Raw genomic sequence first — 138,383 nt, 5'->3', positions numbered from 1 at the left:
CCACCAACTCCTAATAGAAGAGAAGAAAAATCCAAGGCTCTCTCCTTCATAGTTGACTTGTTCCATCTGTCAGCATTTCACCACTGTGCTGGGTTGTCCATCACCTCCGCATCACCGTCTCCTCCCGTGTAGTCCTTTGCAGTGCAGGGAAGCCAGAAGGTATGTTTTTCTAGAACCAGAACCCCCTTTGTTTTCTGGTTCTAAGAGTGGTCCAACGAGAGGCATTCCCAGGACCTGAGGATGCAGAGAAGGGCCAGGCGGCCCGCCCTCAGACGCCATCCAGGCAGTAGTGTATGTGCAGGCTGCGGGCATGGGCATCACAGCGTCTTTGAGATTTCTCACAGGTCGCCTGCTCTGGCACTGTCAACAGCCAAGACGGCCGCTGACAGCTCCTTGAGACTCAGCTGGCGTCCGTGGTGCAGGCTGGGGTGACAGGAGTCTCCAGAAGGCTTCCAGATTCACAGGGTCTCCGGGATGCGCTCCCGAGACCCGCCCAGGGCGGTGCCGCAGACACACCTTCCCTATCCCCACTTCTGAAGTTTCAAAGTCACCACACTGAAACCCTTCAGGCTGTCGTCATCACGTGGCCGTTCTGACTGAACCAAGGTGCAGAGGTTGAAACAGCGTGATTCAGCCTGAAGGGAAAACAGGTTTTCTGCATGTCTTGTCATAGTGAAAGGCATGCTGCTTCACCGAGCCTATTGACTTTGTTAAATCCAGCTGAAACGAAGAAAGACGAACCTGCAGGGTTACATCCAAGCAGTTTCTTTACTTCTTACGTGACAGCACTTTTGAGGACACAGATTCCTAAAAAAAGGTGGAGGAAATGGTTTTATCTTCACTGAGTGTGGGTGCCAATCTTGTTAAGTATCATTTCTCGCTGAGAAATAACAAGGTCAGGCTGCTCAAATCTTAGGTGTACCAAAGAGGTCTGGGAGCCAGAGCACTGAGCCGTTTCCTCCCTCCCTCGCTGTCTCCTTGCTCAATAAATGTTTGAGTACTTAATTTGGCATTTATTTTGTGTCAGGTTGCTACTTGCCTGAGCACAGAGGCTATTAGAGTGAACCAAAAGAATGTGGCCCCTGCCTTTAAGGAGCTTACATTTAGCACTTGACATTAGGGAAAAAATGGTGGGTGAGAGAGGGAAGAGGTGAGGGAATGAGGATGGATTTGTCATTCTTTGGACCACCTATACTTGGGGACCACTCATTCTTGAGGACTGGCTTCCTGTGTATCATGTTCCCTCATTACCAAGTAACTGAATTTCATTCATTTTTCATACTTAACAGACTACTAGAAAAGTGTCTGAAGAGTAACTACTAGTTTGAGAATTGATCTGTATGTATTGTCTCTAGTAGTGAAACTTCCATCTTTTGATGGCAGCATCTGAATTTAAAGCTAGTACATCCTGATAGGACTGACATTTATAGGAGTTCTACAGAATTATTGCTCCCAATATTGGAAAGGAAGGAAAATGAAAGGGATTTTGGAATCTATGTTTCTTCAGAATACACTCAAAGTCAATGCATTTTGCATGCTCCTTGTAAAATGTCCCTTAAAATACTTTTAATTTAACCCTGCCCTATCCCTTGACTTTTTTTGGGGGGTGGGGGGGGTGTGGTGGTGGGAGGGGGATGGGCATAAAGAACAGCCTCAATGGCTCGTGTTAACCCATTTTCTCCTAAATTAAGCACAGTTTCAATTTGTCAGTTTTAATCCTTTTTCTTGGCAATCCTTTGGTTAGCAGTAAAATCATGAATGTTGGACATGACTTGGCAACTGAACAACAAAATTATGAAATCTTATTTCTCTCCAAATCTAATTTTAAATGCAGAAATAGAACTAAATAACTGACACACTACATAGATTTTTATAGACCCTGTTGCTTCTGGCAGGTTTTTAAGAGGTTGGTCACTTAATTACTCAGAGTGGGATTCCTGTAGGTTTTGTGTAGTGATGGCATTCCTGCTTAAAATGTAAGTGGTAGAAGGCAAAACCAGATTTCCTGTGCAGTCGTTACATGCACAACACCCTTACTTGTTTTGGAGGGAGTCTGCTAGAACTCAACTGAGTCTTTAAATAAACTTGAAAGGGCATTAATTCCCACTTTGGCAAACCCAAAGTACAAATTTTTAAGTGTTTACTGTAAGTACCGTTAGACAGTAGTTACTAACTCCAGTATCTCTTAGCATTGGTGGAAACTTATAAATGCAGTATTTAGCCTCAACAAAGATTTACTGATACTAGTTTCAGTTTCTAGTGCCTTCTGGAAGTTTCATACCAATGTTGAATGGTACATCTGAAATACTGAAATCAGACCAGGATAAAAGGAACCAAATTCACATCTTCAGAAACTAGAGTTTTAGCCCAAGAGTGAGGGTAACTTGCATAGCTGAAGACCTAATCATGAAAAGCTTTCATGAGTAGTTAACTGAAAAGTAAGGCATAACTGTAGCAAGGACAGACAAGGAGATAGAAAGTATGAATGACAGGTGATGAGACCTGAAGGGTTGAATGAGAAGATCTAATCAGAGTCTGAAATGGAAGGAGGTGATTGTTGAGAAATTGCAAAAGCTAGTCAAAAACATGACTCCACAAATACAAGGAAAAAAATGTGTATCAAACAGGATAAGTAAAAGGAAACCAATGTAGTTGCCATACAAGGAAACTTAAGAACAACAGACAAAGCGATCTTAAAAGCAGCCAGAATAAATAAACATCACATACAAAGGAATGATAAATTGACAGCCAACTTTTCAATGCCAAAAATTGAAGCCAAAAGACAGTAGAATAACATCTTCAGGTACAAAGTGAAAATAACTGTCAATCTGAAATGAAGTTATCTTTCAAGAATAAGGGTAAAATAAAGACAGTTTTTTTTTTTCAAAAAGAATTTATGACCAATAAATATTCATTTAAAAGAATAAGGATGTAATAAAAAATAAAATAAATGAATAAGGATGAATTTAGAGTAGGCAAAAATGACTAGAAGAAAGGTCTGAGATGCAGGAAGGAGTGAATATTAAAGAAGGTTTCTATGACCTCTAGGGAAATTTTTCTTAGAAACCACTTTTTGTTTAAAACCTCTTTGAAAATAGCACTGTTAACTCTTTAAGAAATCCCCAAGACCAGTCACCTAATCAATGTCTAGTTAAAAATCTAAAACTGCTCTATACAATGCATGTCATCCCTATCTTAGCATCCCTTCCCTAAGAAAAAGACCATAGTGTCCACTGGAACTAAAAAAATTTTTCCCAGCCAATTCAAAGCAGGTTTTCCTTAACTCTTAAGAGAGAAAGAATGGTTTCTAACATATAAGTTATATTTATCAGTTTTTCATTGAATCCTACTGAAAGTAGAAATTACATTGTCAGTATGCCTTAGTTGCCTACCTAGAATCCATGCAATTCTTGCCCATTTTGAATGGTCTCAGACTTTCCTTTGGAATATTCTTTCTCCTCTCTTGGGTAGCAGCCACATGCTTTGGGTGGAATTGACTCCAACCTGACTTCAGAGATGGTGGGCACTACTTTAGATAAATTGGTCAGCCTGTCCCATTCCTTTTGCCTTGTTCAGGGATGAGAAGAAACGCAATCCAAACAAGCAGCTCCAGGATTACTCTCCTGCAAACTGTAATCACATCTGGGCAACATGTGGGGTCTGGTGCACCGGACGTGAGGTTGGACGACAATGCAACATTTTTAATACTATGAGGGATGACACAGCTTCAAGACAAAGACATGAGGTTGGGTAGAATCATTCATTTATTTATTCAGTAAGAATTTGCTGAATGCTTAATAAATACTGGGCTCTAAGAAAAAGAAAAATCTTAATTAGCAAATTCTGGCACTAGGGACAATGAAATGGTTCATAGCTTCCACAGTTCATTAGAAACATCCCTTAAAACTTCATCCTTGTATCTAGGAAGATTTCGCTTTTCCAATCAGGAATTTTAGTTCCAGAAAGAAAAAAAAAAAAAAGACAATGAAAATGTTGTATGAAAGGTTTCTTTCAAACTTTCCTCAATCAACAGTTTTTACCCCAGTCATCATGATGCTGAGAGACTTCAGAAACACAAGTGACTCTGTGTTCAGACCAAGTACTTTGGCTTCAGGAAGATGAATGATCAGACCTACTCACCATATGATTATAAGGGTCAGGTAGTTTAAAAAGAAATTACAATCTGAATTGAACCAAGGATGAACAGTGTTGCTATTGAGCTTCAAATCCCAGCTAATAAGCATAACCTTGTAAAGAGAGGTTAGTGTTTGGGAAACTGCATGTTCTTGCAGAAGGGCAAAGCTTTTGCAATATAAATAGTTGTGAGTGTACTAGCTTTCATCTTTGATGCCTTAACCCTCTGTGTTTAGAGTTTTCTTTTCTTTTTTTTTTTTTTTTAAATCCAGGCCTGGAATGAGAATTTTAGAAGCTCCAGATACTAAAAAGACTGTGATGGCAACCCCAGATCTGATTTTTTTTTTTAATTTATTTTTTCAAAAGATCATAAAGCTCACCTAAATACTGAAATTATAATGGTTTTTTCTAGATTTCCTTACTTTGAAATGTTGCATAAGTTCATCACAGTTAAACTTTGTTAGTAATTTCTGGTTCATCTACTTTTTTGGTATCTTAAGCACTTACTTAACCTGTTGGGTAATAATTCAGCATCAATTGCATTATAAATGTCATAATTTTTATGTAATTTTAAAAATATAGACAAAGGGGAAGAGTTATTTCAGAGAGGGATTCGATCACTCACGGCAAACAATATGCTTTGATTTTGGGGTCCTTTGTTTTAGTTGCTAAGTTGTATCTGACTATTTTGCAGCCCCATGTACTGCTGCCTGGCGTCCCTGTCCATGGAATTTCCCAGGCAAGAATACTGGAGTGCCATTTACTTCTCCAGGGGATCTTCCCCACCCGGGGATCGAACCTTGGTCTCCTGCATTGCAGGCAGATTCTTTACCACTGAGCCATTGGGGCACTCTAGACTTAACTTTTTTCCTAGGTAGTTCTAGTAAGAAACAACCTTTAATCCCAAATATATCACACAAGGACAAAACAAAAATCCTTCTTTTATTTTTTTTTTTTTAAGATAAAGCAGGTCTTATTTTGGTGCTGTGCAAAGTTTGGTTTAAATTAAACTTGGTTGGAGGAGACACTTAGGTGTGTAACGGTCACTGAGATTCATGGGTCAGGCTTTTTGCTGATTTGCTTTTCTAGGACTTGGTAATGTATCTCAGAGAACTAGGGTAAGGTTAGCCAGTAATTTTTAACTAAAGAATGCTCAAAGGTCTACTTTTTGCTAATTCCCCAAAGCTATTCATGATTTGTAAAGTAGTATGTTTTAGCCTTTTTTAAAAAGAATCATTGTATTAAGAGAAAACGAAGAGACCAAATCTCCCATTTAATAATTTCAATATGACATTTGTATTCTTTTCTTTTTTTTTTTCATCTAAAAACCTCCTCAAGCCCTATGAAAGAGAGCAAAGAGAAATTGATTCCTTTTTTGGGGGGTGAATCATTCGCTGGAAAACATTTGTCATATCAGGATCTTAAAGCAAGAATAAATATTGCCCTCAAAGCTTACTATAAATGAGTAGTAATCAAGACAATGAGATATTGGCACAAGAAGGAACATATAGATCAGTGGAAGAAACTTGAGAGTCCTAATATAAATTATTACATCCATGGTCAATTGATTTAATTAAACTGCATCAAAACTAAAAACACTTCTTTCTTGTGCCTCTGTCCCTGCATGGTTAGCCCTTGCTAAGTCACAGCCCAAATGGAACCAGACAACAGTTTGTGTTGGACAGACCAGTGCCAGGTGGGTGGGCCTTCTTTAGGAACAAGAACACAAAATTACGAATACAAAAATAAGCTATGAAAGTATTTAGAATGAGAAAATGAATCACAGAAATACTATTTTTAAAACAGACAAATAGCACCAATACCACAAAATTAAAAAAAAAAAAAGATGAAGAATAATATGTCTAACAGTTCTGTAACAATTTTCTTCCTACATTTTCGGGCTGCATACACTGTATCTCTTCATGTGAAAGTTTTTTGCAGTGTTTTCTCTAGAAAGAATGGAAATTCAATCTTTCTTCTCATGATTGATGGAAATTGAGTGATCAGAAAGCTTTCTTGCAACTTCTTCATTCATTATTGGTAATGCCTCATCAGAATTTCTTTCTGAAGCAGTGGTCAGGAAAATGATAAGAAAACTCCAGCCTGTTGATGTCACTGGGTGTGGATCCTGCTAACCTCCTGCCACAGCAGATGGTCCACTTTGATTAGGTCTTTTCTGCCTCCTCTTCTGAGTGGGTGGTACCCGAGGTAATCGACAGATAATATTCCTGAATGCTGGTCATAGTTGCCCATAAGCAGGGAGACATCTCCTTAGCCCTTCTCACAGATATGATCTGGAGGCCTGAGGTTATATCTGGAGTCCCAGTACCACCAGGTTGCAGAGGGTGAGTGCCAAGCTGGGCACTACTGCCTGCTTCCTGCTCATGGATAGCTAGGGCCACTCCTTCTCCAGTTAACCAGAGAACACAGGAGGCCTTAGAACTGGTCCAATGGGAGGCCCTAACATTAAGATTCATTGACAACTTGGTAAATCTATAAATCTACCTCTGACCACAGCTGACATCTCTCTGGAGGGTGTGTTTGTACATTTCTAAGCAGATACTCAAAGCGTCTCTGTCACAGCATGCTGGAAGGCAATTAGCCACATGCTTTCATTAGCATCACATCCCTACCAAAGACCTTGAAATTAGTTCAGAGTGTGAGTTCAGTCGAGTGGAGTTATGCCAGTGGACAGACTGTGTAGGGTGAGAGGGACAGTGAGTGTGGAAGTGAGGACAGATAGCAGGAAGGCACAAGAGCAGCCTCTGGGGAGGAATACCCAGTAGGGAACTGTCTGTTAGACTCAGTACTTGAGTGCTTTATTTTATGATTCAGAGTTTAAAAAAAAAAAAATCATCATATTGGCAGATTATACAGGCTGCAGTAGGGACAAAAAAAGAACAGAATGAGTTGCCACGGGCTATTTCTCAACTGTGAGAACTTGCTTTTCAAAGAGTTGGACACAAGGAGAGGACAGTCCTTCCAACTAGCAGAGAAAGCAGTCAACGTGGGAATCAAAAGGCATACTGCAGGGCGTGAGGACCTCAGACAGAAGACAGAAGAAATGGGAGCATGAAAGTTGTCTCAGGGCCACAGAGGCCAGGTCCTCATCCACACAGCCGAGGTCATCCCTTAGCCGAGGCAGCCAGCACCAATCAAAGTCCACGGCCCAAGAGGCAGAAAGGAAGAGCTCTTGCATCTGGAGGAGAAAGTGTGCCCCCAGGCGCTCACACGGAGTCATCATCACTGTGTGTCTCCTGGCATGACTGTGGATATGGGTTGAAGGGGTGGATGGCTTTCCTGAAGGCCGAGTACCTGCAGGTATAAAGTGACCAATGAGTTTGCTCTGACTGCAAGCAACACACTTTTTCTATTTCCTGGAAAATTCCAGACAAACACAAGAAGGAAGGGCTGTCATTTGGTAAACTGAGGCTCTTAACCCATTTATCAAATTTAAGGTTAAAAATAACCACACGTGAGATACCATTGGTAGGTCTTCAGGGAATTATTGTTGTTTTTTAGTCACTCAGTCATGTCCAACTCTTTGCAAACCCCATGGACTATAGTCCTCCAGGCTCCTCTGTCCATGGGATTTGATAGGCAAGAATACTAGAGTGGGTTGCCATTTCCCTCTCCAGGGGATCTTCCTGACCCAGAGATTGAACCCACACCTCCTGATTTGCAGGAAGATTCTTTACCACTGAGCCACCAAGGAAGCCCCCTTTTAAAGGGTGACAAATTCTGAGTGCTTTCACACTGAGAATTCTTCAAGAAGAACCATCTTTCCTGAGAGTCTCCTGACTCCCTTCAGACCGAGAAACAACCAGCCATATGGTCCTGCCTCTGCAACTGAGAGTTTCTAAAGAAGAGGTGCTATTGTTCTGCTCCCTGTCAGAGTCTCCTAGAATAGGTGGCCGGGAGGAAGTTTCCTTCATTGGTCCTCTTGACCAGCCAGCAGAGGGAGTAAGAACGACAAAGTTTATACCTTCTGAACAACACTATCAGCTGAATTTTTCACTGTGGTTTAACTTGAAACCAATACATAAAGATAATGATTGTGACAACATCTTTACTGATTTTCATGTTTACAAAGATAATTCATGTTTATTTTTAAATGATGTCAAAATATAGAAGGTAAAAGACTTAAGGTTTCCAGTTATCCCTCTTTCCAATAAAAAGTGTTTAATCATTTGGTTTACATCCTTCCAGAAAGTTTTCTAAATAGTTTGAGTCCCCATCCTAGGTAGTTTGGAGAATCTAGCATTTCGTTCAGCGGTTTCATCAATTCCTGAGGAAGATGCTAATACAGTGGCTGTTGATTCCTCTAGCTCTGGATGCTAGGCTGACCTCAACGGCGTGTTGCTTCGTTGCCTCCTCTTCATGCCTGCCGGTAGCGCCAGCTTTTCTTTTGTTTTCTTTTCTTGGCTTCAAAACTTCAAAACCGGAGTTTCTTCCATGGACTGTGCTTTCCCCAGTGTGTTCAGCAGAGAAAGGGATTGCTTTCTCTTCTTAGCTTCAGTGAAGGGTTTCTCAGGAATTCGACAGGTGCTTGTTTCAATGGAAAACTTCAGTGAGTAGAATGACTCACCTTTCAGTCCAAAATCCCTACCTGATGAAGTCAGTTCAACAGCCTCCGTGTCATGGTGGCCTGCCTTCATTAATTTTTTTATACTCTTTTAAGATTTATTTTTAATTGAAGGATAATTGCTTTATAATATTGTGTTGGTTTCTGCCATCAACATGAATCAGCCGTAGGTACACATATGTCCCCTCCCTCTTGAACCTCTCCCAAGTCCCACCCCATCCCACCCCTCGAGGCTGTCGCAGAGCACTGGTTTGAGCATCCGGGTCGGACGGCAAATTCTCACTGATGTCTTACATGTGGTCGTGTGTGTTTCCAGATACTGCTTTACAGTATCGTGGTCTCTGCTGTACATCAACGTGAATCAGTCATGATTATATATACCCCCTCCCTCGGGAACCTCCGTCCACACCATTCCACCCCTGGCCTTCATTTTGAATCCCTTTGAGGTATGCTTTTTGGCTTCTGTAGAGGCATATGCCTGTGGGTACCTTGACCATGCTTACAGAGATTCATTTAAATCTTTGATAAATTAAAGATTAAATCACTGATAGATTGAAAAACTTGTTTTAAGTAGTTTATAATTTTGAGGACGTTTGTTGGTATTATTGCTCTTATACATGTTTATGTTTAAACATCAAACTTACATGGGATAAATGCAGTAAGCCTAACAGAAATAATACATACTTTAGTTTCAAATAGCATGCTTTTTCTCTAAAGCACAATTTCAAACATTAAATGACATGCTTATTTGTTTGTCCCCAGGAAAAGTAATACTCAGACGTATATATCTTTTTTTTAAATTTTGCAGGCCATGTTGTTTAATACCTAATTTGACTCAGATGATGATACATAAGAGATTTTACAGAAAAAATCAATTAACTAGTCCAAGAAATAATAAATCTAAATATTGAAAAGCATACTTTAAACCAATAAATGACAGAGTTAAGAGTTGTTTAAAGAAGAATAGAAATAATAAGACATTTTCTGTTTGCAGCCTTAGATTTTGTTTCAAATATTATTACACGGTATTGATTACTACTCCATTTGTCTCCATTTGAAGAAAGCACATGATTGAATGAGCAACCTTTGACGTTTGAAAATCAATACTGTTTACATTTGAGAAAGTTCACTGTAGGTTATCTTTAATGAATTTAAAGAGATTCACAAACACTCATATAAACTTTATGTTCATATTACTTCCATTCAATTATATTTTTCCTAAAGTTTAATAACTATAAACACTCTAATCCGTATGTCCAGAGCTGTCGCCGATTATCATTATTTTACATTATACTTGAGTTCAAAACATATCCCCTGTTACAAATGGTTTAAAAACTAGGGTTTCCCTGGCTTCCCTGGTGATGGAGTGGTAAAGAATCTGCCTGCCAATGTAGGGGACAGATTTAATCCCTGGTCTGAAAAGATCCCACATGCCTTGTAGCAACTAAACCTGTGTGCCACAACTATGAAGCCTGTGCTTTAGCGCCTGAGACCACAACTATTGAACCCACGCGCTGCAACTAATAAAGCCTGCGTGCTGCAGAACCCACGTTCCCAAGAGAAGCCCCCGCGATGAGCAGCGTGCGCACCGCGCCTGGAGAGTAGCCCCTGTTCGCTGCAGCTAGAGAAAAGCCCGTGCAGCAACAAAGACCCAGCACAACCAAGAGTAAGTAAATAAATAATTGTTTTATTTAAAATTAAGTAAAAATAAAAAGCTAAAAAAAGGTGAAAGAGTTGGTAGGTTCATAATTGGGAAGTAAGTTATGAATAAAGAAACTAAGTATTGTGAATTTGTGTCCAGAACATACAAAAAAAGAAACACATAAAAATATTTTTAGCCAGTTAATCTATTGGCTTTCTAATACAGAATATGCTATTAAATCTTGTACACAACAGAATACGTTATGGATGTTGATGTTTTACCAGTTGACTGTGGAATTAAAAAAAAAACAGAAGTTGTTCAGTTAGGGATTGAGTTTTATGTTTGTGTTTTTATCCTTTACTCTTCACCCCCAAAACCTTTATTGAGTGACCAGTGTGTAGTCAGTTGATACATATTTCTCATTTTCAGTTTGGAGATTCCTGTCAAGTGAGTATACTTAATGAAGAAGCATTTCCGGCACTCATGTTCCAGGACTCCCAGTTTAGAAGAGCAGACAGAGCTAGGAATAAGATTAATGGGGCACAAATATGAGTAGGAGTAAGGGACTATACCCCTTGGATCAGGAAATTAGTTCCTTTCTCTTGCATTTCAAAAGATAGCCCAAGAAAAAAACATCTTGAGCTTCTCTCAGACTTGTTGGAGGCAGGAGCCCAGAGACCTAAACGTTCAGATATCTCAGTGAAAAGGCTTGCAGTCTTATTTTGTCTCTGACCTTGTCTTCAGTCTTTTCCCTTTTCAGTAGCAATAATCCATTCCTTAAATAACCTTGCTTACTCTAATTATATGCTATACATAGGTACATATATATTAAATGAACAAGTAAAGAGAACCAACCCAAGTTCATCTTCCTCCTTCAAGTTTAGGGATTCTCTAAAGATCAATTTCTACTGAGACCTGGGTCTCTTGTCTTCTCAGTGGCTGTTGACCTTTTGTTGTTGTTCAGTCACCAAGTTGTGTTCAACTCTTTGTGACCCCATGGACTGTAGCACGTCAGGCTTCCCTGTCCCGGAATTTGCCCAAGTTCTCATCCTTTGAATCGGTGATGCCAACCAACCATCCTCTTCTGCTTTCAATCTTTCCCAGCATCAGGGTCTTTTCTAATGAGTCAGCTGTTTGCATCAGGTGGCCAAAGTATTGGAACTTCTGGGTCAGCATCAGTCCTTACAAAGATAATCAGGATTGATATACTTTAAGATTGACTGGTTTGATCTCCTTGCTTTCCAAGGGACTCTCAAGAGTCTTCTCCAGCACCACAGCTCGAAAGCATCAGTTCTTCAGCGCTCTGCCTTCTTCATGGTCCAACTCTCACATCTATACATGACTACTGGAAAGACCATAGCCTTGACTAGATGGACCTTTGTCAGCAAAGAGATATCTTTCCTGCCAGGAAATAATTGTCTTCTAATTTCATGGCTGAAGTCACTCTCCGCAGTGATTTTAGAGCCCAAGAAGAGGAAATCTGTGACTGCTTCCATCTTTTCCCCTTCTATTTGCCATGAGGTGATGGGACTGAATCCCATGATCTTAGATTTTTAATATTGAGTTTTAAGCCAGCTTTTTCACTGTCCTCCTTAACCCTCATCAAGAGGCTCTTTAGTTCCTTTGCACTTTCTGCCATTAGAGTGGCATCAGTCTGTTGCCAGTTACTCTAGTTTCTGTATGTCTTGCATTATTAGCTCATGTAAGATGAATTCAGTTCATATTTCCCACATGACAATTGTCTGAGAACCAACTGGAATGGCATCTGCAGGCACAGGTGCACTGAAGAACTTTCTTCCAGGAAAATTACATACACTTAACTTTTATACCAATTAGGTGAAAAGTGCTCTATGTGCTGAAAAGATACAAGCAAGACAGCTTGATCCCAGGGCTGCTGGTAGACAGATGAATGAAAGGGGTGCTCCTCTGCTCTCCCTTTTACCCACCCCGCTCTGTGTGTGTTCACATATCTGTTTCCATTTGCCCCTGTGTGCACTTGAAAACCCTCTCTGTGAACTCATAGCAGTTTAAACTCATTTCAGAAGGGGTGAGTTGGTTTCAATAAAACAACATATGACTATCTCAAAGAAAGGAGAATTTGGGGTGTTTTACATGTAATTTTGAATCTTATTAACTGTTCCACTGCAGGTGACAATAACAATAATAGTATCTTGCAACCTAGACAGTATATTAAAAAGCAGAGACATTACTTTGCCAACAAAGGTCCGTCTAGTCAAGGCTATGGTTTTTCCAGTAGTCATGTATGGATGTGAGAGTTGGACTATAAAGAAAGCTGAGCACGGAAGAATTGATTCTTTTGAACTGTGGTGTTGGGGAAGACTCTTGAGAGTCCCTTGGACTGCAAGGAGATCCAACCAGTCCATCCTAAAGGAGATCAGTCCTGGGTGTTCATTGGAGGAACTGATGTTGAAGCTGAAACTCCAATACTTTGGCCATCTGATGTGAAGAGCTGACTCATTTGCAAAGACCCTGATGCTGGGAAAGATTGAGGGCAGGAGGAGAAGGGGACGACAGAGGATGAGATGGCTGGATGGCATCACCGACTCAATGGACATGGGTTTGGGTGGACTCTGGGAGTTGGTGATGGACAGGGAGGCCTGGTTCACAAAGAGTCACAAAGAGTCGGACACGACTGAGTGACTGGACTGAACTGAACTGAACATCATTAGAATACACTGTGGGCAATTAATCCATATATTATTTTTAAATTTTCTATATTATCATAAAAAAAACCTTCAGAACTAAAAATATATTGTATTTTGGTAAGCATACTGTTGATTCCAAGTGATTTTTGATTCTCTGTTGCATCTCTCCACCACACTGACAACGGAATTAGTCTAACACCAACAAGAATTTCTAGGGTAATTGGCTTGATTCATTTGCCATGTGAAGATCTGACTTTAATCAGCCAAATAACAGTCTCATGACATATTTAAAACATCCGTATGTCCCAGGCACAGAAATAACCCTCTTCTCCATACTCTAGTCAAGTAAATATTTCACAATATTAGGGCAATCTTGCTTAAGTTAAAAATCAGCTGTTGTTTGTATTCTTTTTAATACAAAAAATGGACCTGCTTTGGTGTTCTCTGGCATAACAAAAATCTGTAAGATGAAAGCAAGGAATAAATAAGTCTAATTAGGTCACATTCTCGCTTTTTGAAAATGAGCATTCTTCTCCATTTGAATACTTAAAGTCACAAACACGTTTTTTACTGACGAAGAATAGCCAAATAAACATAATCCTTTGTGGAATTTACATTAAAAAACCATTTTAATTAAATATGCAGGGAGAAACAAAAAATTTTAAAACTTTTGTATTCAGTTTTCCTTTTGGAGTTTTCTAAAGTGACTGTGTAGGAATTTGGTTTTTCAAATTTAGCATTATGAGAAACAGAGTTTACAATGCCTAAGTTTAATAATTAGGTGAAATGATGGAGGAAATGCTGAGCGCAAATAAATGGGTGAACTTGTGAAATTCCACCCCTTTTCTGGTTTCAGAGACCTGAAAAGTGTTAGTTCCAATATGGAGGTCTTGTTCTATAAAAATAAGTTTTACGTAGATAAAAGATATCAAACTTGGGCCAAAACAAACTATTTCTAGGGAAATAGGAAACTCAGGAAATTTCACTAACCAAAAAATTTTAATGATTAGAGACTAGATGAGTGGTATAGATGTTGAAATGAATAGATACAAATAGGACGGATAGAAACTTGGCACATTACACCTACAAATCTGGCGAACTGGGACTTCATTCTACTGGGAATTAGTAGAGTAAGATTTTATCAAGATGATACGGCTGCATTTCAGGCTAAAATTCCATCTGCTGCTGCTGCTGCTAAGTCTCTTCAGTCGTGTCCGACTCTGTGCGACCCCATAGACGGCAGCCCACCAGGCTCTGCCGTCCCTGGGATTCTCCAGGCAAGAACACTGGAGTGGGCTGCCATTTCCTTCTCCAATGCATGAAAGTGAAAAGTGAAAGTGAAGTCGCTCAGTCATGTCTGACTCTTCGCGACCCCATGGACTGCAGCCCACCAGGCTCCTCCGTCCATGGGATTTTCCAGGCAAGCGTACTGGAGTGGGGTGCCATTGCCTTCTCCGAAAATTTCATCTCCTCCTTTACTAATTCTAGAAATATTTATTGTCAGGAGGAGGGGGGTGTAACTCAGTGGTAGAGTGTGTGCTTAGCACGCATGAGGCCCCAGGTTCAATCCCTGCACCTCCACTTGATCTCTACTGGGGACTTCAACAAGCCAACTAGGAGGGTTTTTCACTTTTTGATGAAAGTGATGCCTCAGACGGTAAAGAATTTGCCTGCAATGTGGGAGACTTGGGTTCGATTCCTGGGTTGAGAATAAATATTTATTAGACATTGACTGTTTGCCAGGAACAGTCCTTGGGTCACAGGACATAGCAGTGAACTAGTCAGAACAACATCCTAGCTCTTAATAGAATACATGTTCTAGTTGGAATACAGACAGTTTTTTAAACTGAAGTATAATTGACCTATGTTAGTTTCAGGTGTTCAACATAGTGATTCAGTATTTATATACATTATAAAATGATCACCACAATAAGTCTAGTTACTGTCACCATAAAAATTTCCTCTTCAATTTTTTAAAATAGTTTGAGAAGAGATGTTAACTCTAAAATGTTTGGTATAGTTCACTTGTGAAGAAGTCTGGTCCTGAAATTTTGTTTTGGGGGGAGTTCTTCAACTTGTTTGCTTTTGTTTTTTACTGTTTAAATCTCATTACTGGTAATCAGTCTGTTCATATTTTTTATTACTTTCTGATTTAGTATCAGGAAATTGTATGTTTCTTGGAATTTATTTCTTGTATGTTTTCCATTTTATTGGCATATAATTGTTCATAATAATCTCCATCATTTTAGCTACTCAGAATATATAGTAGCTATTTTTTAAAAATAAATTAGTAGTATGTTTAATAGTGATAAATGCTAAGGAGAGGGGAAAAGTGAGGAAGGAGCATAGAAAGTATGCAGGGGTGAGATTTTAGATCGGATGACTGGTGAAGGGATGAGCAAGTGAAAAGGCCTTGAGACGAGAGTCTTTTTCTTTTTCGTGACCAATACTCTGTATCTGGGAATATGATGGACTAAAAAATATGAACATCTTTATAAGACATCTTCAAGTGCTGGATAAGGTATAATATTGGATTTCTATAGCTGTGCAACAAATTACTTAATGGCTTACAGCAACAGTAAACACTCATTATCTCTCACAAGTTTTTTAAATCAAGATTTCGGGAGCAGCCAAGCTGGGATCTGCTCCTAAAGTGGTTCCCTCTCATAGTTGGAAAGCAGATGCTGGTTGTTGGTGGGAGGCCTCAGTTCAGCCCCATGGGGGACTGCACCGTGCGCTTGAATGTTCCTGCAACGAGATGCCAGTTTACCCGAGAGCGATCCATGAGAGAAGCCAAGATGGAAGCTGCATTGTTTTTATGGCTTTTTTTAGAAGGCGCACATGGTTATTTCCACATTATCCTAATGGACACACGGGTCAACCATGATTCATTGTGGGAGGGAACTAGCAAGGATATGAACAGCAGAAAGTAAAGATCCTTGAAGGCTGTCTTTGAAACTAGATAAGCACCACTGCATGCACACAGATGTGCGCTGAAGAAATTAGGAGAAGCAGGTACAAGGAGCTAAAAATGTTTGCAAAGCACAGCGCTGAGTTAGTAGTTATTCCCAAGGGATTTTCCAGTCTCCATCTTCCTGGATCTGAGGCATAATCTTCTAAGCACAGCAGTTATTAATAACTAAGGCTTAGACGCAGGAAGAGGGGAATTTGGAATGAAAACTAACAGTATAACTGGATCCCTGTGAGTGTTACACCCTTAGCAAAGGGAGACTAGAAAAATCTGCCCACCAGGAAAGGAAAACAAGAGTCATCCTAACTGGCCTGAGTTCTGGTGGAAAAATACTGTTTACGAAGAATTTGTAACCACTGTTGGACCCTCACATGGCTTCAGGTTTGGATTTATACTTCTTGGAACCAAGAGTCTCAAACTAAAAAAATTCACAGAACATGGTCTAGAGTTGGTAGCCTTGAGGTGTCTGGCGGAATTAATTATAAATCCTCTCTGGAGAAAGATAGAAAGATGTCTTCAAACCATGATTCCCATGTAATGTATGCTTAATAAGTATAAGCATACATTACAAAATTATAAAGCACACAAATAAACCATTATGAGTGAGATTCAAAAAAATAATAAGCTACAGAACTGAACACCCAGGAGTTTGGATTAAAGGATTATGAAATTAAAAGTCTAATATATTTTAAATACAATGAAATATATTAAAAACATATTTTAAATAGTAAAATAAATAAATATAAAATAAACATGTAAATATATCAGTCAGATTTAAAAATAAATGAGGAAAATAATAATCATGAATTACATTAGAATAAATAATATGATACTCAAAATTATAATTTCGTTGGGATCTCCTACTTGTAGCCTGTCAGAATAAGGCAATAAATCCTCTCCCCAAAAAGCAACCATAAAGCTGAGGAAAACACCATATAGCCATCTCAATAGGTACAGAAAAAATATTTGGCAAAATCAATACTGTTTAGGATAAAAATATCTCAACAAATTAGACACAGAAGGAAACTTTCTCAACTTAACAAAGGGCATTTGTTAAAAAACCTATAGTGAAGATTGTACTTAATGATGAAAGAATAAAATGTTCCTTCCCTGTGATCAAGAACAAGGCAAAGATAGCCATTCTTTATTACTTCTATTCAACATTGTGTTTGGGGGTTCTAGCAAGAAACAAAAGTCATCCAGTTTGAAAAATTTTATTTATTCAGGTGATATGATCCTGTATTCTGAAAACCGAGAGATTCCATTAGAGCTAATAAACATGTTCAGCAAGATTGGGTAGAAGATCAATATATAAAAATCAATTTTATTTTCCTGAATAGTCATCGGAAGGACTGATACTAAAGATGAAGCTCCAATACTTCAACCACCTGAAGCAAAGAGCTGACTCATTGGAAAAGACCCTGATACTGGGAAAGACTGAAGGCAGGAGGAGAAGGGGATGACAGAGGATGAGGTGGTTAGATAGCATCACTAACTCAGTGACCATAAATCTGAGCAAACTCCAGGAGATAGTGGAGGACAGAGGAGCCTGGTGTGATGCAGTCCATGGGGTTGCAAAAAATTGGACACGACTTAATGACTGAACAACAGCTACCAAAAATCTGAAAATAAAATTAAGAACACAATTTCATTCATAATTTCACTAAAGAAAATTAAATACTTAGTAACAAACTTTACAAAAGAAGAGCAAACCAAGTAGAAGAAAAAAATATAAAACTTGGCTGCTAAAATTTACAGAGGACATTGTGGTAACATGTAAATGGAGAGGTATTTTATGTTTATGGATTGAAATACTTAACACTAAGATGACTGAACAACAGGCAACAGCAACATCTTTAAGTGGTCATTAGACTGGATCTAAATTTTAGGTTGGAAATAATTTTCTTTAGGAAATTTGATAGTTTTGCTCTAGTGACCTCAGGGTGCCAGCGAGCTATTGGGACGTTTGATCCAATCCAATTTTCATTTTTTTACACAATTTTTTTCTCAGGCAATTTTCAGATTGTTTTCATCCCATATTTTAGTGATTTTATGATGATGTTCTTTTGATACAATTTTATTTTCATCCTGAACCCAGTGGAGCCATTTCTACAGTTTGGGGAGATTTTCTTGAATTATTTGATAACTTTTCCCTCCTCTATAATCAAGTTACTCTGCTTTCTTTTTCTGAAATTTCTGTTATTTGGACAGAAGCTTCCTTACTAATTTGGTGTTATTAAAAATAGCTATTTTGCATCTTATTTTTACATTTTACCTCCCTCTTTTTTTTTTACATTATTCTCTATGCCTTCTTTTGAGCTTTTCATTTATGGTATTTTATTCTTAATCTCTGAGATTTCCTTTTATTATCCGACTGTTTCTTTCTTATGGCATCCTGCCAGCATTTCACAGATGCTATATTATTTCTTCTCTGAGGATGTTAATGATAGATGTTTGTTGTACTGTGTTTTCTCAAAATAGTTTCCATTTCCTCAAGTTGCATTTTTTTTTTATCTGTTTTGTTCCCCACCCCCATCTCAACTTTCATTTTAAAACAGTAGAGCATTCCCTCAAATACCTTGTTATTTTTTGCAGCTTCACTTATACTGAAAGTTGGAGAGTTGAACAGGAAGTTCTAGGGTGTATACTCCAGCGTGACTTGACTTAGCAGTTTTATTGGGAGGCACCCAACATTAAAATCTTTAGGTTGGGTAGATTCTTCAGTGAATGGTCTTCTAGTCTGGTGAGTCTGTCAGTGCTCAGGGTTCTGGAAGCTGGTGGAGACAAAACTGTAGTGTGAGATTCTGCACTTCACATGTATTTCCCCTCTTCCCCTCCAGGACTCTTGCCTCAGTGCCGCCTAATCCCCTCTCCTCCTTCCTCAATTTGAATTGCTCTGTTACCCTTTTTGGAGAATAAACCTTCAATGTGGGGCTGGAAAGGCTTCCTGCTGGCTCAGTGGGTAAAGAAGCCACCTGTCAATGCAGGAGACACGCGTTTGATCCCTGGGTCAGAAAGATCCCCTGGAGATGAAAATGGCAACCCACTTTAATATTCTTGCCTGGAAATCCCATGGACAGAGGAGCCTGGCAGACTACAGTCCACAGGCTCGCAGAGAGTCGGACCGCTGAGCAATTGAGCATGCATGCAGAGATGAGGGTCATTAACCCAGATAAGGAGACCGGAGGGGATTTGGTTACCTGTGTGAAGGACCGAACTACTTCCTAAATTTTATAAATCTTCTCTTTTCACTGCCTTCCCCTTCCCATCACCCTCACTTGCAGGGTTATCTGGAATTCGCTGTGCTTGGTCATTTGGAGATGCTGGGCCTGAAGTTGCTTTGCTCCTGGACTTTCTCTGTTGCCAGGTTAGGGTTTTGTTTTCTCAGATGTGCTAAGTTGGTCACCGTTGATCCATATGCTTCATGGTTTCCTAAACTTTGCTTCTGTTTCCTGCCCTAACATTTTCTTTTTCTTTGCGGGTGTAGGGCTTTGAAAAACCATGTTAGTCCAGGAGGAAATCAAGTGTGTGGTTAATCATCTTTACTTAGAAATGTGTTATAGTATTCTTTATGTCTTTTTGTGCCAAGACGTTTTCGTAATTTAAATTAATTAATTAGAAAGATTTTGTGCTCTGAAATAGGTCCATTCAGAACAAAGCTGGTGATTGATTATAGGTAAGGAGATTCAGCCCAAGAAGGTCAGGCGTCATACTGTTAGCATAACCCTATGGAGCCAACTTTCTCTACCACACAGAGAAATTACATTTCTATTGACCTCAAAAGAAATTGCTGGAGAAGGCAATGGCAACCCACTCCAGTATTCTTGCCTGGAGAATCCCAGGGACAGAGGAGCCTAGTGGGCTGCCGTCTATGGGGTCGCACAGAGTCGGACACGACTGAAGTGACTTAGCAGGGAAGGAAATTGCAATTCCTTTCTTGATAAACGTAAGCTAAAGTACTTCTGGTTTGTTTCTTGCTACATATTTTACTCCTCCTGGTCTGTTTTGTTTTATGTTTATTTTTTGCTTGTTTGGCTGGGGTTTTTTCCAGTATAGATTTGAACAGCGATTTAGTAAACTGGGAATTAAAGAGCAATACAAAATAGATCTGGAGGGTGTTGCTTAAAATTTATTCCACCTGTACATTTGTCACTTTAAAATTAAAATTGAGCTGTTATGAGACAAAAAAAAAAAAAGAGCAATACAAAATAATCCAAAAATTCATATTTAAAAATTTCAGAATTAATGACTAGTTCAAAACGATTTCCGAGGCCCCCAGATTGGTATTTTGACTTTCCTACAAATGAATAGCTGTCTCAGAACACTTCCAGGAACTAGGTCAAAGGGCAACATGACGCTGCTCATAGAAAGCAAGTGCTTGGCTAGTGATGTCAAAAGCCTCGGGGGAGTCTGCACGTCTGAGAGGGTCTTTATTCATCCCAGTCAAACTCCAGGGTCCCAAGAAGTCACCACTCAAGAGACAAGGGGATGAAAGATCTGCCTCTGATTTCTGTGTGCTCCTTGATCTTCGAGAGGAACTGCCTGTAACATCACTTGCAGGCTCATGTACCAGGGTTGGTGAAGATTTGCACTTAGGGTCAAAACTGCTTGTTTGGTTAGTCTGCTGGAAAACGATGTCAAACCCAGCCCATCCCGGGAGGTTGGGTGGGGCCCCTTCGTACCAGCTCTTTCCCTTTGCCTTTGATGGGATTGCCCTGGAGCTGTTCACCTCTGTATTTACTGTTAAGGCCAGACCACTCCTCTTGTAACCTTGTTATCAGAGTCCGCGGAGGTCAACAGGACTCCATGCATGCTTTTAATTATAGATTTTTTAATGTTTTCTTCTACTTTCCTGTATTTCACTTTTAGTCACTTTTGCTATACTTTTCTCTCTTTCCCCTCTGCTGCTCCAATGTCATCTAATTTCAGAAGGAATCCTGCCTTATGTTAATGACCAGTGGAATGGATACACTAACTTCTGGAATGTTTGTTTACAAATGTGAATTAAATAGACAAGAAGGAATCAATTTCAGTTTCTTGAAATAGAATATATTTGTTGGGCAAGGTTGGTAACAAATGTGGAAGGTAGAAAAACTGGGTGGCTTGGCTAACTTTCCAGAGTTTTGTTCTAGAGAAATTATTTCTGAAATAGTTTTGTTTTTAGGCTTATTTATTTAACATGTGCTTAAATAGTACCTCCTAGTGCCAGGTTTTAAGGAATTTATGAGTTCATTTGATCCTAACAATCCTATGAGATAACTATGAATTTTATCTATAATTTATAAGGGATAAAAAATGAGGCCCCAGAGAAGTTAACTAGGTTCCTGAAGGTTGTGCAACTGGCAAGTGATAAGGCTGAAATTCAGCTCTGGGTGGTCCTCTGTTCCAAAGTCCATGCTCTTCCTTTTCTAAAATATTGAACTAATATCTTATTACCTTTAGGTGTGTTCTGCTCGTAGAAATTAAACAAGGAAGGGAGAGGGAGGGAGAGATGGAGAGAAATGGAATCGTAAGTGACTATGATTACTTTCATCACTATCATCACAAGCTGGGTTTATTTAATTCAATACCATATATTAAAAGTATACGCCATTTGAAAATGCTTCCAATGTAATCTTCTCTATGCTGCAAAGCCAAGTGCAGCTGTACTTGAAAACACTGAAATAGTGCATTACCATCTGAACCTGAACCTATTTAAATCAGGAATTTCAATTTGAAAAATAGACTATGATGGTGAGGGAGTAAAGAGATTATTTCATCATATCTTTCAGGGTATTCAGAAGATTCTCAATAATTGGCTAAGGAAAATATGGGCTTCAAAAGAAAGATTTCAATTTCTACTGTGGACCTAAGAATTGTATTTTGCTTTCAAATGTAGACTCAGCAAATGAGTTTTAACTTTTGCAAAAATGGATCAGGTAGATATTAGGAAAGACTGATGCTGATGCTGAAGCGCTCATCTTTTGGCAACCTGATGCAAAGAGCCTACTCATTGGAAAAGACCCTCAGCTGGGAAAGATTGAGGGCAGGAGGAGAAGGGGGAGACAGGGGATGAGATGGTTGGATGGCATCACTGACTCAACAGACATGAATTTGAGCAAACTCCAGGGGATGGTAAAGGAGAGTGAAGCTGGCGTGCTGCAGTCCATGGGGTCACAAAGAATCGGACACAACTTAGCATCTGAACAAGACATTAGAAAGAAGTATGTTTTCTGGGCAAACACAGCTATTCCCTTACATACAGATGTTCTTAAACATGTGGATAAAAATACCACCTGTTAATGCATATATACGGCACCTGGAAAAATGGTGCTGATGAGCCTATTAGGGAAGGAATGGAGATGCAGACAGAGAGAACAGACTTGTGGACACAGTAGGGGAAGGAGAGGGTGGGACGGATTTAGAAAGTAGCTTTAACATATATACTCTACCATGCATAAAATACATAGCCAGCGGGAAGCTATTCCCTAACACAGGGAGCCTGGTCTGGTGCTCTGTGACGACCTAGAAGGGTAGGATGGGGGTGGGAAGGAGGATCAAGAGGGAGGGCACACACACACACACATATATATATATATACTTATGACTGATTTGTGCTGTTGTATGGCAGAAACCAACACAACATTGTAAAGCCATTATCCTCGAATCAAAAAAAAAAAATTTTAAGTTAAAAAAAATGTGGAATGAAATATATGATGAAATTGGGGATGTATTTAATCAAGTTTGTTTGTGGGTGTGCATGTGTGTTGCCAAGGCAGTAGTCTAGAGGGTGATGTCAAGACATAGAGGAAATAAGACTTTGGAAGTGAGATGAAACAGGGGGACCCAAAGAGTGATTGTATGTCAAGTAATTTGAGTAAATAGGAGACCAGAGGAGATAAAAATATTTACACAGTTAATGATTTAAAATGTCATACCTAAACATTCATTTGGCTGATTGAATTTGCTTCCTAGTAAGTTAATTTGGTAAGTTTAAAAGGCGCTACTTTGGGGTAATCACATAAAGAAATGCACTGGCATTTCATTCTCACTCTCCTCTAAGCCTGCTTAGAATGGCACATCTCCATTTGTTTCTTTAGATGCATTATTTCTTTATGATGGTTTATTGTGTCTTGGCTCCACTAAGAGTCTCTTGATGCAGTTCTCTCTGATGTAAATACTCTTCCCCCAAATTTCTGCTTTGTTTTAGTTGCTCTTCATGTTCTGATAATTCTTAACCACCTGGAGCAAAACATTTCAGCACAATTTATTCAGGAGAGTGGAGGTCCTTATTTTGATCTCCCTTTTGATGGAACTCGAAATAAGAAAGTGACAATATTTCACAAATGGTTTTACGATAAAGAAAAATGTGTCTTTTACCCACCTCAAAAACTTATCTGGGTTTTGACTACCTATAATTTGATTCTTCTTTTAATGCTTCCTGATCTAATCACTAAAATGCAAGCTCCATGAGGGGATAGAATTTTTTTAATGAGATTTGTTCAGCAGTATCTCCAGCATCTAGAAGTACAGGCACACAATAGGTTCTCAAAAGTATAATGAATAAATGAATAAAACAGCATCCTGGAGTGCAGTCTAAATGAAAAATTCACAAATTTCAAATAAAAAATAAAGGGATTAATCCCTTAAGGAACTGAGAAAGTATTGGTTTATAGGGTTGTGTAATCATGATGATTTCTTAGGAAGGTTTTGCTCTACTATACATGTGAAAATCTTTTCATCTTCTCATGAACATCCACTGCTCTGATAATTTTTATAATTTAATTTATTTATTTTGGCTGTGCTGAGTCTTTGTTGTTTCAGGGGCTCCTCTCCAGTTGCAGAGTGAGGGTTTCTCATTGCGGTGACTTCTCTTGTTGCAGAGCATGGACTCCAGGGTGCGGGAGCTTCGGGAGCAGCACATGGGTTCAGAGGTTGCAGCTCCTGGGTTCTAGAGCACAGTCGTTGTGCTCAATAGTTATGGAGCACAAGCTTACTGTTCCATGGCATGTGGGATCTTCCTGGATCAGGGGTTGGACTCGTGTCTCCTGCAAGAGCAAGCGAATTCTTTACCACTGGGCCACCAGGGAAGACCTGATCATTTTTAACCATTGGTAAAAATCCAGAAACTTATAAATTCTGGTGGCTATTCACAAAAGACTGACTTAAAAAAAAAAAATCAAACTTCTCCATTAGAGAATGTCTACTGTGAACATTTCTTTCTATTAAATATTTGAAAACTGGAAAATGTCAGTTTTTGTTCCCATCCCAAAGGAAGGCAATGTCAAAGAATGTTCCAACTACTATACAGTTGTGCTCATTTCACATGCTAGCAAGGTAATACTCAAAATCCTTCAAGTTAGGCTTCAATAGTAGGTGAACTGAAAACTTCCAGATGTACAAGCTAGATTCAGAAAATGCAGAGGAATGAGATATCAAGTTGCCAACATTCTTTAAATCATGGAGAAAGCAAGGAAATTTTAGAAAAACATCTACTTCTGCTTCATTGGCTACTCAGAAGCCTTTAACTGTGTGGATCACAGCAAACTGTAGAAAATTCTTAGAGTTGGGAATACCAGACCACCTTACCTTCCCCTGTATGCACATCAAGAAGCAACATTTAGAACTGGACATGGAACAACAGACTGGTTCAAACTTGACATCGGAGTAGATTAAGGCTATATATTTTCACTCTGCTTATTTAACTTTTATGCAGAGAACATCAAGTGAAATTCCAGGCAAGATGAATCACAAGCTGGAATCAAGATTGCCAGGAGAAATATCAGCAATCTCAGATATGCAGATGATACCACCTTTGTGGCAGAAAGTGAAGAGGAACTAAAGAGCCTCTTGATGAGGGTGAAAGGGGAGAGTGAAAAATCTGGCTTAAAACATTCAAAAACCTAAGATCATGGCATCCAGTCCCATCATGGCAAATAGATGGGGAAAAATTGGAAACAGTGGCAGATTTTATTTTCCTGGGCTGTAAAATCACTGTGGACGTTGACTGCGGCCATGAAATTAAAAGATGCTTGCTCCTTGGAAGAAAAGCTATGACAAACCTAAACAGCATATTAAAAAGCAGAGACATTACTTTGCCAACAAAGGTTCATCTAGTCAAAGCTATGATTTTTCCAATAATCAAGTATAGATGTCAGGGTTGGATCATAAAGAAGGCTGAGCACTGAAGAATTGATGCTTTCAAATTGTCGTGCTGGAGAAGATTCTTGAGAGTCCCTTGGACATCAAGAAGATCAAACCAGTCAATCCTAAAGGAAATCCACCGTGAATATTCACTGGAAAGACTGATGCTGAAGCTCCAATACTTTGGCTACATGATAAGAAGAGCTGACTCATTGAAAAAGACCCTGATACTGGGAAAGATTGAGGACAGGAGGAGCAGGGGGTGACAGAGAATGAGATGGTTGGATGGCATCACCAACTCAATGGACATGAGTTTGAGCGAACTCCAGGAGATAGTGAAGGACAGGGAAGCCTGGAGTGCTGCAGTTCATGGGGTCTCAAAGAGTCAGATACAAAGAGTCAGATACATGGCAGCTGAGCAACAAATATTTGAGTAGAATTTCTTAATTTTTTTGGTGAACAATTTTTATTTTATTATTATTTTTTAAATTTATTTTTAATTGGGGAATAATTGCTTTACAATATTGTGTTGGCTTCTACCATACAACAACATGAATCAGCCATAAGTATACATATATCCCGTCCCTCTTGAACCTCTCCCCACCCCCATCCTACCGCACCCCTCTAGGTTGTCACAGAGTACCACATTGAGCTCCCCGTTCTACACAGCAACTTCCCGTTAGCCATCTATGAATATTTTACATATGGTAATGTATATGTTTCATTGCTACTCTCTCAACTCATCCTACCTTCTCCTTTCCCAGCTGTGTCCAAATCTGTTCTCGGTCTGCACTTCTATTCCTGCCCTGCAAATAGGTCCATCAGTACCATTTTTCCAGATTCCATACATATGCATTGAAATACAACAATTGTTTTTCTCTTTCTGACTTACTTCACTCTGTATATCAGGCTCAAGGTTCATCTGCCTCACTAGAACTGACTCAAATGGAATTTCTTGATTTTGTAATAAAATGTTCCTTCTATAAAAATCACAATTTTGTTAAGCCTTCTGACTTTAGAGTTCTGGTGCTCCTCAACCTAACATTTTTTCTACTGATGGAATTCTTTCTTCTAACCAAAACTTCATAGAGGATTCCTCACAAATCGGGCGTCACATCTCATATATATCTTGAATTTTATTTTAATCTTAACTTTCCTTTTCAGTCTGGATGTTTAGATGAGATCTACTGCTACAGTCATGTCTGCACCAACTCATCTTCTCTCTCATCAAGATTTATGTTAATTGGGCAGAGTTGTCTTGGATCACCTGTTGGAACATCCCAAGCTTCTGCTCTCCTGGTTTAGAAGCTCTATTGTGACGTACCACCAACTAGCCAAGTCAGAGCAATGGCTATCATGGATGGAGAGTGACCTTAAAGCTGGTGACTAACCAGAGGTGGTGATAATGTGGACTGAGGCCATGCAATTATGTTGGCAGGACTTTGGTATTCCCCTTGTCACCCTTGTCCTTTTTTTTTTTTTGGCTGCACCATGTGACATGTAGGATCTTAGTTCCCTGACCAGGGATTGAACCTACACCCCCTGCATTGGAAGCATGGAGTCTTAGCCACTGACCCTTCAGGGAAGTCACACCCTTGTCCTTTTTATTTTTACAATTGCTCACTCTTCTGGCTCATTGAGTGGGATTCAATCTGTTGCTTTTTCTAATCTCTCTTTTTGCATTCTCGGCCACCAAATAAACATACAGAATTCACACTACCTTTGACAAAATACTTTTCAGGTAATTCTTTCATATAAAAGGAATCACTTACTTTGCTAGATTAATTAAGAATCAATTTAATTCAGAATTTAGTCTTAATTCTGAACTAAGATTTGCCAATTCTTAATTCAGAATTGACGATAACTATGTCTTAAGAAAGGGCTACCATATAGTTTATCAGTTTGCCTAACTTTACCCCCCTCAAATAATAAACATTTTATCACATGGTGTTTGCTCTTGGTCACAGAGAATCAAAGAATTAAAATTAATATTCTTTACTTGGGAGTACTTATGACTTCCTTTTATATATTGATACAGGAATTTCTTCAAGACTGAATTGAAACATCACTGTTAAAGAGGAAGGGACTTAGTGGCCCTACTGGTTCAGTGGATGAGAATCTGCCTGCCAATGCAGGGGTCACAGGTTCCATCCCTGATTCCGGAGATCCCACCTGCGGCCCGGCCACGAAGCCTAAGGGTAAGGCCTGTGCTCCTCAACAAGAGAAGCTACTGCAATGAGAAGCCCAAGCACTGCAACCAAGAGTAGCCCCAACTGGCACAACTAGAGAAAGCCCATGAAAAGCAACAAAGACCCAGCAAGCCAAAATTAAATAAATTAAATAAACAAAAATAAAGAAGAAGGAAGAACAGAGCAGGAGATGGTCTGTTTTTGCTAGTATTTGGCCTCTTCTTTGTGGGAGGCAGATCAAATTGATCTCATGGGTCAGGTCAAACCCATTTCTTGAAATATTTAGGCCTCCTAAATATTCTTTACATGGATAAGTCTACCTTAGAAATGTAGATTTAAAACATATTTTCAAATCAAAGCATTGGTTATGCTAGTTAAAAAAGTTTTTTGTTTTTTTTTTAAACAATATTACTTTAATTTCTCTGGTTTCTATCCAAATCATGATTTTTTAAACTCCCTTAGGTTTTTTTTTTTTTTTTCTGATTTAACAGTTCAATTCAGTCGCTCAGTTGTGTCCGACTCTTTGCAACCCCATGGAATGCAGCACACCGGGCTTCCCTGTCCATCACCAACTCGCAGACCTTGCTCAAACTCAGGTCTATTGAGTCAGTGATGCCATCCAACCATCTCATCCTCTGTCATCCCCTTCTCCTCCTGCCTTCAATCTTTCCCAGCATCAGAGTTTTTTCCAATGAGACAGTTCTCATCAGGTGGCCAAAGTACTGGAGCTTCATCTTCAACATCTGTCCTTCCAATGAATATTCAGTACTCATTTCCTTTATGTTTGATCTCCTTGCAGTTCAAGGGACTGATTTACAATCTGATTTAACAATCCTGTAGTGTAAATAGCAATGTTTGTTAGTGTTTTAACAAAAAAAAACCACCCAAATTTTCCTTTTAGGATTAGGTTCTTACACTATTTTGCACTCACTAACTGGTTAATGCTGTATCATGGTCTCAGTTACTGAGAGAGTAAAAGCCTTTACTCTCCGGTGTCACTAGGAGACACAAAATATATCTATGACTTGAAAAAAAAAAAAAAAGTGATCGTGGCAATTTTCTCTCCAAGTTTTTGCTGCTGTGAATTCTAAGCACTGACTATGTACTTGAGGAAGGGAACAGACTACCCCCTTTTTTCTAAGTTTTCATAACTTACAAGACACCAACTCTCATTTTATGTTGCATGAAAGTTTAAAATTTCAATATGTTAAGTTTTCCTTTCCTAACATCCGACAAGTGGAGGGGAAAAATGGATTGATAATTATCATTCTGCCTCACAAGAATAATTGAGTTACTTTAAGTTGTATCTGCAACCTTAAGTTGCTGTCCATGGGGTCGCAAAAAGTCAGACACGACTGAGCGACTGAACTGAACTGAACTGAAGTTGTATCTGAGTAGTTGTGTGGAGAGAGACTAAAAGAGAAATGCCATTAAAATAAGATGACTTCCTTCAGTTTCACTCAAAATTTCACTTCCTTTCTTCACCCTCACCATGACTTTTTAACATTCAATTTTATATGGTCCATTGCCATAGAACCCATTATAGTATAGAGCCAATCCACAGGAAACTCAGTAACCACATACACTTTTAGAAACTTGTGTCAAGAAAAGCTTCAAACATTTGTAGCAAATTGGTTTTCACTGTAGTTTGTTCATTTTGTTTATATTCAATAACAATACTACCAATAGAGTTGTTTAAGAGGTTACCTGGCAGGGGGGATACAGTAATCACGAAGGTAATTTTCTCAGGGGAAGGCTTATCAATTGCACCCTGGGATTTTCCCAAATGTGGGAAATTTGGCTGCATAATTTATGGCAACGGGGGACTGTTTTGAACATTCCCCTGGAAAAAAAAAGAAAAAGGTATAAAAATGTTTCTAAGACATGAAAATCCATGCAGGTGGCGCTAGTGGTAAAGAACCCGCCTGCCAATATAGGAGACACAGGTTCAATCCCTGGGTTAAGAAGGTCCCCTGGAAGAGGAAACGACAACCCACTCCAGTATTCTTGCCTGGAGAATCCCATGGACAGAGGAGCCTGGCAGGCTACAGTCCATAGGCTTGAAAAGAGTTGGACATGACTGAAGTGACTTAGCATGCATGTAAGACATGTAATAGTTTACGGTAATTAATAGATGGATGAAGCTGGAGCCCATTATACAGAGTGAAGTAAGCCAGAAAGATAACATTACAGCATACTAACACATATATATGGAATTTAGAAAGGTGATAACGATAACCCTATATGCAAAACAGAAAAAGAGACACAGAAATACAGAACAGACTTTTGAACTTTGTGGGAGAATGTGAGGGTGGGATATTTCAAAAGAACAGCATGTATACTATCTATGGTGAAACAGATCACCAGCCCAGGTGGGATGCATGAGACAAGTGCTCCGGCCTGGTGCACTGGGAAGACCCAGAGGAATCGGGTGGAGAGGGAGGTGGGAGGGGGGATCGGGATTGGGAATAAAGACCTGCCCTCTGTAGTTGAAATAAAAAAAAAAAAAAAATGAAAATAAATAAATAAATAAATATTTAGTATTATAAGAAATTTCTTCCTTTACAGTTGAGAGGAGATCCTGTTGTCTTTGCTTTTATATAAATTGGAAAGTATTTTTCACCCTCTGTTTCCTCCAAATAGGGAGGAAACAGCAATGTTACTGTAATGATTAAATGTGACAATTCATGTAACATTCCTGCAGCACTTAATAAATGTTACTATTGTGACGATCATTATGATTACTATGATTTTACTGCGAAGGTTAACAATACCTGGCTCTGTCTATATCCTCATCTTAACAGTTACGTTTTATTCTTTTGGTGTCTTAAGCTCACTGTTGGGATTAGTTTTATGACATGTTAACTTCCATAAACTCATTGGAAGGCAAAGAGAAAGAAGAGATGAAGAGGTCATTGTGAATACACTGAAATTCCCCTAATACGTCGGGCTCCTTCTGTTCATGCTCCTGTGTTCTCATTATTATTAACGGTTTTACTCCTAAAGCTAATTTTCTAATGGCCTGGGGTTTTGATAGACTCTATTTGGGCAAATTCTGCTAAGTTGAGGTGGCAACAATTATTTGGTCAAGTATAGCAGTGACAGTTAACTTGATTATTTGTTTGTAGTTACCTTTTGCTTAATTACCTAAAGAGAAAAAAGATGATTTTGGAAGACTAAATTGTGTTTATGTAAGGCTAAGTTAATTAATCTTTCATTTCTAAGTGAATTAATCTTTAATTTCTTTAACTTCTAATCTGGATCTTTAAATGTGAAAAGTTCCAAAGACTTAAGACTAGAGTGTAGATTTAAAAATGAAAAATAAAATCTTGTAGCATGGGAAAGAATCGTACACATTTTTCATCTTTTATTTAAGTATTGACTAGAGAAGGCCTTCCCAGGGGGTTCAGTGGTAAAGAATTCACCTGCTGAGACACAAGACACGGGTTGGATCCCTGTGTTGGGAAGATCTCCCAGAAAAGACAATGGCAACCCACTCCAGTATTCTTGCCTGGAGAAGCCCATGGACAGAGGAGCCTGATGGGCTACATACAGTCCATGGGGTCACAAAGAATCAGACAGGCAAAACTGAGTGACTAACACTTTCACTTTACAATACTATAGTCTAAGTTGATATAAATCAGCTTCTCCCCTACCACGTTATGGATCTACATCACGGTTACATATAAAGGTAACTTCTAAAAGATGATCATTAGTGATAAAAACGAGTAATTTTTTAATACTTTATGCATTTATGTATTTAAGTTTCTGATTGCACTGGGTTTGTTACTGTGCGGGCTTTTCTTTAGCTGCGGCGAGTGGGGGGCTGCTCTTCACTGCAGTGCGCAGGCTTCTCATTGTGGTAGCTTCTCTTGTTGCGGAGCACTGGGCTCCATGGCTCACAGGCTTCAGTAGTTGCAGCCCATGGGCTCAGTCCTTGTGGGTCCCGGGCTCTAGAGCACAGGCTCAGTAGCTGTGGCTCATGGGTTTAGTTGCTTCGTGGTATGTGAGATTTTCGCAGACCAGGGAATGGAACCCATGTCTCCTGCATCGGCAGGCGTATTCTCTACTACTGAGCCATCAGGGAAGCCCCAAGTGTGATTTTTTTTTTTCTTCTAAGAATATTCTATTACTTTCCTAGTTGAAACAGTTTTATTTTAGAGCACAGTTTATAGATAATACCAAAATGCAGATTTTGCAAACAGAAAGCAGTTTGCTTGTTGTTGTCTTCATATGGAAGAGCCTAAAAGTGATTTTTCAATCCCAACTGGCACTTATTTTCAAAGTAACCTCAAGAACTCAGTGAAAGCCATTTCAGTTCTTTAATAATGAAAGTAAAGGCGCTATGGCCTCACCTTCTTCACCCACACTACTGTCATCATTAGTATCATCCATTATTAAGATAAGGAATATAATATTGGGCTAATAGCACATCATGGCATCTTGCTTGTGTGAAAAATAACAGCCCAACTGAAAGTTTCATGATGATGACATAGTGACTTTAAAAATTATTTTTTTGTTGTTGAATATGAGGTGAGAGCTAGGGAAAGTATATAGTTTAAGAAAAAGAAAAAGAAAGCAAAGTTCTATTTTTGGCTTTTCTACCACTGACTCACAGTGTTAACTTGAACCAGTGACCAACTTTTGTGTATTAACTAAGCCTATCCGCACAAGAGGCTTAGTGAATAGACAAAAATGAGAAAATGCTTCAGCTTCCCTATTTGAGGGCTGGAGAACTGCTGAGATCACTTATATAAATATTTTTCTTTGAGCTCCCTAGAAGACAGGAACTTTATAAATATTTAGTCTTATTGTTGCACCTTAGGTACAAGTAGGCAGGAAAATTATGATACTCCCATATTTAACTAAGAAATAACCTAGTTCAGACAGTCCTGGTTCATAGCAAGGACTTTGCACTGGCTTGTTAGGGTCTCTTGAGCTGTCATTTTTCCATCTTCCTCCCCCCTCCTTGCAGTTGACAAATGTGGAAATATAAATAAACCTTCCACAGCAGCAAGGGTTCCAAGGTAAGGAAGCCCAGCATGGATTCAGTCACACTGGCTGATGGCAAGCTGTGTATCAGAATGGGTGAGGATTCAAAATAAACATCACATTTAAAATTCCTGATTGAAAAGTGTGAGAAAATGACTCATTTTTAAGAATGAGTAATTTGGTTGAATGTACTGAACTCAAGTCAGACCTCATTGAATCTCCAGTTTTCTCTCTTTTCTGTTTCTTTTTCAGATACATGTGTGTAGAGAAGAAACCTAAAAAAAAAAAAAATGTGACTGGAACTGGCATGCTTAGACTCATTTTTTATTTCAAGTGGAGTTTTGCAAAATTAATTCACCTGTTTCTTCACAAATTCCTTTTCAACAGCCTCTTCCTTCAAGGTTTTAATGGCCTAGGTTCTGGAATGATGTTCTTGGAATGCATACAAGGGTTATTTTTGGATGGCGGAATTTCAGGTGATTTTTTAAAGTTTGCTTTCTTACTCATATTTTCCTGTATTTCCTGACCTTTAGCTTTAAATAAGAAAGAAGTATTATTTTTACAAAAACAATAGTGAATAAATAAATTTGAAACTCCTTGCTACTGATTTTACTCTCTTCTTGGCCATATATCCTGAGTTTTTAATGGACCAATGCTTTCTTCCTGCTCTCTTTAAGGATTTAAAACAAGCAGTTGTACAGTAATTAATTTCCAATTGGGAAACAGAGTTTATGAAATTGAATGGGGAGATGATTTTGATCGAGGAAACCCACGCAGTGTATAAAGCACACTTAGATAAAATTGTCTCTTTTGTCTTCATTTACTGGGGTAATTCAAGCCAAGGCAGAATGGATCTCTTAGAGCTAAATTATGCTAATAATGTTCTGTTGATCTAATCTCAAGATGATTCTATTAATTTTAATAGTTCTTGAGCACTCAGCATGCTTTAGATGCAATGCCAGTTACAGACAAGCAACAGGCAATAATTTCACATTCAACAATCTTACTTGATGAAAGAATAAAACCATTTATTTTTGTGTATCTGTGTGTGGTCATCTTTTCTATTTTTGCCTTAATACCAGGGCAGAGCAGAGCATTCGATCACATCTAGGGGGCCAAGCTTTCCCTCCACAGCCTATCTTTGTTAAGAGGATGCCTCCAGAAGGATCTGAAATGCATCTATTTATTCTTCCTACAAGTATTTATTAAGCACTTATTGCAAGGTGGTCCGTATTTTAGGCAATGGGCTAGAATAAGGAACCAGAATCTGTTTCTGATCTAAAAGGCTGCTGAAGGAAGCTGTCTACAAACAGACACTGAAATATTAGGAGTACCATCACGAGGTCTGAAGAGAACATTCCATGGACATCAGTACCACTGTGTAAGGGTCAACGCAATCTGATGGAAATGTGGGAAGGAGGATTAGAAAATACTTCAAAGAATGGAGAGAAGAAAAGGCCAGTGTGGCAGAGCATGAGCAATCTGAAAAGGCAGAGTGATGGGAGATAGCAGGGCTCTCTTTTAGGATTCTAGAGGCAATTTTTTTGTGTCCTTCTAGTGGGAAATGAGTGAGTGATATGAGAGTGATTGATGGAAGGTAAAGCCAGAACAATAAACAGGGATCAGACTCTAGATGTGAATTTGGAATTTATCTAACACCCCTCCCCCCACCGAGGAAGTAGATGTAACCACATGTTCCACGCTCCTCTATGCTAGGAATAAAAAGTAGGGTCACCAAAGAGGAAGTTTGCCTTTGATCATTCTGGAGTGACATAGCTCCCTTGCAGTCCCTGTGTTTCATGCAGCACCAAGATTGGCTCTTCTTGGTCTCTGCGCCCACCATTTGTTCCTCCCTGCGTATGCCTCTTCCTGGCTAGAGCCACAGCAATAACCACACCCCTGTTCTTGTAAAATCTCAGTTCTAAGGATGAAATTATTAGTTTGCTGAAGTTGATGCTGCTGCCTCGGACGTCTGCCCAGGGCGCTACTGTGGCTGCTCTCAACGGGTCAGTTCCTTTAAGTCTTCACAGGCTCTTATTTCTCGCCTTGTCCCAAAGTTTGAACACCACTCTTCTCTGGGCTATTGTCATTGGCTAAACCTAGAGATTTCTGTCCCCCCTCTCCTTGGGATGAGTCCCTTCTCAAGCAATTCCTTGAACTCCCTGGTAAGCAGATCTACAGGAAGGCTGCCTTCTGGAATGAGTCGAATATGCCTGAATCTTTGGGAGAGCACAGTTCTGGTGCATGCTGGTAACTCTGGGAAAGTCACGGGAAAAGGAACGGGAAGAGAAAACAAGAGCAAGAAAAAACAGGCTGAAACCTGACTCTAAGAAGAAGGCAGCTTGTGTGGGGCTTCCAAATGCAGAGCAAACAGCACCGTGTGTATATTCTTCTTGCCCATGCTGTTTTCATCTGCTATCTGCTCTTATTTTTATATTCTGTATTAATTTGTATCTTATGAGCCACCTTAGAACGTTTTCTGAAACATGGCAGAATATAAATAAATGAATAAATAAAGAAGGTAATTTGCAGTTACACTGAGTAATTAGCCTTCTGAAGACAGGAGTGATGTGGGTAAAAGTGGAGGCAAAAACACTTTTTGACAAACACGACTATGACCAGAACTTGAAATAGGAAGACTTCAAATTAAACTCCCAAATGATGCTTCAACCTTGACCTACTCTGCTAATGACTGAGTATTTTGGCAGAATTTGTCAAAACCAAACCAAATCAAACAAAAACCAGGCATAACGAGGCAAGCCTCAGGTCACTGACTCCCGGCGTCAGGAACCAAAAGCGCTGGAGGAGGTGAACCGTGGGGTTAAGGGCATCGCTGGTTACAATGGTTTCCCATGCAGCGAATATCGAGATGTTAAGCAGTTACCCTGGACGGGACTTTCTCTCGCTTGCTGCCCATCAAACCCAGGATTAGCCCTCTGATTACTCAGGTCCTCGCCTCCTCTGCTGAACTGAATTTGCCCTCCCTCTGCAATCTCTGATTCTCTCCCCGAGATCCCCGCCCCCTGTTCCCCGCGACGGGCCCCCACTGCCCAGGCGAGCGCTAGGACTCCGCGCTCCTTTCCTGTCGACCCCCGGCCCTCGGCTTCTGCCTCCTCCTCTCCTCTTCCAGGACTCCCGTCACTGCGCTCCCCGCCGAGTCCGACCTCGGGGACCAAGTCGGGGGCGCGGGGCGGCAGGTGGATGGGCCGGAAGGGCGGGTCGCGGAGGGAGTCGGCGGGAGTCCGCCCGCGGACGGCCCGGGGCTGGGAGGGAGAGCGGGGCTGCGGCCCCTCCCGGCGGGCGGGCCGGGGGGCGGTCCCAGGCCGCCCGCTCGCGCCGCCGCTCCGCGTGCGCCCTCCGCGCTCCAGTCGGCGGGAGCCCAGGTGCCGGTGGGCTGGACGCGCCCGAGGATGTGCGGCTGGCCGCTGCTCCTGCTCTGGGGGCTGCTCCCCCGCGCGGCGGCGGGGGGCTCGGGCTGGCCCTTCCCGCACCGCACGCTCCTCGACTCCGAGGGCAAGTACTGGCTGAGCTGGGGCCCGCGGGGCGGCCGGCTCGCCTTCCGCCTCGAGGTGCGGACCGCCGGCTACGTGGGCTTCGGCTTCTCGCCCACCGGGGCCATGGCCGCGGCCGACATCGTCGTGGGCGGGGTGGCCCGCGGGCGGCCCTACCTCCAGGTAAGCGCGTACAGACCTTCCTGCAGCCGCCCCGCCGAGCCCCCCGGCCGGTCCGGATTCCGGGCAGGCAGGCGCGGTTGGGGGGCGCCGCGGGCCACCCGGCTTTCTCTCCGGCGGAGGCTGGCCGCCGTCGCCCCCGTGGCCCCGCAGCCCCAGCCCGGCTTCCGCCACCCCTGCGATCCGCTCTGGCACCCCGGATCCCAAGGCCCCTGGGGCTGGGCTCCCCAGCTCCGCCGCCGGGCCCCCGGCAAGCTGAACGAGGTAACCCTAGGCAGCTTTCCGTCTCTGAACACGTTCCTGTCCCCAGCGCCCCACTCAGTACACGCCCCACGTGCACACCTGCCGCGCACCACCCGTCAGCCTTGATGGTTGAGAGGGACCCCGGCTTTGGGGATCTACGGAACGGCTCTCGGGGTTGAAGGGACCGGAGAGTTTGGGCATTTGCTGTCTAGCTGTCTGGAATCGCGGATCTCAGAAGGCTTTTCTGTAGCTTCCCAACTCTGGGGCTGGGTCAGCTACCTCATGCCAGCAATGAATGAAAGGTCCCCAAGAATCCTCAGGAACTTGCTATTGGGAGCTATTTAGGAAGCTGCGAAAAACTACAAAAGCTTGTCTTCAGGCAAAACCCCATATTAAGTGACAAAACGTTTCACTTACTTTCAGTTCAGTTCAGTCGCTCAGTCGTGTCCGACTCTTTGCGACCCCATGGACTGTAGTACGCCAGGCTTCTCTGACCATAACCAACTCCTGGAGCTTACTCAGACTCCTGTCCATCGAGTCGGTGATGCCACTTACTTTATTTAATAGCTAGCAAAATTAAATTGACAGCTGCCGTTTTGCTTTGACAGAGCCAGAGTAGAGCCATTGCCTGTTCACATCTATTTTAAGGAATAGGAAAAAAATTAAAAAAAAAAGAATTGAGATGATCGGAATGATTAGATGCTCAGGTTCTTGGACATTTTTGTCTGTTTGACTTTGACCAACATTTGAACACTTTTCCACTATGATGTAACATCGTGGTGAATATAGTGTTGCTTATCAAAGTTCATCCCAAATTACTGCCCTTTGCCAAAAGTCTCTTAATCCATATGAAAGCTAGTTCTTCTATGTATTAAGGCTTTGATGATATTAAAATTGATGCACCCGATGGATTCCAAAGAGCATTTCTCAGTAATTTTATTTCTGACATCTAAGCTTGATTGCCACGATGTTCTGCCATTAATTTTTAATGCTAATTCTGGCAATGAGCTATTAACTCTGGCTAGAAATTTTAAAAATGACAGCAATAAAAACTTTAAAACCGTTCTGTTGTCTATTTTTTCATAAATTAGTCTTTTCCTCCCCCAAATAAGCACAACTCCAATAAAGTTTTATGAGAATTACACTGTTGAAGTCATTGATGTATAAATTTACTCCTCCTGCAGCATCTCAGACATTAAATTTGTAAACCAAGAATTTGACTCCAAAGACAGGCCTCACTAGCTGAGTAATTAGCTCTCTTCTGATATGAAGTAGACAGTACCTTATTTAAACTAATCTATTGAGCCACATCTTTTTGCTTGTCTATTTTTTATTTTAGGATGGGCAGAATCAAATGCCCCTTAACTATCCTTAAATGTTTTGTTGAAGGGAGCATGGAAAGTCTTACTTTAGTGATATCATAAAACATGTATACTTTAAAGATAACTTGATATTGTTTTTCTCAAAGAGTAGCATTTCTAGAAAGCCCATCCAGTTTGATATCAAATGAAAGACTAAGAGCAGAATTCTGTTTCAACATGCTATAAGGGGCACGCCACAAACATAGTTTGTTAAACTACAGTATTTCCACACTGCGGGTAGCTCTTTGTAAAGATCACATAAGAACTAATTAAGTGCCCTTTAGATGGGTTTTGAAATGTTGAACTTTTCTTAAAGTAATTGCTGAACACATAACACTGTTCAGTAAGCCTTGGATATGGACCTTTCCCCAATATATTTAATGAGCAAGAAGTAGAACTTTCCCTTCTATTTTTATTCCTAAGGAAATGGAATTTTTATTTTCATGTATAAAGGATTGTCATTTTCTCAGTTGACCGACATCCTTTACTACTCCATTTTTTTAAGCACCGGTGGAGAATTTGCATGCCAATGCAGGAAATTCGAGAGACTGGTTCTGTCCTCTGGGTCAAGAAGATCCCCTGGAGTAGGAAATGGCAAGCCACACCAGTATTGTTCCCTAGGGAATCCCATGACAGAGAAGCCTGGGGCTTCAGTCTGTGGGCTTGCAAAGTGTCGGACACCACTGAACACACACACAGCACAGCCCAGCCCACTCATTTTAGGACCTATAATATACAATAAAAATTATGCATGGCAGTTAAGTAGAAAGAAAATTTATTAAAAATCTTTTTAACAAAATGAAAGACCCCAGACACTAAAAATAAAAAGAAATGTATCAATTCCAGCTGGATCATCCAGGTTGGGAGATTCCATTTTCCAACACTTGAAATTGTGTCTTCCCCCAAAACCTGCTAGTCTGAGATTCTTTGTACAGTGAGTGGTATCTTCAGCAGCTCTACCAAAAGGTAAATAAAGTTCTTAAACATTGTGTATGTGATTCCATTGGGAAACTTTGATTTTCATGTAATTTTACTTCCAGTGAGAACAAACTTTGCATGAAACAATACAACAAAAAGCATTGCTTCTGGGGCAATGGCATTAAACTGTATGATGATTGATGACAACCTAAGTTGATGTCCAAGTCACCTTCCCTTGTGGCTACTTTCCATATATATTATTTCATTCTTTCTTATTTAATTAGAAAACTTCACCTTTAGATATTTTATTATTATTCTGACTTTTATTTTTTCTGATGATACTAAGACTCTTCTTTTCAATAGAATTTTAACTCCTGGATAACTATGTAAGACTAAATCCCAACCAGCCAGGCAGAGAATTGTTGGTGAAACAGATGTCATAAACCCAAATCCATACAGAGGCCTGGAAGCAAATGTAAACGAGTGAGGAGACTCGAGTGGAAATGGCAGTATTGTAATGCAGAAGAGTAGAGGGGATGGAAGAAGCCCCAGTTTTCGCATGTGAATTACTGTTATGTGGGAATGCAAATCAAGTATTGCCAGATCTTCTGTTTGTTTGTTTTTTGAGAGAAGACAGATGTGTGTGTGTGTGTGTGTGTGTGTGTACAAATCTGTACAAATCTGATTGGTAAATAGCAGCCACAATTCAAGTTTGTATAAGACACCCTGTTTTGCATATATACACACATAACTTCAGTTGAGATATATCCCGTGGACAGCTTAATCTGGGACCAAGAGGGGAAAAGCTAAAGTGAATAAAGAATCAACCCAAATTATGAAAACTGGTGAAAGGACGAGAGGCAGGTTCCAATTGTCTTCAGGCCCCATTTATTCTGTGTTAGGAAATGTTCAGTGTTGGAGGGGACCTTGCCCCTCTTTTGGTTATCTATCACTGTGTAATAAATGACCCCCAAACGTGGTGGTTGGTTTTGCTCACAAAGCTACTATTTGAGCAGGGCTTGGTGGTGCCAGGTCTTCTTTGCTTCACTTGGTGTCCACTCCAGGGTGAGTCCCTGGTTCATCTGGAGGCTCTCTCACTGGTTTTTCTGACTGGTGGCGGAGGCTGGCTGTTGGCTGGACCGCCCCAGGTACTGCGGTGGGAACGTGGCCTGGCCATGCAGCTGCCCGCCTTCCTCCCAACAGTGGCTGAGTCCCAGCAGTGAACATCTCAAGAGGCCCAAGTAGAAACTGTGTGGCCCTTTATCATTTAGCCTTGGAGTCCTGGACTGTGTCTTTTGCTGTGGTCCCAGTCCCTCTGGATTCAAGAGGAAATGTAGATACCACCTCAACATCCCACGGTGAGGAAGTCACATGGGAGGGGAAGATATTAGTGTGGCCATCTTTGCAAAATCCATGCAACCACACTCATTCTCGCCAACCTTCAACCACCACTTCTGAGTACCTATTACCATGTATCCACTCTCTCTTCACTGCTGAGATGGGGAGGCAAGCTTTTACTTATTCACCTCTTTTTTACTCCCTCATGCTTACACACACACACACACCACTCACAAGAAGTTAGTGAATAGTTGTCTTCCTTGTCCACACTCTTTCCACCCTCCCCTCGCCCCCCCAAAAAGAGTTCTAAACCCCGGCAACCCCAGATTTTTCAGTGGTTGCCAGTCACTAATTCAGGACTGGACCCAATGAGACTACTTCCAGGGGGCCGTGCGACATTTGCTTGTAGATGGAAATACCAGATTTTGATTCCGTTGCCTCAAGACAGTATACTGGCTTGGACACTCTTCTACACTGAGATGAGGTATTATGGAACTCGGCCTGCCCGTTTTGTAATCCTCCAGCCCTGGAGCAGGTGTTTCTTTAAAGGGCGTGTAACCAGGTACCATCAAAACGGGAAAGAAGAGAAACATGGTTGTGGAGTAAAGCCCGGCCCCATGTCACCTACGGATAAGTTGTTCAGGTGGGGACCTGGTACTCCTGGGATGATGCTGAGGTTGGCCTCCAGACGCTGTGTTGCCAGGGGTGGGGGTGGGAAGCTGTCTTTCCTTTCGCCTTGGCTTTGGAAAGCCTCACTCTTCTGTCTCAGTGAATTAACTCAGTGCTTCCTTCCCGGATGGATTCTGTCCTCTTCTTGTACTTTGCCCCTTTCTGACACAGAGCAATCCCACCCCCTTCCAAGCCACTTAGCAACTGTTGAGTCGCCATTTGGGGGAAGTAATCCGGGTTGATGAATGCTTAGTTTGTGCGAGTTGGAGAAGAGGGCAGCATTGTCAGATGTGTCTGTTCAAATCTGCACAAAAATGAATTCACTCTTCCTTTGGGGGTGTAAATTGCTGGGGAATGGAGGCAGAAACCGATGTCATCATTTGTTACAACCTCGCTGGTTGGCTGTTGCCACCGAAACTTTGCTGTGATGAGGAGTCTCTTCAGCAGCGGGGTAATTGCTGCCGGGCTGCTTGCTGAAGAAGTGCTGGGAAATTGTGCTGTGATTTGGAATCACAGAAAGCAGTGAGCATTCTTTGTGGTTAACGATGTGCTTCTTTTAAGTGCACCGCGGCCAACGGCAACAAAGAAATGTTTGGAAAGCAAATTGAAAAGCTGTAAGGGGAAGACGAAGAGAGTGTACAACCCCGACACAGATCAGCTGGGGCTTTGTTAAGAGGTATTTATAAATCTTCAGGTTATGCCCTGCCCCCTGCTCCCTCTTTGCCAGTTTCCAGATGACAAGGGACCGCTCCAAGCTTCATGTTTGGTGTATTAGTAGTAAGTCCACATGCGCCAGTGTAAGCGGGAACCAAGAATCACCAGGATGCTCTTCAACTGTGTAGTCTCCCTGACGGAGCAAAAGATTTCAAGAAGCCAGCCCGAGGATAAAGGACTAAGAGCCAGGAGAACAATGCACCTGAATTGACCATCAAAGTTCAAGGCTTCAGGCGACCAACCACCTTTCTTGGAAAGAAAGCCAAGAGTCCATCCACTTTAAAGAAAGTGAATGGTGGTTTATTGATTCATCATTCGTCATAGAGCCCTGTTAAAATAGAGTTGCTGGCCAAAAGAATGAATTTGTTATATATCATCTTGTTTCTGGAAATGTTTGATCTGTATGTAAAACAAACAAACAACTCTGCCTAAGGATGCCTTGTAATGTGGCTTATTGTAACTTTTAAAAGATAATTAGTACAGAACTTTTAAACAGAGAATTATTTCTCTAGAAAACCTCTTCTCCACTTCTGTCTTTTTTTAACTTGTTAAATTCTGGAGTAGACCAAAAAGAAAAGCTTCGCCTAAGGACAGCATATAGTATGCACAGAAGCAGGAAATTCTGCAAAAAATAAGAAAGCTTCAAATGTATTAATTTTTGTTAACAGTAAAAATGGGATTATATATGAGTGCTATGCAAATAGTGTATAGTTCAAATTTAATTTACTATTTAGGTCTTTTGTATTCAACTGATGTAGCCAAATATTATGATAAATCTTTAAGCAGTGTTTGGTTTTACAAGTTGAATATTGATATTTTGGGCACTTCCTTGTTGCTCTTCAGAGCTCAGAGTTCAGTTGATCCCCCTTAAATTTCCTAACTCTCCCACCTGAATTTTACAGTTAAGAAACTGGGCCTTACGGACCTATTCTGTGACCTGTTGGAAGCCATATAGATCAGTGGTCTGGATTCATTCCCTCTTGGTCCTGGTCTGGTGTTCTTTCTTCTGCAAGCAGCTGGTGACTTATAAAAAAACATTCCGATTTTCTTCCTCAATAGTGAAAGAACATGTTAATAAAAAGCAGTTTTAAAAAGATTGGTAAAATAAAATCATAGTATTTCTCTTCCTATTTTTGTTGTACAAATGCCATAGATACATATTTCTGTAATGTGATTTTTCATTCATAGAGTTCTTAATACATGCCATACATTATAGTCCCTCAAGTATGTTATCTCGTGTAATTCTCACAATAGCCCTATGAGGTCAATATCTTATTTCTCCCATTTTGTAAACGTATAAATGTGAGGCTCCAGGCCGTACAGCATGGGGATCATTTGTGAGTTTCACATGACTGTTTTAGTAAAGTACTCACTGATAATGTTGGAATGTTCATTCATTCATTCAACCAATATTGATTAAAGGTTTATTGAACAGTTCTAGATCCTGGGGACGTAGCATTGACCGAGAGGAAATCAGTGGTCTCATGGAGCTCCCATTTTGATGGGGGGTAAACAAATAAGCAAGAAAAATATCAAAAAGTGATAAGTATGTACAGAGGTTTAAAATAGGGTGATGTGATAAGGGGCAGTGGTGTGGCTATTTCAGATTGGGAGGCTTACACTTAAAACACGAAGGGAAACAAGTGTCCAAAGTTTTAAATGTTGTCTTTCAAGATTAACCATAGCATTTACCATTCAAAGTATTACATACTATGAGGAAGATTATTTGGCATGGGCTTCAAAGGACTCGGTAGACATTGGCTATTGGAGTCTGCCTGCGTGGAAGAAATATAATTAAAGTGTCTGAACCGCCTGAGCTCTTTTCTGTTTCTGTAGCCTTGTTACACACTTGTTTAGTAAGCTCAGCTAGAGTCTTCCAGGCTTTGATTTAGAGAATCAGTGATTTTATAGGAGTTTCTTTCTTAATACTAGGTGTGAATGCTTTTCTCGTATACTCTGCTTTCCTTCTCGTCTTCAATAACGTGAGAGAGCTAAAGGACTTGGAGAAGCTAGATCAACAAAACTGCATGAGTCTGGGGAAGATTTCCATCTTTCAGGCAATTTGTAGACTAAAGCTTGAGAACCTCAGTTTCTTAGATACAACTAAATTGCTACAATTTTTTTTTCTCCCTAAAACTTCATGCCCAGAAGCCCATTCATATAGGAAAACTCATGGTAGGTGAAACCATGTAGAAGCAAGGCCTCCTGGTATTTTGGACCTCCAGATCCCTTCAGACAGAGCCAAGATGGCAGTGGCAAATTGCACTCCACTGGTGAGCAGGCAGTGCTAATAGAGGACTGAGAACTGGGAAGATACTTCCCACATCAGAAATTCCCAAATTTGCACATTGGAATCACCTGGACATCTTTTAAAAATTTTAGCATCCAGTCATCCCCTCTCCCTCCTTCACACCATTAAATCACAGTCTTTAGAGGTCTACACAGGCCTTAATGTATTTTAAAGTTTCTTAATTGATTCTGTGCAGTCAAGTTCAGGAACTACTGACCTTGTGTGATCAGGCTCTTTGATCAGAATCAGGTAACTCCCATGTGGTCTGCCTACAGAAGCTTGGAAGATTCCAGACTCTGGGCATGGAGATACATAGCAGGATTCCCAACAAAGCAATTCAGAGTGACTGATGTTTGAAGCAAGGGTTAGCATGTGCTTGGATAGAGATTATTTTGTAAAGTAGAAAAGCCAAGTGGGTTTTTCTAGAATTGAAACACTTCTGAGATGTTTAACAAATGTGTCGATTAAAGTATTTTCTCATACTTTACATGCTGAAATGAGAACAGCAATGGAAGAACTGTGGGTAGCGGTCTATTTTGAAATACTCTGAGCCAGAAATCTCCCTCCTCCTTGTACCTCCCTACCATTCCTACACACCTTTTGTCAGTTGGTGCTAGCTGCTATATTTCTAAGCAACAGAAATATCTGCCCACACAAAGCCTAAAATTGGTAAGTTATATATGGTCACAGGGCATCAAAGGAATATTAATAAATGAAAGTCTCAGCCTGTATGTAAGCCAAGAGATGTGTTCTGCTCTCAAATCTTTTATTAGAATGAACAGTAAAAAAAAATGACTACTTTTGTATTTGGAAAAATTCTGAAGTGTATTTGTAGTCAGTGTAAAGTATAAATAGACACTCTTTCCCTTCCCACTTTCATTTCCCAAGATTACTAATAAGCAGTGAAATGCCCTAAAGCTATAGTTGCATCAGGGAGAAGGAGGAAAAGGAGTTTGCGTAGTAGATAATTAGTGTTTCATTGGGGCGTGGATGGAACATCTACAAGCTGATGAGTGTCTCATCTTCCTGAGGGAACAGAAGAGAGTCCATTTGCCTGGTGGGTCCTGAAGGAATACCTGCTGAATAACTGCTGAGCAGTTAAGAGCAGGAAGTCCTGCTATGAGTCCCAACACTGCTTGCTGCTTATTCCTTGTGTGGCCCTAGGCCAACTCTTTAACCTTGCTCAAGTGACAGTTCCCCTTATGAAGAAGGAAATTATATCTACCCATGGCATTTTTGTGAGGACTCAATGAAACAGGCAGTTAAAGCTCTTATTAGGGTAACAAGGTATTGTTAGAATGAGTCCATCACTTAGTGAAATGTCACAATTGTCAGATGATTGTGTGCATGTGTGTATGTTCAGTCACTCAGTCGCGTCTGACTCATTGCAACACCATGGACTGTAGTCCGCCAGGCTCCTCTGTCTTTGGGATTTCTCAAGCAAGAATAGTGGAATGGGTTGCCATTTCCTGCTCCAGGAATTCTTCCCGACCCACGGATTGAACCTATGTCTCCTGCATTGATGGGTGAATTCTTTACCACTGTGCCACCTGGGAAGCCCTTATCAGATGATTAGAAAAAGAAAGTAGAAAGTGAAGTCGCTCAGTCGTGTCCGACTCTTTGCGACCCCATGGACTGCATGGTCTACCAGGCTCCTCTGTCCATGGGATTTTCCAGGCAAGAGTACTGGAATGGGTTGCCATTTCCATGGAGACAAATGTCCCAGATTTTCAGCCTGGAGAAAAAATATCTACTAAGGGAAGAGTTAGGGGAGGTTGAGAGTCATTTGTAAAAACTCAAGGACAAACTTTAAGCAACAGATTTGTGAATGCTTTGCCCGAAGCAATTGGTTTGTGACTAGATGTCAACGTGCTTTCAATAAACACAAATTAAACTGACAAGACTGCATTTTCTTTGGCATTTGATTTGCTGGACCTGTAGTTTGGCTAATAAATAAATGTTGTGTCAGAATGATACTAAGGTAATTGGCAGGTTTCATATGATGTCACTGTAGAAGATGGACTAATAAAATTGAATTAGTTATTGTAAATATTTAAACATCCATACCCAAGACATGTTGATAACAGACTGCCTACATTAGACTACAGAATAAGGACTCAAAAGATAGCGATATATTAAAAGAAAGAAAGAAAACTAAAAGTTAAAAATTCAGTGAGAATACAAATAAACACTCAGTGTTTAATTCTGTATGTACAAAGTGTGTAAAATTGGTCTTAATTGGAATTCATATTAGGTCTAAGTTGAACACATGAATGCAATATTAGTCTATAAATAATACATTGAAATCAAGGGAAGTAATACTGACATTGTAGTCTATACTAGGCTAATCATTCCAGAAGATACCTTCTAGAATAACTTTTTAAAAGATGCATGAGTGACCTGGATTGTCCTAAAGGAGAATTATAAAGATGATTGAAATCTCTGGAAATTGGGCTACTGAGGCAATGGGAAACATCTGGCAATGTTTGGAGAAAGAACAGTTAGAAAAGACATGATCTTTGCCTTGAAATAGTGGACAGCCTTCCTCAAGAAAGATGGATTAGATGCTGCCTATTAGGCCCCAGAGGAAGAAAAAAGACCCAATTAGTATACTTTAAAGATAGAATCTTTCAGATTAGTATAAGAAATACATTTCTACCATCAGAGTTATTAAAATTAAATGAGTTGCAGTATTTCCCCGGCTGTCCAGTGGTTAAGACTCCACACTTCCAATGCAGGGAGCACAGGTTCAATTCCTGGGAGGGGAACTAAGATCCCTTATGGAGCAGCATGGTGAAACCAAAAAATAAGCTAAAATAAAATTGAATGAGTTGCCTTGTGAGGTTGATATTGAGCATTGTGATCCTCTCCTAAAAATGTTTTTTTAAAGAAATCTTCCTTTGGTGGTGATTATGATTGGGTGTCATATCTTTTTGCCTTTTCATACTGTTCATGGGGTTGTTGAAGAATTGATACTTCTGAACTGTGTGCTGGAGAAGACTCTTGAGATTCCCTTGGACAACAAGGAGATCAAACCAGTCAATCCTAAAGGAAATCAACCCTGAATATTCGTTGGAAGGACTGATGCTGAAGCTGAAACTCTAATACTTTGGCCGCCTGATTCATTGGAAAGGACCCTGATGCTGGGAAAGATGGAAGGCAAAGGAAGAGGGCAGTAGAGGATGAGATGGTTGGATGGCATCACCAACTCAGTGGACGTGAATTTGAGCAAACTCAGGGAGATGGTGAAGGACAGGGAAGCCTGGCGTGCTGCAGTCCTTGGGGCCCCAGTGTCAGACACAACTTGGCAACTGAATACCACCACACGTGGGTTAGGTATGCTTCAGGCTGCCTTCCAACTTGAGTGTGATGCTGGAAACAACTTCACTCCACAGTCATACCTTCAGATTATTCAAGAAATTAATAGAAGAGAAAACATTATCAACTATGAAACTATGTGGGTTTTTTTGCCACTTTAGTTTTTCAATGGAAGGATAATTGCTTTACAGAATTTTGTGGTTTTCTGTCGTACATTAGCAAGAATCAGCCATAGGTACACCCATGTCCCCTCCCTCCTGAACCTCCCTCCCATCCGCCTCCCCATCCCATCCTTCTAGATCGTCACAGAGTCCTTGTTTGAATTCCCTGAACCATATATACATACATACATAGCCAAATTCCCCTTGGCTATCTATTTTACATATGGTAATGTAAATTTGCATGTTACTGTCTCCACACATCTCACCCTCTCCCTCCTCCCCCCTCCCACTCCATGACCATAGGTCTGTTCTCTATGTCTGTTTCTTCATTGCCCCCCTGAGAATAAATTCATCAGTACCATCTTTCTAGATTCCATATATAGGTGTCAGTATATGATATTTATATTTCTCTTTCTGACCTACTTCACTTTGTATAATAGACTCTAGGTTCGTCTACCTCATTAGAACTGACTCAAATGCGTTCCTTTTCATGGCTGAGAAGTATTCCATTGTATATATGTACCATAGCTTCTTTATCCATTCATCTGTTGATGGATATCTAGGTTGCTTCTGTGTTCTAACTATTGTAAATAGTGCTGCAGCGAACACTGGGGTACATGTGTCTTTTTCAGTTTTGGTTTCCTCAAGGTATATGCCTAGGAGTGGGATTGCTGGGTCATATGGTGGTTTTATTCCTAGTTTTTTAAGGAATCTCCATACTGTCTTGCATAGTGGCTGTATCAATTTACATTCCCACCAGCAATGCAAGAGGTTTCCCTTTTCTCCAACGCTCTCCAGAATTTATTGTTTGTAGACTTTTTGATGATGGCCATTCTGACTGGTGTGAGGTGGTATCTCATTGTGGTTTTGATTTGCATTTCTCGAATAATGAGCAATGTTGAGCATCTTTTCATGTGTAAAAATATGGAATGCTTCATGAATTTGCTTGTCATCCTTGTGCCGGGGCATGCTAATCTTCTCTGTATTGTTCCAATTTTAGTGTATGTGCTGCTGAAGTGAGCACGTCTATGTTGTTTTTTAACCTGCTTCAAGAAGTTCTCCTGTCTCTGTGAATAGGTGTGCAGTGAATCTTTACAATTATTGTGAGAGAATTTCATTTCTTTCCCTACTATATATTTCAGTATATTTGAATTATATTAGTGAATATATGTTAATCCTATATAGTGAATATATATTCGTTCTGAAACCTAAAAAATGAAGAAAAAGGAGAAAGAGAATGTTTTATGACTTGTAAATACTCAAAAGAATTTGGAGGACTTTAGGAGCCTTTATATTCAATGCTGACTATAAAATCAGTAAATTTCTGAAACTTGGTTGATGCATTATTTTGTTCTATAAACAGTCTATATGTACTCTACCTCTAGACTTTCTCACCTGGGTGTCTAGATAGCATCTTAAACCTGCTTCTTCCCCAGCCTTTCCCATCTCAGTAAATGGCATCTCCTGGTAGCTTCTGTCAAAAATTAGGGGTCATCCCTTTTTCTTCTCCTTCCTTCATCCCACATATAAAACCTGTCTTCAGGTCTATTGGTGCTTCCTGCAAAATAAATATAAAACCTGCCTACCTCCCTTCGGTTTTATCACCATCACTCAAGCTTGAACCCCTGGGACCACTGCTTGATTCCTGGCTTCTGACCGTGGCTCTTCTTTCTTCTCTTCATTTTTACACGGCAGCCTCAGTAACACACACACATGCTCTCTCTCTCACACACACACACATTTGCACACTAGGCACATATATGCATATTTTCACATCAATCAAAATATGGCACTTACTGCTTAAGGCTCAAATGACTGTATAAGGTCAGTATTAAATTTGAGCTCCCTATATTGATTTGTAAAGCCTCGTAACATTTGGGGCACCAGCTGATCCCTGCTGACCTCATTTTTCTGTTTAGGGCACTAGAGTTCAGTCAAACTGGCGTTTATTTGCTTCACCAAACTGGGTAAACCTTGCCCCTGCCTCTTCCCCTTCTAGATCCTTTCCAACAGTGCTATCTCTTCCCAGACCTACTTCCTCCAGACTTTTCATTGGCCGCCTCCTAAATGTAGTTTATTTCTCAAAATAAGTCTCATTGTCTCAGTGGTGACTTTTCTGATGCCTCAACTCCAGGCTTTCCAATCCATCTCTAGAATCTCTGTTTTATTTTCCTATAAGCCCTTATTGTCAAAATATTCTTAGTTATTTATTATTTAAGTTCAAAAATTGTTCATTCTGCAACTACACTATCAGTTTGATGATGATAGGGACTTTGTCTTATAGTCTATGCTGTACAGTCGTGTGCTCTCATCCCTACCACAGGGATTGAAGAATATCAACCATGCAATAAAATATGTGTTGGAAAAAAGGAGAAGAAGGAAGGGAGGGAGGGAGGAAGGAGGGAAGACAGAAAAGAAGGAGGCTTCTCTTCAAAATTTATTCCCGGCATAAAGTGGTCACTGGAGAAGGAAATGGCAACCCACTCCAGTATTCTTGTCTAGAAAATCCCATGGATGGAGGAGCTGCTGGTCAGCTACAGTCCAGGGGGCCGCAAAGAGTCTGACACAACTGTGCAAGTTCACAAACTGGTCATAGAGAGTTAAGAGAAACCATCTAAAAAAATTTTTTTTAAAGTTAAGATGATGAAATAGGGTGAAAGTAAAAATATGTCAATGGTAAAATCTGAAATTCTTTTTTTCGTTGAAGTCTATTCTTAGAGATCGAGTCAAAGTTTTAACTTTACACTTTATCTGATAATTCTATAATGATAGCAAAGTATTAAATTTCTTTCCATGAAAGCTAAAATGAGATGATTGGCTGTGGGAGAAAAATCAGGATGTGTATTTTCAGAAGGCAGCTCTTAAAGAACAACCAAATTGCTCAGGTGGCCCCTCCCTGGAACTTAAGTTTACAGGGCTCCTGTTTTGGTATTCTGGCAGCTACTTAACAGATCTCTTCTCAAAACTAGAGAGTTTCAGTTTTATCTGAAGTGGTTCCTAGAAGGCAGTCTCCTTCTGTTTTGCCATTCCTCTCAAATTTCCAAGATTAGCAAAGAAATAACTTATTAAAATCAGCTTATATTGAAATCTGAAGATTATATTTATATGGTTTGTTTATAGGGTTTTATGGTTTTTTAGGATCAAAGATTCCCTTGAACAAAATATCTATTATTATACTATCAGTATTATTAAAGCACCATAACACTTATTACAGAAATGGATATTACAAACAGAAATGTTTGAAGTAACAAGGCTTTTGTGATTTAGAAAAAGAAGAAAAACTGCAAGCACCTGTTGAAGAAAATGATGACAGATGGTCACATTTTTCTCAAGGTTCCCCGTGCAGCTGTGCTTACGTTCAGTCCCCCAGGCTGAACTGGGGTTTATTCATATCTTTTATTACACCCGTGACAGTTTTCACTTCATCCTGTTTAACACAGCCTCAGTCAAAGCTCTTTGCTGTTAAAGAGATTTTATTCAAGAGAGAAAAGACTGACAATGAGTGAGGACCAATTTCACATCTGCGTAATCATGCTTTTTAATGAGTTTGTAGCCATCCTGTGGATTATCAAGGCTAGCATTTTGGGTATGTTATCTTAGTTTGAAGGTGGCAGTCATTACTCTGGCTGTCATGTGAAATGATAATGCCAACTTTTGTTGTTGTTGGCTTAGCTTTACTATTACCACACAGCATTTTGAAATCTCAGTAATATGCTTCATTTATTTCAGAGCATAACCTGTTCATAAGGAAAAATACCCCATGAGAATATGTTTCAGGAGTAAGATTTTTATGACACAACTGCAGATTTATTTTATTGCCAAAGTCTAATTATCAAAGCAGATTTTCAAGGGTAAAGCTAATATTTTATGTTTAAAAAATATAAACAAGGTTAATATATGATTCATATAATAATCTGATAAAAACAAAAATTAAAGCCTCAATGATAATTCATATTGAAACTTAACTTTATGCAGATATTTGAGTTCAAATATGATTGAAATCCACATAAAATCATTTATCTAGGAAAATATTACTTTCACATTTCACTTTACAGAACGTTAGAAATGAAGAAGTAGAAAGAATGATTTTTGCCTAACAGTTTTTATATATTACATAATTAAAACATCTACATATTTTTATTCTTTTTTTTCATATTTTTATTCTTAAATGCTTACAAAATCTCTATAGAATCATGATTCTCTGAATCATCCTCAACCCTCCTGCCCTCATAAAGTCAATTTTTAATGATTAATCAGAGCCTGCTTTTATTTATCAGTATTTTATGTTATATTCATAATTTATAAGTATATTTGATACATATATCATACAATGAGACTTTTACAATGGCTGTGATTTTTATAATCAGACCATGACAATGCGAGTGCACTGTGATCAATATTCCTGCTTTTACATTAAAAGCCCTGGAATATCGAGCACTATAGCGAGATGGCTAAGGAATGGCCTTCACCATGGATGCACAGTGAAGCTACGTCTGGCCCCATTTGCTAAATTGGATGAGGAGTGAGAGGGAGGAGAGCCATTTGTTTCTAATCCTAAAAGTGAAAATCAGATAGTACAAATGATCTGGAAAATTTCCTTAAATATCCCGTAAGTGCTATACTATCTGGTTTTGTGAAGATAAATCTCTAGGTCATGTTATCAGTATTCAAATTCTCATTTGAATGTTATTCGATGTTGTACTGTCATTCCCCATTTTTTCCCCTAGAAGATGATAGTAACAAAGTAAGTATTCTGTTTAATTACCCACTTGAAAACATGTATCCCTTTGTTAAACTGTCAGGAAACCCTTGAACTCACTAAATACACTTTTTTTTTTTTTTTTGGTTTAGCCAATTCGAAGGATCCATTCTCAAGATTGTTCTCTTAGTGACTCGCTTTCTTTTCCTCCTTCCTTCCTTTTTTCCTCTCTCTCTTCTCTCCTTTCTCCCTGCTAGAATAATTAAAGGATAAGCAATTTGAGACCCAGATTTTTTTTGCCCTTTTGTCTCCTCTTGACTCACTTAATTGTGCTTTTAAAGTTTGCCAGTATGCCATTCTTTTATTGTATAATATTGACATCATTGAGCCTGTGTTTAATTATAGTTCATATAGTTCATATAGTTCTTTGTATAGGCTGAAGGAAGAAGGTAGCCACTACTGGGGAATATTTTGCTCCTGCTAAATCAGATTATTCCTATACCACAAAGATATGAATATTGGAGGCTCATTGGTTCTTTTAGTTTCAAAATTACCCCCTCATTTAGGTTTATCAAAAGGAAAGGCAGGATGTTGCTTTCAAAATTGCACATAATGTGTTTAATGACTCCCCAATATGCAAGTCACTCCATTAGGCTCTGAGGACATAAATTAACATTAGAAAATATGCTAAAATAGGAGTTCTCTTTCTCAAATCTGTTTTTTTTTTTTTTCTTTAAAGTAGGTAGGGAATATCCCCTAGTGTAAGGATCTCAGTGAACCGTTGTGTGCATAAACTCTTTTTCTGAATGTCGATGTCAGTTTCATAAGATTCATGTCTGTTTAAGGGCTAGAAGGTCGTAACAGCCTTCCCAGATGTGTCTGCATCACAGGTCATGCAGACCCAAACTCATTCTAGTATATGGTTAAATGCATTCCACATCAGGTCTTAAACATATGTAAATATAAGTAAGAACAAGTGGGAAAATAATCTATTGCTCCCCTTCTTTTGTTTCATTCACAATATAAACAACTTTTTTAAAGGTGTAAATTTATAACTGGATTAGCAAAATTAGGTGTCTATTTCTAGGCAATTACCACTGGTTAGAAATACCAAGGGAATATTTCATGCAAAGATGGGCACAATAAAGGACAGAAATTGTATAGACCTAACAGAAGCAGAAGATATCAAGAAGAGGTGGCAAGAATACACAGAAGAATTATACAAAAGAGATTATAATGACACAGATAACCACGATGGTGTGATCACTTACCTAGAGCCAGACATCCTGGAATGTGAAATCAAGTGAGCCTTAGAAAGCATCACTAAAAAAAATCTAGTGGAAGTGATGAAATTCCAGCTGAGCTATTTCAAATCATAAAAGATGATGCCATCAAAGTGCTGTACTCAATATGCCAGCAAATTTGGAAAACTCAACAGTCACCACAGGTTTAAAAAAGGTCAGTTTTCATTCCAATCCCAAAGAAAGGCAATGCCAAAGAGTGTTCAAACTGCTGCACAACTGCACTCATTTCACATGCTAGCAAAGTAACGCTCAAAATCCTTCAAGCTAAGTTTCAATAGTATGTGAACTGAGAATTTCCAGATGTTCAAGCTGGATTTCGAAAAGACAGAGGAACCAGAGATCTAATTGCCAACATCCACTGTATCATAGAAAGAGCAAGAGAATTCCAGAAAAATATCTAGTGGGTCATTGACTAAGATAAAGCCTTTGGCTGTGTGGATCACAACAACTGGAAAATTCTTCAAGAGATGGGAATACCAGACCACCTTACCTGCCTCCTGAGAAACCTGAATGCAGGCCAAGAAGCAACAGTTAGAACTGGACCTAGATCTATGGGCTGGTTCAAAATTGGGAAAGGAGTATGTCAAGGCTGTATATTGTCACCCTGCTCATTTAACTTACATGCAGAGTACAACATGCGAAATGGCAGGTTGGATGAAGCAGAAGCTGGAATCAAGATTGCCAGGAGAAATATCAATAACCTCATATAGGCAGATGACACCACCCTTATGACAGAAAGCAAAGAGGAACTAAAGAGCCTCAGTGAGCATGAAAGAGGAGAGTGAAAAACTGGTTTAAATTCAACATTCAAAAAATGAAGATCATGGCATCTGGTCCCATCACTTCATGGCAAATAGATGGGAAAACAATGGAAACAGTGACAGACTTTATTTTCTTGGCCTCCAAAATCACTGCAGATGGTGACTACGGCCATGAAATTAAAAGACACCTGCTCCTTGAAAGAAAAGCTATGACAAACCTAGACACCATATTAAGCAAAGACATTACTTTGCCAACAAAGGTCCTTATAGGCAAGGCTGTGGTTTTTCCAGTAGTCGTGTATGGAGAGTTGAACCATAAAAAAGACTGAGTGCCGATGAACTGATGCTTTTGAACTGTGGTGTTGGAGAGTCCCTTGGACTGCAAGGAGATCCAACCAGTCAATCCTAAAGGAAATTAGTCCTGAATATTCATTGGAAGGACCAATGCTGAAACCGAAGCTCCAATACTTTGGCCACCTAATGTGAAGAGCCTACTCATTAGAAAAGACCCTGATGCTGGGAAAGATTGAAGACAGAAGGAGAAGGGGACAACAGAGAATGAGATGGTTGGATGGCATCACCGACTCAATGGACATGAGTTTTAGCAAGCTCCAGGAGTTGGTGGACAGGGAAGTCTGGTGTCCTGCAGTCCATGGGGCTGCAAAGAGTCAGACATGAATGAGTAACTGAACAACAGCAAGCACAGTGGTTGAGAAGATAATGCTGTGCCTACAGTATATTGCATGCTCCACAGGGATGGAAATAGAGGAATAAGGATTTGGAGAGGGAATGATCACTTCCAGCTGGAATGATCGGAGAAAACTTTGTAGAAGAGTTAGAATCATGAGTCTTGGAGAAAGGAAGCTTTTCAATGGAGTTGCTTCAGTGGGTGGAAGTAGTGGTGGATACATCAGTGGGGTGAAGACAGTAGGGGAGACAAGAAGAATATGAGCAAAAGCAAAAGGCTGGGCAAAGGCAGAAAAGTGGGTGTGGGTGTGCTCAGTCACTCAGTCTTGTCCGAGTCTTTGTGACCCTGTGGACTGTAGCTTGCCGGGTTCCTCTATCCATGGGATTTTCCAGGAGCATGCTAGAATGGGATTCCATTTCCTCCTCCAGGCAATCTCCCTGACCATGGGATCCAATCCAAGACTCCTGCATTGGCAGGCAGATTCTTCACCACTGAGCCACCAAGATTTGAAGGGAATAATAAATAGATAATAGAGATTATGTGGTGAAATTAATGATAAACACCCTGGAAAACCAGGCTAAACTTTAGAGAAATATGAATCCAAATTATAGAACTTGGTACTCTATACTGTTGAATAAAATGTAATGGCACATTGAGTGTGATTTTCAAGGAAGACCTTGACAACAATATGGAGTGATAGAATCTGAACTTACAAGTTGAATGGAGCAGACATAAAGGTGGGTTATTTTTGAAAATGAGGAATTGATAGGACCAGGGATTATCTGTGGAGTTGTGAGTAATAAAGGAAGAAGTTAATAATACTGATTTTTTAATTTGGCTGGCTGGTAGAATGATAGTATAAGTAAATAAAAATCCTTACAGATAAAAGGTGAGTACAATTTTCATCTTACATTTGAAATGAAAGTAAAGAATTCCAAGTAACGGTATCCAATGGACTTTTGGATATGTGATGCTAAATAAGGGTGATGATTAGAAACTCTTGGAGTAGATGATATTCCCAAAGGCTGAAATATGAAAACAGAGTAGTGTAATGTCAAGGACAGAACTTTGATGACTTAGTTAGGGAATGGGAATAATAGAGACAAACTGTCAGAGGTGGACAACCAACGATGGGCCCTTCTGAAAGTGAGGAGGTGGACATCCTTGCCTCATCCCAGGGCTTTCTTGTTCCCATATACTTAGTGCGGAAGAATTCAGTCTTTCATCATTAAATGTGATGTTATTCTTAAGTTTGTATGCATGCATGTTAAGTCACTTCAGTCTTGTCTGACTCTTTGCGACCTTGTGACCTGTAGCCCTCGGGGTCCACTGTCCATGAGATTCTCCAGGCAGGAGTACAGAAGTGGGTTGCCCTGCTTTCCTCCAGGGGATCTTTCTGACCCAGGGATCAAACCCACCTGTCTTATGTCTCCTGTTGGTAAGTGGGTTCTTTAACACTAGCACCACCTGTGATGCCCTGAGGTTTTATAGACTCCTCCCTTGTGGCTCAGCTGGTGAAGAATCTGCCTGCAATGCAGGAGACCCCAGTTCGGTTCCTGCATCAGGAAGATCTGGAGAAGGGAAGGGCTACCCACATCAGTATTCTTGGGCTTCCCTGGTGGCTCAGCTGGGAAAGAATCTGCCTGCAATGCAGGAGACCTGGGTTCAATCCCTGGGTTGGGGAGATCCCCTGAAGAAGGGAAAGGCTACCCACTCCAGAATCTGGCCTGGAGAAGTCCATGGGGCCAAAAAGGATTGGACACGACTGAGTAACTTTCACTTTTACTTATAAGGTTAAGGAAGTACCTTCTATTTCTAGTTTACTGAGAGATTTTACCATGGAATAATGTTTGAAATGGATCATTGCATGGTTTTTCTTTTTTTAGACTTTGATATAATGAGTTGCATTGATAATTTTCTAATATTGAACCAACTCTGAATGGCCATAATACAGTATCCTTTTTTAAAAAAAAATCACTGTATTCTACTTGCTGTTATATATTTTTAAGAAAACTTGCACCTGGGCCTGTGAGAGATCATGATCTTTTTTTTTTTATATAATGTCTTTGATTTTGGCATCAGGGTAAGGCTAGCATCAAAAAGTGAGTTAGGAAGTATTCCCTCCTCTTTTCTCTTCTGGAAGAGTTTTTGAAAGATTGCTATTACCTCTTCCTAAAATATTTGGAGACATTCCCAGTAAAATACATTTTGGCTTAGAATTTTCCTTGAAGTAAAGTTTTTACCCCTAGGTTAGACTATAGGCCATTGAGTATCATTGTTTTTTTTTTAAACATTTTAATATATTTGTTTTTAGTTGAAGGATGATAGCTTTGTAATATTGCATTGGTTTCTGCCATACATCGACATGAATCAGCCACAGGTATGCCTATGTCCCCTCCCTCCCACCTCCCACCTCCCACCCCATCCCACCCCTCTAGGTTGTAACAGGGACTTGGTCTGAGCTCCCTGGGTCACAGCGAATGTCCACTGGCTGTTGCTTTTACATAAGGCAGTGCATATGTTTCCATGCTGCTCTCCTCATCGTCCCCCCCTGCTCTTCCCCACAAGTCTGTTCTCTGTGTCTTCACTGCTGCCCTACAATTAGGTTCATCAGTACCATCTGTCTAGATTCCACATGTATGCATTAGTACATGATATTTGTTTTTCTCTTTCTGATTTACTTCACTCTGTGTAATAAGCTCTAGGTTCATCCACCTCATTAGAACTGACTCAAATGTATTTCTTTTTATGGCTGAGTAATGTTGCATTCTCTGTAGGTACCACAGCTTCTTTATCCATTCATCTGTCAATGGACATCTAGGTTGCTTCCATGTCCTGGGTATTGTAAATAGTCCTGCAGTGAACACTGGGGCACACGTGTCTCTTTCAGTTATTGTTTTCTCAGGGTATCCTGAATAGTGGGGTTCTTGGACCATACGGTAGTCTTTTCCTAGTTTTTTAAAGAATCTCCATATTGTCCTCCGTAGTGGTTATATCAATTTACATTCCCACCAATAGGGCAAGAGAATTCCCTTTTCTCCACCCTCTTCAGCATTTATTGTTTGTAGAGTTTTGATGATGGCCATTCTGACTGTGTGAGGTGATACCTCATTGTAGTTTTCATTTGTGTTGCTCTAATAATGAGCAACACTGAGCATCTTTTCATGTTGATTAGCCATCGTCTTTGGTGAAATATCTGTTTAGGTCTTCTGCCCTCTTTGTGATTGTGTTGTTTGTTTCCCTGGTATTGAGTTGCAGGAGCTGTTTGTATATTTTGGGAATTAATCCTTTGTCAGATGTTGCATTTGCTATTATTTCCTCCCATTCTGAGGGTTGTCTTTTCACCTTGTGTAGTTTCCTTTGCTGTGCGAAAGCGTTTAAGTTTAATGAGTTCCCACTTGTTTATTTTTGTTTTTATTTCCATTACTCTAGGAGGTGGATCACAGAGGATCTTGCTGTGATTTATGTCCTAGTGTGTTCTGCCTCTGTTTTCCTCTAAGAGTTTTATAGTTTCTGGTCATTAAGAGTATCTTTTATTGAATTTGTCTGTTTCTTACCTAAATTATTAAAGCTTTTTCCATCAAGGTGTATATAAAATTATTAACCTTTTGGTATCTGTAGGATCTATTGTAATATTTCTGTTTCATTTCAGTTACTTTTTGCTTTCTGTTTGTCCCATCTCCTCTTTGTTTTTTATTTCTGTTTTCCTGCTTTGGGATTGATTTTTATGATGCCATTAAGTGATATAATATTTAGAATAGACAGAAGGCAAGATGTGAGCTCACATGTATATCATAATTTAAATTCTCTCAGTGAAGGGAAAAGTCTGATCAAAAACTGAGGGTGGGAAAATGCTAGCATCTTATATAGAGAGAGTTTAGAATATTTGTTCTAGGAGATCTCCCAGGAATAGTAAGAGATTAGCTTGTGGGTTTTCAAGCATTAGTAAGGACCCAGCTAAGTAAATGTGTCCTGATAACACTATTTGGGTAGTTAAGGTGTACTATGATCAAATCTGAAGACATGTCTCCAAACAGACCCAAAAAGTTGAAAAATGGGAAAAAAAATTGTAATGGAATTACAGTGGTGATTAGGATATTTCACATTCAACCTTGTATAAAGAAAGCTGAGCGCCGAAGAATTGATGCTTTTGAACTGTGGTGTTGGAGAAGGCTCTTGAGAGTCCCTTGGACTGCAAGGAGATCCAACCAGTCCATCCTAAAGGAGATCAGTCCTGAATATTCATTGGAAGAACTGATGCTGAAGCTGAAAGTCCAATACTTTGGCCACCTGATGTGAAGAACCGACTCATTGGAAAAGACCCTGATGCTGGGAAAGATTGAAGGCAGAACGAGAAGGGGACACCAGAGGATGAGATGGTTTGATGGCATCACCAACGCGATGGACATGAATTTGAGTAAGCTCCGGGAGTTGGTGATGGACAGGGAGGCCTGGCGTGCTGCAGTCCATGGGGTCGCAGAGAGTCGGACACGACTGAACGACTGAACTGACTGAACTGAATGAACTGAACATTTCAACCTTAGTTTTATTCAAACTCATTTATGTTTCCCCTTGGTGAGGTTGAAGACACCAACTTCTTTTGGACAAGCGCACTTTTCCGGAAGTGCAGAACTTTGACATCGTTGACAGACGTCTTTTCTGAATATTGAACCCTCAGTGTTTCCCACAGTGCAGATGAGCTCGAGGGACTTTCAGTGAGACCTGAGTGAACTTTCTCCCCTTTCCTCATAGTTAGTTCTCCTTCGCTTTTCGCTTCTCTTCTTTTCACAGCTCTTTCTCATAGTTAAGTTATCTGAAAAGCCAGAAAAAGGTGGAATAACTGAAAACAATTGGTTTTGGTGAGTGGAAATAAAACAAATGGAAAATTGGCAAGCCAGCTGGATATTTTGTGGGACTAAGGCTTTGGAAACATATTTGCAAAACTCGGATAATTATTCTACTCTTTGAACTGATTGCATTTTGTATTGTATTCTGTTTGTTTGCAAAAACCGTGATTGCTTGAATCATGTAATGTAATGTGAGCTTGGTGTAAAGACAGAGTTAGTTTATCTAAATCCCTCGTCCACAGGCATTGTTATTTCATTTATATACTGAAAATCTATGTGATCAAAAGTGGGAAAAGCACAGTTATCATTGGAATATTTCATTTGAATTGCTTTCACAATTACAACTGGTTCACAGAATACATTTTTGGACAGACCCTGACTTTAGCAGTAGAAAAAATAACATTTTTTTTAAGTAACATTTTGTATGAAAAAATACTTGATGCATATAGTTCTGTAGACAGAAGGATGTAAACTAACCCATCCTTTTCCAGCAGTGGCTACTATGGTGTAGAACAGTGACGAAGGAGGCTCAGATCAGACTGCCTAAGTTTCAACACCAGCTTTACCACTTACCGGCTGTATGAATCTGGCCTAGATACTAACTTCTTTATGCTTCAGTGAAATAGGAAAATCATTTTGTCTCATAGCCTTGATATGAAGATTAAGTGAGCTAAAATATGCTTAAACTGGTGCATAGAATGTACTCAATGTGCTGTAATTGTTACCAGAGTGAAGTTAGGTTCTATGCATCACCAATAATGTGAGATTTGAACAATGTCAAGATGTGGTACCCTGAATGTCATACACTAGAATGTATGTACACTAGATAGCTACCTTAGATAAGTGCTAGGAATAAAAACACCAAATGCCATCCATTTGAGAATGACCGTTTCTTGTTTTTTTTTTTTTCCACTCTTAAACGTTTAAGTGTATAATTACCAAGAACAAGGACATTCTCTTACATAACCATGATAATTGATGTTAGGTCATTTAACATTGTTATAATACTATTATCCGTGTCCTAGAGCATGACAATTATAGACAACTTAAAGTTTTTCTCTTGTACAACTGTATTTTCTCTGTCAAGCATGCAATCATTTCTTCAAATGTAATTTTAGTGTTAGTAAAACTGATTATAATTTTATTTCAGCATGTATATTCTAAATCAATCCTTTGTGACTTATCAGAAATACATACCATTATATGCTGAAAAACCAGTATAATTATGGCAAATATTATGTCTTCTATAAGTAATAAAAATGAACAACATCATTTTTATAACTCTCAACATAGAAAGCTAATTGTTAAAAGCACAGAGAATATTTTGGGGAAAAACTACTCTAATTGAAAAAGAGGGAAGAAGATTGGCATTGAGTGAGCTCTAACTATGGTTGGCAGTTTTTTCCCTTATATACTATTTCATGTATTTATCTTTCAAAATTCATACAATAAGTATGTATTATCTCAGTTTTATTTTATTCCCCTTTTTAAAAGATTTTATTAGATGTGGACCATTTTTAAAGTCTTTGTTGAATTTGTTACAATATTGCTTCTGTTTTATGTTTTGTTTTTATTTGGTCACGAGGCACGCGGGGTCTCAGCTCCTCCTCCAGGGTCGAGCCCATACCCCTTGCCCTGGAAGGTGAAATCTTAACCACTGGACCATCAAGGAAGTCCCTATCTCGATTTTATTAACGTTAAAACAAAAGTTCAGAGTTTGATTTCAATAATTCGTCGACATTTTTGGAGTAGAACTGGGGGGTCAGATCCTAGTTATCTGATTCAAAGCTTATGCCCTTTCCATTGCATCTGTGTGCTTCTAAGAAGCGATCTTACACCACTGAACTAGTTTAGCGTGAGAATTATAGCTGAACCACCAAAACAAAACATCCCTAGTTTTTCAGTGTCTTGTAATTCAACTAGAGTCATTTCTTTCCATATTTTCTCACTGCATTTCATTTTAATAAATGTATGCCATTAAAGCTCATACTAAAAAAAACCCGATAACCTTAACATGAATCTCCTTGCTTTTAGAAGTGCAGAAGGTAAGCACCATAAGGTGTAATAGTGGAAAAAGTCCTGACACCGGGCCTGGTCCTGGTTTTGCCATGAACTAATTAGTCATTTCACTTTGGAGCAAGTCATTTCCCTGTGTTGAAGTTCTTTTCATCTGTGGAGGAGGAAAAAGTACTCGGTGATTACTCATTCCATCTCTTTCAATACTCTCTATTATAAATCCACACTGCCTTTTCCTGAAGGGCCAGAAGTTCAAATATGGATTAGTTTCCTAGGGAACTGTCCCTAGGGAGAATACTCCAGCCCGTTGGAAATTCCCAGGACTTAAAAAAAAATGACTGTAAATACAGGATTTTGTAATAAGCAAACCAGAATTATTTTTCAACGTTACATGTATATACTCTTAATCTAAATTCTTTTCACCCTGAATTTAGAACAGCTGGATTTTCCTTTTTCATATTTTCCACAGGATTATTTTACAAATGCAAACAGAGAACTGAGAAAAGATGCTCAGCAAGATTACCACCTAGAATATGCCATGGAAAATAGTACACACACAGTAATTGAATTTGCCAGAGAACTGCATACCTGTGACGTAAATGACAAGAGTATAACGGTAAGAAGTCTATCAGTAAATGCATGCATGAACAGATTGTACGTTTACAATCGGGAAATACTTTGCAGAATAAAAAAGAAAAATATTTAAAAATAACCCTTAGCAACAAAGTCACATAGTCTTTTGGGAATATTTTTGAATTCTTCTTAGAAGCCACAAGGGGGGGAAAACCACCTATGACTATAAACTTCAATAAAGGCAGTTTTTGTGTGAATCTAAAATTTTGAAGAGCTGCTTAAAGTATGTGTGATTTTATCTATAAAAGATTGTAGCTTCTTTATACAGTTTGAAAATAAGCAATTGGTAAAGGTTGGAAGAAATCATATTACATAAGAGAGAATTATGATACTGAATACTAGGCTGTAATTCATCTGAATTGTTACTGATTCACTTTTGTAAATTTCTGAAGTCAAGATGAATAGTAGACTGATGAAAATTGCCTGTCAACATGTTATACAAGATTTGTTATTGTCAGGCATCATGCAGAAATTAACTTCTTTGTGCATATGCAAATTAAATATTTAGAGGATCTATAATTCATGTGGTACTTTGAAACTTTCCATGAATTTCTTAAACCAATTTCATTTTGTATAGGCCAACAAAATTACCTTTTTTTTTTTTTTTTTGTAATTCAAAGCTTTAAAAATGGAAATGTAAAAATCTGAGGCAGTTTTGATTAATATTCTGCATAAAGAGTAAAAGAGGGAGAAAAATGTGTACAAAGACATGGACCACTTTTATGTAATATACAGTGCTCTTCTACTTTAATTATAATAATAATTATAGTCATTTGACTTATTAAGAAATAATGTAACTTTTTAAATGAATAGCTTTTGTTTTGTTATTTATTTTCAATGTTCTTATTATAAAGATCTGACAAAGGCATCGTTGTGTGTGGGGGGACTGAACTATTTTTTTATATCCCAGCACACCCTCCCCATTACCCCACCGCCCTTTGGGCAACCAGTTTCGCCTGACAGTACTTTCCCCAGTTGGAATGCCCCAGCCCCTTGAACATTCCCAGAGTTCATTCAATGATTACAGCTAGATTCTACGATAATAAACAACCCAGAATCAGAAGTTCCTCTTGCATTTCCACTTTCGCTAAATTCATACATATGACTGGGCTAGAATCTAGGAAAAATCCATTGTAAAAATTAAAATCCTGACCTGGGAAGTCATTTGAACTTTCATTATATTTATTTGTTTTCTCTAAAATGTCCCATAGCCTTGAAACAGGTTTTAATTATCCTAAACTCCTGCTACTTAACGAGAGTATTGGCCTGGTAACTACTAGTTTGTTTTCAGTAGTTTGGAGCTTTTGCATATGACAATGATTTGCTATTGCTATCAGCATGAAAGGATTACTAATAAGTCACTTGTCCTTTATTCTATTGGGTTGGCCACAAAGTTCACCTGGGTTTTTCTGTTAACATCTTACTCTAAACCCAAACAAACTTTTTGACCAACCCAATGTTTTGGAACATATTATCTTGCATGGGAGAGATGATTTCTTTCAAAAAGGAACTCATCTATTTGGATTTTTAAGGCTTAATCAAAGTTACACAATTATGTGAGAGACTATATTGAGACTCTGAATGTCATTCTCTTGTCTTTGCTTCTGTATCCTGCTTTAAGTAGTATTCATTAAACTCAATTCAGTGGTAAGGAAAGTGGTATCATGAGACATAACCCTCCCCATTTCTGTTCACCAGGAGAGCACCGTAAGGGTGATCTGGGCCTACCACCATGAAGATGTGGGAGAAGCAGGTCCCAAGTACCATGAATCAAATCGTGGTACCAAGAGTCTGCGGTTATTGAATCCTGAAAAAACCAATGTGTTGTCTACAGCCATACCATACTTTGATTTGGTCAATCAGGACGTAAGTTTTTTTGTTTTGTTTTCAGGTTTTTATGACTCTAGGGATGGGTTTATTGAAACCATATAATAGTTTTTGTGTGTGTTTTTTTTTTAACTTAAATTATTGTTTTTAATAGAATGTCAAGACAATATGACTTTTGTCCCCTTCTCCTTTTTATTTATTTATTTTTTAAGACAGGTTCCCATCCCAAACAAAGGTACAACATACTGGTGCCAAATGTTTAAGATTCCTATGCTCCAGGAGAAGCATCATGTCATAAAGGTATGTGATTCACTCACAAGCTAAACTTAATTTGTATGCATGGAGGAGAAATTGTTGTTCTTAAAATGAAAATAATAAATTTATAGAAATGGTTTTCAGTTATTCAAAAGTTACCTAGAGAACAAGCAATCGGCTTATCTGAATCACCCACTGTCCTAAAAGTCACTGAATTTAGCAAGAATCTTGGGTTGTAGCTAGTATTTTATGTTTTGTCTCCTAATTTTATATGCTTAAAGGTTAAAGTTTTGGGATGCATTTGTACACCTCTGGTTATTTCTTAGGTAACAGTTCAACAATTAGAATTTTTGGAATTGCAATTTAAAATAATATATTTGTATATCAATAAATTATATCCAGGAAGTTTACATTTCTCACAAATATTGTTTGATAATATCTGCTTCATTGAAAATACTGCATATTTTCATAAAAGTAATTGCTGCAGTATTTTTTTTGAAAATAGGAAAATGAGAAAATTGTAGTGAATTTCTACAGTATTGAAAAACACAAAATTGAGTAATAAATAAAGCCTGATTTGCCTGTGACATCTAATTCTTATCTACTTCTCACTTCCTCCAGGGATAGGTCTCTCAAAACTTTTGCATCTAGTTAGTGAATGAACAGGTATTTTTAAAAACTTTGAGGACCTTGGCTCTGTGCTAGGAATTGGGAAATTCCATAGAGGTTGAATATATGTTCCATGCTCTCAAAGAACCTACAGTGAGATTGTGGGAGATGTGGACAAGACAGAAGAAGGAATAAGATAGAATTACATAGTGCACACAAACTACTACAATCAGAAGGCCAGATGCTGCTGACTTTTTGTCTTCCCCTAGACAAAGTGGTAAAGCAGTGTAGATATGAGAAAGGGAGAAACTTCTAGATTCTAGAATCTAGAAGGAAACATGCAGGTTTAAATAGCTCTTTATATGGTCTCTTTATGTAGTTAGTCTCAAGTAAGTCACTCTGGGGTAATGCTGCCTGCCCTGGGGTCCTCCTCTGTGAAAAGGCAGTCAGTCATTCCATTTTTCCTGCCAGCCTCAAAGCATTCTGGCAGAGATGGAAACATTGAGCACATTCTATAAAGTGATTTAAATTTAATTTCTAATATACTTCTCCAGTGGCACAAATCTGCCTATTGTTTATAGAATGACTCACAACTACTTAAAGAGGCAAGAAGGGGTAGGTTGGGGAATGATTATTGAATTAAATAAGTAGTCCTAAATATTTGTAGGTTATTTTCACAATCAAATTTACCAACAGTGTGACTGTGGATGAGTCATTCACCTTCATGCAGTGTTAGTTTCTGTTTTTTGCATGTGAAAGGAGAATGCAAATTCTAGTCTTATATGCCTAATAGTGCCTGAGTCCTTCCCTTAAACCAATGAACAACCTTTCTCAGAAAAGAGAATGTTATGCATGCTATGTGTCACTCTAGTAAGTTGAACTGGAACCTGGCTTAAAGGTCAAGTATAAAACTATTGGTTAAGCACATGTTTCACAGAACAGGTCCTTGATTCATTTTTCAGCAAATGTTAATTGATAGGATGTGAAGTTCTTAACCACTTACTTGAATGCATTTTTTTTCTTGTTTTTATTGATGCTAGTAATTAAGTTGAATGAAATAAAAACAACTGTCTGCACTGAAGGGGTGGCAGTATATGTTCTGACCCTCTGTGTGGGGTTTTTGCCTGGTACCTCATCTGAGAATTCTTAGTTTTCTCATTGCAACTATATTATAGTAATGCTCAGATATGTGTGCATCTGTCATCTAAGGATATGCTTAGAATTAAGTACTTTTGGGCACATTGCTGTTTCAGAGGTATAAAGAGGAGTCTCAGTGAATTGAAAGACTTTGGAACAGCCTTTTTTCTTTTTTTTTTTCATGTTTGAAGATCTGTAAGAGGACAAAAATTCTTTACCCTGAACAAGAGGGGTTTTGAGTGAGGGAGGGTAGCAGGTTGGCGAGCAGGGCTTATACAAACTTTTGTGGTTGCAGGGCAGAAGGTTGGTGACTTAAATTTAAACTCAATTACTTCTCATGAATGGGGCTCCCTTGTTGCCTTAGTGGTAAAGAGTTCGCCTGCCAATGCAGCAGATGCAAGTTTGATCCCTGGGTTGGGAAGATCCCCTACAGGAGGAAATGGGAACTCATTCCAGTATTCTTGCCGGAAAATCTCATGGACAGAGGAGCCTGGTGGGCTATAGTCCATAGGGTCACAAAGAGTCGGACATGATTTAGTGACTGAACAACACAACAAAAGAATTATTTGCTACTAAAAGTATGAAATAATAAGGTAAGTTATTTGTAAAATTATAAAATAAGAAAGGTAAATAACTTAATCTGCAGGAAAGATTGGGTTATGATATAAATTATTGATGGTTCCAGTTCACTTGTGATTCCATTTTGCTGATTTATATTTTGATGATAGTAAACAAAGTTGAAAATTATGACTTGAAAATGTTGATGTTGTCTGATGACATATACGGAGATTGTGAAAAAAAAATTCTTGGTAAATTATATTAAAACCACACGTCTCATAGGAGATCATCTCTGTGATTCCCTCTTGAGATTCACCCTCCAGCCCATCTCTTCATATGACCCTATTTGAGCTTTGCCAAATAGGTGACGTTACCCCCAATTTAAAATTTTTTAGAGGAAGTGATTCTTTCCACTCTCTTCTGCTGTTGTTCAGTCGGTCAGTCATGTCCAACTCTGCTACCCCATGGATGCATCATGCCAGGCTTCCCTGTCCTTCACCCACTCCTGGAGCTTGCTCAAACATGTCCATTGAGTCGGTGATGCCATCCAACCATCTCGTCCTCTGTTGTCCCCTTCTCATCCTGCCTCCACTCTCTTTAGTCTGTATATCATTATCACAATTAATGATTGGATATACTCTGCTAGATGCTGGGGCTATCAATTTTTTTGAGAAGCTTTTCGTGTCAGGGGATTCTTCTCATAAATAAACTCCTCATTCATCTGTTTAAATCTGATGTCTTAATCAATTTAATAAATAGCTGTTGATGGCTTATTATTTTAAAGAGGAGGAAAAAGAAAAACATCCAGGTTGAATCATCATCCTTAGTCATCTCCCCTTAAAGGAGATGTCTCCCAAGTAGGAAGGCAGTAGGTAGGTTCTGCATTTGGTGGGCCAGTTTTGAATCCTTCTTTCCATTAGTCATTGAACAGCAGGAAAGTTATTCATCATATATGCAAAACTCAGTTTCACCATTTAAGTAGGAACAATGCTTTCCTAATGGTATTGTTTAGAATAAAGATTAAATAACAGGCTTAAAAAATTTTATTAGCAGTTACTACAGTATCCAACACAGAGGATTCTTAATAAATTCTATTTCTATTATCAGTCTATATATTTTCAGTTTTGTTTTCCAAACAACTTTTCATTGAAGACTACTATTTTTGTCTGACGGCCCAGAAGAGGAAGAGCATCATTCTAGAAGGTTGACTATTGCTGAGTTTTAAGAGAGGATTTCTTTTACTAGTTGTGTGATCATGGGCAAATTATTTACTGTCCTGTTCCTCAGTTTTCTCATCTGGAGAAATGGACATAGTGGTTCTCCTGTAAGAGAGATGTTATGACCATTAATCAAAGGAGTTTAGTATTTGTAATTTAGAATAGTGTCTGGCACATAGCATTTGTTAAATAAAGTAGCTAAATAAAATTATGTTGATCACTAGTGATACACAGTTGCTAATCTGTTGAACATCTTGTTAGGTTTCTGGGTTCCTGTGGGATTCCAAACCAGCCAACCTTTTCCAGACAGAATTCTGAATAAAACCTGGATTGTCACTTACTTCATTTAGGCAGGCCACTCAGAGAACTTTCTTCTCTGGAAAAATTGAAATTGAGTGAAAAAAAAAAAAACCACTCTTATCTTTCTCTTCTTCAGCAGTAGACACAAGGAGGGAAATCCTATGCTTTCTACTTGCTACTGGGCAGCATATCTTTCTTGCCATTAAGTTAGAAGCTGCTGCTCTTTTCCGTTGGTGGCATTCATAAATCTGTGTGGTTTAATTTGGGGGAATGTTCCCTGGGATAAGGAAATCTAAGCACAATTGACATTGAATACCCATGAAATGTCCTTGAAGCCAGAGTACTGTATACCCATGAAATGTCACTCAAAAATCAATTTTCCTATGCTAGACACACAGCATGGAACTGCGACTTTATACATGATATTAAGTGAACGCTGCTGCCCATTTTCCCTGTCACATTCATTCCTTCTTCTTTCTTACATGAAAGGACACCATCAAATGGAGAAATTTAGCATTAACACATTCTGAAACATTAAGTGTGATAGCGGGTCTCTATTTCTGAAAATGTGAAAGACTTCAAAGCTAAATTTAGTAAAATGTGGGAATTCTCGGTGTCAAACTACGTAATTTGACAACTGTTAGAGTGATTTCTTCTCAGTCTATCTTCTTCCTTTTTTTCCCCTGAAATGATATTTCAAAATATATTTTAATTGGTGTGATTTTTTCCCCCCTGATGGAAATAGCATTTTGGTTTGTCATCAGGATGCATTTACACGGATGCCACGCTTTAGTTCTCATCCTTTCGCTGTGTGTTTACCTTCTGTTCCACTTTATTCGGTGGCAGACTAGTAGGTATTTATTATTGACCATTGACTGAACAATCGTTTGTATTTTCATCCATTTTCATTCCAACTCTATAGTACTTGTTCAGGTTTTCTGATGTTTCCCTTTTATCTTTTACTAATTCAGCCATATTTCCTGAAGGCAAGCTTTGGCTCTTCAGATAGATTTATTTAGTATGTTGAAAAAAATTAATTTTAAAAGTATGCTTTGTGTAAAAATACTTTGCATTCCTCTTAAATAGTTTGCAACACTGTATTTGGTTATTGATTTCTTAACATCAATGTATTACCATTGACATCTGTGAATTTTATCACGATTGACAAGACAGATGATTTTTGACCTTCTGGGGAAAAAAGATCATGTGGTAAAATCATAAGAATCCTCTTCTTTGGGATTTTGTCATCCAAAATTTACAAACACCAAAATAATTTTACCTTTATATCCAAATATATCTGAAATGTTATGTATCTTTTATCTACCAGAGAAGAGATGAAAATACTTGGGCGTTTACGATAACTGTCTGAAACTATAACTTGGAACCAAAGTTGATAGGAGCACCGCCCCTAACAATAATGAATTGACTCAAGTTAGCACATTTTAAAGATTGTTGACTTAGATTCTCAGTGTTGCCAAGTTCTTTCTAGATCCTCTTGGGTTACATAGACTTTACAGAAACATTGGAGATTGTCTAGCTTCATGGGTGTTCTTAATAGCCACTTGAGAGTGGAGGTAATTGAATTCACTTTGAAAGCATGTCTTTTCATGGAAGTGATTTATTGCTAACTCTGTCACTAATTAGCTTTCTGACCCTAGAGAAAGTACTTAACCTTGCCCTGATCCTCAAATTCCTTGTCTATAAGATAAAGGGATTGGACCAGATGATTTCAATTGGCCCTTTTTTACTTCTAAGTATCTATGACTTGCTGAAAACTAAAACTGAAATCCATGTGGGGGTTTGGATGCCCTGTGGTGTGACTTCCTGACACGCTTGATTCTCACCATCCCCGGACAGGTGCTCCAGGGTGAAAATGCTTAGGACCCCACTGCCTCCTTTGACGTTGAAAGTCCTCCTTCCTAAAGTTAAAAGTCTCCTTCTTTAGTCCCTCGGTCATGGGCTCTCTTAGTATATATTCTTTTTTTAAAATTAATTTTTATTGGAGTACAATTGCCTTACAATGTTGTGTTAGTTTCTACTATATAGCAAAGTTAATCAGCTTTACACACACACACACACACACACACACACACATCTCCCTCTATCTGGGATTTCCTTCCCATCTAAGTCCCCAGAGAGCACTGGGTTCCCTGAACTATACAGTAGGTTCTCAGTTGTCTATTTTATACATAATATCACTGGGTGTATATGTCAATCCCGACCTCCCAGTTCATTCATCCCACCCCTTTCCCTCCCACCCCTTAGTAGTCATACGTTTGTTCTCTTCATCTGTGTCTCTATTTCTGCTTTGCAAATGAGATCAATACCATTTTTCTAGATTCTACATATATGCACTAATATACGATATTTGTTTCTCTCTTTCTGGCTTACTTCACTCTGTATAACAGTCTCAAAGTCCATCCCCATCTCTAACTCTTAGCATATATTCTGAGGCTTAGGTTTCCATCTGTAAAGAGGATAACAATAGTACTTGTCTCAAATGGTAACTGTCATTATCAAATGAGACGTTATGTGTGGCGTTCTTATGTGTTTGGCATATATTAGGTAGCTCAGTAAATGCTAGTTATATTCCCAGTTTACTTTGGTTTTCAGATACCTCTAAATCTTGGAAATAATCCAAATAAAATAAATCTAAATAAATAAACAATGAAATAAATCTAAATATTGAGAATAATATCCTTTTAAAAGTAGTAAGGATTGTAGTTAAGAATGGCATAGTGAGGAAGGCTCATAGGCTGGCGCAGTGCCCAGGATAGACTCTGGAGATAGGCAGGGGTTGTGTTCTAATTCAGTTTTTCGTTAACTGAATGATCCTGGGCAAAGTAAACTCTGTGTGCGTCTTCAGTTGTGAGGTAGGAAAAATAATTTCCAGTAAAGATGAAATGATTACAAGTGAAAACACCTGTTCCATAATCGACTCATAATTGCTTGTTTTCTTCTCTTGATGGGGATTATAGAGATGGATGACTATAAATTCATCTAGTATTTTCTCATACTTAAAGTCAGGATTGCCCTGAAACCGTGGTAGGCAGTAAGTCTCTATTATATTTTGACAAAAAGATTCCTTGGGAATTAGATTTCATAGCTTGCTTCCATTCTTCTAAACCAAATGAAATCTAAGCTAATTTCCTCCTGTTCTTGTCTTAGTAAGGATGAAAACCAGCTGGTGACTAACCTCTGGGAAATATTCTTTTACATTCGTAGATCACCCATTAACTTTCCACTCTATGGCCTTAAAAAATTTTCCACAGACATAAAAAGATAGTTATTCTTCTTTGTTGCTCTTCTGCCACCCAACTCTATACCCAATCTACTATATCTTTTTTTTTTTAAAATAGTCCAAAAGGTTGGATTGCAGAATTGAAAAGCATTAGCTCATTTATTGATAATTATTGGCTATAAAAGTTGGTAAATATTTTGATTAACAGCACTTCTTTTGAAATAGTACGAAGAAGGAATTCCCTGGTGGTTCAGTCATTAGGACTCTGGGCTTTCACTGCAGGGGGCACAGGTTCCATCCCTGGTCAGGAACTAAGATCCATGCAGCCTTGGCAATAAATAAATAAAAATTTTTTAAAAATGGAGTACTAAAATATTTAGGTTGGATTCTAGATGTTGATGGCATAATAAGATTAAGAAATATGGAAATATTAATATATGAATGACTTTACTTATATACAAAGAAATATGTAAGTAAAATATTTTTTTTTGCTACTTTAGATATATTATCTTGTTGGATTTTCACAGCCTCCCTCTAACACCACTTTCCAGATGAACACAGTGAGGCATGGCATGCATAAAGAACTTGCTTAACATTACACAAGTTCTGTGAAACAGGGGCAAGATTGAACACAGGTCTTCATAGCAAAGCTAGTAGGTCTTTCTCTCTACAATACTACTAGCCCAGGCCGTGTGGTTTTTCTGGGTGATCTATGCCAATGGGGGCCTCCCCAGTGCTCAGCGGAATTCTTTAGAATTCCCCCTGCAATGCAGGAGACCCAGGTTCAATCCCTGAGTCAGGAAGATCCCCTGGAGGAGGTCATGGCAAGCCACTCCAGTATTCTTGCCTGGAGAATCCCCATGGACAGAGCCCATCCGTAGCATCTCAAGGAGTTGGACACGACTGAGTGAGCATACACGCACGCATATGCCAATGAAACATAAATACTACTAGCCCAGGCCTTTCTAGGTGATATATGCCAATGGAACTTAATTTGAATAAGCTCCTCATTATCCTGGCTACTTTTGTATCCTATAAGATCTGTTCCTAGACAGAACCTTCCAGAAATATCAGTATAAAGATCCTGAGAGCTGAGTTAGAAAAGATTTGCATTAGGTTAATTAGGTGAAGGATTATGCACATGGGTACAATAAGGCACAGAACGTTAGATCTCAGAGATGATGTTAGGGAGAAAGGAACTGGAAATAATTTCAGTGGGAAGAAATAATTTCAGCGGGAAGAAATGCTACCTGTCTTGTAGCATAAGGATAATTGGAAACAAGCCCATAGCCTTCTATATAAGCTGAGTTATAGTCCTCTTTGGAATTAAGTGAAAAAATGGTAACGACTTATTTTATTCTCTTGCACTGTATAAAAAGAGACTTGTGAGAAAAAAATACTAACATTTTCATTCGGAAGTTAAATGTATGGCAAAATGCCTAGAGAGTAAGTACCCTAAAAGCAAGAAGAGCCATGTTGTTGGAGAGAGGTCTAGAAATGTTGGTTGTCTCTGAATGACCTAAGAATCAGTCTATGTGGATTCTAATCCTGCAGTAAACATTGGTCAGCTGATCAGTCATGTATCTGCATCATAATGCTTCTCAAAAGATAGAGTTCACGTAAACAACACAACTCAAAGGCTATAAATCCGTATAACTGAGAGGTTGTCCTAAGTGATCTTGAACCCTTAAAATTCTATGGCTAGTTAAATATTGAAATTGAAAAAACTGGAAATGTATCAAATAAATGGATACATTCATAGTTTGTAAGATAAACTAATAAAAAGTTATGCTAAAAATTACAAAAGGAGTCAAGATAATTTGTGTATATTTCCATGGGATATAACACACCAATTTTGCTTTGATGTCTGTTTTCAATGTAAGGAATTGTATACTTATCAAATCAGGATGTCATCCATTAATGACATCCTTTTTAATGCAACACTGACATTTTTTATAGTTTTTATGAATGGAGCTTTTAGTAAAATGGCACTAGTGGTAAAGAATCTGCCTGCCAATGCAGGAGATGCAAGAGACACAGGTTTGGTCCCTGGGTCAGGAAGATCCTCTGGAGAAGGAAATGGCAACTCACTCCACTGTTATCACCTATAAAGTCCCATGGACAGAGGAGCTTGTTGGGCTATAGTCCATGGAATTGCAAAGAGTCAGACATGACTGAGTGACTGAACACATTACAACAGAAAAAATTATGTATGTGCTAGAAATTCAGTTTAAATAAGAGTTGTTTACTATTCAAGTTTATAAACTCAAATTTAAGAATAGTTTTATAAAAAAAAAAAGAATAGTTTTATAGAATTCTAATCAAGTGATAAAAGATTGCACTGTTGTGGATCTTTATCAAACCTCTCACTACATTTGAAATGAATGTATTTTTATGTCAAAAATTCAGAATATACCTGATTTTAATAATATATATATATTTTATGAAGAGGAATATTATGCTCATATATCAAAAAAAGTTATGGTTGAGTCTTGCTTCATTGAATAATTCTGTTTTTCTAGATTCATAACCTAGGGTACACATTAGAACCATCTGGATAGAATCTTTAGGGATGGAGTCCAGACTTTTATGTTGCTGTCATTTGCAAAAGTTCCCCAGATGACCTTGAAACAAACCCCGTGGTTGAGAACCAGTGTTTTATATTTATTAAAATTTCCCAGGAGACCATATTTAAATTATATTTTGTAGCACCTAGTAAAGTGCTCTTCATATTACATAGCATCCATGCGTATTTTTATAGTTATACACTGTTTTAATTAACAACTATTGTAAAAATTGAACACACATCAAATGTCTCCTATTGAGATGCACTGTTGTCTGCACATGAAGAAGATTTAAGCAATTTATGGTTTTGAGATAGTTTGTTCCTGATGCATTGCATATTTCTTTGTGGAAGTGGAGAGGCGAAAACACCAGCTGTTTCCTGGAACCACAGCTGACTTTCATTATAAAATTTCAGCTAACTAATTCAGATATAAGGGATACTTTCTTCTATGAAGGGAAAAGGTTTATGTTCTAGTGAAATATATACATCAAGTTAACTCTATACATTAACGTTTATAATGTGGTGGATCTATTTTAGAAATTGTATATGGAAGGCCACCTTGCTGACTTTTGAATGCATTCCATTACCAACAAAGAGAGATCTTTTCATCACTGTAATCTCACTGAATTGTTCTGTGTGGAATCATAACTATTAACTAAAGTCCAGACCATGTAAATAATAAGTACATAAATGCTACCAAAAACCTCTCAGCCTTTCACTTAATGTGAGGAAGTCTTATAAATATAGAAGAGGTACTTTGTTCGTGACATTTCAGAAATCAGCTGTGTACTTAATACACTATGTGCTTAATCAGTGAGAAGTAGCCCTTCAAACTATCCTCTAAATCGCAAAGAATTATCCGTGAATGTCTAGTGAGTACCTGCTGCCGACAGTGCTGTGTCTTCTGTCAAATACAAGGTGATATAAGACATGACCTTTCACCCCGGTGCCCTCCTAGCCTAGATGGGGAGAAGAGATGCCACATGAATGAGAGAGACCCCAAAGCTGGTAAGCGAACATTGCCGTCAAACGACATAGTACAGGCAGCCAAGGAGACAGGAGTGAAGGTCTGGGCACAGTCCCACGCCATATGGAAAGAATCATCTTGGGAGAGTACAACCAGATGGATCTTAGGTAAGAATCCAGGTGTGGTGAGGATGACCAGGAGACAACCTCTCTTGTTTATGTGCTTAAGCGCCAATTTAAAATTAGACGAAAGACATTTACTGAAAACATCATACATTCTGTGAGTCACCCATCCTCATAAAACAGCCTAGGAAATAGGTAGTATTATTATCCTCATTTTACAGATGAGGAAACTGAAGCCCAGAGAAGCAAGTGGCTCATTGCTGGTACTTTTCCTTTTTGTATGCTTTTCCCCAAGAAAGAAAGTGTATTTTAAAAATAAACATGGACAAGCACTTTTGCTGAGTTAATCTCAAAATATGACTATTTAGGCCCATGGCAAAAAACAATCATTAGCTGAAAAATAGGATTCTTGCTTCAGCAGTAAAGTTTTGAAGTTGGTCTGTGCAGAAGTTTCCATCTGGTCCCACATGTGGCAAATAACCCTCAATGCTCCAGCCAACATCTGTCTGGGCTACAGCTGGCCAGCAGCTGCCGACTGAACTTTAAATCCATAGTCTGGTTATGCTAGATTAGAATGCAGATTCCTAGAGGTTACTTGTTGTCAGGGTAACTGCATTTTTTGATCAGAGAATGCCTTTGCCACACCACACCAAAGCCCCTCGTGTGAAATATTGAAAGGGACTGTAGACTGTGGCTTTCGCTACCTAAATGGGGTCACTGATTTTATCTTGAATGATACCATTGTGTAGCTTTATCCCCAGTTATGAACTTACAGTTTTACTTATGTTAAAACTCTGGGTAGTTGCGTCATGCCCTCCAAAATAGAAACTAAGGCTACCTCTTAATTGCACACACATGCATATAAGCATTTAGTTCTTTAAAGAAAAGCTGCAAACAGTTCTTCAGAAGAGAGTGATGGCCTTTCAGTTCTTGTGGAAATGAGAGGTCTTCCCTAGAGCTCTAGTCCCTGTAGGGTGGCTTGACCACTGAGGTCGCTGGACGTCCATTCCCATTGTCAATGTCAATCCTGTTTCCTCAGTAGTTTACAAGTATGTAATATGTGTGGGCTTCTTTATACAAGAGGTTTGTATCACTTAGTTCCTTATTTTATAGAATCATGGACCTGGTAAGGATCTCAAGAGAGAGTTTATTCATTTATTGCCTGAGATTTCAAAAAATACTGCTTTGAAACCACTCTCCAAAGAAGAATATTTCTCATAGTTACTAAAAGTTTCCAAATTTATCTTTATTCATGAAATTGGACATTTTCTCCATGATAGCTGATCTTAACATCATAACTTCAAGGCAAAATTAGTTCTTTTGAGTGGAAACAACACAGGTTTTCATCACATCAATAAATACAGTGTTATTTGTTATGCTGTTACTGAATATGCTTCTCTTACCTTTTGTGATATTGGTATCAGTGTATCTTGTTGTTCAGTTACTAGGTTGTATCCGATTCTTTGCAACCCCATGAAATGCAGCATGCCAGGCTTCCCTGTCCTTCACTATTTCCCTGATTTTGCTCAAACTCATCCCATTGAGTCCGTGATGCCATCCAACCATCTCATCCTCTGTTGTCCCCTTCTCCTCCTGCCTTCAGTCTTTCCTAGCATGAGGATCTTTTCCAATGAGTCTGCTCTTCTTATCAAGTGGCCAAAATACTGGAGCTTCAGCACCAGTCCTGCCAATGAATATTTAGGGTTCATTTCCTTTAGGATTGACTGGTTTGATCTCCTTGCTGTCCAAGGGACTCTCAAAAATCTTCTCCCCAACACAGTTCAAAAGCGTCAATTCTTCAGCACTCAGCCTTCTTTATGATCCAGCTCTGACATCCATACATGACTGCTGGAAAAACCACAGTTTTGACTGTATGGACCTGCAAAATGGAGATAATGATTCTTGTCTTTTCAATGTTATTCTAAAAGTGCTTTAAAAATACTGAATTTTAGAAAACAAATATGTGTTGATTGGTCCTTATGTTCCAGCCACTGTGCTTTACTTGCTGTTAATACTTATACTGTTTTGCAGAGGAGGAAACTAAGGTTCAGAAAATTTAGATGTCTTTCTTAATGTTACAGAGGATTTAGTATTATAAAACACATCCACTGAGCTAGCAGTGGGAGCTTACAATGTATTTAACTTATATGTACCAAAGTTTCAAGGACGTTGTCTTCGCAGTCACTTAGAGCTGGTTTCAAATCCTGGCTCTCCCGTTTACCATTTGTGTGACCTTTGTTGTTGTTCAGTCTCTAAGTCACGTCTGACTTTTTGTGACTCCATGGACTGTAATATGCCAGACTTCCATGTCCTTCACTGTCTCCTGGAATTTACTCAAACTTATGTCCATTGAATTGGTGATACCATCCAACCTCTTGTCCTCTGCTCCCATCAATCTTTCCCAGCATCAGGGCCTTTTCCAATGAGTTGGCTCTTTGCATCAGGTGGCCAAAGTATTGGAGCTTCAGCTTCAGCATCAGCCCTTCCATTGAATAGTCAGGATTGATTTCCTTTAGGATGGACTGGTTTGATCTTCTTGCTGTCCAAGGGCCTCTCAAGAGTCTTCCCCAGCACCACAATTTAAAAGCATCAGTTATTCAGTGCTTAGCTTTCTTTATGATCTCTCACATTCATACATGACTACTGGAAAAACCATAGTTTTGACTATATGAACCTTTCTTGGCAAAGTGATATCCCTTCTTTTAAATACTCTGTCTAGGTTTGTTATAGCTTTCCTTCCAAGGAGCAAATGTCTTTATTTCATGGCTGCAGTCACTGTCCACAGTGATTTTCGAGCCCAAGAAAATAAAGTCTGTCACTGTTTCCACTGTTTCCCCATCTATTTGCCGTGAAGTGATGGGACCAGATGCCATGATCTTAGTTTTTGAATGTTGGGTTTTATGCCAGTTTTTAGCTTTCCTCTTTCACTCTCATCCAGCTCTTTAGTTCCTCTTCACTTTCTCTCATTAGGATGGTATCATCTGCATATCTGAAATTGTTGATTTTTCTCCCAGCACTCTTGATTCCAGCTTGTGATTTGTCCAGCCCGCATGATGTACTCTGCATAGAAGTTAAGTAAGCCAGGTGACAATATATAGCCCAATTTTGTTCTCCTTGCCCAATTTTGAGCCAGTCCACTGTTCCATGGACTTTTCAAACTGTTACTCTTGTCCTGCATACAGGTTTCTCAGGAGACAGGTAAGGTGGTCTGGTAATCCCATCTCTTTAAGAATTTTCCACAGTGTGACCTTGGGTGACTTAAACAGAATTCTGAACGTCACCTTCTTCATTGGCAAAATGGAGATACTACCTACTCACAGATTAATTATCTGAAAATGTGTGTAAAGCACCTGATATTAAGGCATGGTATGGTTATTTTTTACTCTGACACTCTAAAACTTCTGTTTTTTCAACATTTATTTCATGGTTGCAGAAAATGAAGTCTCGTGGAAAAAAACTACCTTTCTCATCCAGTTAATTAATTGAAACTGGGATTCAAACTTAGGGCATAAATTCCAAATTGCTGTTACTTATCTCTTTTTCAACATATGAAATAAAAAACAATTTTACAGTAAAAAATACACCCAGAATACACCCAGGGTTTGTAACCCTTTCTAATCTGTCATCTTTGAATAATCTCTAATGAAATAATTTATAGAGCTTTTGAAAAAGTTCTAAATTAATAAATAATTACATCCAAGTAATTTAGAGCAGTTGCGAAACTTACTTTGATTTCATTGACTTTTTTGAGACATTAAAAAGAAGAGAACATTGAAATATATTTGTTTATATCTAAATGGATTTCATATTATATATTAGTCCTTTATAATTTGCTAGTCACTGTTTCTGCTATCTTCACTTTTATTTCTGTATTCATTTTTAAGATAAAGCTTGGTTCTTACAAGAACTAGGCTGCCAAATGTATCTTATTTGTTACTTAAGGTAAATGCTCGTTTCTAGAAGTTGAAAGATTCACAAATGAATCAAATTTACAAGGTTAGGGAACTAAATTCTTTTTTTTTTTTTTCATGATAAACAGGAAATGTCAGTACTCTGAGTAATATTTTCCATTCAAATAGCAAATAAATTTTCCAACGGATTTTTGGATTGGTCACTTTATGTCAAAGTATATTTGTTCCAAGTGCTAAAAGATATTTTATAGAAAACTTTCTTCTTCTGCTTGAATTAATAACATATGATATTTATGTGACAAGATGTCCTCCTGGACTGGCCTTTAATAATCTTCAAAAGAGATCACAACTATTAAAATTTTGTCCCTCATTATTTGAAAGATTAAGGAATTTGTTCTGTACAGTGTTTCTCAAGAGAACGCTTTCGTTTTTTCTCCTTTCTTGGGGCCTAGTTTGTGTAATGTTTGCATTTACCTGTGCTGATTGAATATGAAATTTGAAAACTGAATTTAATGAGGGGAGGGAATGTTCTTATTTTTAATTTAAATGCTGAGAGTTTAAGAAAAAAATTTTATAGGTCTTTTAAAAGAGATTTATTTATTTTTTAGCAGTGCTGACTCTTCCTTGCTGCATGGGCATTCTATAGCTGTGATGCACAGGCTTCTCGTTGTGGTGGTGTCTCTCATGGAACACAGGTTCCAGGCACTTGGGCTTCAGTAGTTGTGGCTTGCAAGCTCTAAAGTACTGGGTCAGTAGTTGTGGCTCACCACTTAGCTTCTCCGTGGCATGTGGGACCTTCCTGGACCAGGGATTGAACCCTTGTCCATTGCATTGCAAGGTGGATTCTTAACCCCTGGACCACTAGGGAAACCCTAGAGTTTTTTTTAAGTGTTTTCTAATTTGTGTATAAGTTTCTTTTTCAATGTAATAAAAGCTTGTTACAACAAGAAAAAAGAATGAACTGTATGAAAGAAACAGTGTGGTTCCCCTTCTTCCAAATTCCACTTCTCTGAGGTAACCAATGTTAATAGATTTATTTGTTAATTTCTATAACTTTATACTCAGGAAAAAAAAATACAGAATTAGATAGGGTTTTATTTAGTTAATATCCCTTCTTTTTTGAAACAGAAGTAGGATCACTATATATATTACTTTGAAATTTGCTTTTTCAAATTACCATTGCAGGTCAAAATGTAATAACACATGCATTTTAATATTTAAATAATTAAGTCCCCGTTACATATAAACTGCAGCTTTTGCAATGATCCATATTTTATGTATATTCAAGGTGATTTAATTCTTTTGCTGCTATGAACAGTGCTTAAATAAATATTCTAGTAATAATATCCTTACATACTAATGATTTCATTTCTGTAGGATAGATTCATAAATGCATTGAGTAAAGATTATCTGCATTCCAAATTTTAGTATATTCATTAGATTACTTTCTAAATTTTACATACTAGCCATGTGCAATATTTCCTTGTTTCCTCTCAAGTACTGAATATTTCAGTCTTTTAAATATATTGCCTACTGGTGGGTGAAAACTAATATTTATGTGTGCTTTGATTTGCTTTGCTCAGACTACCAGTGGAAGACTGATGCTCTTTTTATTTATATTACCTCTTTGGTGAATTTGCTGTTCAATTCCTTATCAATTCCTTTTAAGAAGTCCTTTTATTGAATTATGTAAAAGTATACAAACCCTAGTATATGACTCATTGATTTTTCACAAGGTGAACTGACTCATGGAATCAGAGTCAAGTTCAAGAAATTAGAATAGGACCACTCCCCCAGAAGTGGCCCAGGACCCCTCCAGGCACTGTTTCTCTCCAGACATAACCACTGTCCGGTCACTTTACTAACTTAACTTGGTGTGAACATTGTGCAGAGAGAATCAGACAGTAGGACTGTTTTGTGTCTGTCTCCTTTACCTCAACATATTGTGAGTCAGCCGTGCTTTTGCATGTATAAAATCATGTGTTCATTTTCATCTTTGGGTGGTACAGTGTTTAATAGTCTGTATATACCAGATTTTTCATTTGTTTCAGTTAGCTATTGCTGTGTCCCAAATCATCCCCAAATCAAAGGCTTTAAATAAGTACACATTTATTACAGTTTACAGATTAGTTGGCAGGTGTTCTCCCATTTGGGGCTTTGCTTACTCATAGTTCTATAAGGAGCTTGGGTTGTGTAGGCGGTTCTTTAATGGTGGCTGGGCTCTCACATATGGTTGGAAGTCAGCTCTTTGTAGGCTGGTCCAGGAGTCCTCAGCTGGGAAGTGAGCTCTATGTTATAGTATCTTGTTCTCCAGAAGTCTAGATTGAGCTCATTCAAAGGTGGTGGCAAGGTTACAAACACATTTCTGTTAGGCCATTTAATGCCTGATCTCGAGATTGGCACACCTTTACTTTTACCCCTAGAAAATAGTTTCAACCTAGATAGAAGACAGTTTTCAAAGTGTATAATGGTTCTAATTGCTCTGTATCCTTGTAAATCTTGATATTACCAGTGATTTCCATTTTTACGCATTTGGGTTCAATCCCTGGGTCAGGAAGATCCCTTGGAGGAGGGCATGGCAACCCACTCCAGCATTCTTGCCTGGAGAATCCATGGACAGAGGAACCTGGTCCACTGTATTACAAAGAGTCTGACATGACTGATGCAACTTAGCATACACACAGATGGAGCATGGTGATGTTGCATGGTGTGATTTTTAACAGGCTTGCGAAGGTGTAACTGATGTCCAGTATCTGGAGAGTGCACACTACTCATTGTACACGCGTTATGTACTTAGTTATGTCTGAGTATTTGTGACCCCGTGGACTATATGTAGCTCACCGGGCTCCTCTGCCCATGGGGATTTTCTAGGCAAGAATACTGGAGTGGATTGCCATTTTCTCCTGCGGGACTCATTAAGCAAGTGCAAATTAAAATCACAGTGGGATTAGCTATCACATATAAAGCTGCTTTGAACACTCTTACAGGTCTTTTTTGGACAGATACTTTTATTACTCTTGGATATATATCTAATAATAGAATAGCAATAGCTGGACTCCATGGTGTGCATGTTTAAGAAACTGTCAAATAGTTTTTCAAAGTAATGTTGCCATTTTATATTTCCATCAGCAGTGTGTTAGAATTCCAGTTACTTCATATCTTTCCATCCCTCTGTGTGTGTTCGCAGTCACTCAGTCGTGTCCGACTCTTTGTGGCCCCATGGCCTATAGCTTGCCAGACTCCTCTGTCCACAGAATTTCCCATGCAAGAATACTGGGGCAGATTGCCATTTCCTACCTCAGGGGATCTTCTGGACCCAGGGATCAAACCCACGGCTCTTGCATCTCCTGCATTGGCAGGCGGGTTCCCAGCACCATCTGGGAAGCCCCTTTAATTTTAGCTATTCATATAGTTGTGTGGTGGACAACTGGTAAATGACAGAAATTTATTTCTCACAGTTCCAGAGGCCAGGAAATCCAAGATCAAGGCATCAGCAGGAAATCTTACATCAAGGCATGTAGGTTTCATCCTGAGGCCTCCTCTTTTGGCTTATAGGCAGCTGCCCTCTCTTTGGGTGCCTGTATGACCTCTTTACAGGAAGAAAGAGAGGAGAAAGCAAACTGTCTTGTTTTTCTTATTGAAAATCTTTAATATCTTTAATTCCAACATGAGGGTCCTACCCCTGTGACTTTATTTAACCCTAATTACCTCCCAAAGGCCCCATCTTCAATATCATCACATTGGAGGTTAAGACTTCAAGATATGAATTGAGGGGGAGGACTTATTAACCCAAATTTGTGGCAGAAGCAAGTTTTTTCATTGGCTGTCTTTGCTAGCAGTTAGATTTTTCTAGTTTACCATTTTACTGGAGTTGTATCAAATTGAGGGTTCCAGGTTCTATGTCTAAATGGAGTTGGGGAAGAGGAGTGTGTCAAGTTCAGTCTCCCTCACAGCATTCCATTAGCTATCCTGTTACTGATATTCCCTGAGTCTCTGTGATCATAATAGAGACACATATTCTCATAGGGGCCTCAGCTTCAGTTTTTGTCTGTCATTTTGATTTCAAATATTTGTATACATTTACTTTTGAGAAATTTCCCTTTATTTCTTACTGAGCTTATCATTATGCTTGAAGGTGTATTTAAGTTTTGAGGGTCCAGATGTTTCCCAGCTGAGGGGTGTTTAAAACAGCTAACTATTCTGCTGCTGCTGCTGCTAAGTCGCTTCAGTCGTGTCCGACTCTGTGCGACCCCATAGACGGCAGCCCACCAGGCTCCCCCGTCCCTGGGATTCTCCAGGCAAGAACACCAGAGTGGGTTGCCATCTCCTTCTCCAATGCATGAAAGTGAAAAGTGAAAGTGAAGTCGCTAACTATCCTAACAGAACTTAAATTCTGATGGATACATTTCAGTTTTGCCAGATTCAGGCTTGAGAAGACTGGAATGCCATGACCATAGATGCCGAGAACAGATTTTCCTGGTACGGTTTGAGGGTCTTGTGACACTATCATATGGAGCACAGATCGGAGGCTGAAAAGTGAATTTCTCTTGAAGCAAAGTGGAGCTGTTGGGTTCTGTCTAGAGGAATGGCATGATTTGTTGTTGAGATTTTAAAATCCAAAAGATTAGAGGAAAGAGTTTAGCCCGGACAGGTTAGAATAGTGTATGTGAGAGGAAAAGACAGCCTCCACTAGGAGAGTGGCTTTGGAATGAGAGAATACATGTGTGTTGTTGTAGAGGGAGAAGTTGAAATGCTTGGCAGCTCACTCAATGTTAGAGGTTAAGACCTTGTTAAAAATTTGAAAGAAGAGATGGTTCATGGGGGAGAGAAGATGATGAGTCTGTCTCGGAACCATTATCATAGCTTGATTTATCAAATCATTTTTATATCTCTTCTTTCAACTGCCAAGAAAAGAGATTGGACACATTATTGAAACTGCACATTTCTCTTGGAATATGAATACCTGTGAAGGCTGTGAATTATGAAGTTTAGATTGCATGTGTCTTTTATCTGATTGAGAAGAATGTGAAATAAATCATCCAGGCTTGGGACTTCCTGGCAGTCCAGTGCTTATGACGTGGTATTGTCAGTGCTGAGGGCCCAGGTTCAATCCTTGGTCAGGGAACTAAGATTCCATAAGCCACAAGATGCATGGCATGACCGGAAAAAAAAAAAAAAAAGCAAAATAGATCACCCATGCTTTTTATAAGTTTCTCTATAAGTAGGTCCATATAGCAGACCTAAGAATATTTAAATTCTGATAAAAAATATTGATTGCCAAATTTATTTGGGGTTTAAAGGAGATGGTGGCCATGTTTAGGAAAAAAAGGTCAGACTTGTTCAAACTGATGATGCCTGCGTTTTTCCTTGAGACTCTGAATGCCTGAGTTTGTCATTCAGATCATCCTTGAGAACCTACTGAGAGCAGAGACGTGTGCTGTGTTTAGTGGGGGCAATGTAAAAATGACAATATGCTATTTAATTCTGGGTGGTCGTTATATAAGTGGTTATATTACTTTCTCTGTATATGAACTTCTCAAAATCAAAAGCAAGCAAATAGCTTCAAAGATAAGTGTTAACTCAGCCATAGCCTGAGTGAGATACTCTTCAGCTTATTGGTTTCCCCTTTTCTTCGAATTGCTCTGTAAATGACTTCTTTTTATGGAGGTCTCATGTTTTGGCACCCCACTCCAGTACTCTTGCCTGGAGAATCCCATGGACGGAGGAGCCTGGTGGGCTACAGTCCATGGGGTCGCTAGGAGTCGGACACGACTGAGCGACTTCACTTTCACTTTTCGCTTTCATGCATTGGAGAAGGAAATGGCAGCCCACTCCAGTGTTCTTGCCTGGAGAATCCCAGGGACGGGAGCCTGGTGGGCTGCCGTCTATGGGGTCGCACAGAGTCGGACACGACTGAAGCGACTTAGCAGCAGCAGCATGTTTAAATATGTAGAGAATAAGAAAGAAACAAAGAGAGGAGACATAATTACCAAAGCCATCCATTGGTATTCATTTATTTGTTTAATTTTCCTGAAATGTAAAGGCGATTCATGTGTATTTCTTTTATTTTTAAAAGTTTTTTGGTTGGTTGGCATATGGGATCTTAGTTCTCTGACCAGGGATCGAAACTGCGCCCCTGTAGTGGAAGTGTAGAGTCCTCATCCCTGGACCTCCAGGGAAGACCCTGTAACTATTTCTTAATTGATATCAATAATAATGGCTAGGGATTCCCAGGTAGCTCAGTGGTAAAGAATCTGCCTGCCAATGCAGGAGACATGGGTTCAATCCCTGGTCTGGGAAGATCCCACATGACTTGGAGCAGCGAAGCCCATGCATGACAACTACTGAGGCTGTGCTCTGGAGTCTGGGATCCGCAACTACTGCAGCCCGAGGGCTGGGCTTGTGCTCCACGACCAGAGAAGCCACTGCAATGAGAGGCCCATGCACTGCAATAAAGAATAGCCCTCCCTGTCTGCAACTGGAGAAAATCCCATGCAGGGATGAAGACCTAGCATAGCCAAAAAAAAAAAAAAAAAAAAAAAAAATAATAATAATGGCTAGCCGCAAGTTCTGTGAGGTCACCATCTTTTTTTTTTTTTTTCTTTTCCAGCCAAAAGGCAAAATTTCATAAATAAAATCAAATGGCTCTTTGAAACCATACTGTAGTGTTAAAGTACAAAATTATTTTTGAGCCTTATTCCAACCTCTTTTCTAACCAGAGCTCCCCACTCAGACCCCCTCTGCAGCCTAAGATAAGAAAGGGAGACAGGAACAGTCCCCCAGAGAATGGGACTTAAGCCAGTCAGCCCTGTTGACTTAAGCCAATCCAAGCCTGCTACTCAGCAGCTGTGTGAGTTCCTTCCATTGACTTAATTGTTCTGTTGACTCAGTTCCCTTGTCTGTAAAATAAGGACGTGATACCTGTCTCTGGATGGTATGAAGATCAAATGAAATTAAGCATCATAGTATGTGTCATTGTATGTGAAGAAAGCTGAGCACCGAAGAATTGATGCTTTTGAACTGTGGTGTTGGAGAAGACTCTTGAGAGTCCCTTGGACTGCAAGGAGATCCAACCAGTCCATCCTAAAGGAGATCAGTCCTGGGTGTTCATTGGAGGGACTGATGCTGAAGCTGAAACTCCAGTACTTTGGCCACCTCACGCAAAGAGTTGACTCATTGGAAAAGACCCTGATGCTGGGAGGGACTGGGGGCAGGAGGAGAAGGGGACGACAAAGGATGAGATGGCTGGATGGCATCACCGACTCGATGGACATGAGTTTGAGTAAACTCTGGGAGTTGGTGACGGACAGGGAGGCCTGGTGTGCTGTTCATGGGGTCGCAAAGAGTCGGACACGACTGAGCGACTGAACTGAACTGACTGATGTGTAACGTCTTGGAGCATATAAATAGAAATGATGGCTGTTACTGAATGCTATAGTACCTATATATTTCCTATAGGACTCATCTTTTTTTTTTTTTTTAATTGAAGGATAGCTGCTTTACAGAATTTTGTGGTTTTCTGTCATATATCAACAAGACTGACTTTAGAACCTGAGCCCAGGGAAAATTGTGCGTTTCTCATCCTTAGACCTTCCGTTCTGGGCAGTGGTGCTTGATGAATGTTTGTTGGATGAATGGCTCAAATCTAAATTCAAGTCAGTGATGGTGAGTTATAAACAACGTTCAGAAAACTCTGTCTTATCCGTGAAACAAATGAACTTTGAATGTGTGGCACTGTGGATTATGTTTTGAATTTAAGGGCTGAACTGAACTGTTCTGCTGTGCTACTTGCAGACACTTCATAGAAAGGGCCAAAATTAAATGAAATTAATTATTCTGGGGAAACCTGCATTTATTACCAGCTCTAAAGCGATGTTATTTTGTGTCTTACAGAAAAATACTTAACATCAGTTCCCCCTACTTTCATTACAAGATAAAATAGACTATGCTTTAAACTTAAATTTAACTTAAAGAGCAGTGAATTCTAGACCTTTGGATAAAAGCTAACATAGAATTCTGCATCAGGCAAGTGTTATTCATTTGTATTGCTTACAATTATAGCTAATCTTTAAACTATGCCTGAAGGAATAAAAAAAAAATACCATGCAATGATTATTCTCCTCTTCCTAGAAGAAAAATAAGATGGCCCATTTATTAAATTTCTGCAGGAAACAAAATCCTTAAATTATGATGAATCAATGCTAAAATAATATACTTTATTTAAATAAGCCAAAAGTATTATGATAAATTATATATAAACATATGTACTAGAAGTTTCAGGATGTGGAAATAAGTCTTGAAGTGAAAGTGAATGTGAAAGTCACTCAGTCGTGTCCAACTCTTTGTGACCCCATGGACTGTAAGCCTGCCAGGCTCCTCTGTCCATGGAATTCTCCAGGCCAGAATACTGGAGTGGGTTGCCATTCCCTTCTCCAGGGGATCTTCCCAACCCAGGGATGGAATCCAGGCCTCCATCATTGTAGGTGGCTTCTTTACCATCTGAGTCACCAGGGAAACTCTCAGTTCAGTTCAGTTTAGTTGCTGTCATGTCTGAACTATTTGTGACCCCATGGACTGCAGCACGCCAGCCTTCCCTGTCCATCACCAACTCCCGGAGCTTGCTCAAACTCATGTCCATTGAGTCAGTGATGCCATCCAACCATCTCATCCTCTGTCATCCCCTTCTACTTCTTCCTTCAATCTTCCCCAATATCAGGGTCTTTTTCAATGAGTCAGTTCTTCACATCAGGTGGCCAAAGTATTGGAGCTTCGGCTTCAGCATCAGTCCTTCCAATGAATATTCAGGGAAACCCTAGTTAGTATTAAAATATGCAGAATTAAATCAGTTATATTTACATGTAAGTTGTATTGAGCTAAGTGAAAAACTAAGCTTTTTTCCCCCTTAATTTAAGGCTATGGCATTTTATCGTGAAGGTCATCTGTTAGTCATTGAGCTGTTCTTTCATGAATGGAATTATTAGGCCTTTAAACTATAAAAAAACAAACACACATACACACATAGCAGCAATAACAACAACAAAAAGCAGACTATCTACTGTAACTTCAAAGGAGACCAGAAAGCGGAAACAATCCAGGGAGACAGAAAATGTTTGGTGCAGAACCAAGAGAAGGTCTGGGTTTCTTTGCTGAGACTCTCCCAGAAGGAGCTGTGTCTGTTCAGAGGTGAAACCAGCTCAGTGACATCTGCCAGTGGGCTGCAAAGTCTTGACAGCAAGCTTGGGGAGAAAACTCTCTTATTCTAAGGACCTAAAAATTTGGAGGCTTTAATTGAGTTTGCAGAGGAACAGTATGTTGCTTCATCTTGGTCAGTTATCACTCTAAATAACTAATTTTGAATTAAAAATTCGTGAGAAGAAAAAAACTGTTTCCCTAATTCAAGATTAGGGAAATAAATATTGTCAAAGATTTTGGAGGACTCCATATAATATATTTAAGTATAATAATAATAAGTATATTTAAGTATAGTATAAATGCAATATATATGTAATAGTCAAGGAAGTATATAGGCAGATTATGAATCAGAAATGTGAGAACTGACACTTGATGAATGGTTGTATACACTATGCACTATGTAGAAGCTGGGCTTCCCAGGTGGCCCAGTGGGTAAATAATCTGCTTGCAGTGCAGGAGACACAGGAGACGTGGGTTCAGTCCCTGAGTCAGGAAGATCCCCTGGAGGAGGGCATGAAAACTCACTTCAGTATTTTTGCCTGGAGAATTCAATGGACAGAGGAGCCTGGCAGGCTACAGTTCATGGGTTCACAGAGTTGGACACGATTGTGACCGAGCATTCTTCCATAAAGGCTCTGTTGCCAAACACCGTCGCTTTGGGGGTTGAGACTTCAATGGATGAATTTTGAAAGATAGAGCATTCAGTCCCTAATACTCTTAGACATTGCCTTTTAACAAACTTCTAACATGTTGCCAATCTGATAGGTGAAAGAGTATGTTGTTTTCATTTCCATTTATTTAATTATGAATGACTTTTAACAACTTTTTCTCTGTTTGTAACCAGTTGTATTTCTTTGCTATGAACTTTTCATTCATGTAACTTTGCCTGTCTTTACTGGGTTTTTTTTGTTTGTTTATCAGAGCTTTTTTATGTGAAGGGAATAGGCCCCTTTCTTGACATAAACGTTGCAAATACTTTCCTCATTATTGTGGTGATTTCATGTTTACTTATCTTTGCTCAGCCGAGTGTTGCTTCCAGTTCTTTCCTCTATTAATCTTGAGTCCACTTCTCCACTGTAGGCAGATGGGTCAGTTTAGATAAAATTGGAGCATTCGTGCATTTTTATTGCACTGTTCTGTCTTCCCTGTTAGTCTGTGATGTGGAGCTATGTTCCTATCAGATATCCCCCATTTCTGCACTTTTGATTTTCCACAAAACATGTTGGTCCTTGTGTGTCTCTCTACCCTGCAGAAACGCAGATACACTCACAGCTTTGATGTATGTGTTGCCGCATTGAGTAGCATGCAGTGACTAAGAGCAGTGTGGGATGAGTTCTCTGAACCATTTTTCTGTACTAGGAAGCAGTAAATCATCTCTATTTTATATGAAGAGTATGTACTTTCGATTCCATGAATTTCCAGAATCTGAAATGCAAGTTAACCTAAAATATTCAATTCATTGTTTAAAAACAGCTTACACTTAACAGGTAAGTTAGAAGTTGTTTGTCAAAGAGTAACTGGCAATATCTAGTCTTAACATTCTATTCTGTTAATTACAATACACAGAAATAATAAAGGCTTTGAAGAAGTCTGCTCCCTGTAATGAATTGTCAGCAAGTGGTAAAACAGTGAGTTGCAACTCCAAATAAGCAGAAAAAAACTCATATATGAAATTATTGCATCCAGTAAAAAACGATAGATTGACTAAGTTGCACAGAACTGAGCAGAGTTTTCAGCGTCGTACTGAGAGTCATGAGCTAGACATGTTTTCCTTTACTTTTTATAATGGATTAGACGTTGATTTGTATTTATATTTTATACATGAAGACCCTAAGTTTCAGTAAGGTTAAGCAGTCAGCCTCTCAGGTCACACAGCTGGTAAATGCCAGACATTGGATTCTAAACCAAGTCTTTCGTTTCAGTCTATGACTTAGTATTGCCTCCTGAAAGAAGTTCAGAGAAACAAGACAAATATGAGCAAAAATAATCAGAGAAGGCGTCCGGGGAAAACAAAACCTGGGTTTTCAAGAATAAGTAAGATTTTAATAAGCAGAATTGAGTAAGGGGGGTGTATTGGGTGGAGAAAATGGTACTAATGAAATCACGGAGAGAAGAATGGACATGGTGCATAAAGAGAAGTGATTCCTATGGCTGGAAATTCATGCATATTGGGACTGTGTAAGTAACATGCAGCCAATGAAAGAGAGCCCTTGATGTCAGAAACAGAAGTGTGGGGTTGATCGGCTATAAGACAGGTGGGGTGGGGCCATCAAATATTCAGATTAACAAGGTAAAAGTACTGATTTCTGAAGGTGGTTTGCCTGGGATAGGGTTGTAGTTCAGTCACTAAATTGTGTCCAACTCTGTGACCCCATGGACTGCAGCACACCAAGCTGCTCTTTGCTTCACTGTCTCCCAGAGTTTGCTCAAATTCATGTCCACTGAGTCAGTGATGCTGTCTATGATCGCATACTCTGCCATCCCTCCTCTTCCTGCTCTCAATCTTTCTCAGGGTCTTTTTCAGCTCTTAGATTCAGGTGACCAAAGTATTGGATATGGAGTGTGGTTCAGAAAGCAAACTCTTGTACATTCAAGAAGGTAAGTGTGTGGCTATGGCTATAATTCAGGTAGGATGCATAGGAGGTGTGGACTCGGATGAATATTACGACACGAAAGTTGCTTGAAGGGTATTTTATAGATGGGAAATACAAAATAGGATGAGCCATATTGCTTTGAAAGTGAAAGTTAGTTGCTCAGTCATGTCTGACTCTTTGCGACCCCATGGACTGTCCATAGAATTCTCCAGGGAAGAATACTGTAGTGGGTGCCAAGGATCTTCCTGACCCAGGGATCCAACCTGGATCTCCTGCATTACAGGCAGATTCTTTACTGTCTGAACCACAAGAGAAGTTATATTGCTTTGGCATATTCTAAATATTTGGTGTTCTCATAAAAAAAAATTGGTTTTCAAATATGTTATAGAACCCAAAACTCAGATGTTAGCTATTTTTGGGAACTCGTTTTTGTGTTTTTTTTCAGGAGTCTTAATTAACAGAGCTTCTAACTTAATCCAGATTTGAGATTTGCATCTCAGTTTGCATTGTTTGTCTAAAGAGAGGGAAGAAATGAAGGGTGATGGAAGAAAATTATTGTCATTGACAATTACTATCAGCATCAAACTGATTTTAATTTCACCTGAGCATTGCTTGTGTTGATTTCAGGCAAATCTGTTAGTCTGTAGATTTATGATGGTTCAAGAACTTCAGCTTCATTGAGTTTGGCCCTTACTATTCCATTCTTTTCATCCTTGGCCTGTTTTCCCTCATGTTAGGAAAATGGCGGCCTCAACTCCCAACGTAACACTTTTTCTTTCATATCTTGGGGAAGGGAGAGGATGTCTCTTCCATCAGCCACCATGGAAAAGTCCCTGTGATTTGACCAATTTAAGTTCATATCAAGGATGGGGTCACATAAATGAATTTAGGCCACACAAGGGAAGTAGGAATCGTTCTTAGCCCAGTGGTATAGCTAAGCAATTCAGGATCCTGGTAGGAAAATCTTCTAGGGGGATCAATGCTGGGAGGCAACCAGAAATTATCATTCTCTGGTCTATACTTCTCTACCATTCTAGAACATGAACTGTATTGTTGCAGAAAGGGGGACCCCTTTCAGGACCCTAAACAGGGCTCTTGTCTAACACTCAGAAATGAATTGTCTGAGGAGACACATGTGCTGACAAAGCCAGAGATTTTATTGGGAAAGGGCACCCGGGTGGAGAGCAGGAGGGTAAGGGAACCGGGGAGAACATCTTTGCCATGTGGCTGCTGTCTCGGGTTTTATGGTGATGGGATTAGTTTCCAGGTTGTCCTTAGCCAATCATTCTGACTCAGAGTCCTTCCTGGTGATGCACACCTTGTTCAGCCAAGATGGATGCCAGTGAGAAGGATTCTGGGAGGTGGTCGGACATGTGGTGTCTCCTTTTGACCTTTCCTGAACTCTTCCGGTTGGTGGTGGCTTATTAGTTCCGTGTTCCTTAGCAGGACCTCCTGTTGTAAAACAACTCATGCAGACGGTTACTATGGTGCCTGGCCAGGGTGGGCGGTTTCAGTCAGTGTGCTTCCCCTAACAATATGACTGTCAGACTCGTTTGATGCCTCTTTGCTTTCTCCTTTGACACCTAACAGAGAGCGCACAGTAGACTAGATATAGGTGTGTGGTTTTTTGTGTTTTTTCTTAGTTGATTAATTGAGTGCATGACTAAATGGAGAGCATCTCTTTGAGAGAAAAGATTTTCAGAGCAAAACGATAAGGAATGTTTCTATTGAAAACTTTACATAAACACCCTTAAGTGTCAATGTAGCTAAGTTTCTTTTGGAGAAAGGAGGGAGGCTGTAATTCAGAAAAAGATCTCTGTAGAGAAAATACATCTCAGTCTTACATATACGGATTTAAAATTCAAGTCTTTTAGCATGTTGTAGACCTTACATTTGCACAGTGTTATATGTCAAATATATTTCAAGAAAAATAAATAAGGTAGTAATGGGGAAAGATTCAAATCCAAGAAAATGTGGTCCAAAAATGCTCCTCCATTACACTACTGATCTTAGGTTGAGTTCCCAGAAGCAGTCCTTGGAGACAAGAATTTATGTAGGAAGGATTGATTAAGGAAGTACCAGGAGAAAACAGTAGGGGGCAGAGTAAGGCTAGGGAAGAGCCAAGCAAGGATATGATGGCCTTGTAGTTCCAGATTTGACTTATTCTCAATGTCTTAGCCTGTTGGATCTCTTCTAACAGAATACCATAGACCAGGTGGCTCATAAACAAGAGAAATTTATTTCTCATAGTTCTGGAGGCCGGGAAGTCCAAGACCAAGGCACTTGCAGCTCTGGTGTCTGGTGAGAACCTCTTCCTCAGAGGTGGCTTTCACTGCGACCTCACATGGAGGAAGGGACAGGCAGCTCCCTGGGGTCACTTACCAGCACAGTAATCCCATCATGAGGATCTGCCTTCATGACCTAAACACCTCCCAAAGGCCTCACTTGTAATAAGCTTGGGGGTTAGGATTTTAATATATGAATTTCAGGGTGAGGCACAAATACACATGAAGTATGTTTAGAGCTGTCCCACTTGACCCAAGATCTCTAGATATTCATCCTCCCTTATTTTTCACCTTCCCTAGAGGCATGTACATTATCTTGCACTTCTTGCCATTGGCAAAGTGAAGTGCAAGATTATGCCTCCAAGGAGTCTCAGGTGAAGTAATTAGAAATTAGACAGCAGAATCTGGATGATGGGTATACAGTAAAGGCTACGGGGACCTGACATGATCTCAGTGGAGCAGACACTCTGCCACCTACTTACCCTCCCGATAAAGAGGCCAGTACCTCAGTCAGTGTGGTTGCGAGGAGCACCGTCTCACAGTCCAGGCCATCAAAAGGTAAACAGGGCTTTGACACTTGGGCAAGTTTCTTAATTTGTGTTTTACTTTCCATTTATATAAAACATGCGATAATTCTGTTACCTAAGCTCATTATCTTGTTTTGAGGATAAAATGAATATAATGGTTTTATGTCTAGTCCAACCTAGACAGCATATTAAAAACAGAGACATTACTTTGCCAACAAAGGTTCATCTAGTCAAAGCCAGCTTGAGTGAAGTATTCAAACCCTATGAAGACTGTCTTGTCTTTGGCACATTTCTGTGTGATTTTATTGTATCTCACCACATGCTGGCTTCTTCCACAGTCTCCAACTTCTAGTAGACAATGCACTCTTTTTTCATAGTTTGAAAATCCAAAAAAAGGATTGATGTGTTGGGCACCCGCCCCTGAACTAGTCAATTGTGGCTGGCGGGGCGTGGTCCTACATGAAGATGGTGGTTCTTTGAGAATTCAAGATTGCAGTAGGGGATGAATTATTTCCCAGTGGTCTCCTCTCCCTCAGTTGCCCCCTTTTCTTCATTTCTTCTGTTCATCTCCATCTGATTTGAATGTGATTTCCTGGGCTTTAGTTGCCAAATCTATTCAAGCTGTGGCCCCTTGATAACACATCAACAAGTCGGGTTTTGCTTTGAACCCTGAACTATTTCAGGCTGGATTACCTGTGGGACAGTGATGATATTCTCTTGCTCAATTTGGTTGCTTCTTAAAAGTCAGATATATTGTTATTCTCAAAGAGCTCTGCCCAGCGGGGATGGAGATAAGAAGGGAGAAAGAGAGGCAAATAGTCATATGACCTTATACTCATCTGTCTGCACTGCTAGTTCTGGCTGAAATGTTCCCATAGGCTGCATCACTTTATCAACCAGATGCCCTTTGGCTAACCTTTGTTAGAGACGGTTTACCTGCTTTACATGGACAGCAACCTATGCCTCGGGTGGGTACATAGAATGGGATGCCGGGGACAAGAACAGGCAAGAAGAACAGTGATGGGGATTTACAAAATTTCCAGCTCATTACAGATTCCGCCCATCACCTCTTTCCTTTTGTTTTAATTTTTAATTTATTGAACTGCAAGTTGGCTTTGGAGAGCTGTGTTCCACACATGTTTTAACAAGTCACATCTTAAATGAGTAGACTTAGAAGAATAAATAAAGGAAAATTGCTCATAAGAGCTCTAATAACCTCCTGTTTTTCTCACTGAGCTCAGTATTCTTAGACCAGTCAAGAGGGGCGTTTTATCTCCGTTTTTTTAACCCTCCTAAAATAAAATCAAAAGCAAGATGCACACATATTTGGCTATAGATAATGAATCTTTTTTTTTTTTTTACATTTTTTATTTTGAAATCATTTTAGACTTACAAAAAAATAGTTGTAAAAATAGTAGCTTTTCCTAAATGGTAACATCTTATCTTCCTTAGTTTGATTATCAAAACCAGGAAATTACCCTTGAGACAATATTATTAACTAACCTACGTGCATGCTCTTTGCGATCCTATGGACTGTAACCTGCCAGCCTCCTCTGTTCATGGGATTCTCCAGTTAAGAATACTGAAGTGGGCTTCCATGCCCTCCTCCAGGGGATCTTCCTGACCCAGGGATTGACACCACATCTCTTGCATCTTCTGCATTGGCAGACAGGTTCTTTACCACTAATGCCACCTGGGAAGCCCCCAACTAACCTACAGACCTATTCAGATAAGAGGAAATGATGTATATTTGTGATAAGTTCATGTCACAAACAAGTGCAGAGACAATCATGACCTAGCTACAAATGTGCACACCTGAAAATTGTTAGTTTTTTATTTAAAAATTGAGATGGAGACTGTACTAGATTCCTAGAGCTAAATGACTACAAGCTGGGTAACTTGAAACAGCAGAAAGTTACTCTCTTAGAGCTCTGGAAGTCAGAAGTTCAAAATCAAGGTGTTGGCAGGGCCATGGTTTCTCAGAAGGCTCTAGCGGAGAATGCTTCCTTGGTCCTTCCAGCTTCTTATGCTTTCTGGGGTTACTTGGTTTCTGGTAACTTGACTCACATCTCTGCCTCTGTCTTCAGATGGCCATCTTCCCTCTGTGTATCTGAGTCTGAATCTTCTCCTCTCTCTTCTATAAAGACACTAGTCATTGGATTTAGGACCCATCCTCAGCCAGTGTAAACTCATCTTAACTAATTACAGGTGCAAAGACCATATTTTCAAATAAGGTTACATTCTGAGGTTCTCAATGGATGTGAATTTTGCAGGAGCACTGCTTAACCCAGTACAGGGGAATTAAGCGAAAAATAATTTTATTTTGCAAGTGTTAGTATTGAGGTCATTGGTATTTGAAAGCTAAGAAAACATGGTTACACTCAGGTTACCTTTTTAAAATTCATTATTCATGTATTTATTTTTGGCTGTGCTGGGTCCTTGTTGCTACACATGGGCTTTCTCTAGTTGTGGTGTGTGGGTCTCTCACTATGGTGGCGTCTCTTGTTCAGAGATGGATCAGGGCTTGGACCTTTGTCCCCTGCATTGGCAGGCAGATTCTTAATCACTGGACCACTAGGGAAGTTCCTAGGTTACCTTTTAAAGGTAGCACTCACTAGACTTCCCCTGGAGAAGGAAATGACAGCCCACTCCAGTACTCTTGCCTGGAAAATTCCATGGACTGAGGAGCCTGGTAGGCTACAGTACATGGGGTTGCAATGAGTTGGACACGACTGAGCGACTTCACTTTCTTTCACTAGACTTGGTGATTGCATCTCTGGCAGATGGTGAAGGAAGTGGGATGTAGCCTAGGTCACTGGAGTTGAGAAGATCAGGAAATTAGGAGGCAATGCGTTTGATGACTCAGCCTCCTTAATGTTGGCTTAATGGAAAAGGGAGTAGTAAATTCATTTCCATTCAATGAGTAGCTATTAAGCAGTCAGTGTGTTGAAGGACTTTGCTTTGACCTGGCTAAAGAGAGTAAAAGAGAAGATGGGTTCGTGAGGAACAGTATAAATATTTGCAGCTTTTTGATGTCCTGGAACATCAAAAACAGCAATCAGTAATACTGCTTTATGGTCAGTGATAATTTTCATCTTGATCTTGGCTATGCTTAGCAGCTCTCGTTTTTTCTCCATTTTATTGCTAAGTCTTCTCAAGGATACCCCCAAAGTTCCATTTTCTTGAACTAACTGAAGGGACTGTTTTACTCTTTAAAATACTTCAGGTTAAAGACTCCCCCTCTTTTTATCTGTGTTTTGGTTCCTGGGCTGTTTTTTAGTTTGCACATAGGCTAACAGATAACCCACATGCTAGACCATCCTTGCTTGGCTTGTTGCACATGAAGGTCTGTGTACAGGCCTACCATCTGTTCTAGGTCTGTAAATTTCACTTACGTACAAGAACACGGTGATCAATGACATGGTTTAATTTCGGTGTCATTGCCACCTACTTCCATAGGCACTTTTAAATAATATTTTTTAAAATTCATTTCTTCCACCAAACTCATAATCAACTTAAAAGCAAAATTCACTTAAATGTTCATTGCAGTCTCAGAAATACCAATTTATTTATATTTGTGTACTTTATCTTGCCATGACCTTCTGTGACAATATCTATCACTACAATACTTTTTTTGAATAGAGGAAACTTTTGGGAGTCCCATTTTGATTGTGAGGATAATGTGACATCTGTGAAGCAGGAATCAAAATAGGAGATCCCCTTATAGTAGTGATAGACAAATAAGCTTCACAGCCTTGTTTGTCTCCAAAATTTTTAAATGCAGAAGTATAGAATGCCACCATTGATTCAAATCGGGCAGTGATGCCAGGGGAAAATTCTTTCCCGTGGACTGTTACCAGGAGCCCAAGAAAGGGCAGTGCTGAACGCGTGTGTTCAGCCAACAAGCGAGAGTCAGGGAGCTCTGTCTCCTTCCTCAGATGGTGCTGGCCAGTCTCTGCCTCACTCTTACTTGGTGTAAAGAAGGATATCACAGCAGGGGATAAAACACAAGTGCTGTGACTGCTTCAAGTGTTTGTGGAATGGTCATGGCAGCAGAAGTCACTTGGTGGGTGATTGGTAGCCGTGGGCTGGCAGCACTAGGCTTTGTAAGAATGACAGGAAGCTTTATGGGAAATTCTACCCCATACCGGCTGCCACGAGCCAATGGCCCTGTCCTGCTCTCATCAAGGTGGTCACAGTCCCTGGAACTTGGACTCTGCACCAAGTGGGTTATTCCTGTCCAGAGGGATATTCTTGGTGTCTCACTTAATTATCCCCCATGGTCAACTCAAAGTTCTCTATCAAGAAGTTCTCCTCTTTTCAAGAGTTCGATAGCTCATATATTTTCTGGTGGCCTCTTGGCTCCAAAATTAGAGATCTGGGTTCTATCATTGGGTTGGGAAGATCTCCTGGAGAAAGAAGTGGCAACCCACTCCAGTTTTCTTGCCTGGGAAATCCCATGGACAGAAAAGCCTGGCAAGCCCCAGTCCATGGAGTCACAAAGATTTGGACACCACTGAGCGACCAACTTCAACACTTTATTCAGTAGTTATCCTTACATTTTATTCTCAGGCACTTCTCTTTCTCTGCCTCTCAATCTCACAACAGGAAACAAACAAACAAACATCTTTTTTCTAAGGACTTTGCCTCTTCCAAGGCTTCTTATATTTCCCAATAAACAGTCCCTGGGTTTGCATGCAGTAAGTTTCCTTGTTGCTTTGTGGGTGTATTTGTGGGAGGATTTCTTAGGAAATCCTCATTTTCTAGTCTGTACTATCAATTTGTAACCTGGGGGTTGGATTGCAATTTAATTCTCCTTGAAGCCTTCACGGGGTTTCCAGGAGAGACCTTGTTATTTGCCCTCTTAGGAGAAAGCACAAAGGCAGTCTGTCTCCTCTGCTTAGAGGCCAGGATGTGTGGACAGGGTGGTGAAAGAAGGCAGGAGACTCCTCAGGCATGAGGCTCCCCGCAGTGTGGCGCTGCTCCCTTGATGGACAGCATTGTGTGGGGATTTTCAGCAGTGGCTCCCGAAGCCCTTCCTGGGGCTGGCTCCCTGGTGTCATCACCCTCTTGCTGACAGCTGTGGGCAACTTGCCTACGTGAAACCTTTCATCCACCCACTCACTGGCAGTGACTTCCAAGGTTGTTGGTGATCTCCAACGTATCTTCCTTCAATAGTGTGTTGCAATCAGAAGACTGCTAACTTCCGGGGTCAGACCAGCCTAGTTTCAAATCCCATCTACCACTTCCTAGCCATGGTTGGATTGGCTGCAGAATCCTTCCATCAGCTTTCTCATCTGTTGAATGGAAACAATAACATTCACCTTATAGATTTGTTATAAATAGCAAGTGAAATATGTGAAATGACTCAATAGTGGCTGGTAGGTGAGTGAGTGAGTGAGTGAAGTCGCTCAGTCGTGTCCAACTCTTTGCGATCCCGTGGACTGTATGTAGCCTACCAGGCTCCTCCGTCCATGGGATTCTCCAGGCAAGAATACTGGAGTGGGTTGCCATTTAGGAGGTGCTAAATAAAAGACAGATGTTACTGTTATTGTTCCTAGAGTACTTTGTAAGCTTGGCAACGTGGTGTTGGTTTCAGCACTCACTTTATATATTAAAAAGCACTTATTCTTTTACAATTAATTATACTGGAGTATAGTTGCTTTCCAATGCTGTGTTAGTGTGTGTTGTACAGAAAAGTGAATCAGCCTTGTGTATACATATATCTCCTCTTTTTTGGATTTCCTTCCCATTTTGTTCACCACAGAGTACTGAGTACAGTTTCTTGAGCTATACAGTAGGTCCTCATTCGTTGTCTATTTTATGCATAAAAGTCACTTACTCTTAAAAGTTTTTTGTTTTTTCATTTTGAGAATTTTTGAAGTTATCTGAAGCTCCTTGAAGCACCTTCCAGCCTCACATACTCTGCCTGCATGCTCTCTAGCGCCCTCCTGTGGTGCCCCAGTGAAAGCCACTAGTTTCTGTGGCTGCCTTGCTGTGTGCTGCGCTTAGTCACTCCCGCGAGTTCCACTCTTTGCGACCCCAAGGACTATAGCCCACCAGCCTCCTCTGTCCACAGAATTCTCCAGGCAAGAATACTGGAGTGGGTTGCCATGCCCTTCTCCAGGGAATTTTCCCAACCAAGGGATCAAACCCAGGTCTTCTGAATTTCAAGTGGATTCTTTACCTTCTGAACCACTAGGCAAGCCCAGGGTAGCTGCCTTGGGAGCATCCCGTCCTCATTTGCCCTTAGGGGCTTCTATCCAGAACCTACCTAATAGAGCTCAGTACAACCTACAGGGTTCGGCCTGAACTTAGAAGGCACATAGCAAAATCCTCACATGTGCCTGAATATTTAACTGAAGACATATTAGCAGTTCCCTGTCCCCCTTGGAGTACTGAGGCACCCAAATAAGTATACTCTCACCAAAAAAGTTCCTTCCCAGGCGGCTCAGTGGTAAAGAATCTGCCTGCCAAATGCAGGAGCTGCTGGAGACACGGGTTCGATCATTGGGTCAACCCAATGAGGAAATGGCAGCCCACTCCAGTATTCTTGCGTGGAAAATCCCATGGACAGAGGAGCCTGGCAGGCTACAGTCTATGGGGTTTTAGTCTATAGTCTGAAATCCATGGTGCTTATGAAACATTTTCTTTCTAAAAGCACATACAAAAATACAGTCAGACATGACTGAGCACACACACACACACGCACACACACACACACACACACAAATCAAATTTGATATGGAAACTACAATCTCAGAAAATCCTGGGCTGCCCTTCTGTGTCATTGCTATATATTATACAACTGTTTGAACAGTAACTGTCATTTTGAAGCAAAATAGAAAATAGTTTCTGTCTTGAGGGCATACAGTCCTCCAGAGATGAGTGCAAACACAGCTATCGTCAACTGCACAAGTTACACAATTGAGAAAACTATTGCTTTGAAAAGCCGATGATCACTTATGCTGGTTTCACGCCTATCGGAGGGTGTTTGGGGTGTTTTACTGATGCATCGTCCCTCTCACCCGTGCTTGTTTAGGTTGAGCCCGTGATTCAGCAAGGCCACGAGAGCCTGGTCCATCACATCCTGCTCTATCAGTGTGGCAGCAGCTTCAGTGACAGTGTCCTGGACGACGGGCACGAGTGCTACCACCCGAACATGCCCGATGCCTTCCTCACCTGTGAGACCGTCATTTTCGCCTGGGCCATAGGTGGAGAGGTGGGACCACTGATTACTGAGATGTAACAGAGTTAACTGATCACTTTCCCCCCTACATTTCTAACACTTCTAAGTAAAACTCTCTATGTACTCTTTTTGATATGAGGGTGGGTTATTTTTCTGTCCACAGGAAATCATTCTTTCCTTAAGCCACTTTATTTGATCAACTATAGATGAATACAGTTGTAGAATGTTGAAATATCATTGAGAATGTTTGGTTTTTGAGTGGAGTAGAGCTCTGAGGGACTTTCACCAAACACTGTGTCATGGAATTTTGCTTGTTTAGGGATTTTCCTATCCACCTCATGTTGGATTATCCCTTGGCACTCCATTAGATCCTCATTATGTACTCCTGGAAGTCCATTATGACAATCCAACATATAAGGAAGGTGAGTATTTTTTTATACATTCTACCTATGATTTTTAAAAGTTTTGTAACTTTTCCCTTTATTTTAACAGAGTTAAACAGACTTCAAGTAAAATAGCATTTAATGTTATAAAAAAAATTAACCTATACATTTGTCATCCAAATTAGGATACCATTTAGAGTAGAAAAGGGCACTATAAACAGTTACACTGGGACAGCAGTCATTGGCCAGCAGTGAGCCAGGCAAATGGGCACATGTGGTCACTGATCTTAAAAAGCCATTTGGACATTACTTACCAGAAAGTAGAAAAATAGACTTTTCCCTTTAGGGTGTAAATTAGTCTGAAATCCATGGTGCTTATGAAACATTTTCTTTCTAAAAGCACATACAAAAAGCTACCATTAGTCACACTAGAAAATATTAAGCATTCTGTTGTGTTGACACTGGTGTAATATGATGTTGAAATGAAGAGGGGCAAGTATTTACACCTGAATTTACTATGTAATATCCCAACACCAAAAACTTAAAAGATTCAGTATGAAATTATCAATAGAAGAAACTCAAGGTTATGATTTTACACTGATTTGTGCAATTTTTCAGCAAATGCTGAGCATCACGGATGTGCTGGATCTGTGCTTAATGACATAATGTCCCCACCTTCGGGGATATTATAGTGTAGTGGGGAAGACAAACAATAACATAATCACAACAATTGATACAAAATTATTTATATGCTAATTGACCCAACAGGTCAGTTCACAGGTAGGTAAGTCTCTGTTGCAGAAAGGAGTCAGTTAGTTTCCAAGTGGGATGGATCTATGAAGTGTTTGGGGCCCATACTCTCCCTCCTCATGATAACCATCTCACAGCAAGAGATGTATCTTACCTTCCCTCCCCACCATGCCTGTTGTTATGTTGTTCACATCGTAGATTCTTAATAATTGTTTGTTGATTATATGACTGATGAATTATTAAAAGATTGGTGATAAACTATAAAGTTAATTATTAATATTTTTCTCCATCATCACATGGTTTCCAGACCAAGTGGTTTCCACCTCTCTGTAAATGTTACTGAGCTTCACCTCAAAACAGTATCAAATAAAACTTCTGTTGAGTTACTATATATTCTAATGAATGACTTAGAATTTTTATTTCTGTCTTCATGTTGGATAATTGTGGAATGTGTCATTAGATAATACAAACATGTTTCCCATGGTACGAAGTGTACGTTTTCTTTGTGAATCTGGATGTTGCCTTTCACTAATCTTTGCTTGTATTCCTTTCCCTTGTGAGAGTTTAAGGGAAATCAATAAACCTATTTCAGCTGAATATGGAAAACTTTTTCAAGTACTCAAGCTCACTTTTAATTTTTCTTGTCTAAATGCTCTTGTTCCAGGCTTAATAGATAATTCTGGATTGAGATTATTTTATACGGCAGATATAAGGAAATACGATGCTGGGGTGATTGAGGCTGGCCTCTGGGTAAGCCTCTTTCACACCATCCCTCCAGGCCTGCCCGACTTCCGGTCTGAGGGTCACTGCACCCTGGAATGCCTGGAAGAGGTATGGTGTGTCTGGGTCTGTGAGCTGCTTTTCCTAGATTAATCTATGCTTGTAGAAACTATGTTTGGAAAATTCCAAGTTTATTACTAATCTTTTTCTTGTTGTCATGCTATAAAATGGTTGTTTACAATTTTAGCAAGACCTTTATTGCTGTTTAAAGTCCTGAAGGCTACAGAAGTCCAGTGTTTTCCTTCCCCTTCCTTTGTTTGTTTCATATTGGACACTTCATTTTATCTTTTACGGTTTCAACCTTTGTGTAGTCCCCTTTTGCTTTCTCAACTTTGTTTTTTAATGCATATTTGGTTTTTCCATGATTTATTTTCATTTTTTCTCATTTTCTCTGATTTATAGCTACCGACCCTTCTTTAACCAAATAGCAAAAATAACTAATGTAAAATACATATTGGATAAGAGAAAACTATATATAAGTATTTTATAATGGCTGCTTCATTCATAGTTCTTTTTTTCTTGAATGAAAGTATTTCAACGTGGATCATATTCTTTATAAATTATAGGATATTGTGGTTGTAGACAGTATCGAAGACTGGTAGATGGGAAAGGTTATCTCTTCTGAATTATTTAGACCATTTAGACCATGAATTAAATTGCCATGACATCATTCTCTAGTGGTAGGACTGTGAGCAATTCATTTAATTTAATTCTCCCAGTTCAATTTTCTTATCTGGAAAAGCAGGAGTAGATTCTCCTTTTAAGAGTTTCAATTTTCAAGCTACCAAAATACTGGGTTCTTTTTGCCAGAAGCTTTAACTGTTTGCTCACCTCCTAAAAGAAGAAAAGAGAAAGATAATATGTAGACGTGATCAGTTGGCCCTCAGCAAGCATTACTTCCTCTTCTTTCCTCCCAGCCAGTATTGCTTCACAAAGATAGGAATAAGTCAGGAAAAACCCGGATTATAAATGTCTGGCAGCTCATGTGTTCACGTGAATTGTGTTAGCTTTTCTTCTCAGTCGTCCCTCCAGCTCTGTTTTAAGGTGACCTGTCTGAGCTTGTTTGGAGACCTAACCAGGTCCCCCCCATGTCTCCCGTAGGCTTTGGAAGCTGAAAAGCCAAGTGGCATCCACGTGTTTGCTGTTCTGCTCCACGCTCACCTGGCAGGCAGGGGCATCCGGCTGCGTCATTTTCGCAAAGGGGAGGAAATGAGATTACTCGCTTACGATGATGATTTTGACTTCAATTTCCAGGAGTTTCAGTACCTAAAAGAAGAACAAACAATCTTACCAGTATGAATGCTTTTATTCTTTATCACTGAATGTCATCAAAATCCTGAGACATATACCTGCTGAGAATTAGCCAGGTTTCTCCTGGTGTAATGAATTCCTCATCCCATCCATAGCTTCAAAGCCACCCACCATGTCTGTTGCATAACCCTCACAGAATGTGTTTGATCTGTTTTCCAAAATTGAAACTTGTTTTTCTTACTATTCCCAGGGGCAACTCAAGTTGTTGATTTCAAAGGAAATAAAACTTAGGTTTTGTGCTCTAAGCATCATTTTTCTAGACTCCCCAGTTAATAATCCCTTGGCTTGCAGTTCTGGTAATGGTAAGATCAGAAGTTTTGAAAGTTTCATTTCAATAAAAGTGAATATAAGATCATTTTTTCTTTTGACTAAGGTATTAGGACATAGCTAATTATATTACTGTGTGTAATCCGGCTGGCAACCATAACTTGAGGTTCTGATGGAACAACACAGAAAGGAATCTTATGCCTTCCAATGATGAACAATTTAAAAATTTTATGATGCTTCCTTTTGTCAAATTTTTTATTTTGACATTGAGCTCAATAATTATACAAGTTCCTACCCTAGTTTTCTTCTTAAAAGTCAGATATTTATACTATTTATGAAATGAGAGTAATAGCAATACCTTTTCTACATGCAGTAATTCCCTGGTATACTCTGGGAGTAGAAAGATGAAATTTGAGTGATCTCAAGATTCTTAAGGACTTCACTCCATTTTATGGTGTTGTCTGGTGTTGGGGCTCTCTAACCAGTTTTTTTGGGTTGTCTCAGAGTTCCTCAACTGATATGTCTTGAAGATATAAATGTTGAAATACTGATTCCTGGTCCCTCTGAATATCCAGGCAGTGAGGACAAACCTGAGGGCTATTACCCAGAGCTTGCTGCTTCTGGTCCATGAATAGCCTGTCCACTTACCTGACCGGGAGCCATAAAAAATTAGTTTCTTTATGTGCAGTACTGTTCAAAAGGTTGAAAAGTACTGGAAAAAATAAGTTACTGGTAATTTGCCTCACAAGTCTGTTTTACGAAAATTGACTAAGGACCTTTAAAGTAAATAATGTAAATAAGAAGGTAATCACAGTAACTAGTATCTGTGGCCGACACTTAAGAAGTGTTTAATCTGTGCTAAGAACTAAATGTGTGTTCTGTCATTTAATTTCCTCACAACAGCTGTGTGAGATAAGTGCTATTTTTATCATTATTTTTTAGTTGAACAAATTGTGCCCAGATGATTCATTTATTTCCTTACCTAAGGTCATGCAGCTAGAACATTGTAGAGTCTGGCCTGAACAAAGAGAGCCTTATTTGTTTGTTTGCTTGCTTATTATGCTAGCAAACCTAGAATTTAATAGATCAAAAGTCTACTCTTGAGTCAAATGACTTAATGCATGCATTCATATAGCAGATTAAACTGTTGGCCTACAGATGTGTTAGATAAATAAAACAGCATGAAACTCCAGTCTGAAAGCTTCCACTTTTATGTTTTAGGGAGATAATCTAATTACTGAGTGTCGCTACAACACAAAAGACAGAGCCCGGATGACTTGGGTAAGAAGAATTTTATTATTAAAATTTATTTGTGGAGGGGGAGGAATAAACTTTGATTTTAGAACAGAAAAAAATAAAAAGCATTCCTATTTGGAAGCAAAATTCCTGACTGTCTTGAACATGAAACATCGTAAAAGTGAAATCAGAGCTGTTTTAAGATTTTATCAGATTAACTAATGATATTATGGTAATATTTGCAGTGCAATTTATTGACTCTTTCATGAAAAGCTATCCTTAATCTTTCAGTTTTTCCTCACCGAATATTATTAATAAAAGACCTGTGGTTACTAATGACCATGCACATGAGTCTGGACTTAGATGAATCAAAACTTCAAAAAGAAATGAATTCCATGACCTTAGGGCTTCTGACCCAAAGAGAAATCTGGTTCCAGCAGATTTACTGGGGAGTTCTGCCAAACATTCAAGAAATAAATCACTCATGTCTTCCTCAGTCTCTTCCAGGGAACACACAAAAAAATGGGGAAATGCTTTCTACCAACTCATTTTATGAAGTTAGCATAATCTTAGTACTGAAGCTTGACATGGGCAATACAAGAAAGGTCAACAACACACACCAGACAGAAGGCACTTTGACAATGTATTGACAAACCGAATCTCTCACTATATAAAAATGTAAGTTAGGACTGGTTTGGGTATAACTAAGTGATGTAAAATTGGTTTGAATTAGAAGATATATTAATGCCATTATACATGAAGAGACTGAAGGAAAAAGATTTATGATTACCTCAATCAGAGCAGAAAAAGCACTCATAAAATTTATCAGTCATGGGGGTAAAAAAGGACATTTATCAAACTAAGAATAAGAGAGAATTTCCTTCACCAGCTAAAGACTAGCTGTGAAAAATCTAGAGCAGTTATCAAGCTAAATGAAATGCTAGAAGTATTTCTTTAAAATCAGGAAGAAAACAAGGATATTTATTATCACTGGTTTTATTCATTATCATAGCAGAAAAGAAATAAAATGAAATATAAAGATCAGAAAGGAGGAAGCAAAGAAGTAAAACACATTATTCACAGATATTGTCATTTTCCACATCAAAAACCTCCCCCAAATTGGTATACCTAAGGTTAGTTATATTTTAGTATGCAGTAAACTATCTCAATAAAATGTAATTTAAGACTATAAATTCTATAGAAATAAAATAACATTAGATGTGTTTGATCTCTGTGAAGAAAATTATTAGTTTTTAAGACATTAAAGATCACTTAAGAGATTGAGAGACTGTTCATGGATAGAAGGCTTGGGGGGAAAAACACAAGATAATCCTTCTTTATAAATTGGTTTATAAATTTGATATAATTCATAAAGATTTTATTATTTGGGTTTTGGTGTCTAACCAAGAAATCTTCCCTTAGCCAAAGGTTTTATCCTATTTTAAAAATTTTTTTCTAAAAATTTCACAACTTTAGCTTTTACATGGAGCAAGTTAATTATAAAATCTACATAAAAGAGCAAAGGGTTAAGAATTGGCAAGACACTACTAAAAGAATAAGATGAGAAACAGATTACTAGGTATGAAAACTTACTTTCAAGCTATGGTGATTAATAGTGTAGTTTGGGTCCAGAGTTAGAACAGTGGAATGGAATAGAGTTTCTGGAAACTTCAAACCCCCTGTATGGAAACTTGGTTTAAGATAGAAATTGGCATTCAGGTAAGTGGGGCAGGATGGACTTTTCACTAAGAATTGCTGGTACAGTTGCCAGATGGCAAAAATAAAATTGCATCTTCATCTCCCACAATTCACACAAAAAATAATTTCCAGGTAAATTAAGTATTAAAATGTGAAGAATAAAACTTTTAAAATCATTAGGAGAAGTAAATATATATATATATATAAAAATATATATATGAGATTATATATATATATATATATATAACTTTATGACTTTGGGGTAGGTAGGAACTTCTTAAAATATGAAATGTACAAACTCTAAATTAGAAGATTGATGTTTGTCTACTTTAACACTTTTGCTCACTTCAAAAACACTATTAGGTGAAAAGATAAATTTTAAACTGAAAAAAAAAATTGCAACACATAAAGCATCAGTATCCAACATTTAAAATAAATTCTATAAATCCATAAGACAAGCATAAGACAAACATACAACAGAAAATAAGCAAAGTGTGTCCTTCACCGGATGTTGCTGTTGATATCAAGGGATGGTTCACTTAAAGTCACACTGTCTTCAGTGGCAGCCAGAAACCAATGGCTGGTTGATGTGAGAATGCAAAAGCTTGATTCCCTTCCTACAATTTGGTGTAACTCTGAGTAACCATCCAAGCTCAAGGGTAGATTAAATATATTTACTGAGATGTCAGTTGCAGCCTCATTTGTAGATCAGCTTCTCCTTTTACCCAACCCTTCATCAAGTGCAAGGCATGATGTTTTGCAATTTGTAAAATCATTGCATATTAGCCACTATGCTACATTAATGTATAGCTATGAACACTACTACTACATTTTTCATCTTCACTTTTGAAGGACAGAGGATTTGCTGGATACAGAATTCTTGAATAATTTCTTTTTTCTGGAGCACTTGAATATGTAATTCCAATGTTGTTACTTCCATCATTTGTGATAAAATGTCAGTTGTTCATTGTATTGTTGATCCCTGTATGCAGTGTATCATTTTACTTTGCCACTTTTAAGATTTTCTTTTTGTCTTTGGCTTTCAGCAATGTGACTGTAAGGTGTCTAGGTATGACTCACTTCATAATTGTCTTTGGCATTTGTTGAGCTTCTTGGGTCTGTAAGTTAATGCTTTTCACTAAATATATGAGGATTTCCACCATTTTTTTCCAAATAGTTTTTTCTACTCTTTTTTCCTCTTCCTTCTCATTCTGGACCTTCGGTTGCATGAAGTGAAAGTGAAAGCCACTCAGTTGTGTCCGACTGTTTGCGACCTCATGGACTATAAAGTCCATGGAGTTCTCCAGGCCAGAATACTGGAGTGGGTAGCCTTTCCTTTCTCCAGGGGATCTTTCCAACCCAAGGATCGAACCCAGGTCTCCTGCATTGCAGGAGGATTCTTTACCAGCTGAGCCACAAAAGAAGCCCAAGAATACTGGAGTGGGTAGCCTACCCCTTCTCCAGCATATCTTACCATTCCAGGAATCAAACCAGGGTCTCCTGCATTACAGGCAGATTCTTTACCAACTGAGCTATCAGGGAAGCCCATTTTGGTTGCATACATGGAATATTTAATATTGTCTTATAGCTCTCTTGGGTTGCTTTTTACTTACTTTAGTTTTTCTCTCTCTGTTCTTTGAGTTGGGAGATTTCTAGAGATCAATCTTCAAGTTCATTGCTTCCTTCCTCTGCCATCTAAAGTTGCTGTTGAGCTCATCCTGTGAATTTTTAATTTAGTTATAGTATCTTTCAAATCTAGAATTTCTATTTGGTTCTTTTTTGTGTGTTTTCCTTTCTCTGATGGTATTCCTTATTTTTTTTTTAACTCATTTTTAGCTTATTTATCCTTAATTGAACGTCTTTCTTTAGCTCTTTAAACATGTGTATGTCTGTTTTGAAGTCTTTGCTAAATCCAGCATCTATATCCTTCACAATAAATTTCTACTTCTGAATAGAGGTCATAGTTTCCTGTTTCTTTTCATGTTTAATAACTTCTGGTTGAAAATTGGGCATTGTAGATAATATATGGTAGCAATTCCAGATTCTGTTCTTTGGAGGATCTTTAATCTTTTTTTAAATTAGTCCACTATTTATATTTAGATTCAAAGTGTGTAATCTGTTTCCCCTGTGGTATGCAGACGCTGATATTTATGACAACAAGATTATAGAAAATTCAATGCAATCAGGCAAAGATTCCAGCACACTGACTGATTGGTATCATGTTGCTAAACATCCTCTGAAACGTTCACTATAGTGAGACTTTACACCATATAAACAGAACTTTAAGGAGATTATTAGGTTCTTTAAGAAAGATAACTTTTAAGGAGTTGGAAATATTTAAAAAGTGCTACTATCTTTTTGAAAACCAAATTGTCATTTAGGTGATTATTTTTCAGCTTTAAGATGGGTTACATTTCAATATTGGAAGAAACTGTGTAACATTTGTGGTTTGTGTGCTATAAGTATCAGAGTTGGTGGAACATATACTTTTATAAATAAAATATCTCAATTTTCAGGGAGGATTAAGCACCAGGAATGAAATGTGTCTCTCATACCTTCTTTATTACCCAAGAATTAATCTTACTCGATGTGCAAGTATCCCAGACATCATGGAGCAACTTCAGTTCATTGGTGTTAAGGAGATCTACAGGCCAGTCACGTAAGTAGTCAATGGATTTCATGATGGGGTAAGGGTGGGCTTTATTTTCATTGAAGATTCATCACCATGTTATGGGATTCCTTTATGTGCTGTTCTATTTGATTATTTTCAGCTGAGCAGTCCAGGTGAGCATCTTGATTGCTATGTCCAGGGTCTTTAAGACTACTCTTAGGTTCACTAGTTTTCTAGAAAGACCTGAAGGATTCAGCAGCTAATTATATTCATGGCTAACATATATTACAGTGAAAGACTATAAAAAATGAACCAGAGGAAAAAGTACATGAGGCAAAACCCACAGGAAGCCAGATGCCAGTCTCCAAGGCGAGCTTTCAAGAAACCCCGCCCAGGGGAGCCTCACAGAATGTGCTTAATTCCACCAGCAGCAACTTATGAGAACACACATGAAGTGTTGTCCACTGCAGAAGCTCATTAGAGACTCAGAGCTCAGAGCTTTTATTGGGGGCTGGTCACATAGGTGCCCTCTGCTTGGCAAATACCAAGATTCCAGACTCCCAGAAGGAAAGGAAGTATTCAACATAAGCAGCCTCATTTGTACAGACAGTCTAGGCATGGTAAATTGCACTTATCATTTAGAGAAAGTTTTATGTTAGTGCAGAAAATTGTTGGCTATTTAAGTTCCCTGATGCCAGCCAAAGGTCAGCCTTCCAAGCAGGTGTTCCTAAGGATGTCAGACTCAGGATTGCTGTGTTAATTCTTTCTGCACAGTTGTGTATGATAGGAATGACTTATGGCAAAATAATAAGCAAGATAAATATTATTCTTGCTCCCTTGAAATTGTATATTAGAGAGGGTAAGAAGTAATAGGCAAATATACATATAAAATTTCAGATATTAAAAGATGTCATGAACATAATTGAGACAATGAAGGAAGTGTGTTGTTCTCAGCTGGGTGGTGAGAGCTTATCTGGGGAGCTGTCTTAGTCCCTTCTGCTTTAACTACCACAGACAGGGTAGCTTGAAAACAGTAGAAATTTATCTCTCACTGTTCTGGAGGTTGAGAAGTCCAAGATCAAGGTTCTGCAGATTCAGTGCCTGCTGAGGACCCAGAGAGCCATCTTGTCACAGTGATCTCCCATGGCAGAAAGCTCAGGGGAGCTTTCTCAAGCTGCTTCTGTAAGGACACTAATCCTGTTTATGAGGACAGACTCTTCCAAGAGCCCCACCTCCTAATAACATCACCTTGGGTGTTAGGATTTCAACATGTGAATTTGTGGGGTGGGGCGGGGACAAAAATATTCAGTCTATATCAGAAGGTGATGTTTGAACAGAGACCTAAGTGTTGAGGAGCCAGTCATGGAAAGATCTACAAGCATACTCTGCAGAGAGAAAAGCCAGTGTAACAGGTGGTGAATATGAGGCCAGCATGTTCAAAGAACAGCAAGAAGGTGAGTTTGGCTGAAGCAGAGGGAGATATGGTGGGCAATAAGTGGGACGTATAAGAGCAAGTGGGACCAGACAGTGTAGGACTTTATAGGCAGCATAAGGACTCTGGGTTTTAAATGTAAAGAGAAGCTATTATAGGGTATGGTGCATGTGTGCTCAATTCTTTGGTCGTGTCCAACTCTTTGCAACCTCATGGACTGTAGCCCACTAGGCTTTTCTATCCATGGAATTTTCCAGACAAGAATACTGGAGTGGGTTGCCATTTCCTGCTCCAGGGAATCTCCACAACCCAGGGACTGAACCTGAATCTGTTTTGTCTCCTACATTGGCAGGCAGATTCTTTACCATTGTACCACCTGGGAAGCCCTCTTATAGGATCAGTTCAGTCACTCAGTCATGTCCAACTCTTTGTGAACCCATGCACTGCAGCACACCAGGCTTCCCTGTTCATCACCAACTCGCAGAGCTTGCTCAAACTCCTGTCCATCGAGTCAGTGATACCATCCAACCATCTCATCCTCTGTCATCCCCTTCTCCTGCCTTCAATCTTTCCCAGCATCAGGGTCTTTTCCAATGAGTCAGTTCTTTGCATCAAGTGGCCAAAGTATTAGAGTTTCAGCTTCAGCATCGGTCCTTCTAATGAATATTCAGGACTGATTTCCTTTAGGATGGACTGATTTGATCTCCTTTCAGTCCAAGGGACTCTCAAGAGTCCTATGATAGGATATAGATATTCAAAATGTTAATTTAGTCATTATGTTGAGAAAAGACTCTAGGAGGACAACATTAGAAATAATATAATCAACCAGGAAATTTGTGATTGTCCAGTTGAAAGGTGAGGCTGCCTTAAACCAGGATGGTGCCAGTAAAATTGGTGAGAAATGGTTCCAATCAGATTACCTTTTGAAGGTAGCCCTCACTGAACTTACTGATTAACTGCAGCTCTGGGAAATGGTGAGGGAAAGAGAAGAGTAAAGGAAAAATAGTGATGTCTGAATGGTGCAGGGAAACATGTTTGAAAAAGAAATTGAGAATTATTATTATTATTAAGGTTGATATAGAAAAAAAGGATTTTATCCATTCTTTGCAGTACCACAAAGAAGAATTCGGATGGCTGGTGGAAAGTTTGAAGTGTAGATTTAATTTTTATGCAAGGAAGAATCTTCTAATGATTAGGATTTTTCAAAGTTAATCAGTCAGTTACAAAAGGACTGATGTAATTAGACACAAGAGACACATAGATTTTTGAGGGGGTGTATTTAAGGAAAGATTAAATAAACACTTAATGAGGATGTGGTAAAAACATAGATCAGAACGAGAATATAATTATGGCCTACTTTGTGTTCCAAAATTTTATAGGGATTATAAATTAGAAACTGCAAACACTCTTCTTTTTAAATTAAACCCACTATTCATAGATATGTTCTACTGAGTTCCTATTCAGTCAACCCAATGACCACCATATCAGAGGTCTGTATCTGCTAAAATACAAATAACAAAATGCTGGTATAAACTAAGTTGTAGCTTCTGAAGTATTTTCACATACGTAATTTCGCTTAATTTATTTTCACACAGTTTTATTAGGTAGAGCAGTATTTGCACTCCCAGTTCAGAGAAGGAAATGGAAACTAAAGATTAAGAATCTGTTCAACTTCATAGATTACATAATCAACGGAGGAGGTGAAATTTGTATTGTTGTTGCTATATATGTGCCTTTTTGTTCACAATGACTACATTGTGAACAAATAAAATGTCAATAAAAATCACAACGGCACATAAAATGTCACTCTAGAAGCACTAGGATGTAGTCTTGTTTTTAAAATATCGAGATTGTATGTTTCTTGCATTGGTGTTTAGTCACTTCAATCACGTCCGACTCTTGGGTACCCTATGGATCGTAGGCCACCAAGCTCATTTGTCCATTGGATTTTCCAGGCAGTGATATGGAGTGGGTCGCCATTTACTTCTCTGAAGAATCTTCGGGACCCAGGGATCAAACCCAGGTCTCCTGCATTACAGGCATTCTTTACCATCTGAACCACCAGGGAAGCCCATATTGCTTCTTGCTAAGACTTAAATGGGCTTCCCTGATGGGTCAGACTGTTAAGGAGTCCTGCAATATGGGAGACCTGGGTTCAGTCCCTGGGTTGGGAAAATCCCCTGGAGGGAGGGTGTGGCAATCCACTTGAGTACTCTTGCCTGGAGAATCCCAGGGACAGAGGAGCTTGGCAGGCGACAGTCCATGGGGTTGCAGAGTCGGACATGACTGAGAACAGCACAGCAAGACTTAAATAGCTTTGTTTTTTCCCCGTTAGAATATTTTTAACGTATTGACTGGAAAATTCCTAATCAAGAGAACGTTGGAGAGAATGTTAGATGAGCATTCAAAGCTGTGTATTTACAAGATGAACAAACTGCATGCTGTGATCCAGTTATTTTCTTTTCTGCTCAGCTTGTATAAAGCCTCTGAAAATGCCTATCTCTGTGTCCCAACAAGCTTTGTATGTGTTCACTGGTTTGATCTCCTCCAGGAAATACTGAAGTTGGCATTTTCGTTACTTAGGGAGAATTGCTTCACAGAACAAGACTAGTTTTGAGATGTCATTGCCCACATAAAACATTTAACTACATGTTTGAGTACATTTATTCTACAAAAATATGAATGAAAAATAACCTCTGTTATAAGTACATGTTTGGACTTTAAATCAGACTTTTACGTTTAGTTCATCATCATACTGACATAAATATTATTAAAGGCCAAACTGATAAGGTACTGGCAAAAAGAAAGAAAGAAAGGGTTTTGGGTGCTTTTTTTTTGTTTTGCTTATGAAAATATTGCTAATTTGGTTTTAGGATACAGTATTAAACAGAAATATCATATAACATATAACCTAGAATCTTCTATTTTTGCTTTAATGTAAGGGCTATTTAGGTGCTCCATTTTATTTTAAGGATTCTGTAGCAATTCTAGGATTAGAGGATACATTGGTAGAAAAACAGAGACATGTACATCCTGTCTCAAGATTTATCTGTTGTGGAGGGTGCAGTTTTCCTCTGCCTTCTACAGAGCTGGCAAGTCTTACGGAAAAACAAAACCTCCCAAAGATCAAATAACAGAATAGATAATGAGTTTAGATAAATTTGTATTCCCTGTTGGACGATACATCAACACTCTCCATGTGGTTCCAGTGAGGTTTCTGTGATGGAAAGTTCCTGCTTCATTTGTTCTGTTTCTTTAAAAAAAATCAGGAGAGGTGATTTTTCTATTCTCTGCAGGAAAAAAAAAACAATCACTTCATGTTGATAAGGTGTTAAAATCACATAGGCTTATTATAGAGCATTTAGGTAATGCAGAAAAAGGTTTTAAAAAAGAGGACACAACCTATCACTCCAAATTCTGTTAGAAGTAAATAACACTGACATTAATTGAATGTCATTGGAGACATCTTTCTTATAGGTATTGACGCAAAGATGAAAAGGTCAGGGCTGTGAAAGTCTCTCAGTCATGTCCAGCCCTTTGCAACCCCACAGACTATATAGTCCGTGGAATTCTCCAGGCAAGAATATTGTAGTGGGTAGCTGTTCCCTTCTCCAGGGGATCTTCCCAATCCAGGGATCGAACCCACATCTCCCATATTGCAGGTGGATTCTTTACCAGCTGAACCACCAGGGAGGCCCAGATCAGTGTTAGAAAGATTATAATTTGTGTACTGCTTTAAACAAAAATAATAAAATTTAATTTTGTTTCAATTTATCGGAAGACTAAATTAAAATTGAATAATTGTTGAATAAATAAACATTGCTGTTGTTTTTAATGACAAGAAATAATATTATATAAAGGAGCTCTCAGATGCTGAGAAAATAGAGCATAAAAGATATTAATACTTTTTTAAATACTGTATTTCAGTTTTAGATCATAAAAATGAGAACATTCACACTTTCACATTTTTCTCCAAACCTCCCTTTTTGTACCTCCAAATATTTATTATTTATATTAGAATTTTTGTATTCTCAAGATTTTTAATTTTCACCTTTAATTCTGAAACATAATTTCCATAATATTTATTGCAGCTTTTATAGATTCCATGATAATTCCTAATCTTCATATGATTTCTGCATTTCTAGGTTCTTTGATTCCTCAGGATTTTGTCCTCAGTTACTTAATCAAGAAGGGCTTCCACATGCTTTATGTCCTTTATGTTTGAAATTTTCTGCATTTATATTTCTGCAGCGTTTGGTTGGATATAGTAATTGGGAATCATAGCCCACCTCCCCCCCTTCAGAGAGGTCTTTGGATAAATGGGCTCATTCTTCCTCTGCCTGTAGAATTTGTAAGTTCAACTGAACATATTTCAGTGTTGAGTATATGAATCAATTTCTGGAAATACAAAGTGTTTTACATATTTACATATATAAATATTTACATATTTTCTGGAAATATATATATTCACTTCTTTTTTTCATAACAAGGAAATTTTCTTATGTCTACAAACTTTTTTCTATTTGAGATTTTTGTCAAGAGTTTCCCTCTAATTTTTCAGAAATACTCTTCTGCCGCTTGCTTTTTTTTTTTTTTAAACATACTTGGTGCTAAATTTGTTTTGTTTAAAATTTATTTCCTTTGGTCCATCTCCTTTTTCATCTCATTCTGTTGTTTTATCATCTTGTATTTGAGCTCTTGTTTAATCGCATTCATGTTTTTATTAAACATAGCATGAAACACTTGTGGAAATTCTCTCCAGTATAATTAGTTTATGTCATCTTCTAGAATAGATTTTTTATCTCTCTCTCTCTGTCTCTCTCTCTTTTTTTTTTTTTTTGGTCTTCACTGGATATTGAAATAATTGAAATGTGATATTATTTCCTTTCACCCTAAGTTTCATGGTTGTTTGGCCATTCCTTCTTTTGCTGAGCCAGTTCTGCTTAAAACTTCTCTTTGGTAAAACATAGATGAGGTTTTGACTACTTTCTAAGCAAATTTGAGAGTAGTTTGCTTTCTCTCCACACCACAGTTTGAGATTTGGGTGATATATATATATATATATATATATATTTTGTTTTTTTTTTTTGGACAGGATATATTTTATGTGGGCTTCCCTTGTGGCTCAGCTGGTAAAGAATCTGCCTGCGATGCGGGAGACCTGGGTTTGATCCCTGGGTTGGGAAGATCCCCTGGAGAAGGAAAAGGCTACCCACTCCAGTATTCTGGCCTGGAGAATTCCATGGACTGTATAGGCTATGGGATCGCAAAGAGTCAGACACGACTGAGCGACTTTCATTTGTCCACTTGTTGATATTTTATGTACTTTCTCGTCTATATTTTGAGGGTAAAGGGCTGTGTGTGCAGAGGTGTAACTGTTCTCTATATTATAATAAGGCGGTTTTTCCTTCCTCAGATTTTATTAAAAATCTATTAGAGGATGTTTTCTAACTGGTTGGAGCTGACTGCCTTTCAGTAGAGGAATGTCCCAGGCCTTATTATGTCAGTCTGCCAAACCTGTTACAGCTCACAAACCTCTGCTTCTGCCAGGGAGATTCAACTGCGCTTGATCCTTCCACACGTTCATTTGCTCAGAGAGCGTGCAGAGGGTTAGGAGCTGTGCCTCATTCAGTCAGATTTCCTGGTCTCCTTCTTTAACCATCTGATTGGTAAAGTATAGGTTGTATCTTTTTTGTCTGTTTGTTGATACGTTTTATTTCTTGTTTGTTATTTATTTATTTGGGTCAAATTGCTTGAGATAGAGCTTACATCCAGTTAAATGCCCCTTTGTTAAGTATGGGCTTCCCAGGCGGCTCAGTGGTACAGAACTCACCGGCCCACACAGGAGATGCAGGAGACGTGGGTTCGATCCCTGGGTAGGAAAGATCCTCTAGAGGAGGAAATGGCAACCCACTCCAGTGTGCTTGCCTGGGACATCCCATGGACAGAGGAGCCGGGTGGGATACAGTTCCTGGAGTCGCGAGAGAGTCGGACAAGACCGCGCACCTGGGCAGGCACGCGTGCTAAGTATGCTGCTAGAAAGTTCTCTCGGATGTGTTCCCCTGTTTAACCACATCACAGAGGAGCTCTAGGGCGTTTGCATCACCACTGAGACTTCTGTCACACCTCTGGAGACACCCCCCTCCACACACAGCCCCAGAAAAGCAGGAATCTGCTTTCTGTCACTATTAGTCTGATCGTCTCTAGACTTTATGAAAATAGGATCATATGGTATATACTCTTTTGTGCCTGGCTGCCTTACCTCAGAATGCTTTTGAGATTCACCTATACTGAAATCCATCTACACATATATATGTATGTATGTATTTGTGTGTGTGTGTGTGTATCATCAACCCACTCCTTTTTATTGCTGAGTAGTGTTCCCCAGTGTGTATATACCTAAAATTTCATTTATCTGTTCACTAGTTGGAAGACATTTGGATTGTTTCCAGTTTGTGGCAATTATGAAGCAAGCTGCTATAAATATTATTGTATTCATCCTTGTGTGGACATATGTTTTCAATTTCTGCTCTAATACCTAGTGGTGGGATCCTTGGATTGTACACTAGGTCTCTGTTTACAGCATTGAGACTCTCAAATGTTCTCCCAAATAACGTACCTCTCTACATTCTCACTGATAACCTGTAAGATTTCCTACTACTTAATCTTCCCAGTGTTCTTTGTATTTTCTTGATTTTGAATTTCATCTACTGTAATGTGTATGCCGTGGTATCTTACTGTAGTTTTATTTTCCATTTCCCCTGTGACAGATGATATCAAGCCTCTTTTCACATGCTGATTAATCATTGATACATGTTCCTTTTTAATTGTTCGAATTCTTGTCCATTTAACTGAGTTTTTTTTTTTTATTATTGAGTTGTCAGAGTTCTTTATAATTGTAAAGAGTTTTTATACTTTAGATATAAATTCTTAGGTGTATGTTTGCAAATAATTTTTTTTCTGGTCTATGACTTGATTTTAATTTTTTAGCTGTATTTTTCTGCAGTCCATTTTATTATTTTTGGTTTGTTTTGTGTTTTTGATATCCCTTGTAAGAAACTGTCACCTGCCCAAGGTTGTGAAGATTTTCTCTCTTTTTTTTTTTTCCTAAAAGTTTTATAGTTTTAGCATTAGGTTGAAGATCCATTTTGAATAATTTTCTGTTTGTTGAATTTTCTGAGGTTCATTGTATTTCATACAGACATCAAGTTGTACAAGAACTGTTTGATGAAAAAAGCTACTTTTTTCCTATACAATTACTCTGAAATGTTTGTTGCAAATCCTTTCACCATATATTGCCAATTTCTGGACTCTGAGTTCTGTTCATTGTGTTACATGTTTCAGTTCAGTTCAGTTCAGTTCAGTCGCTCAGTCGTGTCCGACTCTGCGACCCCATGAATTGCAGCACGCCAGGCCTCCCTGGTACATGTTTAGCTTTACTATAATACCACACAATTATTATTATTTTTTTATAGTAAATCTTGAAATGAGTGTGTAAATCCCCAAACTTTGCCATTTTTTTCTTTTCCCAAAGTTATTTCGGATAGTCTTAAAGTTTATTTCATTTCTGTATATTTTTAAATCGACTAGCCAATTAAATTAAGCTTATAAAGCAAAATTGCTCATCAATATTAAAGCCTTTATTTTTGTCAACTACAGTGATATATAAATAATACCCTTCAATTTATATGTGGATCTGGGTAGTTATTTAGACACTGCCCAGATGTGCAGAAATGTAATAGTTTTACTTTCTAGAACATTCCTAAATTTCTAATAACTCAAGTCCCAGTCCCAGTGAGAGCAGAACTTACTACCTGAACATTATCTATTTCTGGTTTAGATTGCAGTCTTTTAAGGAAAAATACTTAGGATAAATATTTACTTTTTCAGGATTACTCCTCATTCTGTCTTTTCCTTCTCTTCTTTCCAATGGTAATCAGCAAGTGTGGTATAGGACAGGCTGCAAGGTTAGGAAGTTTGTTAGTGTGATGTTATAAAGTAGGAGCCTGAACAAATTTAGTAGGAAGGGAAAGGAGACAATGAAAATGGGACAAGATGCCAGGTTAGGGAGGTCGTGACACTCTCCTCCCCACCCAGCCTGTCCTGCTGGCTCCAATAAAGGGTTCATTGGGCTTGCCCTTTTTAAAATCCTTTTCTACATAATTATAATAAGCAAGCAAATGTGTTTATACCTCTTCTGTAACTTTATACTGTGAAATCTCAAACAGATGCTAATTTGCTAATTTGTTCTAGCGGTAAACCTTTTTTTTAAGGTTTCATCTATGTAATATACAATACATAAAGAACCCACCAGCCAACGCAGGAGACATAAGAGACGTGGGTTCGATCTCTAGGTCAGGAAGATCCCCTGGAAGAGGGCATGGCAACCCACTCCAGTATTCTTGCGTGGAGAATCCCATGGACAGAGGAGCCTGGTGGGCTACAGCCCACGGGGCGGCAAAGACTCAGACAGGACTGAAGTGACTTGCACACGCGCGTTCACTCTTCACTAGCAAAGCTGCAGAAAACTTAGGGAGTTAGCAGAGATTCTAGTGCCCCCTTGTGGTGTTTTGGGAGATTACAGGCTGATGATCTCCGCTCCCCGCTACCCGTCCGGCATTTTCCTGGTTATAAAGTAGATTTTTCCTTTTCTCAAGGCAAATACCTTATCTCCTTGAAAAGTAAATTTTATTTTTAGTATTTGACTTAAAGTTATTTTATATTTAATTAAACTTAGCTACTTTGGGGAGGCTGTAGCTGCTTCAGTTGTGTCTGACTCATTGTGACCCCATGGACTATAGCCCACCAGTCTCCTCTGTCCACGGAATTTCCCAGGCAAGAATACTGGAGTGGGTTGTCATTTCCTTCTCCAGGGGATTTTCCCGATCCAGGGATGGAACAAGCATCTCCTGCATTGTCAGGCGAGTTCTTTACCACTAACACCTAGCTTTTAGTATATTTTAGATGACATGGTATGTAAATATAATGGGCCCCTTTCAGGTTAAATTTTTACTTTATGAAAGTTTTTACATGTACAGATTTTATTTTGTACTGATTCTGGATTGTACCTCTGTAAGTCTCCACAGAGTATTTGATTTGCGATGTGACAGATTTTAGGTCATTGCTGGATCTGTTTGCTGCAGTGTGATGGCACTTGCTCATTCTTTATGGAACGTCAAGGTCTCTGTGTGTAACAGCGCATTTAAAACTCAGCAAAGATATATTGACTTTAATTAAAGAAAAAAGGTTAGGAATAAAGAATATAAAGATCCTCGTATATGACCTATTGTATTATTCATTATCTCACTTATTAAAGTACAGAGGAAATGTTTTCATTTTAAACATAAAAAATTTATCTTCATAACTCTAAAAGACAGTAAAGAGTGTTTTATTTAATTAAAAAGATAATATTCAACATGCCTGAGTAGGTTATGTATGTAAGAGAGAGCGAGCTGATATGACATAATTAAATGAAGAAATTACAAAGATCAAATATTAAAAATGTAGATTCCTCAGAGGTTAATTCGTTGCTAATTATTGAAAATCGCTGGAACTTCCTCTTGGGGTATCGAGGGAGCCAAACCCCTACCAGGTACCCATGATAATCTCCTGGATGGTCCATGGAACAGACCATGCAAATTTTTGAACTACACTTAAACACTGTTCCTTTTTTCGAGAATCGAGAATCTAAAACTTATATTTCTTGGACACTTTACATATATTTTTCTTCAGCAGCAAGTAGAAGCAGGGTGTATCATCTTCAAAGTATTTTTTTCTCAGTGAAATTTTTAAAACACTGGTTCAATTAAAAAAAAAAAATGTTGCCACCTAGGTAAGCAAAACCTGGACAACCAACAGTGGTCAGGCTTTTCAACAGTATGGAATTGAAATTTCCATTGTTGTTCAGTATCTTTTGATATTCTGCACATTTCTTCATTACATCATTAGTTTTGCAGTCTTCAGAACTGACGCCTATCAGTTATATTGTTAACCAAAGCCAAAACAATTATGTGAGGAATTGTGGGGCTCCGGGGAAGCTTTCTAAGTCAAAACTATTTGTCTAAAAGTAACACTCATCTGCTACTAAACTGAGGAATTTTCTTAAAAAAGACTTCTTATTTTATATGTATTTCTTCTAGTAACTGATTAAGAGTTGATTAGTACTTTCAATCAGGTTATCTGTTTGTGTAAAAACGAACTAGTATGAAGTCTGTTTTAGAATACAATAAGTCCCCTACATCCAAATGCATTTCCTTCCGAGAGAGTGTCCCTAAGTCCAATCTGTTAAGTCCAACAAAGTTTGCCTAGGTACCCAGCTGACATAATCGTCTGTATAGTCATAGGTTTATAGTACTTTTCACACAGATAATATGTAGATAAAAAACAAACATAGAAAGTAGCGAAAGCGTTTGTAACCTTACAGTACCATCCTTGAAAAGTGCAGGGGTACACAACAGCTGGTGTATAGGGGTATGTTTGCATCTTTAGCAGTTCACAACTTAAAAGCTCATATTAGGGGACTTACGGTATTGAAAAGTAATGGAAACACAAAATGTTTAGTTCTGAATATGACTCATTCTGGTTATTTATTTTATATTCAGGACCTGGCCTTTTATTATCAAAAGCCCTAAGCAGTATAAAAACCTTTCTTTCATGGATGCAATGAACAAGTTTAAATGGACTAAAAAGGAAGGTCTTGCCTTCAATAAGCTTGTCCTTAGCCTGCCGGTCAATGTGAGATGTTCCAAGACAGACAACGCAGAGTGGTCGGTAAGCCCCACTTTGTTTTAATCTTCAAGGAAAACAGATACCGGAGTTTACCGGAATCCACAACAGATAAAATGAGAGGAACAGACAGATATCCATAAATCCAGTTGTCTTTTGATGAGTCTGAGAATTTTTCAATGATTATATAGATGCCCCAAACCTTCTGATTCCACTTCCTTCAAAGAAGGAAATTTATTCTAAAACTAAAGTTGGGGTGAAAAAGGAATAAGGTGGGATGAAAGATTCAAAAAGAAACCTGAGAGAGCATGTTTTATATCTCTTCTTTCCCGAAGGTGTGTCTGACCCTTTCTCCACCTTGCTGGGAATCCCTAGGATTCTGACTGATGTCGGACCACTTCAGCACCCGTTGCCCCCTCCCACCCTTTTAACCCCTGCAGAAATGCAGGGCTGAGCAAGTTTGGCCGCAGTCCTGCTCTTCAATCACACACTCAGTGGCTTTGTTTCTGCTCTTTCCTTTTCAGATTCAAGGCATGACAGCATTACCTCCAGATATAGAAAGACCGTATCAAGCAGAGCCCTTGGTGTGCGGGGCGTCTTCCACCTCCCTGCATGGAAATGCCTGTCTCGAGCTGCTCCTGAGTTTCGTGGTCCTGGGCGGCGCACTCAGCCCCAGGAGCGTGTGCCCGTAATACTCTCATGCTCGGTGACCACAGTTTTCCGTGATCCGAGCCTGATATTTCCCATGCAGGTTAAGGACATTTATGGGGTGTGAAGGATGAGGGTGAAGACCTTGGAGACTTCCTCTCACAGGTTCCCTTCCTCCTGTCCCCTCTTCTTTCTCAGACTTCCTGAGAGATGTCCATCGGTTTCTCATCTTTTCCTCGGAAATATCTGATAAAATGTATGAATCGTTCAGTAAAGCAAAATTGACCTTACCTAACCTCTTTAAAAAATTGGACAAAGTCAAGTGGAAGTAAAAGACTTCTTTATCTCCTGTATTTCATTTTATTGAAATACTTGTTATTGCTATTTTACTTCTTGAAATGATTGATTTCATTTCTGTATTCCTCTTTTTAAATGTTTTTATCTTAAAGGTGTAAATGGAAGTACTGTCCATTCCAGTGTTCTTTCTCTTTACTGCTCTTTGCTGTGATTTCCCGAATGGAACAGTGGTTCTACTTTCTTGTAATATGTGGCTCTGTCTTTCTGTGAATCACCCGTGGGCCCCTGACCTCAACACTTTCTGATGGTGCCCATTCTAGCCTGCTCATTTACCTGAGTCTGCGTCCCAAACCACCCTGAGCCCATCTTTTTCCCTGCTTCCTTGCTCAGCACTGGCCAGGTGAGTTTTTTCCTTGAGCTCTGTCACTATCCAAAAAGAGGCTGCAGAAAACATAGCAATGGTACATAATTGATTGTAGCCTAGGAGAAAATATAGCTGGCTGCAAACTCAGTGCTGTGAGGGGCCTTTTGTGAAGGGCCAGGACAAAGGCCAGAGGGTGTGAACCAGCTGAGGAAGGTGTGAACCAGCTGAGGAGGGTGTGAACCAGCTAAGGAGGGTGTGAACCAGCTGAGGAGGGTGTGAACCAGCTGAGGAAGGTGTGAACCAGCTGAGGAAGGTGTGAACCAGCTGAGGAGGGTGTGAACCAGCTGAGGAGGGTGTGAACCAGCTGAGGAGGGTGTGAGGTCCTCTCTGACCATGTTGGGTATCACACGTGTTGCATACTGGCTCAATCTGAGTCACAGTTGCTATTGTAGATTTATTTTTATATTAGTTAATAAACTAACTTTCCAAAATAAAATTGTCACCAGTCCTGTCACCTTTTTTGTTCTTTTGGTATAGATCAGCCAAATCTTATCTTGGGTCTTTTGCTCATTGTCTTAAGCTAAGCTTGTTTGGATCATATTAATAAACTAAATGAAATTAAATTTTTGTGTGATTATCTTGTATACTCCTTGGGAGAAGCAGGTGGTCCAATACTGCCAGATTTGCCAACTACATCAATTAAGAATGTTGTATTTTCCCATTTCATTTCTAAGCTGTTTCTCCCCAGCAAACAGTGTCTTAAACACAAATGATGCATGCCTGTGTGTTTAGTTGTTCAGTATGTGTGATTCTTTGCACCCTATGGACTTAGCCTGTCAAGCTTCTTTGTCCATGGGATTTTTCAGGCAAGAATACTGGAGTGGGTTGCTATTTCCTCCTCCAGGGGATCTTCCCTATGCAGGGATCAAACCCATGTCTGCAGGTGGGATCTTTACCACTGAGCCAACTGGGAAGTCCCAACACAGACTATATTGTTTTCTAAGTAAATATTGACTTTTGGAGTTTTTCCTTCTTGATTCTTTGAATTTGTCCACTTAATGGAATGTTTGTAATACTTATGAGGAGTATTTTACTGTTAAGTTTAATTCTTTTTATTTTATAAGTGCTATATCAGATTCTATGATTTTCCATCCAAATATTTATATAATATGACCATCCCAAACACTCCATATTTGAAATTTCATGTTTATTTTTAGTTCAGAATTTCTGAATCTGAGATGTCAAAGAAAAATTATTTCCTTTGGAAATTGTGTAATACTGTATTTGCTTTCATTGTTCTTCGTAAGGAAGCTGAATATACTGGCTAGAAAAGGATACACAACTTTTGGAAACTCAAATTTTTGGAGCCAGGAGAAATTTATTTTTCCAGTTGATGTTGCTAAGAATAAAGCAGGTATTCCTCTCATAGGAATCCTCATATATATATATATATGTGTGTGTGTTTATAAAATATATGTATATTTTGAAGCACTGACTCTTTGAAATTAGGATAGGTTATCTGTTGTATTCAAATCCAGCATAGTAAGCTGGTATTTTATGAGCAGAAAATGGTCAATTGAATAGACTCATGGCAGCATCCCCTACCCCCTGAGCCAGAGGAGTGTTCCATGGAAAATATGAAGAGCCATGGAAAATTGCTACAAATTTTAAAAAGCTTACTGTTGCACTTTTCAGAGCCTTGAATATATGACTACATATTGGAAAGTTCAAGTTATGTAGTGTGAAATTATTTCCCAAACACATTGACCACTTGACCATGTCGTATTGGGCCAGTGTTCCTCAAGGAACAAGCTTTGGGACATGTACTTTTCCCAGCAGAGCATGTCCAGATTTATGTAACAATTTTTCTAAAAATTTCAAGCTGTTCATGGTGAACTGCAAAGCATAGCCCAACAAACATGGGCCTTCCACTTGTGTTCACTAGTCTGTTCCTAATTTGCTGTTCTATTTTGCCAACACACTATTTTTTTTATTAACCTAGAGTCAGTACAATTTACAGAGAACATAGAAAAGGAAATTTACATTTTTAAAAGTAAAAAATTCATTAAACTGAATTATGTGGCATGAATAAAATATTTGAGAGGTATTGACAAATAAGGCTATATATTTTTGAAAAGTTTTAGAGCTATAGACATAGACTAATGGTGTGGGACTGATGTAATGCAAAAAAATTTTTTTTTTAAATTGGGAAGAGTCATTCCATATTGCACATATAGAATGCAAGTCTGATTTGAACCAATTTCTCTCAGTATTTTATTTTTTTTTCCATTTATTTTTATTAGTTGGAGGCTAATTACTTTACAATATTGTAGTGGTTTTTGTCATACATTGACATGAATCAGCCATGGATTTACATGTGTTCCTTATCCCGATCCCCCCTCCCACCTCCTTCTCCACCCGATTCCTCTGGGTCTTCCCAGTGCACCAGGCCCAAGCACTTGTCTCATGCATCCAACCTGGACTGGTGATCTGTTTCACACTAGATAATATACATGTTTCGATGCTGTTCTCTCGAAACATCCCACCCTCGCCTTCTCCCACAGAGTCCAAAAGTCTGTTCTGTACATCTGTGTCTCTTTTTCTGTTTTGCATATAGGGCTATCGTTACCATCTTTCTAACTCTCAGTATTTTAAAATAAGCCCATTAAATACTGACAACCAAAATAATTCCATACATTTGTACAGTGTTTTGAAATTTGCAAAGTGTTTTCACAATACTTCTCACTTAGTGTTTAAAACTGCTTTTCAAGTTGAGTACTTGTATGCAGAAATGCTAACCAGATAGCATAATGTACAGCAGTAATCATTGGAGACCTAAGTTTTAATCACTTCACAAACTTCACATGTATAAATTAAATCTAAATTACTTGCACTTACTAAGCTTTGTCTTCCTCTTGGTAAAGTAGCAATAATAGATTCTCACCTTATGAAGTTGCTTGTGGATTAAATGTGACGATGAAGGAAGAGCATCTGGCATAATGAACCATCAATACTAGTTTTCTTCCTGCCTTTGCAAAATCTCCAATTTAAGGTAAACAGTATCTGATAACAAGTGCAGATTTTTCTCTCCTCCTTACAGACATCATCAGCTGAAATTTGACTTTAACTGAACCACTTTTACTGAGTAAATGACACTTGTCAAATGAATATTAGGTCTGAGTGAATTTGGCAATCGTGAGTTCATGCTCAGTTGCTAAGTCATGTCAGACTCTTTGCAGCCCCATGGACTGTACCCGCCAGGGTCCCCCATCCATGGAGGTTCCCAGGCAAGATGTTGCTATTTCCTTCTCCAGTGGATCTTCCTGACCCAGGGATCAAACCCACGACTCTTGCATTAGCAGATAGATGGGTTCTTTACTACTGAGCCACCAAGGAAGCCTGAATTTGGTAATCACTCCCTCAAAAAAATTTTTTTATTGACTGCCTGCTTGTTATGTTTTAAGTTTCTGAAGAGCAAAAATACTATGTTTTGCTCTTTTATTTCGGAAAATGATGTGTTCTCATTGAAACTAATGATATTTCAGAGTTGAAATGAACTGTTTCTTGTCTTTTATGTGGTTAGTTTTTAAGGTGAATAGCTTTAAAATTCTACACTATTTTTTATTGCTTCATGAAAATTTTTCTTCCATATTTGATTACAAAAACTTCACATTGAGAAATTATAAGTTGTCTTCTATTATTAAGATATTTCAGGAAAAATATGTTCTTCCAAATCATTCTACTAAATATAATATTCTGTTAACCAAAATTAAGGAAAAGACAGGGGAAATAAAAAAGAATGGGGTGGAAGAGGTATCCATAATAACAAGGAAAGTGTTTCTCTTCACCACTAGATGGCGATCTGTGCATCTGTTTGTCAATCCTGTCTGCTCTGGAGCAGGTTTAAATGTGCTAGATTGCTCCAACAACCTGATCTGAGCCTTCACATCTTGGATTCTACTTCTTTCCATATTACTTTATTCTTGTTCATTCTAAATTCAGTTACCTGAAATTTAAGCTTTCTTTTTGAGAGTTTAGCTCTAGGGTCAATCTTTAAGGTTTTTTTAACCTTTTACTGTAATGATTCTAAGCCTCTTTCTAAAACTCCCAAATTGTTTTACTGTAGCTTGTGTTATTTTATACTTCACCTTCTAGTTGGGTTTACTTTGATCTTAAATTTCTGTTCTGTCTCTCACTGTTTTGTTTTCATTTTTAAAATTGAATTGTTGTTCAGTTGTTAAGTTGTATCTAACTTTTTGTGATCCCATGGCTTTGCTGTCCTTTCCTCTCTCCTGGAGTTTAGTCAAACTCATGTCCATCGAGTCAATGATGCCATCCAGCCATCTTATCCTTTGTTGCCTCCTTCTCCTCCTGCCCCCGATCCCTCCCAGTATCAGAGTCTTTTCCAATGAGTCAGCTCTTTGCATCATGTGGCCAGAGTACTCAAGCTTCATCCTCAGCATCAGTCCTTCCAATGAATATTCAGGATTGATTTCCTTTAGGATTGACTGGTTTGATCGCTTTGCAGTCCAAGGGACTCTCAAGAGTCTTCTCCAACACCACAGTTCAAAAGCATCAGTTCTTAACAGTGCTCAGCCTTGTTTATGGTCCAATTCTCACATCCACACACAACTACTGGAAAAACCATAGCTTTAACTATATGGACCTTTGTTGGCAAAGTGATGTCTCTGCTTTTTAATATGCTGTCTAGGGTTGTCATCGTTTTTCTTCCAAGTAGCAGTTGTCTTTTAATTTCATGGCTTCAGTCACCGTCCACAGTGATTTTGAAGCCCAAGAAAATTAAATTGAATACTCAGTTTCAATTCTGATCTAAAAATTTCAATCATTGCTTCTCAATTTCTTAATTGTTAAGTTCATTAGTCCTCTATTAATATATATATGTATGTATGTATGTGTGTGTATATATATATATATATACTTCTTTAATAACAGTTTGATGTCTTTAAGTGGGATTGTGAGCAGTAGTGAAAATGTACTGTGTAAACAAGGGAAGTGGAGAATTTTTGCTCTGAAACTCTCTGCTTCTACATCACTGTCTTCTTGTAAAGGATTTCCCAAGAAAGATGAGGATAAGTCTTTGGTGCTTGAAGTCCTTTGTTAATCTCTCTAGGGTCGTAAACCCTATTGCTCAGACGGCATACTGGATTTGCAAGAATGATGGTCCTCTTCACAGACCACTTAGTGCTTGTATGAAGTACTCTGTTCTTTAAAACTCCATAGTCCCTAAATTATAAAAGCACAGGATTTGGAGTAAACTATGACGAGTTCATTCCGCTAGCCAGGAGCCGTATATGGGCAGTGCACTTGGAGGAGTGAGCAAACATGGTAACTAATCCTACTCATGGGGTTGCCCATTTTCTTTAGTCACTTTTGTGATTGCTAATGAGCTGGAAACTTTTTCTGTTTTTTCCTTCTAAAATTTCCATTTTATGACTAATAGGGATTCCTATAGTCTGTCCTTTACATTATTGAGATGTGGTTGTACATATGAACTCTGTAAGAAAGCCGAGTGCAGACTTTCAGTTCAGTTCAGTCGCTCAGTCGTGTCCAACTCTTTGCGACCCCATGGACCGCAGCATGCCAAGCCTCCCTGTCCATCACCAACTCCCAGAGTTTACCCAAACTCATGTCCATTGAGTCGGTAATGTCATCCAACCATCTCATCCTCTGTTGTCCCCTTCTCCTCCTGTTCTCAATCTCTCCCAGCATCAGGGTCTTTTCAAATGAGTCAACTCTTCACATCACGTGGCCAAATATTAGAGTTTCAGCTTCAACATCAGACCTTCCAATGACACCCAGGACTGATCTACTTTAGGATGGACTAGTTAGATCTCCTTGCAGTCCAAGGGACTCTCAAGAGTCTTCTCCAACACCACAGTTCAAAAGCATCAATTCTTCTGCGCTCAGCTTTCTATATAGTCCAACTCTCACATCCATACATGACCACTGGAAAAACCATAGCCTTGGCTAGGCAGACCTTTGTTAGCAAAGTAATGTCTCTGCTTTTTAATATGCTGTCTAGGTTGGTCATAACTTTCCTTTCAAGGAGTAAGTGTCTTTTAATTTCATGGCTGCAATCACCATCTGCAGTGATTTTGGAGCACCCCCAAAATAGTCTCTCACTGTTTCCACTGTTTCTCCATCTATTTGCCATGAAGTGATGGGACCAGATGCCATGATCTTAGTTTTATGAATGTTGAGTTTTAAGCCAACTTCTTCACTCTCTTTCACTTTCATCAAGAGGCTCTTTAGTTCTTCACTTTCTGCCATAAGGGTCGTGTCATCTGCATATCTGAGGTTATCGATACTTCTCCTGGCAATCTTGATTCCAGCTTGTGCTTCATCCAGCCCAGCATTTCTCATGATGTACCGTGCATATAAGTTAAATAAGCAAGGTGACAACATACAGCCTTGATGTACTCCTTTTCCTGTTTGGACCCAGTCTGTTGTTCCACGTCCAGTTCTAACTGTTGCTTCCTGACCTGCATACAGGTTTCTCAAGAGACAGGTCAGGTGGTCTGGTATTCCCATCTCTTTCAGAATTTTCCACAGTTTATTGTGATCCACCCACTCAAAGGCTTTGGCATAGTCAATAAAGCAGAAATAGATGTTTTTCTGGAACTCTCTTGCTTTTTCGATGATCCAGTGGATGTTGGCAATTTCACCTCTGGTTCCTCTGCCTTTTCTAAAACCAGTTTGAACATCTGGAAGTTCACGGTTCACATATTGTTGAAGCCTGGCTTGGAGAATTTAGAACATTACTAGTGTGTGAGATGAGTGCAATTGTGTGGTAGTTTGAGCATTCTTTGACATTGCCTTTCTTAGGGATTGGAATGAAAACTGACCTTTTCCAGTCCTCTAGGCACTGCTGAGTTTTCCAAATTTGCTGGCATATTGAGTGCAGCACTTTCACAACATCATCTTTTAGGATTTGAAATTGCTCAACTGGAATTCCATCACCTCCACTAGCTTTGTTCGTAGTGATGCTTCCTAAGGCCCACTTGACTCCACATTCCAGGATGTCTGGCTCTAGGTGACTGATCACACCATCATGATTATTTGGGTCATGAAGATCTTTTTTGTATAGTTCTTCTGTGTGTTCTTGCCACCTCTTCTTAATATCTTCTGCTTCTGTTAGGTCCATGCTATTTCTGTCCTTTATTGAGCCCATCTTTGCATGAAATGTTCCCTTGGTATCTCTAATTTTCCTGAAGAGATCTCTAGTCTTTCCCATTCTATTGTTTTCCTCTATTTCTTTGCATTGATCGCTGAGAAAGGCTTTCTTATCTCTCCTTGACTTCAAACAATTTTAATTTTTCATCCATAATTCACCCTTGAGCCAGACACACTGCTACAGACATGAACTGCGCTGGCGAACAAGAGAGCTCAAGTTGAAATCTCAGGAGAAAAGCAGATTGTAGGCATGGCTTTAAGCAAATCCTTTTTTGTTTTTTTCTTTGCATAGCTAATACAGCATTAATTCTGATAGCTATAGGACTTTCCTCTGTAGTTTACAGTTTTACTTATCCTAATGTTTGACCTGTATATTGTTTACAACTAAGTATTACATTTGCCTTCAGTTGTGATATTTTTAGGACTATTAACTTATTTTATGTATTATGAACAGATGAATTTGAGTTCAACAGTTTAAAAAAGCTTCTTATAAGCAAGATATCCATTCAACTTTATAAATTATACTTGTGAGCACTCTGCTTACAAGAGTAAAGGGGGTAGAATGAGTGGGCAGAGATCCCTCAGAGGAGGAGCACGTGGGTTATATCCTGTGGCTAATATTGCACATCTACAGAAAAACACTTTTACTTAGAATTGTTCCACAATGCTAAATCTCTGGGTCATAGCAGCTCTTAGTAATTATTCTGATGTGTAGACTTGACATTAAATCTTCGCTTTACTTCATTACAATGAATGTAAGATTGACTTAAAGTTGACCTAAGTTCAGTGAAGAAGCTAGAAGAAAATATTAAAATTTCTAAAATACTCTTAAAGTCATTTTAAAATGCATGTCCAATAGACTGCCTAATGTGACTTAACTGAAAAGTTTTCATCATTTTCCTTTGTAACCCCTATAGAGTTTAGTATAGTGAGCAGCCTACAGTAATATACTTATGCTTTTAACGTCTTTTTAAAATAGGTTGCTAATTCCCAATAGGCTAAATATAGTTAGTATTTAAAACTTCAAAAATTTTGAGTTTGTTTTGTACCAAAAGTGAGTAAAGTATATAATGTAAGACTAAGTAAATCAAACTTTTTCACATAAAATTCTTTTATGGGATATCTTATTGTGGGTAGAAAAACACAGTAGGCAGAACTATGAGGCCATCTTCAGGGCCTGTCTTGTAGGAGAGTCTTGCTTTGTAAATAGGCAACAGGATAACCATCATGTGACTTAACTTCATGAATTCAGATACTTTTAGGATGAATAGAAAAACTCTGCCTAGCTGGCTGTGTCTAAAAGCTCAAAAACAGAACATTATTATTTGATCATTGGAAAGCTAATATATTAAATTATTATTCCTTCCTAAGAGAGAAGGAATTTAATGCAATTTGATGGAGGTAAGAGCGTTGGAGGAGATGAACTGGGTGGAGTATTCGGCTTAAAGAATGGACCAGACTACCGTCCTAACTACACATGTGCAGAAAGGCTCCTTGGGGGTCATAAAGGGAGGGGTGCCACCCCATAGTAGGTGATGTCAATCTAGCCATAGGCCTCCTCCCTTGAACCCATCTTGGCTAAGAGATGCACATATGTGAGGACCATGAGATAAACCAGATTTGGATTCAGAGCCAGGTGAAGCAAGATGATTGGCCAGAGGAAACCCAGAAAAACTGCTGCATAGAGGTGATTCAAACTACCATGAGGGCATGAATCTTTCTGAGTCCACCAGTGTGTGTCTATTTACAAATAGTCTTTCTTTACACAAATGCGTAGAGCTGCATAAGCTTCATAGAGCTTCACAGAGCTTATGAATTCCATGAAGACAATAAATTATAACCGTCTTGACTATTGTTGTCTCATTTGTTTCTAACATACTACCAGGTACAGAGAAAACATTCAATAAACATTTTTAGGATAAACGTATTCTTTCATAAATCATCAGATGAAAAGTTGAGTTGCTTCTGAGACCAATCTTATCTAATGTCTGTGTTGTATTTAACACAATGATCTCCCTCTGACTTCTTCATACTCCCCAATACTCCCCTCCCTGTCAGCCCCCCTCCCCCATGCCCTTGGTTATGCATTACAATTCTTCCTTTGTTCTTTTCTGGACTTTTATCTTTTCTTAAATCCTACAGAGTCCTTGAATTGAGACAGAATCCATAAACTATCATAGCCAAGGAGATAATAAGAATTGTATCTGATGATCAGAGGACAACTTGGAATGAAGGGGTCTCTGTCCAAATTGGGGAACACAAGACTCAACTAAAAGTTTTACTTTTTTTTTTTTTTTAAGTAGACCTTATAAAATGTATTTATGGGATTTAGTACCTTCCAGGCTAAATGTTGGTGCTCATTAGGGTTCTATCTTTTCTGGGGTTCACTCATTATTTATGTCATGATAATCCCTGGCCTTAAACATATGGGACTAGACATAGAACATGAGTATAATTATATGCATATATAATTATATTGTACAGTTTTATATAAGATCTATTATATATAGATACAATGATTATGGGATTTTTTCCCATAGACAGAGGAACCTAGCAGGCTATAGTACATGGGGTCTCAAAAGAGTCCAACATGACTTAGCAACTAAATAACAACACAATGATTATATAAAATATATATTTTGGCATATATGGTTATATATTTAAAATTTCAGATTTATTACATATCAAGTAGAAGTCCTCTTGCTCCAAAAGTTTGTGAAAGTGAAAGTCCCTCAGTCCTGTCCAACTCTTTGCAACCCTATGGACTATATACAGTCCATGGACTTCTCCAGGCCAGAATACTAGAGTGGGTAGCCATTCCCTTCTCCAGGGCATCTTCTCAACCCAGGGGTCAAATCCAGGTCTCCCACATTGCAGGCAGATTCTTTACCAGCTGAGCCACGTTCTTATCAATTTCCCTTTTTGTGAATTGGCAACACACTTCTCTCACTCACCTAAACTGGAATTCAAGTTCATCATCAATTTCAGCTATTTCTTCAGTCCTCATTGGATCTTTTTGCCATAGTTTTCTTGTCAGTGACTCCAAAACCTGAATGTGTATCAGAACCACCCTTGCAATTTTGTAAAAATAAAGATCCCCAGTTCCAGTCTCAAGTCATACCTATCGAAGCATAATCTCAGTGATGCACCTAGAACACTCACAATTTTTTCCCTTAGATCAAATGCAGTGGCTTCTTAAAAATGCTCATTAATACTCTAACTACTTTGTCATATAGGTCTTTTGTTGCTGTTGTACAGTTGCTAAATCGTGTCTGACTCTTTGCGACCCCATGGACTGCAGCATGCCAGGCTCCTCTTTCCTTCACTACCTCCCAGAGTGTGCTGAAAGTCTTATCCATTGAGTCAATGATGCTGTCTAACGATCTCATCCTCTGCCACCCCCTTCTCTTTTGCCTTCAATCTTTCCTAGCATAAGGGTCTTTCCCAGCATCAGGGTCTTTTCCAAAGAATCTGCTCTTGGCATCAAGTGGCCAAAATTCGAGTTTCAGCTTCAGCATCTGTCCTTCCAATGAATAGTCAAGGTTGATTTCCTTTAAGATTGCCTGATTTGATCTCCTTGCTGTCCAAGGGATCCTCAAGAGTCTTCTCCAACACCACAGTTCAAAAGGATCAATTCTTTGGTGCTCGGCCTTCTTTATGGTCCAACTCTCACATCCATACATGACTGAAAGGTTGTTGCCGAATCACGCAAAGACGTCGGGGTTCTTGGCCTCTGGAGGAGAAGAATTCTATCCAGGGCCAGAGACGATGCTGGATTGATCAGAGATTTTGTGTAATAAACTTTTATTAAAGTATAAAGGAGATAGAGAAATCTTCTGAAATAGACATCAGAAGGGGTAGAAAGAGTACCCACTGGCTAGTGATAGCAATGGAGTTATATACTCTCCAGTGAATCCAAAGAATGTCTGGAGGCTGTAAAGACCTCACCAGACTACTCATATAATTTACATTTTAAGATAACTGAATTACCCAGAAAGTTTAATTGAGAGACTGTCCTCGGGCAGGGTACATTATTGTTATATAATCCTTGTAAAGACCAGACCCACTTCCACAATTTATGTTTTGAGAAAACAGAATTAGCCAGAAGGTTTCATCCATAGACTGACCTCAGGCAGGATGCATCACTGTTATATAATCTTTGTAAAGACCAGACCTACTGCCATAATTTACATTTTAAGATAACAGAATTAGCCAGAAGGTTTAATCCAGTGACTGTCCTCTGGAAGGGCATATCATTGTTATATAATCCTTGTAAAGACCTGACCTACTCCCATAATTTGCATTTTAAGGTAACAGAATTAGCCAGAAGGTTTAATCCAGAGACTGTCCTCAGGCAGGGTACATCATTGTTATATAATCCTTGTAAAGACCAGACCTACTCCTGTAATTTACATTTTGAGATAACAGAACTGGCCAGAAGGTTTAATCCAGAGACTGTCCTCAGGCAGGGTACATCTTGTTATATAATCCTTGTAAAGACCAGACCTAGTCCCATCATTTACATTTTAAGATAACAGAATTAGCCAGAAGGTTTAATCCAGAGACTGTCCTCAGGCAGGGTACATCTTGTTATATAATCCTTGTGAAGACCAGACCTATTCCCATAATTTTCATTTCAAGATAACAGAATTAGCCAGAAGGTTTAATCCAGAAAATGTCCTCAGGCAGGGTACATGTTGTTATATAATCCTTGTAAAGACCAGACCCACTTCCATAATTTACATTTTAAGATAACAGAATTAGCCAGAAGGTTTAGTCCAGAGACTGTCCTCAGGCAGGGTACATCCTTGTTATATAACCCTAAGGAATGTGGAGGAAAAAAAGTAAAAAGTTTGTCCTATCTTCCTCCTTGAGAATTCCAGACCCCTCTTCCTTGGGGACCCCTAGACTTCTTATATACCTGCCTAGGAAATGACTCTTTCATGACCACTGGAAAAACCATAGTTTTGACTTTATGGATCTTTGTCAGCAAGGTGATATCTCTGCCTTTTAATATGCTCTCTAGGTTAGCCACAGCTTTCCTTTCAAGGAGTAAGCATCTTTTAATTTCTTCACTCCAGTCACCATCTGCTATGATTTTGGAGCCCAAGAAAATAAAATCTGTCACTGTTTCTACTTTTTTCCCTTCTGTTTGCCACAAAGTGATGGGACCAAATGCCATGATCTTACTTTTTTATATCTTGAGTTTCAAGCCAGCTTTTTCACTCTCTTCTTTCACTTTCATCAAGAGGCTCTTTAGTTCTTCCTTTTCTGCCACTAGAGGGTATAATCTGCGTATCTGAGGTTGTTGATATTTTCCCCAGCAATCTTGATTCCAGCTTGAGGTTCATCCTGCCCGACATTTTGCATGAGGTACTCTGTGTATAAGTTAAATAAGCATGGTGACAATACACAGCCTTGACATACTTCTTTCCCAATTTGGAACCAGTCTGTTGTTCCATGTAAGGTTCTAACTGTTGTTTCTTGACCTGCATACAGGTTTCTCATGAGGCAGGTAAGGTGGTCTAATACTCCTATCTCTAAGAATTTTTCTACAGTTTGTTGTGATCTACACAGTCAAAGGCTTTATTTTAGTCCATGGAGCAGAAGTAGATGTTTTTCTGGAATCTCCTTGCATTCTCCACGATCCAGTGAATGCTGGCAATTTGATCTCTGGTTCCTCTGTCTCTTCTAAACTCAGCTTGTACATCTGGATGTTCTCAGGTCACATACTACTGAAGCCTAGCCTGATGGATTTTGAGCATAACCTTGCTAGCATGTGAAATGAGTGCAATTGTGTGGTAGTTTAAGCATCCTTTGGCATTGCCTTTCTTTGGGATTGGAATGAAAACTGACTTTTCCAGTCCTGTGGCCACTGCTGAGTTTTCCAAATTTGCTGGCATATTGAGTGCAACACTTTCACAGCATCATCTCTGAGGATTTGAAATAGCTCAGCTGGAATTCCAGTACCTCCACTAGCTTTGTCGGTAGTGATGCTTCCTAAGGCCCACTTCATCCTCCACTCCAGGATGTCCAGCTCCAGGAGTGACCACACCATCGTGGTTATCTGGGTCATAAAGACTTTTTTGTGTGTGCAGTTCTTCTGTGTATTCTTGCCACCTCTTCTTAATCTCTTCTCTTTCTGTTAGTTCCTTACCATTTCTGTCCTTCATCGTGTCCATCCTTGCATGACATGTTCCCTTGATATCTTTAATTTTCTTGAAGAGATCTCTAGCCTTTCCCATTCTATTGTTTTCCTCTATTTCTTTGCATTGGTCATTTAAAATGGCCTTCTTATCTGTCTTTGCTATTTTCTGGAACTTTGTATTCAGTTGGGTATATCTTTCCCTTTCTCTCTTGCCTTTCACTTCTCTTCTTTGCTCAGCTATTTGTAAAGCCCCCTCAGACAACCACTTTGCCGTCTTGCATTTCTTTTTCCTTTGGGATGGTTTTGGTCACTGCCTGCTCTGCCATGTTTTAAACCTCGTCCGTAGTTCTTCAGGCACTCTTTCTACCAGATTTAATCCCTTGAATCTATTTATCATCTCCATTGTATAATCATAAGGGATTTTATTTAGGTTATACTTGTTTGGCTTAGTGGCTTTCCCTACCTTTTTCAATTTAAGCCTGAATTTTTCGATAAGGAGCTCATAATCTGAGCCACAGTCAGCTCCCAGTCTTGCTTTTGCTGACTGTATAGAGCTTCTCCATCATTGGCTGCAAAGAACATAGTCAGCCTGACCATCAGGTGATGTCCATGTGTATAGTCATCTCTTGGGTTGTTGGGAAAAGATGTTTGTTATGACCGGCGTGTTCTCTTGGCAAAACTCTGTTAGTCTTTGCCCTGCTTCATTTTGTACTCCAAGACCAAACTTGCCTGTTATTCCAGATATCTGTTGACTTCCTACTTTTGCATTCCAATCCTCTGTGATGAAAAGGACATCTTTTATTGTGTTAGTTCTGGAAGGTGTTGTAGGTCTTCATAGAACTGGTCAATTTCAGCTTCTTCAGCATCAGTGGTTGGGGCATAGACTTGGATTACTGTGATGTTGAATGGTTTACCGTGGAAACAAACCGAGATCATTCTGTTGTTTTTGATATTTCACCCAAGTACTGCATTTCAGGCTCTTTTGTTGACTATGAGGGCTACTCCATTTCTAATATGGAATTCTTGCCCAGAGTAGTAGTATAATAGCCATCTGATTTATATTTTCCCATTCCTGTCCATTTTAGTTCACTGATTCCTAAGATGTCAGTGTCCACTCTTGCCATCTCTTGCTTGACCACGTCCAATTTACCTTGACCCATGAACCTGACATTCCAAGTTCTTATGCAATATCGTTCTTTACAGCACTGGACTTTACTTTCACCACAGACACGTCCACAACTGTCATTTCTGCTTTGGCCCAGCTGCTTCCTTCTTTCTGGAGCGATTAGAAATTGTCCTCTGCTCTTCCCAGCAGCATGTTAGACTCCTTCTGACCTGGGGACTCATCTTCCGGGACCATATCTTTTGCCTTTTCATGATGTTCACAGGGTTTTCCCAGCACGAATGCTGGAGTGGTTTGCCATTTCCTCCTCGAGTGGATCACATTTTGCCAGAACTCTTCACTATGACCTGTCTGTCTCAGGTGGCCCTGGCATAGCCCTGGCTCATAGCTTCCTTAAGTTACCCAAACCCCTTCATCACAACAAGGCTGTGGTCTATGATACTTACTTAAACCGTTCACACCCGTGCTTCGCTCTTCATTTCTCTTCCTCGACAGCGGAGCACAGCCCCCAAGTACGATGAAGAGGAAGCGCAGTCCCAGGTGATGCCGTAGAGCCCAGAAGTATCTCAAGGCTTAAGGGCTTTAATGATGGAGAGTGCCAATCAAAAGTCACAGTGAAGGCAAGTGTTCCAGCTAGCAAATGATCCAGCTAACCTCAGAATAACCCAATTGTAATGTTACATAATGAAATCATTTTCCTCAAAAAATAATTTATCTTCTTCATGGATGAAGCATTATTATTTGATGAAGTACTTCTGTTGGCTTTGTGGAGGCAGTTTTGACCTCATACTGGAAGCTAGGGACCGTATGAAACCCAGCATTGCTTGTATTAAATGAACCTCTGCTCAGAGAGGAGAAAATCCCTCAAATAGAGTGAAAACAGCTCTCCATGTCATCTAACAGTTGATCATCTTTATCAGAAACCCACTGTTGAAAAACAGCAAATTTTCATAAGTAGGTAAAAAAATTTCTTAAGTTTCTTAAAC

At 39.1% G+C, this 138,383-nt stretch overlaps 1 protein-coding gene, 1 non-coding gene and 1 pseudogene across 4 annotated transcripts; 2 read left to right on the top strand and 1 right to left on the bottom strand.

The window, feature by feature from the left end:
- The first annotated feature begins 29,009 nt into the window (after positions 1-29,009).
- LOC122684530 lies at positions 29,010-29,156 on the top strand (annotated as a pseudogene).
- A 6,489-nt stretch (positions 29,157-35,645) lies between these two features.
- MOXD1 (monooxygenase DBH like 1) lies at positions 35,646-123,555 on the top strand. 3 transcript variants are annotated; one of them, XR_006338040.1, is made up of 13 exons: positions 35,646-35,976; positions 61,770-61,916; positions 63,632-63,799; positions 63,977-64,060; positions 100,284-100,463; positions 100,750-100,852; positions 102,228-102,394; positions 103,445-103,636; positions 105,143-105,202; positions 109,372-109,514; positions 121,500-121,668; positions 122,148-123,125; positions 123,246-123,555. XR_006338040.1 is itself a non-coding variant. In XM_043888560.1 (12 exons), the coding sequence occupies exons 1-12, from the start codon at positions 35,713-35,715 to the stop codon at positions 122,313-122,315; spliced, it is 1,845 nt and encodes a 614-aa protein (XP_043744495.1). In that variant the 5' UTR covers positions 35,646-35,712; the 3' UTR covers positions 122,316-123,199. The 3 variants fall into 3 exon arrangements, 1 of the variants encoding a protein (XP_043744495.1); XR_006338039.1 differs by having other exon boundaries at positions 122,148-123,165; XM_043888560.1 differs by lacking the exon at positions 123,246-123,555 and having other exon boundaries at positions 122,148-123,199.
- Positions 47,904-48,009, bottom strand: LOC122684551. The gene has a single exon (XR_006338093.1). It is a non-coding gene; the product is annotated as a U6 spliceosomal RNA (small nuclear RNA).
- Positions 123,556-138,383: the final 14,828 nt, after the last annotated feature.

Source organism: Cervus elaphus, chromosome 26 (assembly GCF_910594005.1).
Source record: "Cervus elaphus chromosome 26, mCerEla1.1, whole genome shotgun sequence".
Taxonomy (NCBI): Eukaryota; Metazoa; Chordata; class Mammalia; order Artiodactyla; family Cervidae; genus Cervus; species Cervus elaphus.
Note: the sequence above shows the minus strand (reverse complement) of the source record. Positions and strands in the feature narration are given on the sequence as shown.

Excerpts from the sequence above, each read along its gene's own strand:
- MOXD1 (XM_043888560.1), top strand. The coding sequence starts at position 35,713 with ATGTGCGGCTGGCCGCTGCTCCTGCTCTGGGGGCTGCTCCCCCGCGCG. Across the intron at positions 63,800-63,976 it reads TTGATTTGGTCAATCAGGAC|GTTCCCATCCCAAACAAAGG; the intron begins GTAAGTTTTTTT and ends TTTTTAAGACAG. Across the intron at positions 100,464-100,749 it reads CCTGGGCCATAGGTGGAGAG|GGATTTTCCTATCCACCTCA; the intron begins GTGGGACCACTG and ends TTGCTTGTTTAG.